We start from the raw sequence: 144,179 nt of genomic DNA on the forward strand, positions 1-144,179 counted from the left end.
AGAATATGCAACATGTGGTATACCAAAAAGCAAAGAAGAGAACAAGTTAAAGGAGCAAGTTCTACGTTTCCAAAGTCATCGGTGTGGAAAATACTGTCGACGGAAATACAAGAGCAAAGAAAAATACTACACTAAATGTCGATTTGGATTTCCTAGACCTGTTCTTTCAAATGGAAGAGTCAACAGTTTTATGTCAGCTGTGAGACATACTATCACAAGAAAATCACCTAAGAATACCTACAACCTTAAAAGAAAAGAAGAATCAAAAAATATAAATGACTACAACCCAGTCATTTTATCCATGTGGAACGCTAACATGGATATACAGTATGTAGCTGACAATTCCATTGCTGTTGCACGATATGTAACGTCTTACATTACGAAATCAGAAAAAACAGAATTGAAGGAAATGTGGGAAGAGATTTCTCACGAGAAGACTGTCAGTAAGAAGCTGTACAGTTTCAGTTTGAAGATGTTATCGCATCGAGAAATTGGATCCTACGAATGTTCAGATAGGTTATCTTCTGCAAGTCTCTACTCGAAGTCAAGAAGAATAATTTGGGCAAGTTTAGGCCTTGCAGCAATGAGAAATCGGGTACTGAAATCTGTTGGAGAAATTGAATATTTGGCCGAGAATGACCCAGAAAGTACAGATATATTGAAAACAAACATGTTGGACACATATTATCCCAAGAGAAGTCATCATCTGGAGAACATGTGTCTCTATGAAGTGCTGCAGAACTACATTTATTCACGGAAAGCTGCAGAAGACATCAACAGTGGAAAATATAAAGTTGTTGGTGAAGAAGGATGTTTGGTGAAGCAAACCAAAGGAAGTTTGATAAATCACCGGAAGCTGAGTTGCGACACAACCGACAAGAAAGAATTTTACTACTTGGCTCTTTTACAGTTGTTTAAACCATGGCGTACAGAGGATGAACTACTGGGAGAATTCCAGAGCTATGAAGATTCTTTTAATGCTTGCAAAGACAGCATACAATGCAGTACATTCTCAACTTATCTGCAAATGTTAAATGAAGAAATAGAACAGGAAACTACAATTGCAGCAGAAATAGCTGGAGACAGTTCTCAGGACAGCCAAAGTTCAGGAACATACAGTCAAGATCCCCTAGGACAACCAATCGTTGAAAATGAAGCATCAATAGCCATGAATGAAGTGGAAACGGCTATGAATCAAGCTCAAGAAGAATTTATAGACTTACAAAATTTGGAAAGACAACTGAATCAAGAGCAGCAACACATTTATGAAGAGATCAAAAACAAAATTGATCACGGATTTCTACATATAAAAAAAGAGTGCTCATGCACATCATTTCATCCAATCAGGATGTACGTAAGCGGACAAGCTGGCACTGGAAAAAGTTTCCTAATTAAAGTCATCAGAAGCTACCTAAAGCAAAAAACGGATTCTACTTTGTCTTGTGTGGTTACTGCTCCAACTGGGTTAGCAGCATATAACATAAAAGGAATCACCTTACATCGTTTGCTAATGTTACCAGTGGAGCATGAGAACAAAATACAATTCAACAAGCTAACTGGAGAAGCATCCTTGGAAGTTTCAAGAGTATTGAAGAAGATGCAAGTTCTCATTATTGATGAGGTGAGCATGGTATCAAACTTAATGCTTGCCTTTGTGCATTTAAGAATGCAGCAAATTTTGAAGACAGACTATGACGTGTTATTTGGTGGAAAACACGTCATAGTTTTTGGGGATCTTTTGCAACTTACTCCAGTTAAAGGACAACCAGTGTTTAATACTGTAACACATGAAGACACGAAGAAGTCATTGGGAAGCATCGGAAATACAAATATTTGGTCCTTCTTTGAGTACAAGGAACTTACAACTAATATGAGGCAAGCAAACGATGAAGAATATGGAAGTATTCTGAAAGATATCAGAATTGGACTACTCACAGAAGTTGGGAAAAAAGCATTACAGAGTCGGCTGCTACATAATTTATTTCCAAAGGAAGAAATAGTTGCAGAGAAAATATACAAGAATATTGCAGAAAACAAAAGTGTCATCTGCTTAATGCCAACTCTACGTGAATGCTCAATATTTAATGAGGAGCTTTTGAAATTGGAAAAGGAAGAGATCAGGAAATTGGAAGCAGTGGACAAAATTGAGGATGGAAGAATTACTGTCACAGTAACAGGCAAACTGAAAAATAAATTGGACTCACTAGAGAAGAACATCTCCAAAACAGCAGGATTAGAAAAAAATCTATATGTTTGCATGAACTGTAGAGTATTTTTAAGGAGAAATTTGGATGTTGAGAAAGGCTTAGTGAATGGAGCGATGGGAAGAGTTGTGGGTTTTATTAATTATCAGAAAAAAGAAGGAATTGAATGTTTACAGATAAAATTTGATCAGATAGATGAAGTTAAAGATATTTGTCGTTGTACAGTTCGTTTTATGCTTGTGAAAGACTTATATGTACGTAGGAAGCAGTTTCCGTTTTCTCTAGCATATGCTGTAACTATCCACAAGTCTCAAGGATTGACTGTAGATTGTGCATTTGTGAACATTGGTTCAACTGTGTTCAAAGAAGGTATGGCATATGTAGCTTTGTCACGAGTCAAAACATTATCAGGTTTATTCATGATAGACTTTGATGACTCAAAAGTTAGTGCTGATACAAACTGTGTAAAGGAGTATAATAGATTAAGAAGAAGCTATGCTCCTCATTTAGGTCAGTATCCTGTGTTGGAGAAACGTGTAGTTTCTCGTAAAAGGAGAAATGAGAATATCTGTAATGAAGATATAGAGAAGAGGAAAAAAAAGAGGAGTGATGTAATTGCAAGCAAAAAGAAAAAGGACAATGAAGAACAGGTTGTAGGATGTCATTTTGAAAATAGCTCTGGTGTCAACTGCTACGCTAATGTAGTGCTGAATGTTGCATTTTATCTGGAATGTTTGCAAGAGCAGATAATAGTAAATCAGGGAAAAAGATTCTGTTCAGAGCTGAGTCTCCTTTTTCAAAAGCTGAGTAAAGATAAAACTCAAATAGAAAGTGCTACTGATATTAGAAAACTTTTAGATGTATGTTCAGGACGAACACAGTTTTCTCAAAATGAACAGCAAGATGCACACGAATTTTTGATGTATTTTCTTCAGGTAGTGGAAGGAGAAGGAGTTCCCATTGACATTTTTTTTGGTCTCTCTTATAAATGGGAACATAGTTGTGATAATTGTTATAATATATGTGGCTCTATTGTTGATAATGAAAGGTTTATTTATTTGACATTGCCAGAGAGTAAAACAGTCACTTTTGCAAAATTAGTTAAAGATGCTAATCATAGCATGAAATGTGGTGAGTGTAATTCTGACATGTTTTCAACATTAATTTTAAGGGAATACGGACAGTATGTAATTTTAATGATGCAACGATGTAGAGCTGATGGTTCAAAATTGGATACTTTAATAAAGAAGTTTACAGGACAGCAATTATCAATTTCAGGAAAAACTTTTGTAACTGTTGCAATAATTTTCCATGATGGACCTACTGTTACTTCTGGACATTACACAGTTTATCTAAAATGTGAAAAAGGCTGGACACTGTGTAATGATTCCCAATTGATTTTCAAACAACGTTTGCCTTTTGATTTAGCAAATTCCTATCTAATCTTCCTGAAACCTAAATTTTAGAGAGACTTGGCAAGATCTGGACAAAATAATTTTACCATTTTACTGGATTACCATTGCAATTTTGTAAAAAAAATATTTTTAAAATTATCATTTGGCCTAAAGGAAAGATAACCAATTGTAATGTGGACTTTTTAAATTTTTAATGCAATTTAGAAAAACCAATAATTTTTAGATAATCGGTAACTTCTGCATATTTTAAATTTTGGAATGCTATTGGACTGCCATTGGAAATTTTTTCAAAAATGATTTAAAAAATTACTATTTGGCCATGTGGAAAAGTAAGCAATTCTATTGTGGACTAAATAAATTATTCAAAAAATTTTCGTGAACCAAAATGTTACAGAGAATCGGTGAGATCTGGACAGATTAAACTTTAGAATTTTAATGGATTTCCCTTGGAAATTTATTCCAAAAAAAAAAAAAAAAATACTATTTGGCCTAAAGGAAATGAAATCAGATGTATTTTGGAGTTATTTGAATTATAATATTGTGATTATACTTCTGAAACAAACATATCAGACGGTATTTTAAAGAAATAAGTATTGTTTTTAGATGATATTTTTTTAGAATAATATGCATTTCTGTAATGATAAGTTTAAGTGAGAAGAGATTCTGGGCTTTTTTAATACAATCTTTGAGATTGTTATTTTTTTTTGCCCGCTGTAAAATGATGAATGCAATTGCTTTCACAATTTATAGTGAAATGCAATATATTCTGAAAACAGCAAAAATAAGGTAAAAATATTTTTTTGAAAAAAATGTAAATATGTATACTGTATTATAAATTGTTAAAAAAATATTAATACTTTTTTCTTTTTTTTCAGATCGATATAGAAAATTTTCGAAAACTACAACCATTTTTAAAACTATTTTTTAAAAAAACAAATGAATAAATATTTTTTTGAGTGAGTATGGTAAGTCAATAATAATAATTGTAGTCTCTCAAGGACCTTGTAATTTGATAATTGATTTTTAGTGTTTTTTTTAAAAAATAAAAAAAAAGTACGCGCACCGTACGCGTACGGTAAAAAAAAAAAAAAAAAGGTTTTAAAAAACATATGTAAAAAAAAGATGAAAGATAAGGTTGGCTCTTAAAAGAACCGTTGTGTTCATGCAGGGACAGAGGAAAGAAAGATTGGGAATATTAGACGGTACGACAAGTGTGCTGATCTATTTTACTGTTCACCAGGGAAACACTGGTCTCCCTATAAGTAATTAGATCGTGACAAGTGGCGCACCGTACTTCAACCCTCGCAAACCGAGGGTTAATTTCCAGAGGGCCAGCAAAAGGAGATTCTCCCCCCACAGATGAAGGGCTCACCTGACCTGCAGAAGAAGGAGTCAGCCCTGCAGATGATGGTCCAGGCTGAGCTGCTGTGGATGTACTGGCTCGTCTTTCTGAAGAGTTACCTCCAAAAAGATGACCATGTGTCCTTCTGTGTACATCCTGGAGGTGTCTCTTCATGGTGTGATTCCCAAAGGAATACTTCCTGTCAGGATTACCTCTAGAAAGTACACGCTGACACAGCCTGCAAGTAACTAAGGGTGCATTCACCTTTTGCTGGCCTTCTGGAAAAGTAAAATAATCCCAAACATAAGAAGGCTTTTGTTTCCTCGATCTCTGCCTCAAGACAGTGCTGCTGGTGCTAGCCTCACTCTCAGAAGAGCTCTGCTGTTCTGCCATCGTATCCCAAAGACAAACCAGCTCCTTCTCCCAAGGGATCACAAGCAGAAATGAGGGGAATGGGTGTGGTGTAGGAGAGTTCTAGAACTGAAAGTAGTTTCAACCAATCAAAAGTTGTGTTTCAAGATCACATGACCTACCGTACGCTTACGGTGCGCTTACGGTACGCTTACGGCAAAAAGTACGCGTGCGCGTAAAAAAGACACGCGCTTGCGCGCATGCGCATAACAGTCACTCCCAGGCACTTCCGCGTAACGTGCGCGTGTGGCGTAAGCGCGCACGCGTCCCACGCGCAGTACGCGCGGCTACGCGAAGTGCGTAACTATACGCAAGCAGCGTAGATAGATTGCGGACGTTGCGTAAACCGTACGCTTACCGTGAGCTTACGGTACGCGTACTATAAAAAAAAAAAAAAAAAAAAAAAAAAAATCTGGTAATACATTTTACATGTTTATTTTAAAAAATATATTAAAAAAAAATATTTAAGGATTTTAAAAATTTAAGCATAGTCTTTATAAAATGAAAGAAAATTAAATTAAAAATATGTTTGAAAAAAATGAAGAATAAAAAAAAAAATTAGCATTTAAAAAACCTTGCAAATTCACTGAAAAAACCATGGGTTTCACACACGTTATAGTTAGGAATTAGCATTTAAAAAACCTTAGAAATTCACTGAAAAAACCATAGGTTTCACACACGTTATAGTTAGGAATTAGCATTTAAAAAACCTTAGAAATTCAGTGAAAAAACCATAGGTTTCACACATGTTATAGTTAGCTGGACATTTTACTCGTAAAAAACCAATGAAATTGCCCCGTTATAGTTAGTTCAGCTAACTATAACTCACGCGCCCGCAATGCACTGCTGATGACGTCACATATTACATCACTCATGACATGGTCAGTGACATCACTCATGACATCACTAATGACATCTCAAATGACATCACTGATGACATCACTGATGACATCATCCTTGTGATAGAGTGGCAGACCTCCTCTCACCCTAATATAACCTTTGATACACACATTCAAAAATAGAGACTAAAATTTTCAAAAAAATGGACATACCAATACCAGTTACAACAACCTCTTCAGTAATTCTAAGATCCACATACACATCCACTCATTCACCAACAGTCCTATACAGTCACTCATACATGTACTCACTCATCATATGTACTCATACACCTATACATCCTGTTACATAATGCCACTCATCCATAGAGTTACTCACACACATAGTCACTCATGCTAATAAAGAATCAAACATACATTTACTTGCATATACAGTTATACACACACCACCATACTTACTTCTACGGAAACTTACACATACTTAGTCTTTTAAACAATCACTTATAGAAACACATACTTATTCATACAGGAACTCTTTCAATCTCTCCCTCTCACATATACTCACTTATATACACCAATAGTCACATATACTAGTTTAAAACATATGTAGTTACTCCTGAAGACACTATTGGGACAGTCATTCACTCACTAACACACCCATACACACACTCATCCACCCATACAGTCCTGCACACATGCTGTCTTCAACACATACAAACAGTGAGTCACTCATTCATGCACCTATGCACTACGTAATACCCCCCACCGAACCATACAGACACTCAGACTGATACTCAAAAAAACAACTACTAACCTATATAGACACCCATGTAGCTACTCACCAACCCATGCAGCCACTTATACACAAAGTGAGAGATACACTTAATCAGTCAGTTACACAATCAATTTTTTAAAAACAAATCATCCATTTAGACACTTATATACCCATTTATTCTTCCATCGACCTTGAGATATACATATATAAAACAAATTTAATTTTCAGAAAAACACACATTCACTGGATAATGTCATCAGTGATGTCATCAGTGATGTCATTTGAGATGTCATCAGTGATGTCATGAGTGATGTCACTGACCATGTCATGAGTGATGTAATATGTGACGTCATCAGCAGTGCATTGCGGGCGCGTGAGTTATAGTTAGCTGAACTAACTATAACGGGGCAATTTCATTGGTTTTTTACGAGTAAAATGTCCAGCTAACTATAACATGTGTGAAACCTATGGTTTTTTCACTGAATTTCTAAGGTTTTTTAAATGCTAATTCCTAACTATAACGTGTGTGAAACCTATGGTTTTTTCAGTGAATATATATATATTTGTATATATATATATGATATATGCATTACCTACTAGCGTTCGCCAGTAAGTGGTTATAGTTAGGACCAAGTTTCCATAGGAAGAGCATTTTTTGTTTTGCTTATAACTTTGGCATCGTTTGATGAATCTTCATGAAATTTTCCAAACTAATTCTTTGCTCATATCAGCTCCTATGTTCAAAGTGTGGGGGTGATTCATCAAGGGGGGCCGAGAAAAAAGGGGGTCCCAAAACGTGTTTTCTCCATGCTAATTTCTAATGGAAACTTTAGACAAGGCTACAGGTCGAACGGGTGAACGGAATTACCCCAAATTTGGCAGGTAGAAGGGTCTTCGTCTAGAAAGGACGCTTTTGTTTATTTGGTGTAAATCCGTTCAGTAGTTTTGGAGAAATATTGAAATTTACAGATATCGATATTTGGGAATTCTGCCTTCTGATTGGCTGAGAGGTTACGAGCTCGAGCTTGCTGCTTATTGGCTGCAAGCGGTGCGGGCGGTTGCAACTAGGAAGTGTTGGCAGCTATTTTGTGATTCCGTTGAAGCAAGTAAGGGGAAAAAAGGGCAAAAAGAGTAGGAAAGAGGAGGGTAGGAGCGCTGTGAGCTCTGTGGGGTGGTTAGGGTGTGCTACACAGGGAGTGTGAAGCGATGTATTTACCCCTATGGGTGTGAAAGTGCTGTTTTGCCCAGAGTGAGATGGTGCTGAGGTGAGGTGCCGGTACACTGAGGGATGAAACCGTGAGCTGATTGCTGTAAACTGATGTGCTCTGGGCGCTGTAGCATACTGGCTGCTGTAGCATAGCTTTGCAAGTGGTGTTAGTATGGGTTTAGACTATAGCGGGAGTGGGAAGTAAACTACTCACCCCTACCGGTCTGAAGACTCGAATGGAGTGTTTTAGCAAGCAGGAATAAAGAAATAATTGTGAAGAATATAATGCAGAATGTTGCAATGCCACAGAAGACAAATGGTGAAATCAGGTGTGTTTAAGAAAGTGGTTGTGTGGGATAAAGCGATGGAGTCTGCAAGTTATATAAAAAGTGTCTTTATTTAAGTGCCATAAATGGAACCACTGGTGCAAGAGCTAAGGCATCCAGCTGAGGCAAACTCCAACCATTTCTGCTGTATTCAAAGCTAAGCTCCTGCATCAGTCAATTCCACATTACATGTTACAGTTCCATGTGACATAAACAATACCTATTAGACATGAATGACTGTAAATTGTAGAATGAAAATAAAGGTGGAATACGATTACCACACTGTGCCAACCAGTTCCTAAACAATGCCGTGTTTTTTGATCTTGATCGCCAGCTTATGAGCAGAGGCTGAGGATGAGCTAATTTGTGTGAAAGGGCTTCGTGGATAACAGGAAGGCAGAGAGACGTGTGTACAAAGAATAGATAAGCCATACATAATCTATCCCTGGTTAGTGTGGAGACGTAAGGGCCCACAATGAAAACACAGTTAAAATGCCTAAGCATACTTGGAAAGTTATTATATGAAAATAGATCAATTGAAGTGTATTAAAAAATTTAATAGGAAAAAGTCAAAAAAGTTGGAAAAAATCAATCCAAGAATACAGTGAACTTCTTACAAGTCTTGGAGATTGCAGTCCGGAAGTTCTTCGGCGGCTTGAGATGCGTAATGTTCCAAGAGGCGATTGTTGCCATCGTGTGAGAAAAGCAAAGTGATCCAATTCATATCCTCGAAGGGACAGTAATGTTCCTCGAATGTTGGAGTGGCAATTTGAATTGGCAGGCAATCTGCGATGTTGTCTAAGGTCGCACTTTGCAGGAGATCTTTCGCGGCTGCGCAGAAATCCAATTCCAACAGGATACCTTTTTGCGTTGCATCCGCCATTGCTCCACTGCCCGAACAATCAATGGTTTTCAAGAAACTCCATTACCTGCAGGATATCGGGAGCGTTTGCTGGGATGTTGGCAAGGCATAGATCTATTCGCCAGTCGATTGGGCAAGTTTTGCAATAAAAAGATGGTTGCACGCAGATTGAATATGTGTAAATAAAGGTCATGTTGTAGCTGGCTCCGATCATAGATAGAGGCAGGCAGCCGAAATGTTGATCCATTTTTTCACGGTATTGATGAAGCTTCGCGTAGAGGCGTATTCTGTTCGACATGCTTGTTACCACAGGGAGCGCAGCCCTTTTTAACAAGCTAAAATAGTAGTAGGATGGCCGCAAACAGAGCGAGAATTATGGACACTGTTGCTGTTATTCCAGAAATGATCGAATGAATGAAGTTTGGTATTAGACGAAAAACAGTTTGAAAGCCTGTAAGAAGGCCGGAGGAGACAGTATTAAAAAAGTTTGCCAGACCTTAAATGTCAGATGTGTTGAAAATTGTGTAACAATTCACAAAGTGTAATGGGAGGTTCGTATTTAAAAGGGAGTGTATTTTACTTGAAGTTTGTGCTATCTGCAGTCGATAAATTACTTTTGAAGAAGTGAGGGACACTTCTGTTTGAAACAAAAGCGCTTTCAGTTTGCTCAGTTTAATAAAATCTGTTTTCAAAGTAGGTATTGAAGGTCAAGTTGAACTTTGGGAGTTACTTTGTGTGGAATAGGGATTGCCAGAGAGGAAGTTATCCTGTTTGAAACAGTAAGGATATACGGTATGCCAGCTCATATTGCGTAGCAGCCCATGTTATTAAGAAGCAGATAACTGCCGTTAGAAAGCTGTGTGAATGTTGGTCTGATTGTGGGTGTTGGCGTGCTTTTAAGAAAGCTCACAGGATTGGGGGCTGTAAGTTTAGAAGCGTCGTGTAGTTGGACATTCTTGCATAGTAATGAATGACTGCCATTGTGGTCCCACTTTTCACCTGTGAGAAAAACTTTGGTATCCTCTTTAAGACAGCGATATGTAAATGGGAGAAACCACTGCTCGTAAATAAACGCGCTACCTTATATAATCACATACAACATGACAACCAACATGTACACCTAGCAGACACAACAACACTACATACTGTGGGAACCGTGGCTAGCCATGTACACAAACCAAACATAGCACCTCTGCCACACAATGTAGAATGAGGGGAGAGATGGGAGCAAAGTATGTGCGAAGGTGGCAAGTGATTCTCGATTAGAAAAGTATACAATGCAAAGTGTTGAGGGGATGTGCCGGACAGACTTGAGTATGCAGAGCACAGACATGTACATGTCAACATACACTGATGGTCTATTGAGTGAAGTGGACAGTGGACGCAACCATGATAGTGCAGTCAGTAGGGAAGATTACGAAAACATAGTGCGTATGTGCCCCCTCCCCCCCCAAATCTTTAGCGTAGTGGCCTGGCTCAGCGTACGCAAGACTAGCATAGGGGTATGAATAAAAGGTACGTTTCTCTGGGTGTGGTTCTCTTCCGGAATGGCGAACATGTCTGTCAGGTCTGCGCAGCTTACACCGCCACGAGCCTGACGCCGTGAGCGAAGGTGGCTGCGGAAATAATGCTCTCAGCCTGCTGGTACCCAGAAACTGTCATGGCCGCTGCGACACACATGTGCCCCAAAGTTAACATTTCGACACTGCCATATGTGAAAGAGGGCCCACCACGTGCCGGCGGAAGCTTTTGGGCTGAGGTCTGCGAGCTGGGAAGGCTCCTGAGATCAACGCTGGCTACCGCAACACAGGCAGATAGCGCCCAGCCTGAGGCCCAGCACCGTGGAGTGCTCTGTATACTACTAACACAGTAGTCCAACAGGTACCAACAGTGGAACGGTGTCTCGATCCCACAATGGACGATGTTAGAACTGCATCTGAGAGTGCAGATGAAGGTACTCCTTTCGACCAGCTGTAACCAACTGTAGGTCCCAACAGTGGAACGGTGTCTTGATCCCACAATGGATGATGTTAGAACTACATCTGAGAGTGGAGATGAAGGTACTCCCTTCGCCCAGGTGCAAGCAACTCTAGGTCCCAACAGTGGAACGGTGTCTTGATCCCAGAATGGACAATGTCCGATATTACCTGCTGCTTGGTTTTCACAGAACTCCCTCCTTTGAGGTGCATGAGACTCTGTGCTTCCATAGTTAAGTGCTGCACATGATCATTGGGCTTGGCTGACTGCAGTCTCTGGATTACACCGCGGTACAGCAGGTCTGAACAGTGGAAAGGGGTCTTGATCCCAGAATGGACGATGTTAGAACTGCATTTGAGAGTGCAGATGAAGGTAGTCCCTTCGACCAGGTGTAACCAACTCTAGGTCCCAACAGTGGAACGGTGTCTTTAACCCAGAATGGACGATGTCCGATATTACCTGCTGCTTGTTGGTTTTCACAGAAGTCCCTCTGTTGACGTGCATCAGACTTTGTGCTTCCGTAGCTAATTGCTGCACATGATCATTGGGCTTGGCTGACTGCAGTTGCTGGAGTACACCGCGGTACAGCAGGTCCGAACAGTGAAACGGGTCTTGATGCCACATTGTACGATGTTAGAACTGCATCCGAGAGGGGAGAGGAAGGTACTCCCTTCGAACAGGTGCAACCAACTCTACATCCCAACAGTGGAACGGTGTCTTGATCCGAAAATGGACGATGTACGATATTACGTGCTGCTTGGTTTTGACAGAACTCCCTCCACTGAGGTGCATCAGACTCTGTTCTTCTGTAGCTAAGTGCTGCACATGATTATTGGGGTTGGCTGACTGCAGTCAGTGGAGTACACCACGGTACAGCAGGTCCGAAATGTGAAACGGGGACTTGATCCCACAATGGACGATGTTAGAACTGTATGTGAGAGTGGAGATGAAGGTAGTCCCTTCGACCAGGTGCAACCAACTCTAGGTCCCAACAGTGGAACGGGGTCTTGATCCCAAAATGGACGAGGTCTGATATTACCTATAGCTTGTTTTTAACCAAACTCCCTCCGTTGACGTGCATCAGACTCTGTTCTTCCGTAGCTAACTGCTGCACATGGTTATTGGGCTTGGTGACTGCAGTTGGTGGAGTACACCGTGGTACAGCAGGTCGGAACAGTGAAACAGGGTCTTGATTCTGTGATTGAGGATGTCAGAAGTTAAAGTGTTTGATGATTTGTGTGGACCCCCTCCGATCAGGTGCAACCAACTCCGTGCTTCCGAATCCAACAGCACGTGGCTGTGAGGCGTTAATGACCACTGCCTCTGGCCTACACTGCGGTCAGCAGGGCTTACAATTCAGATCGAGTGGTGATTGTTTAATTACAGAATCCAGTAGGCAACTAACTACAACGTCTATTGAAATATACACAATAGCCTTTTAGTATACTTGCTTGAAGAAGTTTTTTAAGATGACTTATAGGTCTAGTACAATGACCAAATTCTTCATGGTAGTGGTAAAGAACACTGAATAACAGTCTACACAGTGGACAGCAGAGATCACAATTCAAATTGTTTTGATTTATTTATTGCAGAGTTTTGTGTAATTTATGTTCTTGTATTTTGTGAAGAGGAAGTGAGAAAAAGTATTCATGGAAGACTGTGCTCACAACTTCCTTCAATTTACATTGCAGACAGCAGTGTTCACAATTCAGATCGAGTCACTATTGTAGATGATGCAGTCTTGTAGGCAAAAGACATTGCTCCAGTGCGCTCTGTCCGCACCACTCATACGCCTCATCGCAGGGTCCGCACATGTTTTTTCTTGCTTTGCTTATGACAAACTAGCCAGCTCAAGTGAACGCCACATGGCTGTGGGCCCTTGCTGACCGCTCTCTGGCCTACACTGCAGACAGCAGTGTTTACAATTCAGACGGAGTCGCTATTGTAGATGACGCAGTCCTGTAGGCAAAAGACATTGCTCTAGTGCGCTCTGTCCGTACCACGCATACGCATCATCACAGGGTCCGCACATGGTTTTTGTTGCTTCGCGTACGGCAAACAGAACAGCTCAAGTCAATGCCACGTGGCTGTGGGCCCTTGCTGACCGCTCTCTGGCCTACACTGCAGACAACAGTGTTTACAATTCAGATCGAGTCGCTATTGCAGATGATGTAGTGTTGTAGGCAACAGACATTGCTCCTGGTTCAGCCCGCCCGCAGCACGCATCATCGCTGGCTGTGCACATGCTGATGGCTTTTGATGTGGCTATCTGACTGCACTAGACCTGATGGGCCCTATTATGATACAATCTTTTTGTGTATTATTTCAGATCTACTGCCTGTATCTCAGTATACCACAAGTTAAAGTTCTTTTACAATAGAATCTTTTCTGTATCATTTCACATCTAGTGTCCCTACCTTACCTCAACACAAACTATTGACCCTTTTATTATTGAATCTATGTGTGTGATCCAATGATTACTGTTGTAGTTGATGCTAGCAGCAACCATTCCCTGAAGGCTGGTTTACACTCACCCCACACGCATTCAGCACAGACGTCACTGCATATGTGGCCCTGGTAATAAAAAGGAGTCGAGTGCACGTGCCCGTACCCACTTCCCCTATCTATCTGCATCCGTGTGTTCATTATCTATGCATGATACTGCCCCTGGGCCGTGCCACATTACATTGTGCTGTGGACAGCGTATGCAACCATGTTACCTCTGGCAGTGGGGTAAAGTTCTGTTATGTAGCTTTTAGATGCATGGCTATCACAGGTGGAAGTCTACTTTACAGAGCATGAATATTGATGAAGATGATGGTTGCATGTTGTGTGTAGTGTCAGATATGTGTATATAGCAAAAAGTTTTCAAAAAAGCTCTGTAAGCAGAAGAGGAGTCTCTCATCAAACGTTGTAGAGAGAATGTCTAAAATGGGTGGGGTCCGCCAACTTTTACAATGGGAAATGTTATGAACCAATGAAATGCTTTTCTTTAAGGGCACCGAGCGCGCAAGGAGGCTGCACCCGGCGCGATTTTGAGGAAAAATATTTACCATAATATAAGTTTATTACAGTTAGATTCATATAAATGTTAAAATATTTTAGATTATCGCTTGTTCTCATATACACTTTAAACGTATTTAGATATAGTTTTGAGCCGAAAAAAAAAAAATTAGGGAATGGCGTCCCCCGCATGACACCATAAGTCTATGACGTAACACAGGGCCTGGCAGCGTGCATTCGTCGCATACGCAACGCGCAGCGGGCGTGTCTCCATACGTACATGACGTAGGGCGGGGCTTGGTACTGCGTACCCGTCGCATACCAAAGTAGCAGCTGGCGCGACCACATACATATATGATGTTAAGCGGGACGCAGTGCCACGAACCCGTTGCATACGAAATGCACATCCTTTACGAGTTTAGCAATATGGCGGATAGGATTCGCGTGCTGATGGAGTTCAGTTTTCTCAATAAAAAAAAAACGATATAAATACTTTTTTTTGAAGATATAAAACATTACATATTTTTCAAATAAAAAAAAGGATAATAGAGTTCCAAAATATTACAAAAAAATCGAAAAAATATAGGTTTTATAAATATTGAAATATGAAATTAACATTTAAAAAACCTTTGAAATTCACTGAAAAAACCATAGGTTTTACAGACGTTATAGTTAGGAATTTGAATTTAAAAACCTTAGAAATTCACTGAAAAAAACATAGGTTTCAGGGACGTTATAGTTAGTTGGACATTTGACTCATATAAAACCAGAAAAATTTGCCCGTTATAGTTAGTTGAGCTAACTATAACTCGCGCGCCCGCAATGCACTGGTGATGACGTCACATATTACATCACTCATGACATGGTCAGTAACATCACTGATGACATCACTGATGACATCTCAAATGACATCGCTGATGACATCACTGATCACATCATCCACCTGATAATCTGATGCACATACTGATGGCCTAATACAAACTTTGATACACACACTCTAAAATACAGACTACTATTTTTGAAACCATACACACAAAACAAGATACTACATACCACCAACTATTTCCTCGGTGTACACTTACATCCACTCATTTATACATGCAGTTACTCATCAATACAGTACTATAATATGCACTCATATGCACTCATATACCATATACCTATACAAACAGCCACAGTCTGCCACTCATCCATAGAGTTACTCACACACCTAGTCAGTCATGCAAAGAATCAATCACATACCCATTTACTCATGTATACAGTTATACACACCAACTGCGCTATTTATACACACACCACTTCACTTATTTATGCAGATACTAACACACACTTACAGTCTTATACAATCACTGATGCAAGCAGACACTCTTTTATACACCCAATCTTCAAATAACTTACTCTCACGTATAGTCATTTATACCATGTAACGAGACTCTATTTCGGTTTTGTTTCACACCATAAAAGTACACAGGTACACAATACAAAACATAGTACATGAGGTAAGTAAAAAATAGGATAGAATATAAAGTGCAAATAATGTTAGGTTTGGTACAGGCTAAAGGATCATCCAATAGGTAAACTGAACATACTTTAAGAGATACAACTTCACTGATCCAAACAGTTTCTCAGTTTGACTGTTAATTTTAAAAATTCTATTACATGTAGAACACTATCACTATGCAGGAGCTGTTAATGCACAAGTGCTGGTCTGATTTGATTAAAATTGAGTTTTTTTAAAAGGGCAGCAAGATAACGTCTACGCGGGTATTCATAAAACTTACATAAAAATATAAAATGCAATATATCCTGTGGAGACATTCCGTCGCAGCCACAGGAATCAGCAGTCTTATTAAAAATATCTGCCTTTGGTCTAATTAAAAGATGATGAAAAGTATTAAGCCTAAACCTTGTCAACAAAAATTTTTCATGCGAAGTAAAAGTGCCAGTTAAATACGGCTCCATTGTGTCACAGGTTTTAAGGATCACATATTTTCTGAAACTGGGTTTCATAAGCTCCACCCCTTCTCTTTGGGCCACTCTATCCATATAAAAAGCCTGCTTGATTGCTACCACATCCCCCTTTACGATCCCGCATGGATTGTCAAACAAATTCAGACGGCCGAGCCTGAGAAAGCAGGATTTCAAATATTTTAACCAGGGGACGGACATTGAATTATCCTGAGACACAAGGTCTTTCACAATCATATGGGTAAGCGGTATCTCTTTATTTAACCACAAATTTACCCAGCAGGTCAGGGGCCTTAGAGCAAATATATCACATAAATACTTTGTCCCTAGTTCTTCATGTACTGCCATATTTGATGTGCTGGCGGAGACACAGAGAAGACGTTTGAGAAAATTATTTTCTACAACCTGTAACTGCTCTCCAGTTACGTAACCCCATAATTCGCTACCATATATAGCGGTAGCTATTGATTTAGCATTATAGAGTTTAATCATTGCATTAGTTGGCTTCTTCCCCAATTTTGTTGCAAAGTTAAAAATAGAGGCATTTACCCTTGCCAATTCCCCTTTTTTTTAGGGCCAAGTGGGGGCCTCAGCTAAGCTTGGAGTCAAATAAGACACCAAGATATGAAAATGATTGTGTAGTGGGGATTAAAACATCATCTAGTTTAAAAACAAAATTCTTTTTTGGTTGTCGGCCAACATGCATAATATATGATTTGGAGTTATTGACCAATAAGTCTCTGTCCGTCATGAAAATATTAAAAGCGTTTAGGAGAGCCTGAAGACCCTTCTCCATTCTGGAAATTAAAACCGCATCCTCTGCGTATAAAAGAACTGGAATACTCCGCCTGCCAACTCTAGGGCTATCTGCCCGTACCTCCAGTAATACAACATCTAAATCATTAATATAAAAATTAAAAAGAAAAGGGGCGAGAATGCAGCCTTGGCGTACTCCCTTCTTAATGTCAAAATTGCCTGTAGTATCCCCATTAGCAGAATACCTAACATTTGCACTGGTATTACTGTGCAAATCCACCAGAAAATCAATAATCCCCCTGTCCACACCCTTCTCCCTCATGGTCTGCTACAGCCTTCCCCTGTTAACACAGTCGAAGGCCGATGACAGATCCATGAAGGCAAGGTGAATAGTCCCCTTCTGCACAACCGTGTATTTACTCAGGATCAGAAAAATAATGAGGCACTGTGTTATGGTGGAACGACCACTGCAGAAACCGTACTGAGAGATTGACATGATATTATTGTCAGCCGCCCGGCATGACAATCTCTGCAGCAGGATTCTCCCCATAATCTTGACCATAGAATAAATCAATGAAATTGGTCGATAACAAAGAGGGCTGCCCTTGTCTCCTTTCTTAAACACAGGGACAATCGTTGATAATCCCCATGACAGAGGACAGCCCACTTTAGCAGCTGCATTAAAAACTACAACCAAAATCGGAACCCAAAAACTCGGATCAGACTTGTACAGGTCTGGAGGGATCCCATCAGGTCCTGGAGCTTTCCTAGCTGTCAATCCCTCTATAGCCTCCATCACCTCACTTCTATTAAACTTAATAGTATCTCCCCTAACACACGGTAATATATCTGTTTTTACAGGGAGTAGGGAGTAATACAGTTGTTTAAAATGAAGTTCCCGCTCCTCTTTGGTTATGCAACAGACTAGACCATCACCAGGATCTTCTACCAAAAATGTTTTTTTAACTAGCGCCCATAATCTAGAACTATTTTTTAGGGTGGAGGGGTCAAGTATCTCGCTCCAAGCTTCCCTTCTTGAAAACTCCTTATGAGATGCAATAACAGATTTATATTCTTTCCGGCATAATTTTACATCCTCCTGATTTCTCGGTTTAACGGCCAGAGCCATCCTAAGGTTGCGAGCAGCTTTAGAGCAATCATGATTAAACCACCTTCGCCCACCTTTCTCCATATTTTTTGCGGGGACCAACATCAACTTTGACACCTTCTCCGTCAGGTTTTGATATGCAATAAGAACCTGCCTTGGATCTCCCCCCTCATATGTACAGGTCTTTATGTCCTCCGTGCATTTATCTACAATATTTTTATATAGTCGATCTGGCACAACCATTGACCATTTGAGTCGCCTCCTCCCGTCAGTTGTGCCCAGCGTACCTGAACTACAGATCTGTTTTTCCTTATTAATCCAAGGTCCCATCAAACGGATTGTCAGGGGGTTATGATCACTAAATTCACTATGGACTATACTGAACGAATCCAAAAAGGTCTGCATAGGCACGGAAAATAGGATATGGTCAATAATGGTGCCCTTGCCATGCCCTTTAAAAGTGGGAATATCAAAGCATTTTAAAGGATCCCTCAGTGTCATAGCCAAAGCAAGATCTAGGTTGTTCAATAGATCATTACAAAGTTCCCCATCTGCCGTATGTTCCAGATGTAAGCCACTCAGGCGCTCACACTGTAGGTCTGTTAAACATTTCTTCAGAGGGTCACCACATGGATGCACGTTAAACTCACCCATGATCATAAGATTATGAGTGTAATCCTTCATAGAAGTAGTAATAAAAACATGCAAGGCAGATATAGGATTAGACATTATGCTGACATTAGGGGCATTATAAAAATTCACCAGACCAGCCGAATAGTTTTCTCCAGTTAGTGCTAGCCCCATCACTCCAGAATGATGTGATGTGATTCTACGAATCTTACAGGGGAGTATGATAGAGACAAAGGTCACCAGTCCCCCCTTTGGTCTACCTCTGATTGATGGTATAGCTGGCACATAAAAAGCCTTATACCCTTCTATAAAAAGGTCACACTCTACCGACCAGGTCTCTTGAAGACAAATTACCTTAAATTGTTTAATATAATTAACCCAATTAACATCCGCCATCTTAGCAGCCAGTCCCGCGATGTTCCACGAGACAACATTACTGTCCATTGTATTTCCCTGTAAATTCTCAACATGTGCTAGTTCACCTACTACTTCGGTACCCTGGCCCGTAGGTGCCTCATGTCTGTCGCACATCTCTAGGCAAGATAGTACTTCATACCTATTCTGTGTATTAACGTTGAACCCATGGTGGTAATGACCAACAGAATTAATCCCATTCTGAGTCTCGGCAACATTACCAGACCCACATGGTTTTACAGTGTTATATACAAATTGAGTGTTCAACATCGGGGTCAGAGATTCAACCACTGGACTGATTAACTTTTGCTGTGGAGGGTTTTTGCGCAGATGCGCATAAAAATATCCCAGTGGACGCACACATATACTGTTCTCATTATATATTAGTGAGGATGCTCTTAGAAGTACAGTTGCCACATGTTGGGGATATTTAAAATTCACAACAATGCAATCCCCACTTCCTAACTTTTTAGATGAGCCTACCCAATCCACCCTCCATACTGTCATTATCTGATCAAGGTATGGGATTGGGAAGCCACAGTTTTTATTGAGCCATGCGACTGTCTTACTTTTAAGTGAGTCATGCGATTCACCATACGGAGAGGCAGGATGGGTACCGCAAGGTGGGACATTAGTTAGGACTACCACATACGGTGCACAGTCAGGTGGTAAGTTAAGATAGCGATTGCTCCTGGAAGGTCTAGGATCTAGTCCCCTCCTCGGGACTATACTGGGGGCTATGTTATGTTGCGCCAGCGGGGCAGGTATTATTAAGGTATCTGGGGTAATTGACGCGTTGTTCACAATAGTGGCTCCTTCAGCAATATTGTGAGTATTACGAGTGTTCTGATAAACTTTACCACTCATCACGTCTCTCAGCCCTCCTTCCGTTGCCTTAGCCTTCGCCTTTTCGCTTGTGACTGCTGCCAAGTGTGTAGATACAAGACCACCAAGCCTGGCCACCTCCGTAGTCAGGGTGTCTACCTTGGTAGTCAGCGGTCTAATCATTTCCTCTAACCTCTCCTCTATTTTTGCCTTTAGGTCTTTAATAAGAGAGGCCAACTGGTCAATATTTATGTTAGAACCACTCTCAGTATTTCCAGTAAAGACGAAAGGGTTTATGGCTGGGCCGGTACAAATTGACTGATCTAACTCGCATCTTTTTTTATTATGTTTTGCCCCCCGTTTTGGCTGCGCTCTCCTGCATTTTCGTACTGGCCTTAGAACTAACGGCGCTTCCCCTATTTCCTCACTTATCATGTCGTGTTGGTCTAAGTGAACCTCAGCACTCACCGCCGTTGGCACCATTACATTTTCTGTAACTATGTTATTCATAGCAGCCTCACACTCAGTGTCCACCACTGATGGGGGCAACTCCACCAAGACTGGTGCTGGGCTCTCCCTCCCTAGAGATGCACGCCGATCACTGTTAATCTGGCTTACTCTCTTCCCCAGATGATTATCCATAGTACCCTGACCGGTTGCATACATTTCATTTTTAGATCTCGACATATTGGACAGAAACGATGAAATTGAATTTAAAAACAAAACACCCAGTGTATACACCGAAATATTTCAGTCTCGCACAATATATAAAACAAATTAATCTAGTAGGAGCGGACTAAAGTAAGTGGTCCAGTCCGATCTCCTCTAGCCTCTGAAGGCCCTTTGCCCGGGCTGTAGCAGTGCAGAGGGAGCCTCTCCTTTTTCTGCGCCTCCAGGCACAGAAGTAGGCGGAAATCAGATGATAACGTTAAGCACTCTGGAGGCTGCAGTCTCCCCAACTGCGGCTGGTAATTACCATCGGCGGCAGAGGAGACCGACTATTTTCTCTACGAGCACCAACTCAATGATACAGCACAGTGTCCGTTAAACTATGCAAACAGGGAGTGGAATATCAAAGCGTAATGGCAGTTACGTTACTCAGCCTTCATAGTGATCCGGTCTCGTAAATATTCAGGGATCCACACACACAGTACCTTATGAATCGTTGCTTCTGAAGTTAGAGGGGGAGCCCTGTCCTGTCTCCTCCTGGCTCCGACGGGCAAGGACGGGCCCGCCCTTGGCCTGGGCTTTGCCCAGGCGCTGCCCGCACGCGTCCCGCGCTGCGGGGCACCCTTGTCTCTTTTGAGCTCCCCCGGCGCTGCCTGCTGACTCCAATGGCAAGCGCCTGGGGTGAGCGTGGGGCTGCTGGGTATTGTAGTCCCCTCTTGCTGGCCGTTCCCCTCACGGCGGTCCCGCTGTTAGCAGGGAGAGAATTGCTGGAACCAGTTGGCCGTTCCCCTCAAGGCGCAGAAACAGGTAAGTGCTCTGGCAAAGTTTGATGGTTTGGCGTGTCCCGCACTGCGGGGCACCCTCGTCGCTTTTGAGCTCCCCCGGCGCTGCCTGCTGACTCCAATGGCAAGCGCCTGGGGTGAACGTAGGGCTGCTGGGTAGTGTAGTCCCCTCTTGCTGGCCGTTCCCCTCACGGCGGTCCCGCTGTTAGCAGGGAGAGAATTGCTGGAACCAGTTGGCCGTTCCCCTCATGGCGCAGAAACAGGTAAGTGCTCTGGCAAAGTTTGATGGTTTGGCGCGTCCCGCACTGCAGGGCACCCTCGTCGCTTTTGAGCTCCCCCGGCGCTGCCTGCTGACTCCAATGGCAAGCGCCTGGGGTGAGCGTGGGGCTGCTGGGTAGTGTAGTCCCCTCTTGCTGGCCGTTCCCCTCACGGTGGTCCCGCTGTTAGCAGGGAGAGAATTGCTGGAACCAGTTGGCCGTTCCCCTCCGGCGCAGAAACAGGTAAGTGCTCTGGCAAAGTTTGATGGTTTGGCGCGTCCTTTAGTCATTTATATACTCCAACACTCACATATACTGCCTTAAAACATATGTAGTTACTTACACATATACCAGTGAGACATTCATTCACTCACCAACACACTCATACACACACTAACTCACCCGTACAGCCATTCCCAGATGTACATTTGAATCCATACAACCAGTGAATCACCCACTCAGACATGTTTGCACAGAGTCACACCCACCCCCACCCACCCACACAGACACTCAAGCACTCATACAGATACTCAAACAACAAATCAATAACCCATATAGACACTCATGTAGCTACTCACCAACCCATGCATCCGCTTATACACCAACTGAGACACTAATACAGACTTTCACATAGTTTAGTCACTAACCCATGCATTCAGTAACACATGTTCAATCACTCACTTATACAGTCAGTCACGCACCTACTAAATAGTCCATTCAGGGACTTGTAAATTCACTCTTTCTTCAATACACCTTGGCATAGATATATATGAAAAATATTTAAACTTTACAGAAACACACATTCACTGGATGATGTCATCAGTAATGTCATAAGTGATGTCATTTGAGATGTACTCAGTGATGTAATGAGTGATGTCACTGACCATATCTTGAGTGATGTAATATGTGACATCATCACCAGTGCATTGCGGGCGCGCGAGTTATAGTTAGCTCAACTACTTATAACGGTCAAATTTCTCTGGTTTTATATGAGTCAAATGTCCAACTAACTATAGCGCCCCTGAAACCTATGGTTTTTTCAGTGAATATATATATATATATATATATATATTCACTGAAAAAACCATAGGTTTCACACACGTTATAGTTAGGTGGATATTTCATTTGTTAGTTAGTTAGTTCAGATAACTATAACTTGCGCGCCCGCAATCCACTGCTCATGACGTCACATATTACATCACTCATGACATGGTCAGTGGCATCACTCATGACATCACTGATTACATCATCCTTGTGATAGAGTGGCGGTCGCGCGAGTTATAGTTATCTGAACTAACTATAACAGGGGAATTTCATTGGTTTTTTACAAGTGAAATATCCACCTAACTATAACATGTGTGAAACCTATGTTTTTTTTTTTTTGTTTTTTTGTTTTTAAAAACCTTTATTGTCACTTCAAAATGTACACCGCTATTTAGCCAACAACTCGGAGGCAGGCAGCATAGTGACGTGGCGGCGCGCCGCCAAAGCTTATCCACATCGTACATCTGAGCAAAATATCCAAAATAAGAATATACACGATTTATAGCAACAAACAACCAGAAAGCGACAGTCGAGGAACAGTAGCACACGCTAATCAACAGTACTCCTGCAGTCTCCAACACGTTACCCACGCGGTGCCGCAGCCGCGGAAACACCAGGCAGCCCATCCAGTCATATCGCAGCCCAGCCACCAGAGCATCAGCGGTCAGGGCAGCGCATCCCCATCGCCAGTTAGCCTCCACATGCAGACCCAAAGCGTGCCCGTATCAAACCACCAGTCCAATCGCTCATGGCCTCAGTCCTCGCCAGTCGCATCCCTTCTCGCCAGCCAGTCCACTAACGGCTGCCATATATCCACCGGTCGTGAGCGCTGCGGCAACTGATCCCAATAGGCAGCGAGTTGGTCCTTGCAGTATATCGCGGATCTAACCCATCCCGCAACGGCCGGCGGGGCCTGCTTCTTCCAGTGTACTGCCAGTTGACGCTTGGCGAGCAGTAAGAGAAGGGCCACAAGACGACGCGACGCCGGGGGTATATTCTTAACAAAGCCCAGGAGGGCCACCAGTGGGTCCGGAACAATGAGCATGCCCACAATTTCACCGACAGCTTTGAAAATGGCATCCCAGAACTCGTCAATGGGTCCACATGTCCATACAAGATGGAAGAACGTAGCGTCCCCCGCGCCACATCTCCAACACTTCGTATCAGCCTGCAGGCCCATCTTAAAAAGTTGTATAGGTGTACGGTACGTCCTGTGTAAGTAGTTGAAATGTACCAGCCGCAGCCTATAATTAGGCGACAATTGCTCAAGCTGGGCGCAGCAGAATTCCCACTGTTGTTCCGTGATGCGCACGCCCGTTTCCCCCTCCCACAGTGTCCTGGAGTCCACATGCGCAACAGGCGTCGCGCGTTGTGTAGACCTGTATATGCGTGTTATTAATTTCCGCGAGGAGGAGTTGGACAGCACGTCCTCTAAGGCCGCCAGCGACGGCGGGGCCTCCGGGAACGTAGGGTACCTCTGTTTACAGGCCGACCGTAATTGATAGTAGAGCAGCAGCTCCGATGCCGTCGGTTCAGAGGCCGCGGCCATGTCATGCAGTGTAATGAAAGTATCGTCCGGATACAGGTCACCTGCCACCGTCAGCCCACACGCACTGGCCCGGCGCGCCACCGCCACGTCCGTCAGCGGACCCAACAGGGGATTTCCCTCCAAAGGCATGCTCGGGGCGTAGAGATCGGAGATGCCCGCGCGTCCGGCAATGCCCGCCCAGGCCCATCGCACCATTTCCACGGTGTCAATGTCTTCCCTAGGTCGTTTATATTTCTGGTACACCGCTGTCCGTAGCGGACAGGGCGCCGCCACGTCCATCTCTATCGCCACGTGTGGCTGGTAAGGAATCGGGTAATGCCAATAGTGCAGGTATTGTGCCTGCGCGCTGTACGCATACAGCTCAAAGTCCGGGGCTGCTAGGCCCCCTTGACGGAAGGGAAGTGTAAGGAGGTTCCAAGCCACTCGAGGCTGCCTGCCCGCCCAGACCAGTTCGATCATGGCTGAGCGGAGGCGACGGAAGAATGCCTTTGTTAGCGGTAAAGGGATGTTTACAAATAGATAAAGGAACTTGGGCACAACGACCATTTTCGCGATAGCGATGCGGCCCAACATGGAAAGCGGCAGCGCCTTCCATCTCTTCACCTTAGTCTCCAGCCACTCCATGGCCACCCCGAAGTTAGACAGCCACACTTCCTGAATTGAGCGACTGATCCGAATGCCTAGGTACTGGACCTCGTCAGTGGCCCATTCAATCGGGAATTCCGTGTGACATGCAGACGTGCCGTCCGTCAGCGGCAACATCACTGACTTCGACCAGTTGATATCTATGCCGGTTAGGCCACTATAGCGTATCACCTCTCTCATCAACGGATCAAAGTTCTCTGACGGGTTCAACATATATATGGTAAGATCATCAGCATACATCGATATCAATAGGCCACGTGACGTGAAGCCTATGCTGCGCTGGGTGTGGTGTTGCCTCAACCGAGCCGCCAGGGGCTCCGTGGCGATAGCAAAGAGTAACGGCGAAAGCGGGCAGCCCTGTCGAGTCCCTCTGGTTATGCGTATGGGCGCAGACGTTTGACCATTCACCCGCACTCTTGCCGTCGGGCCATTATACAGTACGCCGATACGCCTAGCAAAGGGCAGGCTAAAGCCCATTCGGGTAAACAGTGTCCGCAAAAATTTCCACTCCAGGGAGTCGAACGCCTTGGTCGCGTCCAGCAACGCCGCCGTCGCCTGCACCCTAGGGTCCAGGTAGTGTAGGAGCCCAAAAAGCACCCTCAGGTTCTGGGAGGTGGATCTCCCCATGACAAAGCCCGACTGATCAGACAGCGCTATCTGTGGCAGCATGAATTTTAGGCGGTCAGAGAGCAATTTCGCATATATTTTAGCGTCAAGGTTTATCAGTGAAAGTGGGCGGTAGGAGTCCGGGCTAGTGGGGTCCTTTCCTGGTTTCAGCAGCGTGATGATCAATGCTTCACGCATTGACTGGGGAAGGATACCCGTTTCCACCGCCTCCTCGAACACTTTGTGCAAGCGCGGAACCAGGATGTCAGCATATTCCTTGTAGAAGGCCGCCGTCAACCCATCAGGGCCTGGTGCCTTGCATGGGGGTAAACTAGCGATCACTGCCCTTATGTCGTCCGGCGCAAACGGGAGGTCCATGTACTGTCTGGCTCTATCATTGAACCACGCCAACGCTATAGTATCTAAGTACTCTCGGAGAACAGTGTCGTCCGGATCCACCCTGGAAGTATATAATTCTCTATAAAAGTCTGTCATAGTGGCGAGTATATCCGGCGGCTCCCGCACCACCCCACCATCGTCCCTCTGTAATTCCAGGATATGATCTGCCCCACACGGTGCCCGCAACAAGTTCGCCAGCGTGCGGCCCGCGCGGTCCCCCTCTCCATACCGTCTGGCCTGACAGTCCTTAGATAAATACGCGACCTCACGGTCAGCTTCCTCCTGGTATCTAGTCAGTGTCGATCGAAATGCAGCCCGCACGCCATCAGAAGGCGCCGCAAGCAACGTGGACTCAAGCCGCGCAAGTTCCGCCTCCAAGGAGCGAAGCGTGCGCCGTATGGTTCTCAGAACTCCCGACTTCAGGGACATGCAGTACCCTCTTGCGACCACTTTGCAGGCCTCCCACAGTATACCCGGGGACTCCACAGATCCCTCATTAAGCTCAAAGTACTCCTCGAGCTTTTCGCGGAGACCTTGCTGGAATACCTGGTCGCGCAGTGCCCGGGAGGGGAACCGCCAGCTAAAGGGCGTAGCATATTTGGAGGGGGTAGCCAGTGACAATAACACCGGAGCATGATCAGAGAGTGACCGCGGCAGGTGCTCCACCTCCAGTACCGAGGTGTGCAGATCCCTGGATAACAGCCAGTAGTCCAGCCTGGACCAAGCGGCCCTATGCGCAGTTATGCACGTACCCGTGCGATCCCCGGGGTGCAGTACCCTCCAGGAATCCACCAGCCCCGCATCTTGTATAATATCTCCGAGCGTCTCCGCCGCTCTAGGATGATGGTCCCTGGCCACGCCCTGCCTATCCATCGCGTCAGAGAGCACCACGTTGTAGTCACCCCCCCACAGCACTGCCGCCGGCCCCCGGGTCTGTACCTTATGCCATAACTCTCCATAAAAGTCGGGATTGTCGTCATTTGGGCCATAGACATTCACCAGCACCACTCTCAGGCCATGCAGCGCCCCCACCAGTATGATATATCTGCCATCCGCATCCCTAATCGTCTCATGTGTGGTCCATGGAAGCCCTCTCCTGATTAAGATCGCCACACCTCTAGAGTAATTGGAGTATGCCGCATGTACTAGCTTTGCCCATCGGTGTCGCCGGAGCAGCTGTGTCGCAGTAGCAGTTAGATGGGTTTCCTGCAGGAGGCAGATGTCTATGTCTTTCCTAAGTAAGTAGGCCTGCACCAGCCTGGCCTTGCGGCCGTCATTCATACCCCGCACATTCCAAGTTAGGCACCTCACTCTCTGCACGGCGACAAGTACCTCAAAAAACCATAAGCTAGCAGCAGGCCATATCCGCTCAGCTCGCCACTCTCGCCCCACCCGCAAACACAAGGGTCAAACACCTGCCGCACGGCTAGCAGCCAGGCACAGGAGTGAACGCAGCACCCCGTGCACATTGATGGAAAACATTGCAGTGTGTACTTTATAGTAAACGATAAATCACAGCGATGTGCTTCTTCTCGGTCGTCGCTACAAACCCCACAACTAACCATAACATCCTCCCAACTCCCAAAGCCAGAAACCCCACCCACGCCAACCCCCCAATCAGGTTGTGCAACATCCCCCCCAATTACCCACCCCACCCCACAGTCAGTTACTAAGGCCATCGATAGTAGCCCGTAAATGGGAATCATCCCCTGAGGCGCGCAGGTTGGCCACCTACTAACCCGTACTCTTGACAGGGCGATCGAGCGCCAGTTGGTTGTGCCAGCTCGAGGACCCCCACCCCCAAGATCAAGAGGTCATATTAATAGCAGCCCAGCCATCTGGAGGAACTTCCCAATATCCCCAGCAGACACCAGTCTCCAGTCTAGCCCATACAGGCAGGTCACAGTGAAACATCAAAAAACCCCATCGGATACAATCATTCCACATCACTTAGCCTGTCCTGGAGATCTGGTCCCTCTGCAGGCGGGTGGTTCTTCTGGTCTCTGGCCAATTGCTTCGCGTTCTGCAGGGCTGCCTTCGCATCCACGAAGAAAGAAGGTTTCCCCGGGCATGCACCCGGAGCTTGGCAGGGTAGATCAATGAGTATTTCGTGCCCGTTTGTTGAAAGATTTTCTTCGCCGGCATGAATTCCCTGCGGGCCGTCTGAACCTGTAGAGTGAAGTCCGGGTACAGCGCGATGTGGTTGCCCTTGTATTGTACGTCCTTCATGTCGCGTGCCATGCGCAATATCGTGTCCCGGTCCCTGTAATTCAAGATGCGCGCGATAATGGGTCTGGACGGTGCTCCTGGCTTAGGCCTAGGTCCCAGTGTCCTATGTGCCCTTTCAACTAGGAACATCGGCGAGAGGCCCGACCCGAATAAGTCTTTCAACATCTGCTCGACATACTGCTCCATGTTGGTGATGTCCGTCGATTCTGCCACCCCCGTGACGCGGATGTTGTTGCGCCTTGAGCGAGCCTCCAAATCCTCGTTCTTTTGCTGTATGAGTGCCAGGACTTTTTCCATACCCTTCATTTGCGTGGCCAGCGCCGACTGGTTCTCCTCCGTCTCCGCGACACGGGTTTGCAGCCCTTCCACTCTGCCCTCCTGCTTGTCCATTCGCGTCGTAATACCATCCATGCGCGCCGCTAGCGCGTCCATCTTGCCATCTATTCCCTGCAGGCTCGTCTTTAGGTCTTGAAACATTGATTTAATGTCCACGTCTTGAGAGCCGCCCTGGGCATCCTTCGCAGCGTCGGAGTCTCGAGCGTCCGGATCCGGCGTTTTTTGCTTAGATTTGTCGAATGTCAGGCGCGGTTGGCGGGTATCAGGCTTGCCCATTGCTGTCTCGCAGCGCTGACTATGGAACGGAGCCGCTGCTGTCCCCAAACCGCAACCCGACTGGTTGTCGCCAGCAGCCGCAGTCCCGCGCGGCAGAGTATGCCCTTCCACGGATCAGTACGCTTCGCCGGTCCAGCTGCGGCACAGTTCACCAGCCGCAGGCCGCCCTCAGCGCGACCACTGCACTGTTAAGATCCCAGGTCAGGGCTTCGCAGCAGCACCGCACGGCGTCAGCAGCGCTCCGGCCCGGCAAAATGGCGTCGCACTCAGTGCCTCCAAGGCGCAAACGCCGCCCGTCACAACAGGCACATGCACCGGACCTCGAGGGGTTGCGGCCCACTAACGCTCAGTCTCAGGGTCCAAGCAGCAGGCACTTCTCCCCCATCCGCAGCTGCAGGCAGACCGTAGTCACCGGGAGCTCCCTCGTAGGCAGCCGTATCTTCGCTGGTCCTGGCGCGATGGTCGTCCTCCGTCCCCGGTCCCAAGATACAGCGCCGAACCCAGCGCTCAAAGGAGAGCAGAAGCGCCCCACGAGCACAGCACGGGTTACCTCGCCGGGTGGATTGGCAATTCGCGCCCAGCTCACGGTGTACCACAGGGCCCCTCTCCGGTCGACGGCTCAGGCCCACGCGCCACGACCTCCGTAATGGCCTCCAGGCTCCTCCAAGCGCGGGGACACAGAGCGCCCTCCTGGCGCTGAATTGCAGCTCCACCAGCAGCGAACCTCAGCCCAGGGCGCACCGCCACCGGATCTCAGCGTCCCCCGAGGGGGAAAAGTCAGTGAGGCAGCGCGCGATCAGGCCCGGGGAGATCAGCTTCACACCTTCGAGCAGCACCGCGCCGCTCTGGGCACCAGCCCCACGCCAGTCCCCGGCTTCCAGGAGGGTCGCAGGCCCCGCCTCCGGTGCTCGCTCGGCAGGCCGATAGTCACTGCAACCGCACTCGCCGCGGCAGGGATCCCCTCCGGCCGGGCCCCCACACCAGGTGTTCAAGCGGGGGTGAGAGGACCGAGACCAGGCACAATTTTGTCGGATAATCGCCGGATTAATTTACTCGATCGGCGGAGCTGCGGTTTCAGGCAGCCATTCCGCCTCGCAGCCAAGCCACGCCCCCCAAACCTATGGTTTTTTAAGTGAATTTGCAAGGATTTTTAAATGCTAATTCCTAACTATAACGTGTGTGAAACCTATGGTTTTTTCAGTGAATTTGTACGTTTTTTTTAAATGCTAATTTATTTATGTATTATTATTTTTTTTATATATTTATTTTACAATAAACTACGTATTACATATTTTTTTGGGGGGGGGTTTCACCATGCGCGCACCCGCGATTTTGTAAAAAAAAATTTACATTTTTTTTTCCTGCCTTCAGGGTCCTTCAGGGACCCCCAGGGACCCCCTGACATAGGCTAGGGGGTCAGGAACTCTCTACCCTGCCCCGTTTTCACGTTTGCCACCTTCCTTTTTCACTCTCGCACTGAAAACAAACAAAATGGCGTCCGACACTTCCTGATTTCGACCGATTCGAACGTTGACTAACATGTAACCACCAATCAGAATTACGCTCGCGCACGTTAGGGTGCTCGCACGGTGCGCGCTTATAGATATTTATATGCTTTTAAATGCTATTTTCTCAAGAAATACTGAACAGATTGACACCAGACCTGCAAAAGGCACTTCCCTGACCTGAGGACAACCTCTCTGCCAAATTTCCAGTAATTCTGTTCAGCCGTTCGGTGTGTACCTTCGACTAAAGGTCCTATGGAAAAATGCATGGGGAAAACGCGTTTTGGGACCCCCCTTTTTCTCGGCCCCCGCTTGATGAATCACCCCAAGACTTTCAGGGTAGGAGCTGATTGGAGCGCCCCATTAGTTTTGAAAATTTCGCGAGGATTCGTCAACCGGCGCCAAAGTTATTCAAAATAGAATTTTCAGATTTCCTATGGAAACTCGGTCCTAACTATAACTATCTACTGGCGACCGCCAGTAGATAATATATATATATATATATATAAATATATATATATATATATATATATATATATATATATATATATATTCACTGATAAAACCAAAGGTTTCAAAAACGTTATAGTTAGGAATTAACATTTAAAAAACCTTGCAAATTCAATGAAAAAACCATAGGTTTCACACATGTTATAGTTAGTTGGACATTTCACTCGTAAAATACCAATGAAATTCCCCCGTTATAGTTAGTTCAGCTAACTATAACTCGCGCACCCACAATCCACTGCTGATGACGTCACATATTACATCACTCATGACATGGTCAGTGACATCACTCATGACATCACTGATGACATCTCAAATGACATCACTGATGACATCACTGATGACATCATCCAGTGAATGTGTGTTTTTCTGAAAATTAAATATGTTTTATATATGTATATCTCAAGGTCGATGGAAGAATAAATGGGTATATAAATGTCTAAATGGATGATTTTTTTTATGAAAAATTGATTATGTGACTGATTCAGTGTATCATAGTGAATACATGGCTTTGTGAGTAATGTTTAAGTATGTAAATATCTGTATCAGTCTCTCACTTTGTGTATAGGTGGCTGCATGAGTTGGTGAGTAGCTACATGGGTGTCTATATAGGTTATTAGTTGGTTTTTGGAGTATCAGTCTGAGTGTCTGCATGGTTCGGTGGGGGGTATTACGTAGTGCATAGGTGCATGAATGAGTGACTCACTGTTTGTATGTGTTGAAGACAGCATGTGTGCAGGACTGTATGGGTGGATGAGTGTGTGTATGGGTGTGTTATTGAGTGAATGACTGTGTCAATAGTGTCTCTATGAGTAACTTCATATATTTTATAGTAGTATATGTGACTATTGGTGTTTTTAATTGAGTATATGTGAGAGTAAGAGATTGAAAGAGTTCCTGTATAAATAAGTATGTTTTTCTATAAGAGACTGTTTAAAAGACAAAGTATGTGTAAGTTTCCGTATAAGTAGGTGTGGTGGTGTGTGTATAACTGTATATGCATATAATTGTATGTTTTAATCTTTATTAGCATGAGTGACTATGTGTGTGAGTAACTCTATGGATGAGTGACATTATTAAACAGGATGTATAGGTGTATGAGTACATATGATGAGTGAGTACATGTATGAGTGACTGTATAGGACTGTTGGTGAATGAGTGGATTTGTATGTGGATCTTTGAATTATTGAATTGGTTGTTGTAACTGGTATTGGTATGTCCATTATTTTGAACATTGTAGTTTCTATTTTTGAATGTGTGTATCAAAGGTTATATTAGGGTGAGAGGAGGTCTGCTACTCAATCACAAGGATGATGTCATCGGTGATGTCATCAGTGATGTCATTTGAGATGTCATCAGTGATGTCATGAGTGATGTCACTGACCATGTCATGAGTGATGTAATATGTGACGTCATCAGCAGTGGATTGCGGGTGCGCGAGTTATAGTTAGCTGAACTAACTATAACGGGGGAATTTCATTGGTTTTTTACGAGTGAAATGTCCAACTAACTATAACATGTGTGAAACCTATGGTTTTTTCATTGAATTTGCAAGGTTTTTTAAATGTTAATTCCTAACTATAACGTTTTTGAAACCTTTGTTTTTTTCAGTGAATTTGCAAGGTTTTTTAAATGCTAATTCCTAACTATAACGTTTTTGAAACCTTTGGTTTTTTCAGTGAATTTGTACAGTTTTTTATATGCAAATTTTTGTATTTTTAATTAAAGATATTTTTTTTTAATAAAAATAAAATTACTATATATTCCTTTATATATTATCTGTATCTTTTTTTTATTTATTTTTTTAAAAAATTCAATTAGGATAAATTTTTTTTTTTTTATAATTTTTTTAAATTATTTTTTGACCACTTTTTTTTTTTTTAATATAAATTCTTGGGGTGCGCGCTCTGAGCGCGCTCCTAGTACTATTTCGTAAGTTTTTTATGAATTCCGGCGTACGTTATTTACGTACGCAAATATACGTTATAGTGCGCGCTGGGAGCGCGCACCCAGTACGTATGCGTACGTACGTACGCATGCGTGCGTGCGTCCTACGCGCTCGACGCGGTTTACTTCCGCATACGCTAAAATTACGCGCAATAACGGTCGCGTATACGCGTGTTCAACGTATGCGCGCTAGGTACGCGCATATGACGTATGCACCTGCGCGCTTACGCGTTCGTGCATATGTAATCACGGGGTGCGCGCTCGGAGCTTGCGCAGTGCGCGCACCTCGGGTTTATACATAATAAAACAATATTTCTTATTGGTTATCATTACTTTCAGTTTCTAATTGTTTCAATACCACACCCAATCCCCTCATGGCAAGTCATGTGATCATGAATCATCACTTTTGATTGGTTTGAAGTACTTTCAGTTCCAGATTCTTCCCAAACCACACCTACTCCCCTCATTATTAGTTCTGATTCCTTTGGAGAAGGAGCTATTCTGTTGTTGAGAGACAATGGCTGAACAGCAACCATCTTCAGACAGTGACCAGGACACTCTTGAGAGGCAGAGGAACAGGAAGCAGAAAGACAGCTTTATATGGCAGTTTTTTACTTTTCCTGAAGGTCTGAAAAAGGTAAATGCACCGAAAGTTACATGTGTACTTTGTAAAAAAGACTTATCTCGTGGGAATCCTAACAAGAAATATTCTTTTAGCATTCACACTATGTTGAGACATGTTAACAAAATGCATCCAGTAACTTTTCGTCGAGCTTCTGGAGAAAACCCTCCACCTGCTCAGCCGACGACATCTGCAGCAGCTCAGCCGAGCACATCTTCGGCAGCTCAGGGGAGCACTTCAGCTGCGATGGTGCCTTCCCCTGTTTCTACACCTCTTGTTGGTCCACCTTGTTTGGCGAGGTTGTCTACACGGTGCACTGATTGCGGTTCTCTTATTTCTGTGGGGGAGACCAGTCTTGATCTCCTTCAGAGAAAATTTGATGCGCATCCGTGCACTAGGCCATAGATGTTTTTTCTTTTTTTGCGTTTTTCTCTTCCTGTTTCCCTCCATTAACTCAAGGGCTCTTTTAAGAGCCACTTATAAACTAAACCCCCCAAATTTTTTTTTGAGATATTTTTTTTGAAATTTTTTTGAGGTGCGCGCACCCTGCGCGCACCCAAGTTTTTTTTTTTAAATTTAAAAAAAAAAAAAAAACAAATTTATATACAAAAAGAGGTGAAGAAATGGAAGCACACAGAGTCATGCCATCATTTTAAGCACATAACACAGGCTGCCCCTTTCATGGGCTGCATTTCTTTCAGAACAACAACTTCACAAATTAAATCTCTGCCCACAATTCCTGTGCGCACACAGACTCATGCTATGTTTTTTTGAACAAAACAGTGTCCCTGAATAGTACCAAATTACTGTTACAGCCTGATACATTTCCCTTATTATTTACAGAAGCAGAAAACAGCACATTTCCTAACAGCTCCTTAAGACCATGTCCATATGTTACAGAGTGAGTAAATAAACAAGATCAATTTAAATGAGGCCATGGTGACGTTGAATGTGTTTGCATTACACAGTGCTATCTGAAACAGCACACAGAGCTGAGTACTACACATGAGAGTGTTGGAGAAGCTGCTGCGTGTGTGCCAAGAGTGTGTTTCTGAACACTGTGGATTGTCTGGTGCTTTACAGATGAGCAAAGAGACTTCCAGAACTGCATGAAGACTGCAGGGATGTATGTAACAGTGCATGTGTGCTAAGGGATAATTTGTGTAAACACAACAGGCTGCCCCTTCCATGGGTACTCCATTTCTTACTGAACAACATCTTCACAAATTAAATCTCTGCCCACAATTCCTGTGTGCACACAGACTCATGTCATCATTTTAAGCACTACATTTCTTACTGAACAACAACTTCACAAATTAAATCTCAGACAACAATTCCTATATACAGACAGACTCATGCTGTGTTGGTAGGCACAAAACACAGGCTGCCCCTTTCCTGGGTTATCAATTCTAACAGAACTAATGCTTTTTTCAAATGTGCTGCCATTTTCCTCTCTTTTTTTTCAAAGTGATTTCTGCTGAATGCTAACCATCACAATTAAAAAGAAGCTGTTCTTTTCTTTCAACTGCAAGTCTTACTTTTCAACAGCAACACAAATTATATCTCTGCCCACAATTCTTCTCTGCACACAGACTCATGGTTTGATGGTAGGCACAAAACAGTATTCCTCATTGTTACCAGTACACATTATCTTATGTTGAAAACATACTCCATATTATTTTACATATTCAAAACAGTTAAATTTTTCGCAAAACAGAAAATGTAAATCACAACTTTAAACAAATAATCATAATTTTTTTTATATATCAAAATTAACCACAAACACCCCCTTCTCAAACTCATAACTCACCTTTAAAATTAGTTAGTTGTGAAAGAAATGTGGCAGTCACACAGCAGTTTATCAGACCTCTCTCCTCTCAGCAGAACCAGTTAATGGCACAGTTTCCAAACTTCAACCCCTTTCCAAATGTACCCTTCCCCCAACTTAACTTCTGCCTGCTACCATAGCAACAGGTCATAGAACACAGGTGTGAGCAGAGAGGTCAGAAGTTCAACAGACAATGTTTCATTTCCAAAGAGCAAGAGTGCTTGACTTTTCAAACCTAACAGCAAATCCAAACTAATGTTCTTTTTTCACACTTTTTTCTGAACCAATGCAATACATGCTTTTTAAAATTTAAACATACAGCCTAGTTTTTAGTGTAGAATGGTTTGAAACAGCCAATGAGTTTTTTTTATAAAAAAAGTATGTGTGCCCCCATTTTTCAACTGTCTTTCATTTCTTTTTGCCTTTCTATTGAAAGACACCTCCTGAGTGCATCCAGATCTCCTTTGAAGATGTTCACAGTGTGGATTGTAGGACACAGCTATGTCTTCTGGAGTGAACAATTTGCAGAAAAAAGAGGTATGGTGAGAGACCTTGCTTTGCCAAATGTAGACATTAAATGGATTGGTCAGAGAGGGTTAAAGTGGCACCAATTAATGCCTTTGGTGAAAACCTTTCTACATCTCCCACAGCCTAACCTTATTATTGTGCACTGTGGTGGAAATGACCTAGGCACTTTAACTGGGGTAGGTCTGGAAATGCTTATTAAGGACACCTTTGTGCAATTGATGTCGCTTTTTCCACAAACTGCCTTCGTATATTCTAACATATGCCAAAGGCAAAAGTGGAACTGGTCCAACCAATTTTGTCCGCAGATTGACAAAGCAAGGAAGCACGTCAACAAATCTATTTCTGCTTTCCTCAGAGACTATGGTATGGGTTCTATATACCACAAAAACTTGCGTTACAACATGCAAGACATTTATAGAGGAGATGGTGTACACTTCACTGATGAAGGCAACAGAGTCTTCCTCTTGAACTTTAGACTCTGCATCGGTACTTACTTGTAGGTACCAAAAAACAAACAATAAACACAAGGGCTCTTTTTAGAGCCACCTTATATCTAAACACTTAAATGCGATTTTTTAAAAATTTTTTTAACAAAATATAATTTTTTTTTTTGCCCTACAAGGTCCTACTGTGACCCCCTTACAATGCCTACTGGGTCAATTTCTCCCCACTCTGCCCCCTTTTCAAGTTCTCCCCCTTTGTTTATCACCCCCTCTTTATGCGATAGACAAAATGGCGGCCGCCGCTTCCTGATTTCCAACGATTCGAATGTTTACTAAGATCTAACAACCAATCAGAATTGCGCTCGCGCACGGCAAGGTGCGCGCACCCAGCGCGCACGCTGCGCGCTTACAGATATATATATTGACTTAAATACTATTTTCTCAGGAAATACTGAACAGATTTACACCAAACCTGCAAAAGGCACTTCATGGACCTTATGGCTACCTCTCTGCCAAATTTCACATAATTCTGTTCAGCCGTTCGGGCTGTAGCTGTGTCTAAAGGTCCTATGGAAAAATGCATGGGGAAAACGCGTTTTGGGACCCCCCTTTTTCTCGGCCCCCGCTTGCCGAATCCCCCAGAGACTTTCAGGGTAGGAGCGGAGCGTAGCGCCCCACCTATTTTGAAAAATTTGCGAGGATTCGTCGACCGGCGCCAAAGTTATTCAAAATAGAATGTTGCGGATTTCCTATGGAAACGTGGTCCTAACTATAACTACCTACTGGCGACCGCCAGTAGGTAATATATATATATATATATAAACTACTGGCAGTCACCAGTAGGTAGTTATAGTTAGGATGTAGTTTTCATAAGAAGAGCATTTTTTCATTTGCCAATATATTTGGCTTTGTTTGAAGAATCGTCAGCAGATTTTCAAAACTAGTTTAACGCTCACTACAGCTGCTGTTTTAGGGTGATCCATAAAGCAGGGGCTGAGAAAAAGAGAAAAAGAGGGATCCTTAAACGCGTTTTGCCCAATGTTAATTTCCATAAGAACTTTAGACATGGCTACAGCCCGAACTGCTGAATAGAATTAAACCAAATTTGGCAGAAAGGTAGCTGTTGGTCCAGAAAGCCCACTTTTTGACAATTGGTGTAAATCCGTCCAGTAGGTGCAGAGTAATGTAAAGAAATTTTGATTTGTATATCAAGGGATGCCGAGGATCCGTGACCCCTCCAGATTCTTGTGCTGATATCCATTTGGATGCCAAGAGTTCAAACCAGGAAGTGTTTCAAATGAATGTAAGGGGACTACCACCTCCACAGGGCTTATGTGTTTGTTTATAACTGGGGGGACCTCTCAGCCCCCACAGCCCCGGGAATTGCCACCTCCCAGGAGCTTTTATTTTTAAATCAGTGCAGGGTTATTTAGACCACCCCGCAGCCCCTGGGGCTGACACCTCTACAGGGCTTTGACATTAATAAATTGGGGGGCCATTCTCGAATTGAAGGGGGGCATTGCAGCCCCCTGCAGCCCTGGGGGCCACCAATTCCCTGGGCCAAATTCTAAGAAAGTAGGGGCGCTGTGTGGCAACTTATCCTGGAGCCATAGATGGCCCTGGGGACTTCCACCCTCCAGGGCCAGCTCCTGCTATGTCCCAGGGTACCTGTCCCGGGACATAGCTGTTTGCTATGGCTTGGCAGGAGGTTTTCCTCTCCCGCCAAGCCATAGCAAACTGTGCTCCACTTATAGCAAGCGAAAGCATTAGGAATGCTTGTGCCTGCTGGAAGTGGAGCAAAATTGCTTTCATAGAGAGGGAGCTGCATGTTCAGCATCTCCTGCTCTGTAGAAGCAATACCAGCTTCCACAGGAGGTTAGGAGCCGGCAGAGACCGCATAGGCCCTCAGGTTCCCCCCATGGTCCCCATCTCTGATGAGTGGGTGCCCTGGGTGGGACCAGGTCACCCACAATAGAGGCCGGTTCCCGGTTCCCAGGGAAAGGGTCCCCAGAGCTTACATCGGCCCAGGGAGGGGCCCTCCTCCCTTTATTTTATTATTTTCTTTAAATTAAATAAATAGGCCAGGCCCAGGGGGATAGAGTCTCCGGTGCCAAACTCAGCATGGGAGGGAGCCACTCAGCCTCCCTCCCTTTAATTGTATACATTTTTTTTTAAAGACTGGGCCCCAAAAAGGCGCCACCCTGGGGGACGGGGTTCCTGCAACTCATATCAGCCCAGGAAAGGGCAGCCAGGTGGGCCCCTCCCAATATCAATAAATAATTTTAAAAAGCAGACAGACAAGTCACCGGAGGTCCCACCCCCTTTCTCCGCCACTCTGCAAACATGCCTCCTGGTGCTCTACTGGTTTGGGGATGAAAGCTCCTTGGCAGCTGAGAGTCCTTGGGGGTCAACCATCCCTCCTGTTACTTCCAGTAAGTGCCACACAGCGGGATTGCTGAGAGGTCCTCAGAGGCCATGCCCCTTTCTTCACCACTCTGCAAACACGCTTCCTGGTGCACTGCTGGTTGTGGAATAAAATCTCCTTGGCTCCAGGGGGTCCTTGGGAGCCAACTACCGCTCCTGTTACTGCCAGAATGTTCCACAGAGCGTGACTGCTGTGAGGACGTTAGAGGCCACGCACCCTTTTCTCACCTCTGCAAATGTGCCTCCTGGCGCAATACTGGTTAAGGGGTGAATTCCTCTTGGATGTTGAGGGACCTTTGGGGCCAAGATGCCTTCCTGTTACCGCCAGTAAGTCCCTTACAGCAGGATTCCTGAGAGCTGGTTGGAGGCCCCACCCCCTTTCTCTACCACTCCGCAGATGTGACAACCAGTTAAAAGCCCATAGAAATTCACTTAAAAGACAAAAGGATACAGGGACATTATAGTTAGGAAATAGATTTTGAAGATCCTTAGAAATTCACCGAAAAAATCAAAGGTTACCGGGACACACACACCTATTTATCCCCCCATACATCTCATACACCCACTCTCACACAACTACTGACATACCCATTCACAGCCCCATTTGAACACTTGCTTGCCTACTCACTGATCCATAGAGCCATAGAGCCACTCACACATCAACTCATCCATATATCCACTAATACAACCACTAATGCACATATACAAACACTCATGCCCCTCCTCACTGACTAATACAGCCACTCACACATCCAGTCACACAGACATTTCTATACCCACTCATACAATCATACAGCCACTCACACACTGACTCAGCTACTTACACACCTACTCATTCATCCATAGAGTCACTCCCGCAGATACTTATTCACCCATACAGTTACTCACATCCTACTCATTTACTCATACATATACCAACACATGTACTCACTCACCTATACAGTCACTGAGACAAGCATACACTCTTCCATACAACCTCTCTTATATTCACCTATTCAACAATACAGCCAATCACATACCCATTCACTCACACGTACAGCCACTCACACACCCACTGGCTCACCCATACACCCACTTACACACCATTCATGCACCCATCCAGCCACTCATGTACCCTGTCACTCACCCATGCAGACACTTATGTACCTACTCTGTCACCCATTCAGCCACTCATGTACCCTCTCATTCACCATTTTTACCACTGACACACCCTCACACTCACACATACAGCCACTCATTCACCCTCACATTCACCATTACAGCCACTTACGCACCCACTCACTCACTCATAAAGATACTCATACACCCACTGACACAGCAAATCATTCTCCCATACAAAAGCTCACACACCCTCTCACTCATATATACAGTCTCTCACATACCAACTCACTCTTCTATAGACCACTGACACATACACTCACTCACCCATACAGGCACTTCCATAGCCACTTACCTTCGTATATATGTTTAAAACCCAGTAACATTTAGAAAACACTCACAATTACTGGATGATGTAATCAGTGATGTCATATGTGATGTTTTCTGCAATGTCATCAGTGATGTCACTGACCATGTCATGAGTGATGTAATATGTGAGGTCATAAGCATTGCATAGCGGGGGCATAAGTTATAGTTAGCTCAGCTACCTTTAACAGCTGAATTTCTCTGGTTTTGTAAGAGTGAAACGTGAGCCTAATTATAACTCACCTTTAACCTTTGGTTTTTCAATGAATACTATATATATATATATATATATATATATATATATATATATATATATATATATATATATATATGTGGGGCCGGAGGGGCTGTGAACTATGCAGCGCCTCAACCGGCACAGCAGATTTCATTAAAGGAAACCGGAATGCTGCCCGAGGCCCACTGAGGGTTGTATATCTGCATAACTCATTTTAGAATTTTTGGAACCCACTGAGGGAAAAACTTATTTTGTCGCACACTACAAAGACCAGTATGCATTTTTAACTTACCTACTAAGGAGGTCCACTAAAGGCCACTCAACAATCAAGATGTAGTTTAAATTTAAATGCGTCAACAGCTCAGTGAAATCTAAAAGCATTGCCTTTGAAAAAAGAAGCTTGGATGCTTCGAAACGTGTCGGCAAATGAAATCTTGGGATGCATATGCCGGTTTTGAAAAATAAAAGGATTCTATTGTTCATCTATTTGTGGAGTGCGTCCTTGCATCAGGGTGAGTTGGTGAAGATATATATATATATATGGCGACATCTGGAATAAAGACGGAATAATTTTGCACACAGTTTTGGGTTTGTGTCCATCCTTGGGGATTGCCGGTGAACAACGGGCAGCGGAGACGTATTCAAGATATATATATATATATATATATATATATATATATATATATATATATATATTAAGCTCCAGTCTAAACAAAAGACGCACAGCACTCACGGGGTAATTTTGAAGATTATATTTGCGAGGACGCGTTTCGGCGTGTCTGCCTTCTTCTAGCTCACTTTATTAACTAGCAGCAACTGTGTGTCAGTACTTTTAAAATGAAAAGTCAGTTCCTATTGGGAGCAGCAAATAAGGGGAGGAGCTTCGCAATTGCGGGAATCAATGGTATGTTTCAAGTTGTTTTTCAACATTACATCGCCTCAATGGTTTCATAAAGTCTTTGCATATTGTTCCACCCAATGGGCATTCCTCAGGAAACATAGTTTCATTCTCCCCCTGGCTGCCACAATACTGTCCAAAGTACCTCGACTCGTTGTTACCAATCGCCGCTTCACAGCCCCTCGTCGAACCATCTTGTTTCATGGCAATCTGCGCTGGAGCTGGCAAATTCCCGTTTCTCCACAAGTCTGTATGACTGGCGATACTATCGGCGCTGATACCACGAAGATCAATGTGGTGGTGCAAGTCGCTTGTGTTACATACTCCGCTCCGTTTTTCCACCTTCGCGACCTCAGCACTCTTCTTGACGGGTGCAAGTAACAATGGAGGTGGGTCCATTTAAATATTAAGCTCCAGTCTAACAAAAGACGCACAGCACTCACGGGGTAATTTTGAAGATTATATTTGCGAGGACGCGTTTCGGCGTGTCTGCCTTCTTCTAGCTCGCTTTATTAACTAGCAGCAACTGTGTGTCAGTACTTTTAAAATGAAAAGTCAGTTCCTATTGGGCGCAGCAAATAAGGGGAGGAGCTTCGCTTGGTATGCAACCAAAGCCTGACGCGTTTCGTGATTCAACTTCTTCAGAGGCATGTAGGTTGAAAGAGATGTGGAGGCGTGGCCCGGACTACCTCTTTCAACCTACATGCCTCTGAAGAAGTTGAATCACGAAACGCCTCAGGCTATGGTTATTTGCCGGTGAAAATACCAAGGAAGCTGCCTGCATACCAATAAAGCTGAATAGTGTAAAGCTAAACCGCGTTCGAGTGCTGCTTAAGTTTGGACATCCCCTTGAGCCTTGATGTAAACGCGGCGGTCCAGTCGCGAAGCGAGCACCACCCCAGGACTGAGGGGGCCACGGGTCTTAACTAGGACCCAACAGTGGAGCGCGATTTCTGGATTTAGCAGTGCACCTTCCTGGGGGCTCAAGGCGAGTTTAATTGGGCATTCATTACAAGAGGTATCCATCTGTGGAATAACACGGACTACAAATCCCAGGAAACCTTTACATACAAGCTCATACAGAGCAGCTGCATATCAGCGTGTGATTGGGTATAAATGTGGAGGCGTGGCCCGGACTACCTCTTTCAACCTACATGCCTCTGAAGAAGTTGAATCACGAAACGCGTCAGGCTTTGGTTGTGTGCCGGTGAAAATACCAAGGAAGCTGCCTGCATACCAATAAAGCTGATTGGGGTAAAGCTAAACCGCGTTCGAGTGCTGCTTAAGTTTGGACATCCCCTTGAGCCTTGATGTAAACCCGGCGGTCCAGTCGCGAAGCGAGCACCACCCCAGGACTGAGGGGGCCACGGGTCTTAACTAGGACCCAACAGTGGAGCGCGATTTCTGGATTTAGCAGTGCACCTTCCTGGGGGCTCAAGGCGAGCTTTTAATTGGGCATTCATTACAAGAGGTATCCATCTGTGGAATAACACGGACTACAAATCCCAGAAAACCTTTACATACAAGCTCATACAGAGCAGCTGCATATCAGCGTGTGATTGGGTATAAATGTGGAGGCGAGGCCCGGACTACCTCTTTCAACCTACATGCCTCTGAAGAAGTTGAATCACGAAACGCGTCAGGCTTTGGTTGTGTGCCCGTGAAAATACCGAGGAAGCTGCCTGCATACCAATAAAGCTGAATGGGGTAAAGCTAAACCGCGTTCGAGTGCTGCTTAAGTTTGGACATCCCCTTGAGCCTTGATGTAAACGCGGTGGTCCAGTCGCGAAGCGAGCACCACCCCAGGACTGAGGGGGCCACGGGTCTTAACTAGGACCCAACAGTGGAGCGCGATTTCTGGATTTAGCAGTGCACCTTCCTGGGGGCTCAAGGCGAGCTTTTAATTGGGCATTCATTACAAGAAGTATCCATCCATGGAATAACACGGACTACAAATCCCAGAAAACCTTTACATACAAGCTCATACAGAGCAGCTGCATATCAGCGTGTGATTGGGTATAAATGTGGAGGCGTGGCCCGGACTACCTCTTTCAACCTACATGCCTCTGAAGAAGTTGAATCACGAAACGCGTCAGGCTTTGGTTGTGTGCCGGTGAAAATACCGAGGAAGCTGCCTGCATACCAATAAAGCTGAATGGGGTAAAGCTAAACCGCGTTCGAGTGCTGCTTAAGTTTGGACATCCCCTTGAGCCTTGATATATATATATATATATATATATATATATATATATATATATATATATATATATATATATATATATATATTATCTACTGGCGGTCGCCAGTAGATAGTTATAGTTAGGACCATGTTTCCATAGGTAATCTGAAAATTCTATTTTGAATAACTTTGGCGCCGGTTGACGAATCCTCGCGAAATTTTCAAAACTAATGGGGCGCTCCATTCAGCTCCTACCCTGAAAGTCTCGGGGTGAATCGTCAAGCGGGGGCCGAGAAAAAAGGGGTCCCAAAATGCGTTTTCCCCATGCATTTTCCTATAGGACCTTTAGACACAGCTACAGCCCGAACGGCTGAACAGAATTACTTGAAATTTGGCGGTGAGGTAGCCATAAGGCCAAGGAAGTGCCTTTCGCAGGTCTGGTGTAAATCTGTTCAGTATTTCTTGAGAAAATAGCATTTAAAAGCATATCAATATCTATACGCGCGTACCGTGCGCGCACTGAGCAAGCCATGTGCGCGCACCCTGCCGTGCGCGAGCGTAATTCTGATTGGTTGTTAGATGTCAGTAAACATTCGAATGGGTCGAAATCAGGAAGTGTCGGCCGCCATTTTGTCTGTCGCACTAAAAAGGAAAGGTGGAGACCGTGAAGAGGGGGCAGAAATGGGAGTTGTAGACCCCCTAGTCATTGTCAGGGGGGCACAGTAGGACCACGAAGGGCAAAAAAAAGATTTAAATTTTTTTAAAAACATCGCGAGGTGCGCGCACTCTACGCGTACCCGAAAAAACCTAAAAAACATCACGAGGTGCGCGCACCCAGCGCGCACCTGAAAAAAAACATTTTAAAAAAAGAAATAAAAATCACTTTTAAGTGTTTAGATATTAGGTGGCTCTAAAAAGAGCCCTTGTGTTCATTGAGTGTTTTTCGGTACCTACAAGTAAGTACCGATGCAGAGTCTAAAGTTCAAGAGGAAGACTCTGTTCCCTTCATCATTGAAATGTACACCGTCTCCTCTATAAATGTCTTGCATGTTGTAACGCAAGTTGTTGTGGTATATAGAACCCATACCATAGTCTCTGAGGAAAGCAGAAACAGACTTATTGACGTGCTTTCTTGCTTTGTCAATCTGTGGACAAAATTGGTTGGACCAGTTCCACTTTTGCCTTTGGCATATGTTAGAATATACAAAGGCAGATTGAGGAAAAAGCGACATTCATTCCACCACAGTGCACAATAATAAGGTTAGGCTGTGGGAGATGTAGAAAGGTTTTCACCAAAGGCATTAATTGGTGCCACTTTAACCCTCTCTGACCAATCCTTTAATGTCTACATTTGGCAAAGCAAGGTCTCTCACAAACTTACACATTTAGGAAAGGCTTAGCTTGTTTTCTTCCAATGTGTTGGTTAGCAATCAGCAGAAATCAGTATCTCAAAAAATGTGATGCAAATGCAAACACATTTGAAAATAGCATGGTAGAGTTTTTATCAATTCTTGCAATGGCTGAGGTAGTTCCTACATGTTGAAAATTCCAAATAACCCTTACCACACATGTACTCTTACACACATGTCTGTACTCTTCATGCAGTTGTGGGAGTCTCCATGCAGATGTCTCTTGCAGCTGACAATACACAGTCTCCAGAAACACACTCTTTGCACACACGCAGCAGCTTCTGCTACACTCCCATGTGTATTAGTCAGCTCTGTGTGCTGTTTCAGATAGCAGTGTGTAACGCAAACAGATTCTAAATCACCAAGGCTCATTTCCTTTGCTCTAGTCTAATCAGTCACCCTGTAACACATGGTCATGGTCTCAAGGAGCTGTTAGGACGTGTGCTCCTTTCTGCCTGTCTAAACTAGAAGGAACATGTGTCAGTCTGTTACAGTAATTATCACTTGCTCTACCCCAGTAGTAAATATGCTTTCAAATTGCCAAAGGAAATATTGCTTTCTGCCTAGAATGAGAGCATGAGTCTGTGTGCATACAGGAATTGTTGTTAGCGTTTTAATTTGTGTTGCTGTTGTTCCGTAAAACTTGCACATTCAGGAAAGGCTCAGCTTGTTTTCTTCCAATGTGTTGGTTAGCAATCAGCAGAAAGCAGTATCTCAAAAATGTGATGCAAATGCAAACACGTTTGAAAATAGCATGGTAGATTATTCATCAATTCTTGCAATGGCTGAGGTGGTTCCTACATGTTGAAAATTCCAATTAACCCTTACCACACATGTACTCTTACACACATGTCTGTACTCTTCATGTAGTTGTGGGAGTCTCCATGCAGATGTCTCTTGCAGCTGACAATACACAGTCTCCAGAAACACACTCTTTGCACACACGCAGCAGCTTCTGCTACACTCCCATGTGTATTAGTCAGCTCTGTGTGCTGTTTCAGATAGCAGTGTGTAACGCAAACAGATTCTAAATCACCAAGGCTCATTTCCTTTGCTCTAGTCTAATCAGTCACCCTGTAACACATGGTCATGGTCTCAAGGAGCTGTTAGGACATGTGCTCCTTTCTGCCTGTCTAAACTAGAAGGAACATGTGTCAGTCTGTTACAGTAATTATCACTTGCTCTACCCCAGTAGTAAATGTGCTTTCAAATTGCCAAAGGAAATATTGCTTTCTGCCTAGAATGAGAGCATGAGTCTGTGTGCATACAGGAATTGTTGTTAGCGTTTTAATTTGTGTTGCTGTTGATCAGAAAAACTTGCACATTCAGGAAAGGCTCAGCTTGTTTTCTTCCAATGTGTTGGTTAGCAATCAGCAGAAAGCAGTATCTCAAAAATGTGATGCAAATGCAAACACGTTTGAAAATAGCATGGTAGATTTTTCATTAATTCTTGCAATGGCTGAGGTGGTTCCTACATGTTGAAAACTCCAATTAACCCTTACCACACATGTACTCTTACACACATGTCTGTACTCTTCATGCAGTTGTGGGAGTCTCCATGCAGATCTCTCTTGCAGCTGACAATACACAGTCTCCAGAAACACACTCTTTGCACACACGCAGCAGCTTCTGCTACACTCCCATGTGTATTAGTCAGCTCTGTGTGCTGTTTCAGATAGCAGTGTGTAACGCAAACAGATTCTAAATCACCAAGGCTCATTTCCTTTGCTCTAGTCTAATCAGTCACCCTCTAACACATGGTCATGGTCTCAAGGAGCTGTTAGGACATGTGCTCCTTTCTGCCTGTCTAAACTAGAAGGAACATGTGTCAGTCTGTTACAGTAATTATCACTTGCTCTACCCCAGTAGTAAATGTGCTTTCAAATTGCCAAAGGAAATATCACTTTCTGCCTAGAATCAGACCATGAGTCTGTGTGGACACAGGAATTGTTGTCAGAGATTTAATTCATGTTTCTTCTATTTTGTAAGAGTTTGACTCGTAGCAAAGGATCAGCTCATGTGATAGGATTTGAAAAGTTTTTTTAAAAAAAATGTAATGAATTTAAATTACATAAAGGTATTTTTTTTAGTTTTTTGCAGGTATTGGTGAGCAACAGTGAAAAAATATAAAGATGCCTATAAAGTCAAGAAAAACAAAAGAAAAGAAACAACAACTATATTTGAAGACGACTGATAAAAAAAATAGGAGGCGAAGCACGTGTTGGAAAACAGAAAAAGTCTTCTGGTAAGCAAACTAAAGATTTTTTTAAAAATATCTTCAAAAAAAAAAAATGATCGGAAGATACATTCAAACAGTGTTTCAAGTACAAAACAACAACAGAGTCGACAGCAAAAACAAAATGGTAATATAGACTCAGAAGTTAGGAAGAGTGACTTAACACGGAAAATAGATTTTAAAAACATTCGTCGAAAAATGTTTCAGAGAAGAGTGATGTTAAATTTGCTGAAGGATATGAAAAAATATAAGAAAAAAACCAAGTTTTATAAGAAAAAGAAACTAACTGAAAATATTGTTACCAAGATATAGAAATAAAAAAAAAATATTCATTTTAATTTTGAACAGGATGCGTAGATTAGATAAATTAGTGAATGCAATGAAGTCACAAAGCAAAAGGAAAAGAGAAGTCAAAAAAAAAAACTTTTGTAAAGTCTTCTTAGGAGAATGGAAGCATAGTTCAAGTACTGAACCATTTTTTAATGAAGAGAGTTATCTTCGAAGTAATAGTTTGTTGCATGCAGTTGACACCAATGATAGAGCTTATGAAGTTAAGGATGGTTGTGTAATGGAAAAGGAGAAAATGGTTCCAAGAAATGAGGAACAAGTGATGGCTGATGAGGTTATGGGGAGACGTCCTAAAGCCCCAGTGTACACTTGGAATTGTAGTAGTATTTGTACTGTGCGTCAGGAATCTATTGATAAATTACGTGACTTTCTAAGAGAATATAGTAAAAAGAGTGTTGAAGGACTGGGTTATTCTTAAGACCCAGCGGTGCCAGGGAACAACACCTGAAACCTTCGTGGGTTACCTGTTCTGGCGTACCAAACACAGAGACACGGGACACTTCCAGCGACGTCAGAGATCAGCGTTTATTACTGCAGGGATACAGAAGTCACAAGAAGTACACAACGTGTAGGTTCTCGGAGACTGCTTCAAATTCGTAGAAGTGGGTCGCTCCTTTTATACACGTTTTTGCCATAGCACAGTATGGCGAACAAAGGTTACAACTCAGTTCCCACAATAAACTTCAAAAGGGTCGCATTCATGTTTCAGGAGGCCGGAACATAATTACAACAGTCCTGCCGGTTCCCAACTGTAAAAACATATTCCCTCCGCAATAAACACATTTCCTCCCAACCATAAACGCATTAAGGAAGGACGAAAAACAGAATGCAGGGAAAGAACGAGGATGCACAACAGGTTAGAAAAGAGTGTTAGGGGCAATAAAGGAAACTCGATAGAGGGATCAAAGACCTCGTGTCTAATGTATGCGTGACTGTAACAATAGACCGGAGCGGCAAGATGGGCCTTGAGCGGGGCCATCTGCCTCACTCGTGTCATTCCCCTCATCGTAAAAGTCGCCTCAAAGAAACACGTGTCCTTCGTGCAAGCTTGAGAGTCCCAGGGTCACGAAGCGGACAAAAAGCCCGTTCGCTGGCTACCTGAGGGCAAGAAACAAAATGGACGCTGTATCTAAAATGGAACCCGAGGGTTCGGATGAACGAACCCAAAAATGAGGCGAACCATACGTGGCTGTGTTGCGAAACTTCGTACACCCACTATACTCGTCATTTGCGGTTCATAGATACCAAACTCGTCCATATTCGTCACCACTCAAAAAGTGCCGTCCCGTCTTACACGGAACCTCAGACGCTCCTTTTGCCCTCATGTAGGCAAGCACTAGTCAAGATCAGAATCTATATCAATATTCATCAGATCGTTCAGATGCTGCTGGAACATCATTCCATTCATCAACGTCTCCTTGGTAACAGATGGCCGCCTTATACACGTCGCAGCACATAGGCCACATAAGGCAGGACCACACTGTACACAAAGACAACACGTGAACAGAAACGCTACAACAGCCCCTACGATCATTAGAATCTTCCAACCCCAGGTTGACATCAGGCCCCAAAACCATCCTAGGAGCGTCCAATTACCTTCGTCCACGTGTATGGACTCGGAAATCTTGTGCAACTTCGAGATGGCTTGGTAAACAGTTGGAGCATTGTCAGGAATAAAAATGCAACAACTTGAATGGATAATTTTACACACACCCCCTCTATCTGCAAGAACGACGTCTAGAACCATACGGTTCTGCAACGTCATGAGTCTATCCGCCTGTAGTTCAGCTGTCAGATTACCAAGGGCATTTGCAGTAATATTAGCAGTCGACTCAACCACACGGGTCAACTGTCTTAGGTTCCTACTATTAACCATAGGTCCCCAAAACGGCAAGAAACCCTTAAAGAAGTCTCCTGCTTCTTGACCAGCAGTATCCTCTTTGCTAATGACGCCTCTCACGACTCTAGTTTTGTGGTAGTCCGAAGCAACTGTGAAGGTCGGAGGTAAGAGATTCGCAATATAACAGGTACCCGAAAAGTCGCGGGGTAACCATGTATATGCGCGCTCATAACACACAAAATAGGTGCCCTTAGCAGTCAGAAAAACAGGGGAGGAGAGCATCGGTAGAACATATGTTTCAGTGCAAGCACTGTTCCCAAGTTGTGCTCTCGGATTTCGACCCAAACCTTGCAAGCAGAAATTACCAAGGTGCGGTACAATCCATATAGGGGACGAGCTCTTAAGCTGTCTATCACCCACTGATGTACTATATTCAGCCTCGCTCAGATCCTTATAAGCCTGCACTTCTTCGTCTGGAATGAGTGATGCATCGAAAACATCTCTGTCCAGATCTGCTATGGCTATCGTCAAAGGCTTGTGGTACGGCCCAGGACCAAAGTTGACAGACCGTGGCTCTCGACTGGGGTAGGAATCTAGTGCACTGCGGAACATAGTTTGGAATGCTCGAGCTGAACCCTGGGAGCTGTATGGAAGGACCAAATACGGAATACCCCTATCCATAGTGTGTGGCATTAACCCACATACCCAACAATTGGTAGTATTCACCACCAACTGATGCTGATGTAGGAGTTGAACAAAGGAATTATTCATGAATTCCGCACGTCTAACCTGCTCATGTTGAGGCAAAGGATGAAAGGAATGTGGGGAGACAGTGGTGAGGGAACTTAGGTTAAGAGAAGAGGTAGGTGAAACAGAAGGCAAGAACAACGATACCCCGAAATACACTCCACCCACCAATAACATAGATACAGTTAGGAACAATAGAAACACCTGAAACAGAAAACATTTTGTTCGTACAACCCTCCATAACTCTGATCTCTGTGCCAACACCCTTTCTTCTTCCATCAGCTTAGTGAATGCCATCCTCTACAAACCGTCCGTGACGTACTTGACGCACTTCGTTCTGAGTAGCGATTATCAATCCCCAGGAGTTCCCAGAGATCGATAAAAGTAACCAACCTAGCGTCAGAAACCTGCTAAACAGAAAAAAGTACCCGCACGGCCCTACGGTAACCCGGATGGCGAGGTTTCCTCGAAACGCTTAAATTTATTACAAGTCTCTTAGCAGTGGAAAGCACAAAAACTCAAAAAGAAAGGATGTAATTGTCCATAATATGCGTAATGTCAAAACCACTATATTGTCAATTTTTATTAGTCCTTGAAGTCCTTGAACGAAGAAAGTATCGACTTCTTCCAGGTCGAGTTTGCTCTACGAACAATTGTTCAGCTGGCGCAACAGTGTTCAATAAAACAGATGATGAGTCGGACCTTGGGTTCTCTGCTACTGATGACTCCACCTGTGGATCTGGCAATGACGAATCCTCCTCCACAAGTCGAGCGTCACTAAATGGCACAAAACGCGAAGGAGTCTCAGTTTCTTCGGTCGAAATCCCAGTTCTCACCCAACCGTCGGTTGGTAAGGGGATCGGTACCTTCTTTGTGTGACTGGCATGGACCCAATTCTTCCGGCCCTCCAGTCGAACCGCTGTCCTCGTTGTCAACAAGACTAGGTGGGGTCCGACAAATCTTGGCTCCAAGTTACGCTTCCGACCGAAGTTTCGGGTAACAACCCAGTCACCTGGCCGGAGCTGATGTCCAGGACCCTCTGTCTGCGCTGGTAGAGCTTCAAAGACCTGTTGATGAATTAATCGTAGTTTAGTGGTCAAATCGTACAAGTAATCGATCAACATTGGATATTCAAGACTATCAAAAGCCCTAGGTCTCGGGACTCCCCAAATATTTTCAGGGCGACCGAACACAATCTCATATGGGCTAAGCCCTACTCGAGAGTGTACATTTGCTCTGGTCGATAGGAGAGCCAAAGGCAAGGCGTCAGGCCATGACAGACCAGTCGTAGCTTGAATCTTAGCGAGTTTCAGCTTCAGGGTACCATTGTACCCTTCGACCAAACCCGCTGCCTGAGGATGGTTGGCACTGTGGAATTTCTGACGAATTCCAAGGCCCTTACACACACTCTGCATTACACTCCCCACAAACTCACTTCCATTATCCGACCATACAATCCGCGGCATTCCGTACCTAGGAAAATACTCCTTTAGCAGGATTTTTGCTGTGGACAGGGCAGTATTATCCTTAAGAGGATAGGCCTCGATCCATCTAGAGAACGCGCAAACCACAACCAAAACATACTTCAGGTTATTGCATCTCTCCATATGGATAAAGTCCAACTGGATAACCTCAAAGGGACAAGCAGGAGGAGCAAAATGACCAGGTGGAGTGGGGGTGCCTTTTCCGGGATTGTGCATCAAACACACCATACAATTCTTAACCACCCTTTCGGCACACTTAGCAATACCATCATTCTTCCATACAGGAGACAAGAACTTACATATTCCTTTCGCACTGATATGTGACAACCCATGGGCCATCGTCACAACAGCTAATACATACGCGTCTGGTAACATCCACCTCTGACATTCTGTCAGGTCAACCCAACATCCATGCATATCCAATTTCCCTGTACTTTCTTTCCACTTGGTCTTTTCAGCTTCAGTAGCTTCGTTCTGAATTTCTTTCACACTTTCAACAGTATTTTCACACATACCAGTCTCCGTCGGCCACCTTACTGAACTCGTAACATACATTCGAGTCGCAAGATTCTTAGCCGTTTCCTTAGCAATCTCATCCGCAAATGCATTACCACGACCAACATCATCCGTCACTTTCCGATGTGCACTACATTTGACAATCGCCACTTGTTTAGGCAACGTAAGTGCATCCAACAGCTCATTCACGAGATGCCCGTGTTGGATCTTCGTACCATGCGATGTCATAAATCCTCTTTCTCTCCACAATCTTCCAAAATTGTGCGCAACACCAAACGCATACTGACTATCGGTAAACACATTCACACGCTTCCCTTTCGACAGAACACACGCTCTTGTCAATGCAACTAATTCTGCCGCTTGCGCGGAATTCTGGTTCAATCTCGCAGTTTCCACAATCGTGCTCAACGTCACCACAGCATACGCAGTCGTCACATCACCATTCGGCAATTTGAAGCAAGAGCCATCCACATACAAAGTACCATCGGGATCTGACAAGGGAGTGTTTTTCAGGTCCACACGACCTTTTGTTTCTTCCTCAGTCCGTAAATAACAATCATGTGGCAGCACATCATCTGATTCCATATTAATCGGCAACAATGTCGCCGGATTCAGTACATTACAACGCTTAATCTGTATATGACTTGCCAAAAGGGTCAGCTCGTACCCAGACAACCTTGCACTCGTCAGATGTTGAGTCTTTGTCCGATTCAAGAGCGTATCAACTGCATGCGGAACCATTACTATGAGCATATTGTCCATGACCAAACCTGCGGACTGCCGAATAGACGCCGCAGCTGCCGCTGTCGCCCTCAAGCAACTTGGCAACGCTCTAGCTACCGGGTCTAAGGTCGAGGAAAAATATGCACACGGGCGCTGCTTATCACCAAATTGTTGCGTTAGAACACTCAACGCACAACCGTCCCTCTCATGGACGTATAATGTGAAAGGCTTACTGTAATCAGGAGTACCTAACACAGGAGCCGAACACAGCGCATCACGTAGTTCAGAAAAACTTTTCTGACATTCCTCCGTCCAAGGCAAAGGAGTTGAAACGTCCTTGCACGTGAGGGCTACCAATGGCTTCGCTAACAGTGAAAAGTTCGGGATCCACTGTCTGCAGTATGATGTGAAACCTAAAAAGGCACGCACATCTCTCTGAGTTGCTGGCACAGTCATTCGAGCAATTGCTGCAATTCTTTCAGGGGTCAACCTTCTCCCCGCCTTTGACAATAAGTGACCGAGGTAGGTAACTTCTTGACAACAATATTGTAGTTTAGAAGGTGACACTTTATGATGCAAGTCGCAAAGATGCTGTAACAAAGACACTGTAGCAGCTTTACAAAGCTGTTCAGTGTCAGCAGCAATTAACAGATCATCAACGTACTGAATCAAGGCTGCACCAGCCAGTAACACAAATGCATCAAGCTGACTCTTAAGAGCTTGGCTGTAGATTGATGGACTCTCACAGTAGCCCTGTGGAGCGCGTTTGAATCTGAAGCTGCGACCACCTAATGAGAAACCAAACAAGTCTCTGCTTCCCTCAGCAATCGGAATGCTAAAGAACGCATTCTTCAGATCGATCACCGAGAACCACGATGCAGTGGCTGGAATCAGAGTCAGTAAAGCTGTAATGTCTGGCACCACAGGAAACTGCGGGACAACGACTTTATTTACCTCCCGTAAGTCGATAACTAGACGATACACGGGAGGCTTGGAGGGATCCGTTCGTTTCAGAATAGGCAACACGGGACTATTGCACACATTACCTCGTGTCTCCTCAATAACATCTTTGCCGATCAGATCGTAAATGATCGCTAACAGTGCCCTTTCACCATCAAGGGAAATACGATACTGAGGTATACGTGGCAAACGCGCACCAACTTTTAGTTGGACAACATAAGGTGGTATATCCAACAGGCCCACATCATTGGGACCTGTCGCCCACAAGGAGTCTGGGAGAGATCTCAATTCCGATGGGAACTTATCGATCGATAAATACATAGGGGAAATCACGCTCTTACCTAACGTAAGCTCCACACCCGTAGGAGAACAGTACAAAGTCGCATGTAACCTTTTCAACAAATCTAAACCCAAAAGATTCTCACCACAACCAGTAGTCAAAATCAAAGGAGCTTTCAGCTCATGAGTCCCAATTGTAAGGGGCAAAGGGCTAGAGACCGGATTGCTAACGGGGGCGCCAGAAAATCCAACGGAAACATTCGTTAAGCCAGACAAAGGCGCGCCAGGGAGTTTCGAATGCATGATGGAACTTTTTGCTGCACCAGTGTCCAACAGAAAAGGCTCAACAACGCCCAAAGTGGCTACTGCAACATAAGGCCCTCTCTGATCAACCGGAACTGATACTTCTCCCTTCCTTTGTCTATGGCTGTCCTAGTAGATACCATCCGCATCACCATCACATTCAACATAACAATCATCCACATGATACTGTGCAGACCGGCCGGACGACGGTTCGCGCCGATCGAAACAATTTTGCGAATCCGACGACGTCGCAAAACGTTCTGCCTGATTCTGGGTAACTCCGCGACCTCTACCACGAGAAACCTGTTGAGGACCACTACGTCCTCCTCGAGCCGACACGCCATTAGTCCTATCACGAAGAACCGGACAATCGAACTTCAGATGGCCTTCCCCACGACAATACGCGCACTGATTATATCCCAGCACAAAACGAGGCGCAGGCGAAGCATTGCGCGACTGTGATTTAGAGAACTGTGATTGCGATCTGTTTGGCTGCTGTGTATCACTGAAATTCGAACGCGGTGGATAGGCTTGCTGCAACAAGACCTTAGTTTTGAGATCCTTAGTTTTCTTTTCTGCACGCTCCTTTTCCTCTTTTTCTCTATTCTCGTAATATTGGGCCGTAGCCAATATTTGGGCAGTGGTAGAAACAGCCCACGCACTCTCTGAATTCTTCAACTTGTTGCCAAGGTCGGGCGACAAATTTGATACAAACTTATCAACGAACAGCCGCTGACCACCCTCGGAACCCATGTCCTGACCACTATGATCAATGAACGCTTCCTCAAATCTCGTAAAGAAATCAGAAACACTTTCATCTCTCTTTTGCCTGCACGCTGATAATTTGTCCCAATTGACGCGCATCGCTGGCATAAGCGTCTTCATGAGGGTAATTATCCTCTGGGGCAAAGCCACAATAACCTGTTCAGGTTTAGCCCCACCAACCTGCCGGGCATCTGCCGCTGTAAGGGCAGCCCAGTCACCGCCTAACTCGGCTACATGATTCTCATGACGAATTTTCGCCCAAATCGGCTGAGGCACCACATTGCCGAACAACATATCAATATCGGCTAGGTTCATAACAGTAGCATCCACCAATTGGGACAACTCCTTATAATAACCCGCAGGATTCTTACGGGGGTCAGGTAGGGATTGCTTTACTTGCAACACTTCCGATCGTTTCCAAGGGAGGTGTATCCACACTCTCTGGAAATGGCCTGGGACAGCAGGGACAGCAGCAGGATCACCTGGCATCCATACCGGGGGAACTTCCCGCATAGGATATTGACCAGGTTGTGCCATCCATTCCGCGGTCGCGTCCTTAAATAGTGCACGTGGTTGCACTGTACATCGGAAGGATAACAAACGCTCTAAAGCTTCTCGAGCCTTATCACCTACAATGACACCCGTGGCAAACCGAAGCTGTAGCTCGGAAACCTCAGGTGGTATATCATCAGCTACATCATCGTCCCACTCCTCTTTCAATGACTTACACAATTCTTCGAACACGAATCGTTGCGTAGGCACATTAAACTGGGAAAACGTTTCAAACACTACACGTGGGGTGTATTTAACAGGGTTACGAATCCATCTACGTGCCGTTTTCACCAACGATTCTCGTTCCCTATCATCAGGAAGCTGGCTGCGTCTTTGAGCAACATCTGAAAGAGTCGAACCAAGTATCGGCCCAAAGAGCGGAGAATAAAGAGAAGCAACAGCAGTCAAGAGACGACTACGAACAGAAGGAGAAGAGGACGAAGATGCAGGCGTAGCCGCCATAGGGGCGGAAACAGTAGAAGTAGACGCAGCAGCAGGAGTAGCGGGAACAACAGGCTGAGGAGGGACTTGGAGAGGCGCAATAGGGAGAGAAACCGGAACAATAGGATGTACGATCTGTGGCCCAAGGGGATTCGGGAGTACGGGAGGAACGGCGGGCTGACCAGCAGCCGCCAGAGCAGCGGGTTGAGGAAGAGGTGGATGAACGGGACCCATAACACCAGGAGCATAGGGAGGTGGCGATTTCATCAGATAAGACAAAAGCGAATCTTCCACCGATTCTTCTCCTGTCTTATCGATCGTAGAAGGTAGCGTCGGATAACATTTGTCCACTGCCATATGGTGAAGCCGAGCACTAACTTCCTGCTCTTTCTCATCTTTGTCTAACTGATATTGTTCCGCATTGCGCATCACCGCAATGACACCTTCTCGTTTATTTTTCTTATTCTGTTTGATTTCTTTCTGCTTGGCCTCTTTCCGCCATAACCGGAAGGAATCAAACATGGCCGGCCTAGCTTTCTTTTTAAATAATTTAGCTTCCAAGTTATCTAAAATGGCAGTCTCGAAACTACCATGAGGTGGCCAACTAAGGACGCCATCCTTTTTAGTATAACGAACCCAATATTCATTATATACGATAGGACCCACGCCATGGCGACTATAGAGCTCGTAAAGCGGAGTTCCAGCCGGAGGTATCGGACATGAATCCTCCAGCCGGGAATCCATGCTGCAACATTTAAGAAACCCAAACAAAGTACTACGGCCAGGCATCGTGCACACTAGCCAAGTATACAAACTTCAAGGGCTATCGAATTACGATGTCCTCGCAAAAATGCAAGACCCTCGGTTTTTGGCAATTGCAATCGTCAAATAAAACCCAACAACTAAGAACCACGAATGCTATGGAACCATGCAAACAACAAAGCAATACTGGGAGCGACCCACAAATACTTAACTGAGAGAGCAATGGCGTCACCAGGAAGGCCCGTTGATCGTCTCGCCGTACAAAGGACTACGCCAGGCGCCAAAACAGGTCGACAGTCAGGGCATCGGTCCGTCGCAGCCGTCAGGAGGCGGGGATCTTCGCGGGAAAAGACGTCGGGCCACTTATTTCGACAACTGGATCGATGAAGCGGGGTGCACCTTCCCTCGGAGATTTCACACGAAGTTCCTCACGATCGTCGGGCTTGGACCGGTACCGTTGATGTCGCCCCACGTTGGGCGCCAACTGAAGGACTGGGTTATTCTTAAGACCCAGCGGTGCCAGGGAACAACACCTGAAACCTTCGTGGGTTACCTGTTCTGGCGTACCAAACACAGAGACACGGGACACTTCCAGCGACGTCAGAGATCAGCGTTTATTACTGCAGGGATACAGAAGTCACAAGAAGTACACAACGTGTAGGTTCTCGGAGACTGCTTCAAATTCGTAGAAGTGGGTCGCTCCTTTTATACACGTTTTTGCCATAGCACAGTATGGCGAACAAAGGTTACAACTCAGTTCCCACAATAAACTTCAAAAGGGTCGCATTCATGTTTCAGGAGGCCGGAACATAATTACAACAGTCCTGCCGGTTCCCAACTGTAAAAACATATTCCCTCCGCAATAAACACATTTCCTCCCAACCATAAACGCATTAAGGAAGGACGAAAAACAGAATGCAGGGAAAGAACGAGGATGCACAACAGGTTAGAAAAGAGTGTTAGGGGCAATAAAGGAAACTCGATAGAGGGATCAAAGACCTCGTGTCTAATGTATGCGTGACTGTAACAATAGACCGGAGCGGCAAGATGGGCCTTGAGCGGGGCCATCTGCCTCACTCGTGTCATTCCCCTCATCGTAAAAGTCGCCTCAAAGAAACACGTGTCCTTCGTGCAAGCTTGAGAGTCCCAGGGTCACGAAGCGGACAAAAAGCCCGTTCGCTGGCTACCTGAGGGCAAGAAACAAAATGGACGCTGTATCTAAAATGGAACCCGAGGGTTCGGATGAACGAACCCAAAAATGAGGCGAACCATACGTGGCTGTGTTGCGAAACTTCGTACACCCACTATACTCGTCATTTGCGGTTCATAGATACCAAACTCGTCCATATTCGTCACCACTCAAAAAGTGCCGTCCCGTCTTACACGGAACCTCAGTGTTAAACAGAAAATTAAGGTGCTTCAAAGACTAGATCCATGCAGAGTGAGAGAGAATACTGGTTTGCAAGGATATTTTCTGGCTTGTCTATCTCGGAAAGTGTGTCAAAGTGTTTTTCACCATTTTAGGATGCTGGCAGTTCATCATACTGAAATGAGAAAGTTTGTGAGAACATTGTATTTTGCTAAAAGTCCAGCACTAAAGTTAAATGAGTTGAATAATGCTCTGTTCCGTGGATCTGTATCAGATGTAGTGAAGGTTACTGATGAAATTCAGTTTTGTTACTTTGGTCCAGAACAAGAAAGTGCAGAAAATGACACAGTTATTGATGAAAATGTGGAAGAGAATGTAGAACTCACTGTTAGTAAAAATTTTGATGATGAAATGACAAAATTTGCTATCATCTCTAATGAAAGACCAAATATTACTTGTATATGTTGCCGGAGAAGCCATTACAAAAATCACACAAGGAATGTTGATCTGTATAAAAAAAGTGAAAATGAAGATAATTATAAGTGAAAAGATTTTGCAACATATATATTTCTGAAAAATTGTTTTGATTTGGGTGAAGATCAGCGTATTTGTAAATACTGTTATAACAAGTTAGAAGAAAATAGAATGCCAGCTAGAGCTGTACATAATAATTTAGAATTGGTTGATATTCCTCCAGAACTTTCTGATTTAAATATGTATGAGTCTATACTCATTCAATGTGTCCATCCGTTTCAGACCATAGTGCGTATGGAGCCAAAAACTGGTAAATTACCTCCTTCGGATTTACAGAGAGGTTTAAAAGGAAGAGTTGTCTATTTGTAATTAGAATATGGAAACAATTGATGCAGATACTTTGGAAACTGAACCATTAGTTATTCTGGTTAATGGTGTACCTACAAAGAATAAGAAAATTTGGCAGGAGCTGGTGGATGTACGAAAAGTACAAAGAGCAAATTTGTATTTGAAAAAAAAAAAAAATGGTATGAAGCCATTTATATGGATGAAGAAGAAATACTAGAAGACACAGGAATACCAACTGGGCAACTTGAAAAAGTGGATAAGTCAAAAGAAGAAGAAATTTATGAACATTTCAGCATACATCCTCTACATTCTAAAGAAGTTATGGGAAACGCTATTGATCTGTTTCAGATGAAGAAAGCACGAGGAACTCCCGTGAGCGTATGGGAGGAGAGCTTGGAAGCTCGTTGTTTTCCCCAGCTGTTTCCTACAGGAGAAGGAGGACGATATGATGAACGTCCAGTACAGATTCCTGCTTCTGAGTATCGGACTACAAGACTATATGCTGAATATCCGAGATTTCGTCAAAGTATTCCTTATTTGTTCCATCTTTTATTTGAAAGTGACTTGTCAGCACTATCTTATGCAGTAAATCACATTTTGAAAACTGGAGTACATCTATGTAATGTGACTGCAAAGGATTTTATGAACAAAGTGCAACAGTGAGATGATCATTTGGAATCTCAATTGATCAATTTGATGGCTTGTCAGCGTGGGACGAATGAATATTGGTACCGACGCCATGGAAAATTGAAATGTATGTTACGGAATTTAGGAACTCCTACATGGTTCCTTACCCTAAGCTGTGCTGAGTACGCTTGGGATGATCTTCTGGATTTTCTTCGAGAGGCAAATTCAAATATTGAAAACATCCAATACAAGACAGCAGGAGAATTGTGCTCATTGGATCCGGTTAATGTTTGCAGATATTTCAATCATAGATTTGAGGCTATGATGTCCTTCATCTGCAATTAAAAAAATCCACCTCTTGGAGAAGTTGTGGATTTCTTTTGGAGAAAAGAGTACCAAGCCAGAGGTGCTCCTCATATTCATTTGCTGTTGTGGATCAAGGATGCTCCAAAATTTGGAACAGATTCTGATGATGCAGTTTTAAGTTTCATCGAAGGATATGCAACATTTGCTATACCTAAAAGCACAGAAGAGAAAAATTTAAAAGAGCAAGTTTTACGATTCCAAAGTCATCGGTGTGGAAAATACTGTCGACAGAAGTACAAGAGTAAAGATAAATTCTACACAAAATGTCGATTTGGATTTCCACGACCTGTTCATTCAAAAGGAAGAGTAAACAGTTTTATGTCAGCTGTGCGACATACTATTACAAGAAAATCGCCTAAGAATACCTACAACCTAAGAAGAAAAGAAGAGTCAAAACATATAAATGACTACAACCCAGTCATTTTATCCATGTGGAATGCTAACATGGATATACAGTATGTGGCTGACAATTCTATTGCTGTTGCTCGCTATGTCACATCTTACATCACTAAATCTGAGAAAACGGAATTGAAGGAAATGTGGGAAGAGATTTCTCACGAGAAGACTGTCAGTAAGAAGCTATACAGTTTCAGTTTAAAGATGTTATCGCATCGAGAAATTGGATCCTACGAATACTCAGATAGGTTATCATCTGCAAGTCTGTACTCGAAATCCAGAAGAATAATTTGGCCAAGTTTAGGCCTTGCAGGAATGCGAAATCGGGTTCTGAAATCTATTCGAGAAATTGAATATTTAGCAGAGTTCGAACCAGAAAGTACAGACATTTTAAGAACAAACATGTTGGACACATATTACCCACAAAGAAGTCATCACCTTGAGAACATGTGTCTCTATGAAGTGCTGCAGAACTTTATTTTTAAACGGAATGTCACAGAAGATATCAACAATGAAAAATATAAAGTCATTGGTGAGGAAGGATGTTTGGTGAAGCAAACAAAAGGAAGTTTGATAAATCACCGGAAGCTGAGTTGCGACACTCCTGATAAAAAGGAATTTTACTACGTGGCACTTTTGCAGCTGTTTAAACCATGGCGTTCAGAGGAGGAACTACTTGGAGAATTTCAGAGCTATGAAGATTCCTTCAATGCTAACAAAGACAGCGTTGAATGCAGTACTTTCACAACTTATGTTCAAATGTTAAATGAAGAAATTGAACAAGAAGCAACAATTGCAGCTGAAGTAGCTAGAGACAGTTCTCAAGACAGTCAAAGTTCTGGGACATTCAGTCAAGATCCTCTAGGACAACCGATCATCGAAAATGAAGCAGCAATAGCCATGAACAAAGTGGAAACAGCTATGAATCAAGCTCAGGAAGATTTTGTAGACTTAACATATTTGGAGGAGCAACTGAATGAAGAACAAATACAAATTTATGAAGAAGTCAAAATTGATCACGGATTACTACTTGAAAATAAAGAGTGCTCATGCACAACTTTTGAACCAATGAGAATGTATGTAAGTGGACAAGCAGGAACTGGAAATAGTTTCTTAATTAATGTAATTAGAAGCTACCTACAGAAGAAAATGGATTCCATTTTGTCTTGTGTTGTTACTGCTCCAACTGGGTTAGCAGCGTATAACATCAAAGGAGTTACCTTACATCGTTTGCTAATGTTACCAGTAGAGCATGAGAACAAAATACAGTACCACAAACTAGCAGGAGAAGCATGCTTGGAAGTTTCAAGAGTATTGAAGAAAATGAAAGTACTCATTATTGATGAGGTAAGCATGGTATCAAACTTAATGCTTGCCTTTGTGCATTTAAGAATGCAGCAAATTCTGAAGACAGACTTTGACGTCCTATTTGGAGGAAAACACGTCATAGTTTTTGGAGATCTTTTGCAACTTACTCCAGTTAAAGGACAACCGGTATTCCATACACTTACACATGAAGACACAAAAAAGTCATTAGGAAGTATAGGCAATGTAAATATTTGGACATATTTTGAGTATAAGGAACTCATTACCAATATGAGGCAAGCCAATGATGAGGACTATGCAAGTATTCTGAAAGATATAAGAATTGGACTACTCACAGAACATGGGAGAAAAGCATTACAGAGTCGATTGCTGAGTAATTTGTTTCCAACAGAACAAATAGTTCCAGAGAAAATATACAAGAAAATTGCAGAAAAAAATACTGTAATCTGCTTAATGCCAACACTACATGAATGTTCTGTATTCAATCAAGAACTTTTGAAATTGGAAAATGAAGAGATTATAAAACTGGAAGCTGTGGATAAAATAGAACATGAACAAATAACTGTTATATTGACAGGCAAATTGGGTACTAAATTGGATTCTCTGGAGAAAAACATTTCAAAAACAGCAGGTTTGGAAAAGAATCTTTATGTGTGTATGAACTGTAGAGTAATTTTAAGACGGAATTTGGATGTAGAGAAAGGTTTAGTGAATGGAGCTATGGGAAGAGTTGTGGGTTTTATTAATTACCAGAAAAAAGTTGGAATTGAATGTTTAAAAATAAAATTTGATCAGATACAAGAGGTTAAAGACATTTGTCGTTGTTCAGTTCGTTTCTTGCTTGTGAAAGACTTATATGTGCGTAGGAAGCAGTTTCCGTTTTCTCTAGCATATGCTGTAACTATTCACAAGTCTCAAGGATTAACTGTTGATAGTGCTTTTGTAAACATTGGATCTAGTGTGTTTAAAGAAGTTATGGCATATGTTGCTTTGTCACGCGTGAAAAAATTATCTGGTTTATTCATGATAGACTTTGATGACTAAAAAGTAAGTGCTGATGCAAACTGTGTAAAGGAGTATAATAGATTAAGAAGAAGCTATGCTCCTCATTTAGGTCAATATCCTGTGTTTGAAAAACGTGTTGTTTCTCGGAAAAGGAGATTTGAGAATATCTCTAATGAGGATGTACGGAAGAGAAAACAAAAAGATAGTGATGTGACTGCAAGCAAAAAGAAAAAGGACAATGCTGATGAGGTTGTTGGTTGTCATTTTGAAAATAGCTCTGGTGTCAACTGCTACGCAAATGTAGTGCTGAATGTTGTATTTTATCTTGAAAGTTTGCAAGAGCAGATAATACTAAATCAAGAAAAAAGATTCTGTTCTTTGCTGAGTCTCCTCTATGAGAAGCTGAGTAATGATAAAACTAAAATAGAAAGTGCTTCTGATGTTAGAAATCTTTTAGATGTATGTTCTGGACGTACACAGTTTACACAAAATGTCCAGCAAGATGCACAGGAATTCTTGATGTATATCCTGATGGTACTGGAAGATGAAGGGGTAGAAATAGAAAATGTATTTGGTGTCTCTTATAAATGGGAACATTGTTGTGATAACTGTATGAACACAAGCAGTAATAATGTTGATTCTGAAAGGTTCATATATTTACCATTACCAGAGAGTAAAACAGTGACTTTTAGTAAATTAGTTAAAGATGCTAATCACAACATGGAATGTTCTCAATGTAAATCAGACATGTTATCAACGTTATTTTTAAAGAAATATGGACAGTATGTAATTTTAATGATGCAACGTTGTGGAGCGGATGGAACAAAACTGGACACTTTAATAAAGAAGTTTACAGGACAACAATTATCAATATCTGGAAAAACTTTTGTTGCAGTTGCAATCATTTTTCATGATGGGCCTTCTATAACTTCTGGTCATTACACTGTTTATCTTAAATGTGAAAAAGGATGGACACTGTGTAATGATTCTCAATTGATTTTCAAGCAACGTTTGCCTTATGATTTACCCAATTGTTAACTAATTTTTCTGAAACCCAAATTTTAAATACTAACATCGTCATTGGAAGAAAGCATTATTAAAATTTCAAAGGAATAAAATTGGATATTTCGCTCAAAAGAGATTTTAAACTTATCATTTGGCCGTAAGGAAAGGTAAAACAAACAATTGTGGACTTCTTTGACAGATATTATTTTGGAAAATGTTCTTTTGCAACAAGGTTTACAGACGTTATTTTTTAGAAATTGTTATTCTCCTTAAAAGGTATTTTTAACATTTCTATTAAGGTATGTTTTAGTGAGGATACATTTGGGGCTTTTTTAAACAATCTTTCAGATTGTTTTTTTTTTTGCCCGCTGTTAAATGATGAATACAATTGATTTTACTATTTTCAGTGAAAATCAAAACATTCTGAAAACAGCAAAAAAAGGGCAAAAAATTGCTTTGCTAAATATGAAAAAACATGTACTGTTTAATAAAGTGTATTGTTGAATATTAATACTTTTTTTCTTTTTTACAGAACTAAAAAGAAAATTTAGAAGATGTTATTCCGTTATCTTTGCAATTAAATAAAAACATTTAATTCTAAATTATTTATTTTGATGGTCAGGTAAGTTTAACATATCTGTATGTGTCACTGGTTTCGTTTCATGCTTCCTTTTCTTCACCTGTCCTTACTCTACTTTTCTCATTTCTCTTCTCACTCTCTCTTCCTGCTTTACTACTCTTTTGTAACTTCCTCACTCCTTCTATACTACTCCCCTACCTTTACTACCTCTAAAACTAATTTTTCATCCATGTTTCTTTTTCTGTATCCATATGTCTTAGTCTTTTTAACTGCCTTACTCCTTGTCAGTTGTTTGCTCTCTGTGTCTGTATCTGTCACTCTTGATTTGTCTGTTTCACCCTTAATTTCCTTAACATCTCTGGGGCACATTTACAAGCCACCTGCACCACCACTACGTCAATTTTCTTGACGTACTAGTGGCGCAGGGTGCTCCTCCATATTTACAAGGAGAGGATAAGCCTCTCTGTGTGTCTTTTCCTCTCCTTGTAAATACATCCAATTCAAATGCAGCACTAAAATGAGCTATTATGTTTTTTGGGTACCTATACATAAATACTGATGCAGAGTTTAAAGTTTAATAAGAAAACTGTCTTACGTTCATCTGTGAAATGTACACCATCTCTTTTTTAATTACTTTGCCACTCCCCTCTCTTTCTCAAGGAGTTCCTGAAGGTTTAGTAAAGGTGAAAAAAAATGTTTGGTTTTTTTTTTTAAAAAAAACCCATTGGGTGCGCGCTGGGTGCGCACACTCTAAAAAAAAAAAGAAATAGATTGTAAAAAAAAAGTTGTGGTGTTTTGATTTTAGGTGGCTCTAAAAAGAGCCCTTGAGTTAATGTAGGGACAGAGGAAGAGAAAAACGAAAAAAAAAAAAATAAGAAAATTATGGCCTCTCGCAAGGATGCTCCTCAAATTTTCTTTGAATGAGATCAATACTGCTCTCACCCAAAGTAATAAGATGACCATAATCCATGCAGTGAGTACTCATCCTCAAAAAACAAGGACGAATATCCAGAGGTGTGGTAGAAGGTGAAGGCACCACTGCAGAAGAAGTGCTTGCCTGAGCTGCCGAAGATGTGCTCGGCTGAGCTGCTGCAGATGTCGTCGGTTGAGCAGGTGGAGGGTTTGCTCCAGAAGCTCGACGAAAAGTCACTGGATGCATTTTCTCAACGTGTCTTGTCATAGTATGAATACTAAAAGAATACTTCTTGTTAGGATTCCCACGTGACAAGACGCACTGACACAGTTTGCAGGGGACCTTTGGTGCATTCACCTTCTTTTGTCCCTCAGGAAAAGTGAAAAACTGCCATATAAAGGAGTCTTTCTGCTTCCTCTGCCTCTGTCTCTCAAGAGTGTCCTGCTCACTCTCAGAAGGAGGCTGCTGCTCTGCCATTGTATCTCAACACACAGATTAGCTCCTTCTCCTAGGGAATCAGAACTAACAATGAGGGGGGTGGGTGTGATTTTGGAAGAATCTGGAACTGAAAGTACTTTGAACCAATGAAAAGTGATGTTTCTGGATCACATGACTTGCCATGAGGGGATTGGGTGTGGTGTTGAAACATTCTGAAACTGAAAGTAATGAAAACCAATTAGAAGTGTTGTTTTATTCATCACATACCCCGAGGTGCGCGCACCGAGCAAGCTCCCTGCGCGCACGGTACAATTACGCATGTGCGAACGCGTATGCGCACATGCGCTTACGTACTTTGCGCGTATGTAACGCGCATACGCAGCACGCGCGTATGCGTAAACGTCAGCGCGCGTACTCTACGCGTATACGGAAGTATACCGCGTGGAGTACGTACGACATACGTAAGCGTGCGTACGTACGCATGCGTACTAGGTGCGCGCTCCGAGCGCGCAGTAATACGTATGTATGCGTACGTAAATAACGTACGCCGGAATTCATGAAAAATGTATGCAAACGTACTAGGTGCGCGCTCTGAGCGCACACCCCAAGAATTTATATAAAAAAAAAAAAGTGGACATAACTTAATAGAAGATATTAACTATGCTGTTCAACTTTAAATTAAAAAAAACTTTAAAAAAAAATAAGCCACACCAAATTAAAGGATACAGATAATATATAAATGTATACATAGGGAAGTTTTTTAAAAAGAAATATTTCAAAAATATAAAATAAAAAAAAAAAATTAGCATTTAAAAAACCATTGAAATTCACTGAAAAAACCAGAGGTTTCACACACGTTATAGTTAGCTGGACATTTTACTCGCAAAAAACCAATGAAATTCCCCCATTATAGTTAGTTCAGCTAACTATAACTCGCGCGCCCGCAATCCACTGCTGATGACGTCACATATTACATCACTCATGACATGGTCAGTGACATCACTGATGACATCACTGATGACATCTCAAATGACATCACTGATGACATCACTGATGACATCATCCGTGTGATAGAGTAGCACATCTTCTCACACAATAATATAACCTTTGATACACCGACAAAAAATTTAAGAGTTCCATTCTCAAAACCATACATACTGCAATACCAATAACTACATACCCAATTATTAACTCTTAGGTCAACATACACCTCCACACACTCACCTGTACAGTCACTCATACTTACAGTCACTTCATACAAAAGTATCATATGAATTTATACACACACATATATAGACACTCACACACTACAAATCATCCATAGAGATGCTCTCACACTTACTCAATCATGCAAATAATCACACTCCCATTTACTCACCTAGGCAGTGAAACACACTCAAGTTCACTTACTCATAAAAATAGTATTACATTCTTACGCTCTTATACAATCATTGATACAAGCACACACTCATCCATACAGCCACTCTCACAATCACACACTCTCACATATACCCACTTATATACTCCTACACGCATATATACTGACTTTCACATATGTAGTTAGTCACACATGTGCCACTGAGATATACATTCAATCCCTAACACACCCATACATACACTTATCCAACCATAAAGTCCCTCACAGATGCACTCTTAAAACCATGCACCCATAGAATCACCCAATCACATATCTATGCATAGAGTGACACACACCCTACCCACACAAACACTCATGAACCCATACAGATACTCACACAAGCAATCAATAACTCATATAGACACTCATATAGCTGTTCTCAAAACCATGCAGCCACTTATACACCAACATACAGACACATACATACATTTACACAGTTTACTCACTAGTCTGCAGTAGGATACATTTAATGACTAACTTAAAGAATCATGTTATGCACCACAGAAAATCATCCATTTACATACTTGTACACCCACTCATTCTTAAACAGGCCTTTCCCTATATATATTAAACATATTGAAATTTTTCAAAAACACAGACTCACTAGATGATGTCATCAGTGATGTCATCAGTGATGTCATTTGAGATGTCATCAGTGATGTCATCAGTGATGTCACTGACCATGTCATGAGTGATGTAATATGTGACATCATCAGCAGTGGATTGCGGGCGCGCGAGTTATAGTTAGCTGAACTAACTATAACGGGGGAATTTCATTGTTTTTTTGCGAGTAAAATGTACAGCTAACTATAACGTGTGTGAAACCTCTGGTTTTTTCAGTGAATTTGCAAGGTTTTTTAAATGCTAATTCCTAACTATAACGTGTGTGAAACCTATGGTTTTTTCAGTGAATATATATATATATATATATCAAAGCTCAAAGTACCCAAACGTACAAGGAGCACTCGGGCCTCAGCTGCACACAAGGAGCCTTGATAGGTAAGCACGCCTCCAACACAACAATTCCTTTTACTGTTCAAAACTGCCCTGGATGCCTGACGCGTTTCAAAGTGTCCCCACTTCTCTTCAGAGGCTTTGGCAGTTTGGAAAAAGCGCTTAGGGCACCACCCCCTTAATTGCATAGATGCACGCCCTGGATGGGCTTGTGGGACTTGTAGTGCCTCACGTTGCGCAAATGTTCAGCTGGCAACCTTTCAAACCCACAGATGGGCCTCGCTGTGCGTGATTCGTGCAAAATCCATACGCTGCTGCCCCACGATATCGGCCCATTATTAAAGACCGCATGGCCCCCGGTTCTCTCAGGGTGGTGCTCCTCCCGCGGCGGGGTCACCGCGTAAATATCAAAGCTCAAAGTACCCAAACGTACAAGGAGCACTCGGGCCTCAGCTGCACACAAGGAGCCTTGATAGGTAAGCACGCCTCCAACACAACAATTCCTTTCACTGTTCAAAACTGCCCTGGATGCCTGACGCATTTCGAAGTGTCCCCACTTCTCTTCAGAGGCTTTGGCAGTTTGGAAAAAGCGCTTAGGGCACCACCCCCTTAATTGCATAGATGCACGCCCTGGATGGGCTTGTGGGACTTGTAGTGCCTCACGTTGCGCAAATGTTCAGCTGGCAACCTTTCAAGCCCACAGATGGGCCTCGCTGTGCGTGATTCGTGCAAAATCCATACGCTGCTGCCCCACGATATCGGCCCATTATTAAAGACCGCATGGCCCCCGGTTCTCTCGGGGTGGTGCTCCTCCCGCGGCAGGGTCACCGCACCGTGCGCGCACATTGAGCACGCGGTGCGCTTCGCGCACCGCGCGCCCACTTTACGCAGTTAGTGCCGTACACGCAAGGTGGGCACGCAGTGCGCTACGCGCACCGCGTGCCCACGTTACGCACCGTGCGCACATGGAGGACATATTATGCGCTTCCTTGTGATAGGTAATCTGTTAAATTTAATTTGTAAGTGATGACAATAATATGCCATGCACAGAGAGTTTTTTTTTTTTATTAAAATTTTTAGCGTAAGCGCACCATACGCGTACGGTAAGCGTAATCGGCGAAATTTTCAAAAAATAAAAATTTACCGTTTTTGGCCTTTGAGGACTCAACTAACATGGCTATGTGCATGGGCGCTGTCTAAACAGCCCCTTTATATGTTTTTTGCCTTTATTTACAGCCCCCCCCTCAGAGTGCGAGAGAGAAAATGGCGGCCGCCGCTTCCTGGTTTCGACCGATTCGAATGTTTACTTAGATGTAACAGCCAATCAGAATCGCGCTCGCGCACGCCACCGTACGCGTACGGTAAGCTTACGGTAAGCGTACCGTAAGCTGGCTCAGATATATATATTGATTTAAAGGCTATTTTCTCAGAATCTACTGAACAGATTTACACCAAACCTACAAAAGGCACTTCCTTGACCTGAGGACTACCTCTCTGCCAAATTTCTAGTAATTCTGTTCAGCCGTTGGGGCTGTAGCCCTGTCTAAAGGTCCTATGGAAAAATGCATGGGAAAAACGCGTTTTGGGACCCCCCTTTTATCTCAGCCCCCGCTTGACGAATCCCCCCGAGACTTTCAGGGTAGGAGCGGAGCGTAGCGCCCCACCTATTTTGAGAAATTCGCGAGGATTCGTCGACCGGCGCCAAAGTTATTCAAAATAGAATGTTGCGGATTTCCTATGGAAAAGGGGTCCTAACTATAACTACCTACTGGCGACCGCCAGTAGGTAATATGGTTCTCTCAAACGTCCTGCCACAAAGGGAGCGCCTTCACAGCCGGTGCTCACGTCGAGATCAGGACAGCGATCTCGTGGAAAGATATCAGCCTCAAAGTCAAAGAATGCCGCGTCATTCTTTGACTTTGAGGCTGATATGTATATATATATATATTCACTTAAAAAACCATAGGTTTCACACATGTTATAGTTAGCTGGACATTTCACTCATAAAAAACCATTGAAATTCCCCCGTTATAGTTAGTTCAGATAACTGTAACTCGCGCGACCGCAATCCACTGCTGATGACGTCACATATTACATCACTCATGACATGGTCAGTGACATCACTCATGACATCACTCATGACATCATCCTTGTGATAGAGTGGCAGTCGCTTGAGTTATAGTTATCTGAACTAACTATAATGGGGGAATTTCAATGGATTTTTACGAGGGAAATGTCCAGCTAACTATAACATGTGTGAAACCTATGGTTTTTTAAGTGAATATATATATATTCAGTGAAAAAACCATAGGTTTCACACATGTTATAGTTAGCTGGACATTTTACTCGTAAAAAACCAATGAAATTGCCCCGTTATAGTTAGTTCAGCTAACTATAACTCGCGCGCCCGCAATGCACTGCTGATGACGTCACATATTACATCACTCATGACATGGTCGGTGACATCACTCATGACATCACTGATGACATCTCAAATGACATCACTGATGACCTCACTGATGACATCATCCAGTGAATGTGTGTTTTTCTGAAAATTAAATATGTTTTATATATGTATATCTCAAGGTCAATGGAAGAATAAATGGGTATATAAGTGTCTAAATGGATGATTTGTTTTTGAAAAATTGATTGTGTAACTGACTGATTAAGTGTATCTCTCACTTTGTGTATAAGTGGCTGCATGGGTTGGTGAGTAGCTACATGGGTGTCTATATAGGTTATTAGTTGTTTTTTTGAGTATCAGTCTGAGTGTCTGTATGGTACGGTGGGGGGTATTACGTAGTGCATAGATGCATGAATGAGTGACTCACTGTTTGTATGTGTTGAAGACAGCATGTGTGCAGGACTGTATGGGTGGATGAGTGTGTGTATGGGTGTGTTAGTGAGTGAATGACTGTCTCAATAGTGTCTTCAGGAGTAACTACATATGTTTTAAACTAGTATATGTGACTATTGGTGTATATATGTGAGTATATGTGAGAGGGAGAGATTGAAAGAGTTCCTGTATGAATAAGTATGTGTTTCTATAAGTGATTGTTTAAAAGACTAAGTATGTGTAAGTTTCCGTAGAAGTAAGTATGGTGGTGTGTGTATTACTGTATATGCAAGTAAATGTATGTTTTATTCTTTATTAGCATGAGTGACTATGTGTGTGAGTAACTCTATGGATGAGTGGCATTGTGTAACAGGATGTATAGATGTATGAGTACATATGATGAGTGAGTACATGTATGAGTGACTGTATAGGACTGTTGGTGAATGAGTGGATGTGTATGTGGATCTTAGAATTACTGAAGAGGTTGTTGTAACTGGTATTGGTATGTCCATTGTTTTGAAATTTTTAGTCTCTATTTTTGAATGTGTGTATCAAAGCTTATATTAAGGTGAGAGGAGGTCTGCCACTCTATCACAAGGATGATGTCATCAGTGAGGTCATCAGTGATGTCATTTGAGATGTCATCAGTGATGTCATGAGTGATGTCACTGACCATGTCATGAGTGATGTAATATGTGACGTCATCAGCAGTGCATTGCGGGCGCGCGAGTTATAGTTAGCTGAACTAACTATAACGGGGCAATTTCATTGGTTTTTTACGAGTAAAATGTCCAGCTAACTATAACATGTGTGAAACCTATGGTTTTTTCACTGAATTTCTAAGGTTTTTTAAATGCTAATTCCTAACTATAACGTGTGTGAAACCTATGGTTTTTTCAGTGAATTTCTAAGGTTTTTTAAATGCTAATTCCTAACTATAACGTGTGTGAAACCCATGGTTTTTTCAGTGAATTTGCAAGGTTTTTTAAATGCTAATTCCTAACTATAACGTGTGTGAAACCCATGGTTTTTTCAGTGAATTTGCAAGGTTTTTTAAATGCTATTTTTTTTTTTTATTCTTCATTTTTTTCAAACATATTTTTAATTTAATTTTCTTATCTTTTATAAAGACTATGCTTAAATTTTTAAAATCCTTAAATATTTTTTTTATATATATTTTTTAAAATAAACATGTAAAATTTATTTCCAGATTTTTTTTTTTTTTTTTTTATAGTACGCGTACCGTAAGCTCACGGTAAGCGTACGGTTTACGCAACGTCCGTAATCTATCTACGCTGCTTGCGTATAGTTACGTACTTTGCGTAGCCGCGCGTACTGCGCGTGGGACGCGTGCGCGCTTACGCAACACGCGCACGTTACGCGGAAGTGCCGGGAAATGACTGTTATGCGCATGCGCGCAAGCGCGTGTCTTTTTTACGCGCACGCGTACTTTTTGCCGTAAGCGCTCCGTAAGCGTACCGTAAGCGTACGGTAGGTCATGTGATCATGAAACACAACTTTTGATTGGTGGAAACTACTTTCAGTTCTAGAACTCTCCTACACCACACCCATTCCCCTCATTTCTGCTTGTGATCCCTTGGAAGAAGGAGCTGGTTTGTCTTTGGGATACGATGGCAGAACAGCAGAGCCCTTCTGAGAGTGAGGCTAGCACCAGCAGCACTGTCTTGAGGCAGAGAGCGAGGAAAGTAAAGCCTTCTTATGTTTGGGATTATTTTACTTTTCCAGAAGGCCAGCAAAAGGTGAATGCACCCTTAGTTACTTGCAGGCTGTGTCAGCGTGTACTTTCTAGAGGTAATCCTGACAGGAAGTATTCCTTTGGGAATCATACCATGATCAGACACCTCAAGGATGTACACAAAAGGACACATGGTCATCTTTTTGGAGGTAACTCTTCAGAAAGACGAGCCAGTACATCCACAGCAGCTCAGCCTGGACCATCATCTGCAGGGCAGACTCCTTCTTCTGCAGGTCAGGTGAGCCCTTCATCTGTGGGGGGAGAATCTCCTTTTGCTGGCCCTCTGGAAATTAACCCTCGGTTTGCGAGGGTTGAAGTACGGTGCGCCACTTGTCACGATCTAATTACTTATAGGGAGACCAGTATTTCCCTAGTGAACAATAAAATAGATCAGCACACTTGTCGTACCGTCTAATATTCCCAATCTTTCTTTCCTCTGTCCCTGCATGAACACAACGGCTCTTTTAAGAGCCAACCTTATCTTTCATCTTTTTTTTACATATGTTTTTAAAAACTTTTTTTTATTTTTTTTTTACCGCACGCGTACGGTAAGCGTACCTTTTTTTTATTTTTTTTAAAAAAAACACTAAAAATCATTTATCACATTACATTGACTTACCATACTCACTCAAAAAAATATTTATTCATTTGTTTTTTTAAAAAATAGTTTTTAAAATGGTTGTAGTTTTCGAAAATTTTCTATATCGATCTGAAAAAAAAGAAAAAAGTATTAATATTTTTATAACAATTTATAATACAGTACACATATTTACATTTTTTTCCCAAAAATATTTTTGCCTCTTTTAACAATTGGAAATCACTTTTACAGACTGACACATTATGAAACCACTATTTTTGATTTATTTAATTGCACGTGTCCAAGCTGTTTTTTTTTTCAGACCACCACCATGTGCATTCTCTGTGACTGCCTACACTCCACCAAGGGCAACCAGCCTTAGTGATGCTGAATGTATTTGCATTACAGACTTAAACCTGAAAACCCCACTGGCTTGTAAATACTGTGCATGACTATACACGGCAAGGACATGGGTGTGTGCTAACCCTCTGCTTATTCCCCCAAAAATTCGCTCCCCCTTTCCATCTAATGCAACTGTGAAATCACCAGAGCAAGACGCAATAAATCTCTGCCTATAATTCTTCTATGCACACAGAGTCATGTTTTCACATTAGTCCCAAAACGAAATTTCTTTGCCAATTTGAAAGCACACTTACTGCTCTTTTTTTTTTCAGGGGCAAGTGTAAATCACTTTTACACACTGACACATTATGAAACCACCATGTGTAACTACAACAAAAACAATTCCCATTTCTATTATTCATTTCTTAAGTTACCACATACATACCCTCTCAAACTGTAAACTCACCTTTAAAATTAGTTAGTTGTGAAAGAAATGTGACACTCAAACAGCAGATTATCAGAGCCAGGATCTCTGTTGTGTTCACCTCTCTCCTCTCAGCAGAACCAGATAATGGCAAACTTTCCCTCTATTTTTCCACACATATACATGTAAGTTTCAAATCTCAGTGCTTCCCCCTTTTTTTCACATGTAATCACACATTTCTATTGGTTGAAAACGAACCCTTTTCCAAAAGTACCCTTCCCCCAACTTGACTTCTGCCTAGTACCCTTCCCCCAACTTGACTTCTGCCTGCTACCATAGCAACAGCTCATGGAACACTGCTGTGTGCAGTTAGGTCAGAAGTTCGACACACAATGTTTCAATTCCACAGAGCAAGAGTGCTTGACTTTTCAAACCTAACAGCAAATCCATAGTACTGTTCTTTGGTTACACATTTTTTTGTACAAATACAAAACATGCTTCTATTAATTTACACATACAGCCTAGTTTTTATTCTAGAATGGTATGAAACAGCCAATCAGTTCTTTTTGTTTTGAAAAAAATATGTATGCCTCCATTTCCAAACTGTCTTTCTTTTTATATTGCCATTCTACTGAAAGACACCTCCTGAGTGCATCCAGATCTCCTTTGAAGATGTTCACAGTGTGGATTGTAGGGCACAGCTATGTCTTCTGGAGTGAAAAGTTTGCAGAGAAAACAGATATGGTGAGAGACCTTGCTTTGCCAAATGTAGACATTAAATGGATTGGTCAGAGAGGGTTAAAGTGGCACCAATTGATGCCATTGGTGAAATCCTTCATGCAAATCCAACACCCTGACCTCATAATAGTGCACTGTGGTGGCAATGACCTAGGCACTTTGACTGGGGTAGGTCTGGAAATGCTTATGAAGGACACCTTTGCACAACTGTTTTCACTTTTCCCTAAAACTGCCTTTGTGTTTTCCAACATATGCCAAAGGCAAAAATGGAACTGGTCCAATCATTTCTGTCCACAGATTGACAAAGCAAGAAAGCACATCAACAAATCTGTTTCTGCTTTCCTCCGTGACTATGGTATGGGTGCCATTTACCACAACAACTTGCGTTACGACATGCAAGACATTTATAGAGGAGATGGTGTGCACTTCAATGATGAAGGGAACAGAGTCTTCCTCTTGAACCTTAGACTCTGCATCGGTACTTACTTGTAGGTACCACTAAAAAAATGACTCCATAAACACAACAGCTCTTTTTAGAGCTCCCTAATTTCTAAACTCTTAAATCTGCTTTTCATTTATTTATTTTTATTTTTTTTACCGTACGCTTACCGTAAGCTTACCGTACGCGTACCCCGTGATTTTTTTTAAAATCAATAAATGTTTTTTTTGTACTTTTCTGTCCATCTTTGACCCCCTTACAATTGTTAGGGGGTCTGTAACTCTCCTCATTGCCCCCTTTCCTTGTTTTCACTCTTTTTTTTCAGAGTGAAATACACAAAATGGCGGCCGCCGCTTCCTGGTTTCGGCCGATTCGAATGTTTACTAAGATCTAAGAGCCAATCAGAATCGCGCTCGCGCACGCCACCGTACGCTTACCGTAAGCGTACGGTAAGCGTACCGTAAGCTGGCTCAGATATATATATTGATTTAAAGGCTATTTTCTCAGAATCTACTGAACAGATTTACACCAAACCTACAAAAGGCACTTCCTTGACCTAGGGACTACCTCTCTGCCAAATTTTGAGTAATTCTGTTCAGCCGTTCGGGCTGTAGCTCGTTCTAAAGGTCCTATGGAAAAATGCATGGGAAAAACGCGTTTTGGGACCCCCCCTTTTATCTCAGCCCCCGCTTGACGGATCCCCCCGAGACTTTCAGGGTAGGAGCGGAGCGTAGCGCCCCACCTATTTTGAGAAATTCGCGAGGATTCGTCGACCGGCGCCAAAGTTATTCAAAATAGAATGTTGAGGTTTTCCTATGGAAACGTGGTCCTAACTATAACTACCTACTGGCGACCGCCAGTAGGTAATATATATATATATATATATATATTCACTGAAAAAACCATAGGTTTCAGTGACGTCATAGTTAGAAATTAGCATTTAAAAAACCTTAGAAATACTCTGAAAAAATCATAGGTTTCAGGTACGTTATAGTTAGTTTGACATTTCACTTGTACAAAACCAGAGAAATTTGAATGTTATAGTTAGTAGAGCAAACTATAACTCGTGCTCCCGCAATGCACTGCTGATGACGTCACACATCACATATTACATCACTCATGACATGGTCAGTGACATCACTGATGACATCACTGATGTCATCCCGGACCACCCCCCTTCTACCACCAAGGCAGTGCACAACAGGATAGCGGACATTCCAAAAACGGCATGGCCCCTCAGCCACACAATAGCTCAATGTTGCGAGATGTGCAACCAAACATGTGTGAAGGGCACAAGTCACCCTCCAATAATAATGCACACAATACCAAGTGTAGCTGTGATGTGCTGGACAGACCTCACTATGCAGAGCACAAACCTCTCCATGTGTACATGTACTGCTGGTGCTTGTAGTGTTGTGGACAGTGGATGCAACCCTGTTACCTCAGGCAGTGGGGAAGATCTCAGTCATGTACCTGTGTCATCGTCCCCTGTAAGCAGAAGCGCAGTGGCCTGGTCCAACGTACGCCACTCCAGCGTAGTGTGAATAAATAGGCTGGGGCTCTGGGCGTGGTTCACTTGTGTGAAGGCCAATGCGTCTGCCAGAGCGGCGGCCCTCACCCTGCCACGTGGCTGCCGCCATGACCGTGGGCCACCTCGACACACTCCCCCTGCAGACACAGCGGCATAGTACCGCAGAGTTATGTCTTTACAGACTACTGGCTTCAATCTACACTGCGGACAGCAGGGCTCACAATTCAGATGGAGTCGCGATTGCAGATGATGCAGTTCAGTAGGCAAGACACATTGCTCCCAGTGCGGCACGCCCAGACCACGCATCATCACAGGCTGCGTACACACTGAGCGCCAGAGGTACCACTAACTCAGTGCACCACAAGTCAACGCCACGTGGCCTTATTAAGGCAGAATTCATTAGACAAAAGACATTGCTACCAGTGCGGCAAGCCCGGACCACGCATCATCGCAGGCTGCGCACACGCTGAGTGCTTCAGGTGCCACTAACTCAGTGCACCACAAGTCACCGCCACGTGGCCTTACTGAGGCAGAATTCATTAGACAAAAGACATTGCTACCAGTGCGGCCTGCCCAGACCATGCATCATCGCAGGGTGCGCACACGCTGGTTGCTTCAGGTGCCACTAACTCACTGCACCATAAGTCATCACCACATACCCTTATTAAGGCAGAATTCATTAGACAAAAGACATTGCAACAGTGCGGCCCGCCTGGACCACACATCATTGCAGGCTCCGCACACGCTGAATGCTTCTGATGCCACTAACTGTGCAGCTCAAATCAACGCCACGTGGCTGTGGGTCCTTGCTGTCCACTGCCTCTGGCCTGCATTGCGGTCAGCAGGGCTCACAATTAAAATGGAGTCTTGATTCATTAATTAGAGAGTCCAGTAGGCAACTAACTACAACGTCTCTAAAACCTACATAATATCCTCTTAGTATCCTTGCTTCAAGAACTTTTTTTATATCAATTATAGCTTTAGTACAATGACCAAATTTATCTTGTAAGTCCAAAGGAGCACTGAATGGCAGTCTACACTGCGGACAGCAGAGCTCACAGTTCAAATTCAGTTTTGATTTATTTATTGCAGAGTGAAATGTACTCTATGTCGTTGGATTTTCTCAAGAGGAGGTCACAAAATACATTCCTCGATGTCTGTGCTGACTACTGCCTTCGATCTACACTGCAAACAGCAGGGCTCACAATTCAGATGGAGTCTCGATTGCAGATGACTCAGTCCAGTAGGCAAGAGACATTGCTCACAGTGCGGCCCGCCCACACCACGCATCATTGCTGGCTGCACACATGCTGAGAGCCACACCTACCACTAACTCTATACAGCTCAACTCAACACCACATGGCTGTGGGCCCTTCCTGAACACTGCATCCGGTCTACACTGCAGGACTCACAATTCAAGATTAGTACCAATGCAAATTGTGTAAGAGACTATAATCGGTTAAGAAAACCAAAATCTGTGCATCTCAAATGAACGCCATGTGGCTGTGGCCCTTTGCTGACCGTTGCCTCAGGCCTACACTGTGCTCAGCAGGGCTCACAATTCAAATTCAGTCTTCATTCATTAATTTCACAGTCCAGTAGGCAACTAACTATAATGTCCAAGAAACCTACATATTTCGACAGTGTATTCCATAAATGTTTCATCTTTTGTTCCATACACCTACACTGCGGTCAGCAGAGCTCACAATTTGAATTCAGTCTTGATTTATTAATTACAGACAGAATTTCTCTCTATGTCCTCGGATTTTGTCAAGAGGAAGTGGCAAAAAGCATTCCTCGATGTCTGTGCTGACTACTGCCTTCGATCTACACTGCGGATAGCAGGGCTCACAATTCACATTGAGTCGCGATTGCAGATGATGCAGTCCAGTAGGCAACAGACATTGCTACCAGTGCGGCCCTTCCGGACCATGCATCATCGCTGCCTGTGCATTCGCTGAATGCTTCTGATGCCCCTATCTCAGTGCACCACAACTCATGGACCCTTTATAATACAATCTTTTGTGTATAATTTCAGATCTGCTGCCTCTAACTCAGTGAACCACAAGTCATGGACCCTTTACGATAGAATCTTTTGTGTCTTATTTCACATCTGGTGCCCCTACCTTAGTGCTGCACAAATCATTGACCCTTCATGATTGAATCTCTGTGTGTGATCCGAGGATTACTGTTGTACTTGTTGCCAGCACTAACCATTCCCTGAGGGCTGGCTTACACTCACCCCACACGCACCCGGCACAGACATCACTGGACATGTGACCCTGGTAATAAAAAGGTACCAGCGCATGTGCCCGTACCCAGTTCCACTATCTATCTAACTGTGTCCGCGTGTTCATTATGTATGCATGATGCTGCCCCTGGGCCCTACCACATTACATTGTGCTGTGGACAGCGTATGCAATCATGTTACCTCTGGCAGTGTGGAAAACTTTGGTTATTTAACTTTGTCTGGGTCATTGTATAAGTACGTAGGTAGAGACTTGATCTTTAGAGTACTGCAAGGAGAGTGTATAGTGAATTTATAAGTGCTTGGGGATTGGCAGAGTGATTGTATCAGTACATATGTTGGTGCAGCTTAACCCCGAACACGAGCGTGGCTCTAACTAGCTGTCCTCCATGTGCCAAAAGCTGAAACTTGAACTTTGCATGGCCCTGTTTTGCTACAGCTGCAACACTCCACTGAATGTGCAATAAACATACCTATCCACACAGATATGTCATGTCCACCATCTTTCATGTGTGGAGCTATGGATGAATGTAGGGTCAGTGATTCCCCGTACCTTCCATGTTGGACATGTTGTGGGACTTGGCTCACAAAGTGACACATTGGCGCTTGCGACCCGGGTGACGTCAGCACTACAACAGGGACACCCGCATAAGTTGATTCCTCATACAGCCCAGGACGGAGCCACGCCCATAGCTCCAGAGTCATTCTTCACAGCCTCACGCATGACTAGTATACGCCAGGCCAGCCCACTCTGCTTCCGCTTACAGGGAAGGACAACAATGTTACATGGTCCAGATTTTCATTGCAGTGATCTGCTGGTCACAGCCTAGTTGTCAGTACGCCACAGCCACTCCCTCGTGGCTCGTGTACACCCACACCCCACCCATCCAGCACAGGCGTCCCAGGATACATGACCCTGCCAAGAAAAAAGACCGGGTGCACGTACTCTATGCCATTTCAGAGTTGCTCGCACCGGATGCACTGCGGCCGGCAAAGGCACACCGGCACGGGACGGTGAATTTCCGTCCACTGAGGTACGGGTACCATAACTGCTGAGTGGGTGTGCAACCTGCTGTGATGGCCCATCCCAGCGGTCTGGACAGCTCTGGTTTTGTGTGCCCTGCTGGACCGCAGTGTAGGCCTGAGCCATCAAACAGCGCAGGCCTACCTCCACGTGGCATCGCCTCGCTTGACCAAGAGTAAGTGGCGCCGCAAGGGCTGAGCGGGTGTGCAGCCTGCGATGAAAAGCCGGGTGCACTGGTATGTCCTCTGCCCTGGCAAAATCAAGACCCAGCACCAAATCTGAGACCTGGTGGCCTGCCGAACGGGGCTGCATGATATGCAGGGTGCCCTGTCTGCGGGCCCGGGCTTGGGGCTTGCAGCGGCACATGGTAGGCCCTCTTTTCTACACGCTGGTTGCAAAAGGTGAGCAGAGAGGCTTGTTTGCGCAGCGGTGGGCATTCAACTCCGGGCAGTGGGAGTGGATGTGGTGAAGCAGCCTGGGTGCGCAGCGGCCGGCAGTCACCTCCGGGCAGTGGGAGTGGATGTGGTGCAGCAGCCACAGTGCGCAGGGGCAGGCAGTCACCTCTGGGCTGTGGAAGTGGATGGGGTGCAGCAGCCTGAGTGCACAGCGGCGGGCAGACACCTCTGGGTAGTGGAAGTGGATGGGGTGCAGCAGCCTGGATGCACAAAGGCGGGACAGCGATTTAGGCGTGTGCATTCATATGTACTCTGCCATTACTGATTCTGTACTATGTTTCAGATGAGTGAGCTTGAGGGCTCCACTATGTCCTGGCACGTGGTTGGAGAAACACCCGTGGCGGAAAGGTGAGTTGTGAGGGTTTAGTCCACAGTGTGGGCACTCACTGTCCTTCTCCATCTCTTCCTTTCTCTCCCTCACACTCTTTCTCTCACTCTTCCTCTCTCTCACACTGTTTCTCTCTTTCTCTCTCTCTTCCTCTCTCTCTCAATCTTTCTCTCTCTCTTACTCTCTCTCTCTCACTCTTCCTCTGTTTCTCTCTTCCTCTTTCTCACACTGTTTCTCTCTTTCTCACTCTCACTGTTTCTCTCTCTCTTCCTCTCTCTCTCTCACTCTTTCTCTCTGTCTTCCTCCCACTCTTTCTTTCTATCTCTCTCTCTTCCTCTCTCTCACTCTCTCTCTCCTTTGATGGATGCATGACGCACAATTTTATCTTGCTTTTTGTCTAGCAGGCTGTGATTCACAGATTGACGACCCCCCCACACTGACCTCCCACCACGAGGCGATGACTTCAGTTCCACTGAGTTAGTGCCACCAGAAATGAACGCGTGTGCAGCCTGCGATGATGCGTGGCTATTCTGGAAATCAACACCCACTCTGAATTGTGAGCTTGGCTTGACCGCATGTACACAATGGCTGAGGAGGTTGCATCGGCACGTGGTGGACCCTCTTACACACACACCAGTGGCGGAAGGTGAGCAGAGAGGCTTGTTTCCGCAGCAGCGGGCAGTCACCTCCGGGCACTGGGAGTGGATGGGGTGCAGCAGCCTGGGTGCACAGCAGCAGGTAGACACCTCTGGGCAGTGGGAGTGGATGGGGTACAGCAGCCTGGGTGCACAGGAGCGGGCAGACACCTCTAGGCAGTGGGAGTAGATGGGTGCAGCAGTCTAGGTGCGCAGGAATGGGCAGACACCCTTGGGCGGCGGGAGTCGATGGGATGCAGCAGCATTGGTGCGCAGGGACGAAACAGAGAATTACGCATGTGCAGTTGTATGTACTCTGCCATTACTGATTCTATACTATGTTTCAGATGACTAAACTTGAGGGCTGCACTATGTCCTGGCATATGGTTGGAGACACACCAGTGGCAGAAAGGTGAGCTGTCAACACTTACTCTCCCTCTCCATCTCTTCCTTTCTGTCACTCACACTCTTTTTCTCTATCTCACTCTCTATCTCATCCTTGCTCGCTCTCACACTCTTTCTCTCTGTCTCTGTCTCTTCCTCTCTCTCTCATTCTTTCTTTCTCTCTCTCTCTCTTCCTCTCTGGCTCACTCTTTCTCTCTCTCTCTCTTCCTCTCTCTCACGCTGTTTCTCTCTTTCTCTCTCTCTCTTCCTTGTATCTCACTCTTTCTCTCTTTCTTCCTCTCTCTCTCACTCTTTCTCTCTTTCTCTGTCTTCCTCTCTCTCTTACTCTTTCTTTCTTTCTCTCTCTCTTCCTCTCTCTCACTCTTTCTCTCTTCCTCTCTCTCTCCTTTGATGGACGCATGACGCACAATCTTATCTTTCTTTTTGTCTTCCAGGCTGTGATTCACAAATTGTCGAGGGATGACACGCCATGCCTGTACCTACTTTTATTTTGTTGTTTTAATTAAATAAAATGTTTTATATGTAAATCCATAGATGACTGAGATTCTTATTTGTCCAACCTCACATGCATCTTCTTTTTTATAATTGTGCGACATCAGCTAATTTTTTACGTTCCAGATCTCCTAAGGTTGCTGTCACATTTGTTTGTGGGGGGTGAGGGTGAGGGGGGATGGCAGACAAGGGGCTGATGGCGGGGGCTGTCGGAGCAGTGTTGGGTGTCTGAGCTGCATGACCGTTGGCTCCATTGCAGCTGTTGTCATTCAGGTGTGGCTCTGGGCTTGGCTCCCTTTCATGTTGCAGGTTGTAGTCCGACTTTACACCAGCTCAGAGCAGGTGTAAAGTTCCTGCTACTAACACACCTTATCACCTGTTTTGTACTCTCTTCGACAATCTTGCTGGTGCTTGAGAAACTTGCGAAGTGATGTTTGCTGCTTTTTGCACGGGAACGCCAACTTTACATCTCATTAGCAATATTTGACGGGGTCATCCTTGACAATGCTTTTTGAGGCTGCTATCGCTGGTAAACTGGTGATATGGGCTATTTGCTCCAGCTTGTGAATGGTGCGTTAAATTTATCACTGTTTTGATTGCGATAAAGTGGTGCTAACTCGGTAATGTGTCCTTCAGAATAAACCCCTCGGTGTTTGAAAGACATAAGAAGTACTTGAGTGTCGCGCTGAGAGCCGCACACCCATCGCTTTCACACGAGGGGCCACGCTGAGAGCCGCGCTAGAGTCGTGACTCCATTTTTTTTTAAACGTCCACTTTCACTAATTTACATCCCCGAAGCATGCCGACATGTTCATTATTTTTTTTTTTTAAATGAGAAGAGGGCCGTGTCGGCCCCCCTCCGTGGCCAATTGTGGCCCCGAGGACTCCATCCCCCGGGGCCTGGCCTCACCATTGGGGACTGTGGGGGGAGCCCCAATGCCCCCACGGTCCCGCTGGCTCCCTGCATCCTGCTTGAGCCGGCATTGCTTTTCCACACTGGGAGCTGCTGACATGCAGCTCCCCATGTGGAAAAGCAATCAGCTTTGGATTTTGGAAGCAAGAGCAGGTTTGCCTGCTCTCACTTCCAAAATCCAAAGCAAGTTTGCTATGACAGGGCGGGAGCCATGCGGCTCCTGCCCTGTCATAGCAAACAGCAGTGTCCCGGGGGTGGGCACCCCGGGACACTGCATGAGCCGGCCCTGGGGGGTGGCTGTCCCCAGGGCAATCACGGGCTCCAGGAGGAGGGCCGTGTGCAACCCTTCCAACATGAGTGAAGCCCCGGGGGGGTGGTGGTCCCCGGGGCTGCAGGGGCCCCGGCGGAACCCCGCTAATATTTTTTAAGAAATGCCCCCAGGACCTAGCCCACCCGGGGCCTCATTAAAATAAAACGTTGTTTTTTAACAATTTTGGCAGAATTTGCGACCCCAGCACGTATTACGCTGAAATTTAAAAAAGAAAAATGCTTTTTTTGGCCCTGGGGGTCCTTCTGGGACCCCCTGAGCAGGCCTAGGGGGTCAGGGTGTTTCTACCCTACCCTCTTCTCTTATTTTATATCTTTGTTTCTCTGTTTTCTGGTGACTCGCTTCTACCTAGTCACAAGATGGCTGCCAAAACTTCCTGGTTTGGAGTGTTGACTGCCAATTAGAATGAAGCTCTCTCAAAAACTACTCAATGGATTTACACCATTTAAAAAGAAATTCGCTTTCTGAATGAAGCTCTACCTTTTGTGCCAAATTTGGGGTAATTCCGTCCAGCAGTTTGGGCTGTAACTCGTCGCACAATTTCCTATGGAAATTAACATGGAGAATACGAGTTTTGGGACCCCCCTTTTTTCTCAGCTCCCCTTGACGAATCCCCCCCACACTTTCAGGATAGGAGCGGACCTGGATATACTTCATTTTTGGAGAATTTTAGGAAGATTCGTCAAAGTTATTAGCAAATCAAAAAATGTTTTTCCTATGGAAACTGGGTAACTAGGTTCTAACTATAACTACCTACTGGCGACCACCAGTAGGTAATATATACATAAATATATACACACACACACATATTACCTACTGGCAGGCGCCAGTAGGTAGTTATAGTTAGGACCCCTTTTCCATAGGAAATCCGCAACATTCTATTTTGAATAACTTTGGCGCCGGTCGACGAATCCTCGCGAATTTCTCAAAATAGGTGGGGCGCTACGCTCCGCTCCTACCCTGAAAGTCTCGGGGGGATTCGTCAAGCGGGGGCTGAGATAAAAGGGGGGTCCCAAAACGCGTTTTTCCCATGCATTTTTCCATAGGACCTCTAGACAGGGCTACAGCCCGAACGGCTGAACAGAATTACTAGAAATTTGGCAGAGAGGTAGTCCTCAGGTCAAGGAAGTGCCTTTTGTAGGTTTGGTGTAAATCTGTTCAGTAGATTCTGAGAAAATAGCCTTTAAATCAATATATATATCTGAGCCAGCTTACAGTACGCTTACCGTAAGCTTACCGTACGCGTACGGTGGCGTGCGCGAGCGCGATTCTGATTGGCTGTTACATCTAAGTAAACATTCGAATCGGTCGAAACCAGGAAGCGGCGGCCGCCATTTTCTCTCTCGCACTCTGAGGGGGGGCAGTAAATAAAGGCAAAAAACATATAAAGGGGCTGTTTAGACAGCGCCCATGCACATAGCCATGTTAGTTGAGTCCTCAAAGGCCAAAAACGGTAAATTTTTATTTTTTGAAAATTTCGCCGATTACGCTTACCGTACGCGTACGGTGCGCTTACGCTAAAAATTTTAATAAAAAAAAAAAAAATCTCTGTGCATGGCATATTATTGTCATCACTTACAAATTAAATTTAACAGATTACCTATCACAAGGAAGCGCATAATATGTCCTCCATGTGCGCACGGTGCGTAACGTGGGCACGCGGTGCGCGTAGCGCACTGCGTGCCCACCTTGCGTGTACGGCACTAACTGCGTAAAGTGGGCGCGCGGTGCGCGAAGCGCACCGCGTGCTCACCGTGCGCGCACGGTGCGCGAAGCGCACCGTGCGCGCACGGAACGAACTGCGTTAAGTGGGCGTGCACGCCACGAATGGCGTAAAGTAACTTAGCATTTAAAAAACCGTACAAATTCACTGAAAAAACCATAGGTTTCACACACGTTATAGTTAGGAATTAGCATTTAAAAAACCTTGCAAATTCACTGAAAAAACCATAGGTTTAAGACATGTTATAGTTAGCGGAAATTTTACTGATAAAAAACCAATGAAATTCCCCCGTTATAGTTAGTGCAGGCAACTATAAATCACGCGACCGCAATCTTCTGCTGATGACATATTTGTCTTTATGAAAAAAAAATATTTGTAATATATGTATAGCTAAAAATGTATGGAAGAAGACATGGGCAAATAAGTGTCTAAATACAGTATTAGCATCAGCAGAGGATTGCGGTCGCGTGAGTTATAGCTGCCTGCACTAACTATAACTGGGGAATTTCATTGGTTTTTTATCAGTAAAATTTCCGCTAACTATAACATGTCTTAAACCTATGGTTTTTTCAGTGAATATATATATATATATTTATATATATTACCTACTGGCGGTCGCCAGTAGGTAGTTATAGTTAGGACCACGTTTCCATAGGAAAACCTCAACATTCTATTTTGAATAACTTTGGCGCCGGTCGACGAATCCTCGCGAATTTCTCAAAATAGGTGGGGCGCTACGCTCCGCTCCTACCCTGAAAGTCTCGGGGGGATCCGTCAAGCGGGGGCTGAGATAAAAGGGGGGTCCCAAAACGCGTTTTTCCCATGCATTTTTCCATAGGACCTTTAGAACGAGCTACAGCCCGAACGGCTGAACAGAATTACTCAAAATTTGGCAGAGAGGTAGTCCCTAGGTCAAGGAAGTGCCTTTTGTAGGTTTGGTGTAAATCTGTTCAGTAGATTCTGAGAAAATAGCCTTTAAATCAATATATATATCTGAGCCCGCTTACGGTACGCTTACCGTACGCTTACGGTAAGCGTACGGCGGCGTGCGCGAGCGCGATTCTGATTGGCTGTTAGATCTTAGTAAACATTCGAATCGGTCGAAACCAGGAAGCGGCGGCCGCCATTTTGTGTATTTCACTCTGAAAAAAAAGAGTGAAAACAAGGAAAGGGGGCAATGAGGAGAGTTACAGACCCCCTAACATTTGTAAGGGGGTCAAAGAAGAACAGAAAAGTACAAAAAAAACATTTATTGATTTAAAAAAAAAATCACGGGGTACGCGTACGGTAAGCTTACGGTAAGCGTACGGTAAAAAAAAAAAAAAATAGATAAATGAAAAGCAGATTTAAGAGTTTAGAAATTAGGGAGCTCTAAAAAGAGCTGTTGTGTTTATGAAGTCATTTTTTTAGTGGTACCTACAAGTAAGTACCGATGCGGAGTCTAAGGTTCAAGAGGAAGACTCTGTCCCCTTCATCATTGAAGTGCACACCATCTCCTCTATAAATGTCTTGCATGTCATAACGCAAGTTGTTGTGGTAAATGGCACCCATACCATAGTCACGGAGGAAAGCAGAAACAGATTTGTTGACGTGCTTTCTTGCTTTGTCAATCTGTGGACAGAAATGATTGGACCAGTTCCATTTTTGCCTTTGGCATATGTTGGAAAACACAAAGGCAGTTTTAGGGAAAAGTGTAAACAGTTGTGCAAAGGTGTCCTTCATAAGCATTTCCAGACCTACCCCAGTCAAAGTGCCTAGGTCATTGCCACCACAGTGCACTATTATGAGGTCAGGGTGTTGGATTTGAATGAAGGATTTCACCAATGGCATCAATTGGTGCCACTTTAACCCTCTCTGACCAATCCATTTAATGTCTACATTTGGCAAAGCAAGGTCTCTCACCATATCTGTTTTCTCTGCAAACTTTTCACTCCAGAAGACATAGCTGTGCCCTACAATCCACACTGTGAACATCTTCAAAGGAGAACTGGATGCACTCAGGAGGTGTCTTTCAGTAGAATGGCAATATGAAAAGAAAGACAGTTTGGAAATGGAGGCATACATATTTTTTTAAAACAAAAAGAACTGATTGGCTGTTTCATACCATTCTAGAATAAAAACTAGGCTGTATGTGAAAATTAATAGAAGCATGTTTTGTATTGGTACAAAAAAATGTGTAACCAAAGAACAGTACTATGGATTTGCTGTAAGGTTTGAAAAGTCAAGCACTCTTGCTCTGTGGAATTGAAACATTGTGTGTCGAACTTCTGACCTAACTGCACACAGCAGTGTTCCATGAGCTGTTGCTATGGTAGCAGGCAGAAGTCAAGTTGGGGGAAGGGTACTAGGCAGAAGTCAAGTTGGGGGCAGGGTACTTTTGGAAAAGGGTTGGTTTTCAACCAATAGAAATGTGTGATTACATTTGAAAAAAAGGGGGAAGCACTGAGATTTGAAACTTACATGTATATGTGTGGAAAAATAGAGGGAAAGTTTGCCATTATCTGGTTCTGCTGAGAGGAGAGAGGTGAACACAACAGAGATCCTGGCTCTGATAATCTGCTGTTTGAGTGTCACATTTCTTTCACAACTAACTAATTTTAAAGGTGAGTTTACAGTTTGAGAGGGGATGTATGTGGTAACTTAAGAAATGAATAATAGAAATGGGAATTGTTTTTGTTGTAGTTACACATGGTGGTTTCATAATGTGTCAGTCTGTAAAAGTGATTTTCACTCGGCCCGAAAAAAAAAGAGCAGTAAATGTGCTTTCAAATTGGCAAAGAAATTTCGTTTTGGGACTAATGTGAAAACATGACTCTGTGTGCATAGAAGAATTATAGGCAGAGATTTATTGCGTCTTGCTCTGGTGATTTCACAGTTGCATTAGATGGAAAGGGGGAGCGAATTTTTTGGGGAAGAAGCAGAGGCTTAGCACACACCCATGTGCTTGCCATGTATAGTCATGCACAGTATTTAGAAGCCACTGGGGTTTTCAGGTTTAAGTCTGTAATGCAAATACATTCAGCATCACTAAGGCTGGTTGCCCTTGCTGGAGTGTAGGCAGACACAGAGAATGCACATGGTGTTGGTCTGAAAAAAAAACAGCTTGGACACGTGCAATTAAATAAATCAAAAATAGTGGTTTCATAATGTGTCAGTCTGTAAAAGTGATTTCAAATTGTAAAAAGAGATTTTCACTTGGCCCTAAAAAAAAAGAGCAGTAAGTGTGCTTTCAAATTGGCAAAGAAATTTCGTTTTAGGACTAATGTGAAAACATGACTCTGTGTGCCTAGAGGAATTATAGGCAGAGATTTATTGCGTCTTGCTCTGGTGATTTCACAGTTGCATTAGATGGAAAGGGGGAGCGAATTTTTGGGGGAAGAAGCAGAGGCTTAGCACACACCCATGTGCTTGCCATGTATAGTCATGCACAGTATTTAGAAGCCAGTGGGGTTTTCAGGTTTAATTCTGTAATGCAAATACATTCAGCATCACTAAGGCTGGTTGCCCTTGGTGGAGTGTAGGCAGTCACAGAGAATGCACATGGTGGTGGTCTGAAAAAACAGCTTGGACATGTGCATTTAAATAAAAGAAAAAAAAGTGGTTTCATAATGTGTCAGTCTGTAAAAGTGATTTCAAATTGTAAAAAGAGATTTTCACTTGGCCCGAAAAAAAAAAGAGCAGTAAGTGTGCTTTCAAATTGGCAAAGAAATTTCGTTTTAGGACTAATGTGAAAACATGACTCTGTGTGCATAGAGGAATTATAGGCAGAGATTTATTGCGTCTTGCTCTGGTGATCTCACAGTTGCATTAGATGGAAAGGGGGAGCGAATTTTTGGGGGAAGAAGCAGAGTCTTAGCACACACCCATGTGCTTGCCGTGTATAGTCATGCAAAGTATTTACAAGCGAGTGGGGTTTTCAGGTTTCAGTCTGTAATGCAAATACATTCAGCATCACTAAGGCTGGTTGCCCTTGCTGGAGTGTAGGCAGACACAGAGAATACACATGGTGGTGGTCTGAAAAAAAAAAAGCTTGGACATGTGCAATTAAATACATTTTTAAAAAAGGTTTCATAATGTGTCAGTCTGTAAAAGTGATTTTCACTCGGCCCGAAAAAAAAAGAGCAGTAAGTGTGCTTTCAAAATGGCAAAGAAATTTCGTTTTGGGACTAATGTGAAAACATGACTCTGGTGCATAGAGGAATTATAGGCAGAGATTTATTGCGTCTTGCTCTGGTGATTTCACAGTTGCATTAGATGGAAAGGGGGAGCGAATTTTTGGGGGAAGAAGCAGAGGCTTAGCACACACCCATGTGCTTGCCATGTATAGTCATGCACAGTATTTAGAAGCCAGTGGGGTTTTCAGGTTTAAGTCTGTAATGCAAATACATTCAGCATCACTAAGGCTGGTTGCCCTTGCTGGAGTGTAGGCAGACACAGAGAATACACATGGTGGTGGTCTGAAAAAAACACAGTTTGTACAGGTGCAATTAAATAAATCAAAAATAGTGGTTTCATAATGTGTCAGTCTGTAAAAGTGTTTTCAAATTGTAAAAAGAGATTTTCACTTGGCCCTAAAAAAAAAGAGCAGTAAGTGTGCTTTCAAATTGGCAAAGAAATGTCGTTTTAGGACTAATGTGAAAACATGACTCTGTGTGCATAGAGGAATTATAGGCAGAGATTTATTGTGTCTTGCTCTGGTGATTTCACAGTTGCATTAGATGGAAAGGGGGAGCGAATTTTTTGGGGAAGAAGCAGAGGCTTAGCACACACCCATGTGCTTGCCATGTATAGTCATGCACAGTATTTAGAAGCCAGTGGGGTTTTCAGGTTTAAGTCTGTAATGCAAATACATTCAGCATCACTAAGGCTGGTTGCCCTTGGTGGAGTGTAGGCAGTCACAGAGAATGCACATGGTGGTGGTCTGAAAAAACAGCTTGGACATGTGCATTTAAATAAAAGAAAAAAAAGTGGTTTCATAATGTGTCAGTCTGTAAAAGTGATTTCAAATTGTAAAAAGAGATTTTCACTTGGCCCGAAAAAAAAAAGAGCAGTAAGTGTGCTTTCAAATTGGCAAAGAAATTTCGTTTTAGGACTAATGTGAAAACATGACTCTGTGTGCATAGAGGAATTATAGGCAGAGATTTATTGCGTCTTGCTCTGGTGATCTCACAGTTGCATTAGATGGAAAGGGGGAGCGAATTTTTGGGGGAAGAAGCAGAGTCTTAGCACACACCCATGTGCTTGCCGTGTATAGTCATGCAAAGTATTTACAAGCGAGTGGGGTTTTCAGGTTTAAGTCTGTAATGCAAATACATTCAGCATCACTAAGGCTGGTTGCCCTTGCTGGAGTGTAGGCAGACACAGAGAATACACATGGTGGTGGTCTGAAAAAAAAACAGCTAGGACATGTGCAATTAAATAAATTTTTAAAAAAGGTTTCATAATGTGTCAGTCTGTAAAAGTGATTTTCACTCGGCCCGAAAAAAAAAGAGCAGTAAGTGTGCTTTCAAAATGGCAAAGAAATTTCGTTTTGGGACTAATGTGAAAACATGACTCTGTGTGCATAGAGGAATTATAGGCAGAGATTTATTGCGTCTTGCTCTGGTGATTTCACAGTTGCATTAGATGGAAAGGGGGAGCGAATTTTTTGGGGAAGAAGCAGAGGCTTAGCACACACCCATGTGCTTGCCATGTATAGTCATGCACAGTATTTAGAAGCCAGTGAGGTTTTCAGGTTTAAGTCTGTAATGCAAATACATTCAGCATCACTAAGGCTGGTTGCCCTTGCTGGAGTGTAGGCAGACACAGAGAATACACATGGTGGTGGTCTGAAAAAAAAACAGCTTGGACATGTGCAATTAAATAAATTTTTAAAAAAGGTTTCATAATGTGTCAGTCTGTAAAAGTGATTTTCACTCGGCCCGAAAAAAAAAGAGCAGTAAGTGTGCTTTCTAAATGGCAAAGAAATTTCGTTTTGGGACTAATGTGAAAACATGACTCTGTGTGCATAGAGGAATTATAGGCAGAGATTTATTGCGTCTTGCTCTGGTGATTTCACAGTTGCATTAGATGGAAAGGGGGAGCGAATTTTTGGGGGAAGAAGCAGAGTCTTAGCACACACCCATGTGCTTGCCGTGTATAGTCATGCAAAGTATTTACAAGCGAGTGGGGTTTTCAGGTTTCAGTCTGTAATGCAAATACATTGAGCTTCACTAAGGCTGGTTGCCCTTGCTGGAGTGTAGCACTGTGGACATGGGCTTTTTAAAAAATCTGAAAAGTGGTTTCATAATGTGACAGTTTGTAAAAGAGATTTTCACTTGCCCAAAAAAAAGAGCAGTTTGTGTGCATTCAAATTGGCAAAGAAATTTTGTTTTATGACTATTGTGAAAACAAATGTAGTAATATATTTAAATACAATAAAGGATTTTTTTTTTAGTTTTTTTCAGGTATTGCTGAAGAACAGTGAACAAAATTTAAGATGCCTACAAAATCTCGAGCTCAAAAAACGCTAAAAAAAAAACTATATTTGAAGACAACTGGAGGACCAAAGTTAGTAGAAGATGCTCATGTTGGGAAAAAGAAAAAATCTTCTGGTAAGCAAAAAAAAGAATTTCTTAACAAAATATTCAAAACAAAGAAAAATGTACAAAATGTCTGTCCTCGGAAAAATGTAACAAAACATAGAGAACAGCAAAAAATTGAGAATTTAGTTAATGCAAATATACCTTCTGCAATTGAAAAGTTTAACATAAACAGAAAAACAGCGTTTAAAGAGATACGTAGAAAAATGTTTCAGAGAAGAGTTATGTCCAATTTGATAAAGGATGTGAAGAAATATAAGCAAAAGGCAAAATATTACAAGAGAAAAAAAGAAATTAAAGCCATTGCAGCAAAAGCATTAGAATTAAAAAGGAAACTATTCATATTAATTTTGAATAGGATGCGTACATTAGATAAAATGGTTAATGTACTGAAATCACAAAGCAAAAGCAAAAGAGTAGTGAACAGAACAAACTTTTGTAAAGTGTTTTTAGGAAAGTGGATGCATAGTTCAAGTAGTGAACCTTTTTTTAATGAAGAGAGCTATTTTCAAAGTAATAGTTTGCTGCATGCAGTTGACACCAGAGGTCGTTCATACGAAGTAAAAAATGGTTGCATAATGGAGAAGGAGATAATGGTTCCAAGAGATGAGGTACAAGTGATGGCAGATGAGGCAATGGGGAGACGTCCTAAAGCCCCAGTGTACACTTGGAATTGTAGTAGTATTTGCACTGTGCGTCAGGAATCTATTGACAGATTTCGAGAGTTTCTAAGAGAATATAGTAAAAAAAGTGTAAAACAAAAGATTAAGGTGCTTCAAAGTCTGGATCCATGCAGAGTGAGAGAGAATACTGGTTTGCAGGGTCATTCTCTTGCTTGTCTATCTAGAAAAGTGTGCAATAGTGTTTTCCATCATTTTAGGATGCTGGCTGTTCATCATACTGAAATGAGAAAGTTTGTGAGACGGTTGTATTTTGCCAAAAGTCCAGCAATAAAGTTAAATGAATTGAATAGGGCTCTGTTCCGAGGAACGGTATCAGATGTAGAGAAGGTTGTTGATGAAATTCAGTTTTGTTACTTTGGTCCTGAACAAAACAGTGCAGAGAAGGACACAGTAAATGAGGCAGAAGTGGAAGAGAATGTATAACCCTCTGTAAGTAACACATTTAATGATCACATAACAAAATTTGCAATAGTCTCTAATGAAAGACCAAATGTTACTTGTATTTGTTGCCGCAGAACTCATTATAGAAAACAAACTAGGAATGTTGATCTCTACAGAAAGAGTGAAAATGAAGATAATTATAAGTGGATGGATTTTGCCACATATATATTTCTTGAAAATTGTTTTGAATTGGGTGAAGATCAGCGTATTTGTAAATACTGTTACAATAAGTTAGAGGAAAATAGAATGCCGACCAGAGCTGTACATAATAATTTAGAATTGGATGCTATTCCTGCTGAACTTTCTGAATTAAATACATATGAGTCTATACTCATTCAATGTGTTCATCCGTTCCAGACCATAGTACGTATGGAGCCCAAAACTGGTAAATTACCTCCTTCAGATTTACTGAGAGGTTTAAAAGGTAGAGTGGTGTATTTGCCCTTGGATTTGAAAAAAAATATGGAAACTATTGATGCGGATACTTTGGAAACTGAACCATTAATTATTCTGGTTAATGGTGTACCTACAAAGAATAAGAAGATTTGGCAGGAGCTGGTAGATGTGCGGAAAGTACAAAGAGCAAATTTGTATTTGAAAAAAAATAACAAATGGTATGAATCAATTTATATAGAAGAAGAAGAAGAAGAAGAAGATTTTCAAGAACACACAGAAACACCAACTGGACAAATTGAAAAAGTGGACAAGTCAAAGGAAGAAGAAATTTATGAACATTTTAGCATACATCCTCTCCATTCGAAAGAAGTTATGGGAGACAATATTGATCTCTTTCAGATGAAGAAAGCAAAAGGAAATCCCGTGAGTGTATGGGAGGAGAGCTTGGAAGCTCGATGTTTTCCCCAGCTGTTTCCTAAAGGAAAAGGAGGACGATACGATGAACGTCCAGAACAGATTCCAGCTTCAGAGTATCGGACTACAAGACTATATGCTGAAGATCCCAGATTTCGACAAAGTATTCCTTATTTGTTCCATCTTTTATTTGAAAGCGACTTGTCTGCACTGTCTTATGCAGTAAATCACATTTTAAAAAGTGGAGTACATTTACAAAATGTGTCTGCTAAGGATTTTATGGAGAAAGTGCAGCACCGAGATGATCATTTGGAAACACAACTGATCAATCTGATGGCTTGTCAGCGTGGGACAAATGAATATTGGTACCGACGCCATGGTGAACTAAAATGCATGTTACGCAATTTAGGAACACCAACATGGTTCCTTACCCTAAGCTGTGCCGAGTACGCTTGGGATGATTTACTGGATTTTCTACGAGAGGCCAATTCAAACATTAAAAACATCGAATACAAGACAGCAGGAGAACTGTGCTCATTGGATCCGGTTAATGTTTGCAGATATTTCAATCATAGATTTGAGGCTATGATGTCCTTCATCTGCAATAAAAAAAATCCACCCCTTGGAGAAGTAGTGGATTTCTTTTGGAGAAAAGAGTACCAGGCAAGAGGTGCTCCTCATATTCATATGCTGCTGTGGATCAAGGATGCCCCAAAGTTTGGAACAGATACTGATGAAGCAGTGTTATCTTACATTGAAGAATATGCAACATGTGGTATACCAAAAAGCAAAGAAGAGAACAAGTTAAAGGAGCAAGTTCTACGTTTCCAAAGTCATCGGTGTGGAAAATACTGTCGACGGAAATACAAGAGCAAAGAAAAATACTACACTAAATGTCGATTTGGATTTCCTAGACCTGTTCTTTCAAATGGAAGAGTCAACAGTTTTATGTCAGCTGTGAGACATACTATCACAAGAAAATCACCTAAGAATACCTACAACCTTAAAAGAAAAGAAGAATCAAAAAATATAAATGACTACAACCCAGTCATTTTATCCATGTGGAACGCTAACATGGATATACAGTATGTAGCTGACAATTCCATTGCTGTTGCACGATATGTAACGTCTTACATTACGAAATCAGAAAAAACAGAATTGAAGGAAATGTGGGAAGAGATTTCTCACGAGAAGACTGTCAGTAAGAAGCTGTACAGTTTCAGTTTGAAGATGTTATCGCATCGAGAAATTGGATCCTACGAATGTTCAGATAGGTTATCTTCTGCAAGTCTCTACTCGAAGTCAAGAAGAATAATTTGGGCAAGTTTAGGCCTTGCAGCAATGAGAAATCGGGTACTGAAATCTGTTGGAGAAATTGAATATTTGGCCGAGAATGACCCAGAAAGTACAGATATATTGAAAACAAACATGTTGGACACATATTATCCCAAGAGAAGTCATCATCTGGAGAACATGTGTCTCTATGAAGTGCTGCAGAACTACATTTATTCACGGAAAGCTGCAGAAGACATCAACAGTGGAAAATATAAAGTTGTTGGTGAAGAAGGATGTTTGGTGAAGCAAACCAAAGGAAGTTTGATAAATCACCGGAAGCTGAGTTGCGACACAACCGACAAGAAAGAATTTTACTACTTGGCTCTTTTACAGTTGTTTAAACCATGGCGTACAGAGGATGAACTACTGGGAGAATTCCAGAGCTAATTAATGCTTGCAAAGACAGCATACAATGCAGTACATTCTCAACTTATCTGCAAATGTTAAATGAAGAAATAGAACAGGAAACTACAATTGCAGCAGAAATAGCTAGAGACAGTTCTCAGGACAGCCAAAGTTCAGGAACATACAGTCAAGATCCCCTAGGACAACCAATCGTTGAAAATGAAGCATCAATAGCCATGAATGAAGTGGAAACGGCTATGAATCAAGCTCAAGAAGAATTTATAGACTTACAAAATTTGGAAAGACAACTGAATCAAGAGCAGCAACACATTTATGAAGAGATCAAAAACAAAATTGATCACGGATTTCTACATATAAAAAAAGAGTGCTCATGCACATCATTTCATCCAATCAGGATGTATGTAAGCGGACAAGCTGGCACTGGAAAAAGTTTCCTAATTAAAGTCATCAGAAGCTACCTAAAGCAAAAAACGGATTCTACTTTGTCTTGTGTGGTTACTGCTCCAACTGGGTTAGCAGCATATAACATAAAAGGAATCACCTTACATCGTTTGCTAATGTTACCAGTGGAGCATGAGAACAAAATACAATTCAACAAGCTAACTGGAGAAGCATCCTTGGAAGTTTCAAGAGTATTGAAGAAGATGCAAGTTCTCATTATTGATGAGGTGAGCATGGTATCAAACTTAATGCTTGCCTTTGTGCATTTAAGAATGCAGCAAATTTTGAAGACAGACTATGACGTGTTATTTGGTGGAAAACACGTCATAGTTTTTGGGGATCTTTTGCAACTTACTCCAGTTAAAGGACAACCAGTGTTTAATACTGTAACACATGAAGACACGAAGAAGTCATTGGGAAGCATCGGAAATACAAATATTTGGTCCTTCTTTGAGTACAAGGAACTTACAACTAATATGAGGCAAGCAAACGATGAAGAATATGGAAGTATTCTGAAAGATATCAGAATTGGACTACTCACAGAAGTTGGGAAAAAAGCATTACAGAGTCGGCTGCTACATAATTTATTTCCAAAGGAAGAAATAGTTGCAGAGAAAATATACAAGAATATTGCAGAAAACAAAAGTGTCATCTGCTTAATGCCAACTCTACGTGAATGCTCAATATTTAATGAGGAGCTTTTGAAATTGGAAAAGGAAGAGATCAGGAAATTGGAAGCAGTGGACAAAATTGAGGATGGAAGAATTACTGTCACAGTAACAGGCAAACTGAAAAATAAATTGGACTCACTAGAGAAGAACATCTCCAAAACAGCAGGATTAGAAAAAAATCTATATGTTTGCATGAACTGTAGAGTATTTTTAAGGAGAAATTTGGATGTTGAGAAAGGCTTAGTGAATGGAGCGATGGGAAGAGTTGTGGGTTTTATTAATTATCAGAAAAAAGAAGGAATTGAATGTTTACAGATAAAATTTGATCAGATAGATGAAGTTAAAGATATTTGTCGTTGTACAGTTCGTTTTATGCTTGTGAAAGACTTATATGTACGTAGGAAGCAGTTTCCGTTTTCTCTAGCATATGCTGTAACTATCCACAAGTCTCAAGGATTGACTGTAGATTGTGCATTTGTGAACATTGGTTCAACTGTGTTCAAAGAAGGTATGGCATATGTAGCTTTGTCACGAGTCAAAACATTATCAGGTTTATTCATGATAGACTTTGATGACTCAAAAGTTAGTGCTGATACAAACTGTGTAAAGGAGTATAATAGATTAAGAAGAAGCTATGCTCCTCATTTAGGTCAGTATCCTGTGTTGGAGAAACGTGTAGTTTCTCGTAAAAGGAGAAATGAGAATATCTGTAATGAAGATATAGAGAAGAGGAAAAAAAAGAGGAGTGATGTAATTGCAAGCAAAAAGAAAAAGGACAATGAAGAACAGGTTGTAGGATGTCATTTTGAAAATAGCTCTGGTGTCAACTGCTACGCTAATGTAGTGCTGAATGTTGCATTTTATCTGGAAAGTTTGCAAGAGCAGATAATAGTAAATCAGGGAAAAAGATTCTGTTCAGAGCTGAGTCTCCTTTTTCAAAAGCTGAGTAAAGATAAAACTCAAATAGAAAGTGCTACTGATATTAGAAAACTTTTAGATGTATGTTCAGGACGAACACAGTTTTCTCAAAATGAACAGCAAGATGCACACGAATTTTTGATGTATTTTCTTCAGGTAGTGGAAGAAGAAGGAGTTCCCATTGACATTTTTTTTGGTCTCTCTTATAAATGGGAACATAGTTGTGATAATTGTTATAATATATGTGGCTCTATTGTTGATAATGAAAGGTTTATTTATTTGACATTGCCAGAGAGTAAAACAGTCACTTTTGCAAAATTAGTTAAAGATGCTAATCATAGCATGAAATGTGGTGAGTGTAATTCTGACATGTTTTCAACATTAATTTTAAGGGAATACGGACAGTATGTAATTTTAATGATGCAACGATGTAGAGCTGATGGTTCAAAATTGGATACTTTAATAAAGAAGTTTACAGGACAGCAATTATCAATTTCAGGAAAAACTTTTGTAACTGTTGCAATAATTTTCCATTTCTGGACATTACACAGTTTATCTAAAATGTGAAAAAGGCTGGACACTGTGTAATGATTCCCAATTGATTTTCAAACAACGTTTGCCTTTTGATTTAGCAAATTCCTATCTAATCTAATCTTCCTGAAACCTAAATTTTAGAGAGACTTGGCAAGATCTGGACAAAATAATTTTACCATTTTACTGGATTACCATTGCAATTTTGTAGAAAAAATATTTTTAAAATTATCATTTGGCCTAAAGGAAAGATAACCAATTGTAATGTGGACTTTTTAAATTTTTAATGCAATTTAGAAAAACCAATAATTTTTAGATAATCGGTAACTTCTGCATATTTTAAATTTTGGAATGCTATTGGACTGCCATTGGAAATTTTTTCAAAAATGATTTAAAAAATTACTATTTGGCCATGTGGAAAAGTAAGCAATTCTATTGTGGACTAAATAAATTATTCAAAAAATTTTCGTGAACCAAAATGTTACAGAGAATCGGTGAGATCTGGACAGATTAAACTTTAGAATTTTAATGGATTTCCCTTGGAAATTTATTCCAAAAAAAAAAAAAAAAATACTATTTGGCCTAAAGGAAATGAAATCAGATGTATTTTGGAGTTATTTGAGATATAATATTGTGATTATACTTCTGAAACAAACATTTCAGACGGTATTTTAAAGAAATAAGTATTGTTTTTAGATGATATTTTTTTAGAATAATATGCATTTCTGTAATGATAAGTTTAAGTGAGAAGAGATTCTGGGCTTTTTTAATACAATCTTTGAGATTGTTATTTTTTTTTGCCCGCTGTAAAATGATGAATGCAATTGCTTTCACAATTTATAGTGAAATGCAATATATTCTGAAAACAGCAAAAATAAGGCAAAAATATTTTTTTGAAAAAAATGTAAATATGTATACTGTATTATAAATTGTTAAAAAAATATTAATACTTTTTTCTTTTTTTTCAGATCGATATAGAAAATTTTCGAAAACTACAACCATTTTTAAAACTATTTTTAAAAAAAACAAATGAATAAATATTTTTTTGAGTGAGTATGGTAAGTCAATAATAATAATTGTAGTCTCTCAAGGACCTTGTAATTTGATAATTGATTTTTAGTGTTTTTTTTAAAAAATAAAAAAAAAGTACGCGCACCGTACGCGTACGGTAAAAAAAAAAAAAAAAAGGTTTTAAAAAACATATGTAAAAAAAAGATGAAAGATAAGGTTGGCTCTTAAAAGAACCGTTGTGTTCATGCAGGGACAGAGGAAAGAAAGATTGGGAATATTAGACGGTACGACAAGTGTGCTGATCTATTTTACTGTTCACCAGGGAAACACTGGTCTCCCTATAAGTAATTAGATCGTGACAAGTGGCGCACCGTACTTCAACCCTCGCAAACCGAGGGTTAATTTCCAGAGGGCCAGCAAAAGGAGATTCTCCCCCCACAGATGAAGGGCTCACCTGACCTGCAGAAGAAGGAGTCAGCCCTGCAGATGATGGTCCAGGCTGAGCTGCTGTGGATGTACTGGCTCGTCTTTCTGAAGAGTTACCTCCAAAAAGATGACCATGTGTCCTTCTGTGTACATCCTGGAGGTGTCTCTTCATGGTGTGATTCCCAAAGGAATACTTCCTGTCAGGATTACCTCTAGAAAGTACACGCTGACACAGCCTGCAAGTAACTAAGGGTGCATTCACCTTTTGCTGGCCTTCTGGAAAAGTAAAATAATCCCAAACATAAGAAGGCTTTTGTTTCCTCGATCTCTGCCTCAAGACAGTGCTGCTGGTGCTAGCCTCACTCTCAGAAGAGCTCTGCTGTTCTGCCATCGTATCCCAAAGACAAACCAGCTCCTTCTCCCAAGGGATCACAAGCAGAAATGAGGGGAATGGGTGTGGTGTAGGAGAGTTCTAGAACTGAAAGTAGTTTCAACCAATCAAAAGTTTTGTTTCAAGATCACATGACCTACCGTACGCTTACGGTGCGCTTACGGTACGCTTACGGCAAAAAGTACGCGTGCGCGTAAAAAAGACACGCGCTTGCGCGCATGCGCATAACAGTCACTCCCAGGCACTTCCGCGTAACGTGCGCGTGTGGCGTAAGCGCGCACGCGTCCCACGCGCAGTACGCGCGGCTACGCGAAGTGCGTAACTATACGCAAGCAGCGTAGATAGATTGCGGACGTTGCGTAAACCGTACGCTTACCGTGAGCTTACGGTACGCGTACTATAAAAAAAAAAAAAAAAAAAAAAAAAAAATCTGGTAATACATTTTACATGTTTATTTTAAAAAATATATTAAAAAAAAATATTTAAGGATTTTAAAAATTTAAGCATAGTCTTTATAAAATGAAAGAAAATTAAATTAAAAATATGTTTGAAAAAAATGAAGAATAAAAAAAAAAATTAGCATTTAAAAAACCTTGCAAATTCACTGAAAAAACCATGGGTTTCACACACGTTATAGTTAGGAATTAGCATTTAAAAAACCTTAGAAATTCACTGAAAAAACCATAGGTTTCACACACGTTATAGTTAGGAATTAGCATTTAAAAAACCTTAGAAATTCAGTGAAAAAACCATAGGTTTCACACATGTTATAGTTAGCTGGACATTTTACTCGTAAAAAACCAATGAAATTGCCCCGTTATAGTTAGTTCAGCTAACTATAACTCACGCGCCCGCAATGCACTGCTGATGACGTCACATATTACATCACTCATGACATGGTCAGTGACATCACTCATGACATCACTGATGACATCTCAAATGACATCACTGATGACATCACTGATGACATCATCCTTGTGATAGAGTGGCAGACCTCCTCTCACCCTAATATAACCTTTGATACACACATTCAAAAATAGAGACTAAAATTTTCAAAAAAATGGACATACCAATACCAGTTACAACAACCTCTTCAGTAATTCTAAGATCCACATACACATCCACTCATTCACCAACAGTCCTATACAGTCACTCATACATGTACTCACTCATCATATGTACTCATACACCTATACATCCTGTTACATAATGCCACTCATCCATAGAGTTACTCACACACATAGTCACTCATGCTAATAAAGAATCAAACATACATTTACTTGCATATACAGTTATACACACACCACCATACTTACTTCTACGGAAACTTACACATACTTAGTCTTTTAAACAATCACTTATAGAAACACATACTTATTCATACAGGAACTCTTTCAATCTCTCCCTCTCACATATACTCACTTATATACACCAATAGTCACATATACTAGTTTAAAACATATGTAGTTACTCCTGAAGACACTATTGGGACAGTCATTCACTCACTAACACACCCATACACACACTCATCCACCCATACAGTCCTGCACACATGCTGTCTTCAACACATACAAACAGTGAGTCACTCATTCATGCACCTATGCACTACATAATACCCCCCACCGAACCATACAGACACTCAGACTGATACTCAAAAAAACAACTACTAACCTATATAGACACCCATGTAGCTACTCACCAACCCATGCAGCCACTTATACACAAAGTGAGAGATACACTTAATCAGTCAGTTACACAATCAATTTTTTAAAAACAAATCATCCATTTAGACACTTATATACCCATTTATTCTTCCATCGACCTTGAGATATACATATATAAAACAAATTTAATTTTCAGAAAAACACACATTCACTGGATAATGTCATCAGTGATGTCATCAGTGATGTCATTTGAGATGTCATCAGTGATGTCATGAGTGATGTCACTGACCATGTCATGAGTGATGTAATATGTGACGTCATCAGCAGTGCATTGCGGGCGCGTGAGTTATAGTTAGCTGAACTAACTATAACGGGGCAATTTCATTGGTTTTTTACGAGTAAAATGTCCAGCTAACTATAACATGTGTGAAACCTATGGTTTTTTCACTGAATTTCTAAGGTTTTTTAAATGCTAATTCCTAACTATAACGTGTGTGAAACCTATGGTTTTTTCAGTGAATATATATATATATATATATATATATATATATATATATATATATATATATATATATATATAGTGAAAAAACCATAGGTTTCAGGGATGTTATAGTTATTTGGACATTAAAACCAGAGAAATTCGCCTGTTATAGTTAATTGAGCTAACTATAACTCGCGCACCTGTAATGCACTGCTGATGACATCACATATTACATCACTCATGACATGGTCAGTGACATCACTCATGACATCACTGATGACATCTCAAAGGACATCACTGATGATATCATCCAGTGAATGTGTGTTTCTGTAAAGTTTAAAAAAAATCATATATACCTATGCCAAGGTCTATTCAAGAATAAGTCGATGGAAAAGTGCCTGAATACATTATTTAGTAGATGCATGACTGACTCTATAAGTCACTGATTGAATGTATGTTACTGAATGCATGGATTAGTGACTAGACTGTGTGAATGTCTCTCTTAGTCTCTCACTTGGTGTGTAAGCAGGTGCATGGCTTGGTGAGTAGCTACATCAGTGTGTATATGTATTTTTCATTGATTGTTTGAGTATCTGTATGGGGGTCTGACTGCCTATGTGCGTGTGTGGGTGGTGTATGACTCTGTGCAAACATGTCTGAATGGCCGATTCACTGGTTCTATAGATTCAAAAGTGCATCTCAGAAGGGCTGTATAGATAGCTGACTGTGTGAACAGCTGTGTTGATTAGTGAATTGATGTCTCAGTTGTATACATGTGAGTAACTATATATGTTTTTACACACATAGGGGCCGATTCAGATCCTGTAAAAAGGCTGTACGAATCGTTGTACGGAGCATTTACCCCATACGACTCGTACCCGGTAAACTTTCCGTACAACCTAGGAAGTACGATTCGTACAGAAAGCGTATTTCCGTACGTTTCGTAAAAAAGCCCGTACGGGTCAAAAAAACCTACGATTCTGATCTGGAACAGCTTGTACGCGACGTCCGGACGTATTCAGGCAGCGGTTTCCAACCCAGCAAGTACGATTCGTCCCTACGTCACTCCGTACGGGTCTTTTTTTACGGGAGTCAAACACAGCCGGAAAAGCAGAGTCCGACGCGAACCGCTACGCAACGGAGCCCCGGTATGCGATGTACACGCCATGAACCCCGTCGTACGTGTCATCCCGGTCCTCTTGGCCTATGACCTGGTGCACCGCACCCGACGCACACGCCGCAGAAGGTGAGAACAACACCCAGGGGCTAGGGTGGGAGTGAGGGGCAGGAAACAAACCCCATACTCAAAGCCGAACCTATAATATGGAGGCCATACATTGCCATCAGGGTCTGGTCACTTGGGGGGGCGTGGCCAGCAACCCCTGCGTACCACAACAACGGAAGTGGACATGTACGGTGCGTGTCACACGTACCCCTACGGCACCATTAGAACAGTGATACGGACCGTACACACGCAATGATTGCTTGGGTACGGTGCGTACCACACGTACCCCTACGGCACAGTAGAACTGTGATACAGACCGTACACACACAATGAATGCGTGGGTACGGTGCGTGGCACACTCACCCCTACGGCACAATTAGAACAGTGATACGGACCGTACATGCAATGAATGCGTGGGTACGGTGCGTACCACACATACCCCTACGGCACAGTAGAACTGTGATATGGACCGTACACACACAATGAATGCGTGGATATGGTGCATGTCACACGTACCCCTACGGCACCATTAGAACAGTGATACGGACCATACACACGCAATGAATGCATGGGTACGGTGCGTGTCACACGTACCCCTACGGCACCATTAGAACAGTGATACAGACTGTACACACGCAATGAATGCGTGGTTACGGTGCGTACCACACGTACCCCTATGGCACAGTAGAACTATGATACGGACCGTACACACGCAATGAATGTGTGGGTATGGTGCGTGTCACACGTACCCCTACGGCACAGTAGAACTGTGATACGGACCGCACACACGCAATGAATGCGTGGGTACGGTGCATACCACACGTACCCCTACGGCACAGTAGAACTGTGATACGGACCGTACACACGCAATGAATACGTGGGTACGGTGCGTGTCACACGTACCCCGTTATGGCACAAGTACATTTGGGATATGAGGCGTACACACGCCAGGAATGTGGGCTTAGAGGACTGGCCCAGCATGTCACCTTCATGTTGGTGTGTGTAGGTCCAGGCCAGCAGTGTACTGCTCCAAGGAGGTGCGTGGGTGGGTGCATATGACTCCCAGCAGTGTCCAGACATATGAGGGGTGTGTGCATATGACTCCCAGCAGTGTCCAGACATATGAGGGGTGGGCTCATATGACGCCCAGCAGTGTCCAGACATATGAGGGGTGGGTGCATATGACTACCGGCAGTGGTCTGCAATATGAAGGGTGGGTGCATATGACTCCCAGCAGTGTCCAGAAATATGAGGGGTGGCTTCATATGACTACCAGCAGTGGCCTGCAATATGAGGGGTGGGTGCATATGACTCCCAGCAGTGTCCAGACATATGAGGGGTGGGTGCATATGACTCCCAGCAGTGTCCAGACATATGATGGGTGTGTGCATATGACTCCCAGCAGTGTCCAGAAATATGAGGGGTGGGTGCATATGACTACCAGCAGTGGCCTGCAATATGAGGGGTGGGTGCATATGACTACCAGCAGTGGCCTGCAATATGAGGGGTGGGTGCATATGACTCCCCGCAGTGGTCAGAGATATGAGGGGTGGGTGCATATGACTCCCAGCAGTGTCCAGACATATGAGGGGTGGGTGCATATGACTCCCAGCAGTGTCCAGGCATATGAGGGGTGGGTGCATATGACTACCAGCAGTGGCCTGCAATATGAGGGGTGGGTGCATATGACTCCCCGCAGTGGTCAGAGATATGAGGGGTGGGTGCATATGACTCCCAGCAGTGTCCAGACATATGAGGGGTGGGTGCATATGACTCCCAGCAGTTGTCAGAGATATGAGGGGTGGGTGCATATGACTCCCAGCAGTGCCCAGACATATGAGGGGTGGTGCATTTGACTCCCAGCAGTGGTCTGAGATATGAGGGGTGGGTGCATATGACTCCCAGCAGTGGACAGAGATATGAGGGGTGGGTGCATATGACTACCAGCAGTGGACTGAGATATGGGGGTGGGTGCATATGACTCCCAGCAGTGGACAGAGATATGAGGGGTGGTGCATATGACTCCCAGCAGTGTCCAGACATATGAGGGGTGGGTGCATATGACTCCCAGCAGTGTCCAGACATATGAGGGGTGGGTGCAGAGGACTCCCAGCAGTGGGCAGAGATATGGGGTGGTGCACATCATTATCAAATGACCACACCTACATGGTGGTATGGACGCATCCCTAACTTTGGACTATGATTTTAGTGCTATTACAACACATCACTGACAGCAGTGTCCCACTCCCAGGAGGATGGATGTCTTTCACACACTGCATGACACACCACATGTGGGTGTGAGGACATATAACACATGCATACCCACCCATGGCGGATGCAGCACAATACACACCCTGATTTCATGTCAACAGACTGTATAATCATGTAACTGCATACAAAACTAAGATAGCCAAAGGGAACACACACTGTCACGCACATACCAGAAATGTTCAGGTGCTGGTCCAGCCACCAAGATGTTGTCTCTCATGGAAGGAATAGGGTTCAATTCCACCAGATACAATGCCCACAATTGTGAGTCAGGTGCCCAAATACCCTGCATAACAAGTACCATTTGTGTGGTAGGCCTTGATTACACACATGCATAGTGATGAAAAGGGCCAATTTGTCCCTGAAGGCATTCCTACATACCCAAAACACAAGTACAGTGACTAGCAAGGATGGCACAGACGATTCAGCAGGAGACATCGGTGAGCAGGCATGGCCATTGTTGAAGGGATCCCTCACCAACAAAGGAAATGTGGACACAGGTCAGCACAACAATTGTGCAACTGTTTGCAGGGAAGATGTCAGGTGCCACAGAGGAAGGAACACTCCTTGAGACAATGTCTCCAAACTAAATGAACACACACTACCAATGATTCTTTGCAGAGACATTGTGATGGCACACAGATACCATGGTCCACCTCATGACCATCATACAAAAACATTTCTCAGAACCCTAACACATTACCAGAACACCAACTCCAGGAGCATCATCACCAACATCAAGTACCTGAAATGCAATAGTGTTGAAAGTAAAAGAAAAGGCTTTATTCAGCACCAAAAATAAATTAATTTAAAAGAGACTATGTACAAAGGCCAATGGCCAGTCCATTTCTCAAGTCCAAGGGTGGACGTAGGGGACCGCGTCCACCCCTACCTTGCCTGCACAAAGGAACCTCAAGGTTTGTCGACCGGGGGGGCATCATCTGTGGCAGGGCCAGGAACCGCAGGGACATGAGGGCGATGGGTAGGTGTGGTGGGTGCAGGGGTGGACGTCTCAACCACAGGGGGTGGGGCAGCGCCAAAGGTGGAGGTGAGCTTGGCGCTGCACACTGCTGCCAGGGCCTCCATCCTAACCCCTGCACCTGAAGATACCCCAGGGCCAATGGAGGGTGTGGTGGGCGAGGGATGGGGTGCAGCGCTCTTGGGGGAGGGGGTGGACATGGTGGGGGACTCAACTCCCGTGTCCGGGGACTTCCTCGCCCGCTTGTGGGGTGGTGTCTCAGTGGGGGCGAGGCCCAGCTCAACCATATAGGTCTCCTTGGGTGAGAGTTTGGCAGGGGAACTAAGGGGAGTGGTTTTGGAGGAACAGGGTTGTGAGGACTGTGAACTGCGACTGTGGCTGCGTGTATGTCGTCTGCCCCCATCCCCCTCAGTGTGCGATCCAGGAGGTGTGCGTTGTGCCTTACTTGGGGGTGTGCTGAATGTGTCTGGTGGGGTGCGTGCCCGTGACTGTCTGGGTGTGTGTTGGGCAGGCATGGAAGAGGGCAGTGTGGATGGGTCCAGGGGGGGGACGGAGCGCTGCAGGAGAGAAACTGCTGCCATCAGGGAAGAGTCCATGGACCGCAGAAACCTGCGTTGGTCAGACATTGTTGCTGACATGCCCTCCATGAACGACACCATCTGTGTGAGCAGTTGAGTGTGTCCATGGAGGACATTCAGCACCGATGCCTGCCCAACCTGCAACTGCCGCAGTATGTCCGCAGACTCTTCACTGAGGGCAGCCGGGGTGGCAGGGGGTGCGGTGCCTGGGCCGAAGGAGACATGGTGGGACTCTGCACGGACAGAAGGGACGGGAGCAACTGGGAGGGTGGAGATGGTAATGGAGGAGGCGGGGACAGATGTGGGGATGCTGCCAGTTGGTGTTGCAGCCTCCGCCTCCTCAGGGAGGTCAGCCTCGGACCCGTCGGCGTCGTAGCTGCTCTCGCCTCCAGACAGGTTCTCCGACTGTCTCCCCTCGCCCTCTGTGCCACTGGCTCCTTCTGACTCCCCAGCACTGGTGGCACTGTCGCTGGGTCCCTCCTCCAGGTCCATGCAGGTGTCTCCCTCGGTTGCAGATGATGATGCTGTGGGCAAGGAGAAGAACCGAAAAGCATCAGTCACCTGTATACATCTGACACATGAGCACAAGAACAATTGGTCACAGTGCATATCAGGCAATGCATCATGAGTAACAGCTAGATAACTCCGCACATATGTAAGCCCTGTACTGCCCAGTTGGTAGACCCACTATGCCACTTGGACACCAGGAAAAAAAGAACACAGAAGGCCACAACTTGAATGAGAAAAACACTGAGAAGCTATTGTCTGTGAACCGGTGAGCACAGCAATACAATGAAGTAATGCCACCTCTTGTTTACCCAGAAAGAAACAGTAGTGGTGCACCCAACGTAAACTGACACACCTCAATACTCAAGGTGTCACCACACTCAGAGACCTGTAAGTACTTTGGAACACAAAACGAAAAAATGTTGCTACCTTGGGACTCACAATACTTTACACAATCTACATGTTTTGAATGTGCCAATTCGCCATTTCGTGAAAAGAACACTCATGTGCCTGCATGAACTATGTCGCACAAGGCAGTGCACACAAAAGTACATTTACACTGTCATTGAAGAAGCTGGCAGCTTTTCTAAGAAGCCACTGTTAGAAATTAATGGTGTTGCAGAAAGTACATATACATGGGCCCACGGAGGTCTTGATGTCTTGAGACTCGTCAGTTTGTATCACCAACAACAAAGGAGTCTCACAAAATCAAGAGCACTGTGGGAACATGTATATGAAGAATCTGCAACACCATTTAATTCTAACAGTGGCTTCTTAGAAAATGTGCCAGTGTGTTCCATGAAAGTGGAAATGTTGTTTGGTGTGCACTTCCTTGGGAGACTTTTTTCATGCAGGCACATCAGTGTTCTTAACACAAATCATCAAATTTCCACATTTAAAACATGAAGAACTGTTGACAAGTGCTGTGAGTGCCAAGGTACAATTTTTTAAGAGTAACAACTTGAATTATGTCAGTTGTCACATGGTCATCCGTCACCTGATTACACAGTTGGCTACACATATTACCTACTGCCTGTCATCTTGAGTGGCACACATGTCCTCACCCAGGACAATGCATAAGCTAATGGGCCTGGAATTGGGTTGAAAAAAAAACTAGCTGTTCTGTGGGGACACCCTCATGGCAAGCCAGAATTTACACACAGATGTCAGCACACAAAGTCCAAACAGTGTTGCATCTGAACCACACACAGGTGTTAAAAATGTATGAGCAGGAATCATGTTTTTAAAAAACTGGCATAGGCTGCAAAGCACGAACATTAAGCACTGGCCAGCATCACAGGGGCACTGCACGGTGATTCTTTGTACAGCCAAGTCTCACACACAAGTCAGACATGACAATGAAAAATCAGGGTTGCACATGTATGCCTCTCCCGCACACCTCACACCATGCCTGAGTCAATGTGATTGATACAGATCAAGATGTGACACCTCTTATTCAGGGTTACAATAATTGTGCTGGAAAAATAGCTTCATTTACACAACATCACCTCGTGGGGCTGGCAACACATATTTGTGACAAACAACCATCAACAGATTGTTGTGAATAGCCACACAGGCACTGCCCATTGTGAGTATGTACAAGCAAAATGGTGTATCCCTGTCCAGTGGACACATGTAGCACACATTTGCAAAATACTAACTAGGCCAGGGAACAATGCCACAGAGGCAGACCTATGCTGAACCCACAGAGAATGTGCACAGTGTTAGATGACACACATGATTAGGAGGCCAGGGTGTCTCAGGGGACTCTAGTGGGCACACTGCTCCGTGGTCCTGGAATGAGCTGACGGTACCATGTTCAACCGTCATGGCAATATGCATATCTCCCACTCATGCACATCATGTCTGAGGCCACAACATTGGTCATGCATGCTGCAAGGGTGTTCAGTTGAATGTGCCAATTCGCCATTTCGTGAAAAGAACACTCATGTGCCTGCATGAACTATGTCGCACAAGGCAGTGCACACAAAAGTACATTTACACTGTCATTGAAGAAGCTGGCAGCTTTTCTAAGAAGCCACTGTTAGAAATTAATGGTGTTGCAGAAAGTACATATACATGGGCCCACGGAGGTCTTGATGTCTTGAGACTCGTCAGTTTGTATCACCAACAACAAAGGAGTCTCACAAAATCAAGAGCACTGTGGGAACATGTATATGAAGAATCTGCAACACCATTTAATTCTAACAGTGGCTTCTTAGAAAATGTGCCAGTGTGTTCCATGAAAGTGGAAATGTTGTTTGGTGTGCACTTCCTTGGGAGACTTTTTTCATGCAGGCACATCAGTGTTCTTAACACAAATCATCAAATTTCCACATTTAAAACATGAAGAACTGTTGACAAGTGCTGTGAGTGCCAAGGTACAATTTTTTAAGAGTAACAACTTGAATTATGTCAGTTGTCACATGGTCATCCGTCACCTGATTACACAGTTGGCTACACATATTACCTACTGCCTGTCATCTTGAGTGGCACACATGTCCTCACCCAGGACAATGCATAAGCTAATGGGCCTGGAATTGGGTTGAAAAAAAAACTAGCTGTTCTGTGGGGACACCCTCATGGCAAGCCAGAATTTACACACAGATGTCAGCACACAAAGTCCAAACAGTGTTGCATCTGAACCACACACAGGTGTTAAAAATGTATGAGCAGGAATCATGTTTTTAAAAAACTGGCATAGGCTGCAAAGCACGAACATTAAGCACTGGCCAGCATCACAGGGGCACTGCACGGTGATTCTTTGTACAGCCAAGTCTCACACACAAGTCAGACATGACAATGAAAAATCAGGGTTGCACATGTATGCCTCTCCCGCACACCTCACACCATGCCTGAGTCAATGTGATTGATACAGATCAAGATGTGACACCTCTTATTCAGGGTTACAATAATTGTGCTGGAAAAATAGCTTCATTTACACAACATCACCTCGTGGGGCTGGCAACACATATTTGTGACAAACAACCATCAACAGATTGTTGTGAATAGCCACACAGGCACTGCCCATTGTGAGTATGTACAAGCAAAATGGTGTATCCCTGTCCAGTGGACACATGTAGCACACATTTGCAAAATACTAACTAGGCCAGGGAACAATGCCACAGAGGCAGACCTATGCTGAACCCACAGAGAATGTGCACAGTGTTAGATGACACACATGATTAGGAGGCCAGGGTGTCTCAGGGGACTCTAGTGGGCACACTGCTCCGTGGTCCTGGAATGAGCTGACGGTACCATGTTCAACCGTCATGGCAATATGCATATCTCCCACTCATGCACATCATGTCTGAGGCCACAACATTGGTCATGCATGCTGCAAGGGTGTTCAGTTGAAAGCTCACACTCCTATGTTGAGAATCATCATCAGTGACAACAAATATGGACCCCCAACATAGTGAACAGGTCATGGCACAGGCAAGGTACCAACACAAGTCACAGACCACCCTCCCACATGATGCAGAAAGCAATGTGCACTTACATTTACTGGCACACTAGATGACCATGTGCAAATGTGATTACACACAGACCAGGGGACACATGTCAAGGAGGGGAAGGGATGAAAATGAGCACCAGGTGACATTGGAGAACCAAAAATGCACTACACATATTAACTCTGGGAGTTTATCCAGGCTACAGAGCACTTCCAAAAGCTGGCGACACATAACACGACAAACAGCCATGTACCTACCCCCTCCTTGCTGCAGTCTCTCCTGTAACTGCCTATCGAGCTCAGGGAATATCACTGCCAGGACACGTCTCATGTGGGGGGTCAGGCGTTGGTGGCCGCCATGGGGGCAAGGACTGTTGAGCCCCAGCTGGACCCGGGCGATCTGCTGGGTCCAGCACCGGATGTCCTGCCACCTCTTGCGGACCTGTGGCAGCTGCCGACTACACTCCCCTTCAGATCTCACGGCCCTGACGATGTTTTTCCAGATCACCCCCTTCTCGTAGGCAGTTACCTGTCAGGATGACAAAGTGACAACATCAATACACCTGCTCCATGTCCCAGAGACACACATTTGAACATCATTGAAATGTTGAACAGGGCATAGGATGCAGACAGGAAATATATCATACACAATAAGAAATTGGCCTGTGTGCAAGCCCCAATGCACTACATGGCATTGAAAGTCAACAGGTTGGCATAAGGGGTGTGACACACTCACTGATCATGCCACACACTGTGCAGCACATGCAACATCAGGCTGAAGGCCATCACGTGCCAAGCAGTCAAATGTCCCACTCCACTGACGCACCATCAGCATACTAGACAGACACACCCAAGCACAGATCACTCGCATGTCATTGACAACAGCGGACACAACCCTCACTCTGCACATGTGCCACTTGCCAGTGGGGTGTCACAGGTGTCATGCTAGCTCTGCAAGTCAGACACACAGCGCGGCTTACTTGTCACATCAGATGGGTTGATCTGTTGCCTCCTCCATGCAGCTGTGGTGCAACACTTCACATAGACACTCACCCACATAACAAGGAACATTCACACACATCAATGTCCATGAGGTCGTTCACATCATTTGGACACTCTCACCACAGGGCCACTCAACTCATACACATCTGTGGGTACAGTCACCTGTCACACCGGGGGACCACTGAATCACCTCAGGACAATAGGAAAAAAAAACACCAAGGATTTGCCAGGCTTAAAGTGTCCTGCACTATGCAGTGAAAGTCACAGTAAGCACAATGCAAGTGAGGAGTGCACACAGGATGCTCTGCATGAGAGACATCAGCATGTCCCCCCCGGGACCCACTCTAAACAACATTGCATGTCTGTCCCACCTGGACACAATATTGACAGTCACACAATAGGTGCATAGGCAAAGATAGTGGACTCAGCACTCACCTGCTCCCCTGGTCTCCCATACAGCTTGGTGTACTGTGGGAGGAGGACGTCCAGCAAGGCCTCATTCTCCTCCTGGGTGAATGGCTGGGCCCTCTCCACAGTACGTGACATGGTCCAGAGGAAGCAGAGACAGCAGCAGTGTGGTCGACTGGAAAGTTGTGCAGGCAAGTGCCCTCTCATGGGTTCTGGCTGCCTTATATCTGTCTTGCTGAGGGGCATTCATTTAGAGGAGTACATAGTGATTGGTCAGACTCATTCGCATCCTACGTTTACTCCAATCCCTTTAAACATACACCAATGACTTTAAACATACACCAATGACAGCATTCGCATCGCTCACATTTTGAGCATCATGTCAAGTCAACAACCACTTTGTAACATTGTATTTTGTGGCCATCTGACTGTTCCAGGACACATGATCGACACTTTTCAACTGAAAACTCTGTCTCCATGACAACCAGCATGCATTTAGGGCCTAATACTTGTCCCTTAGGTGTCCTCTATGTAATTTTGAAATACACACACAGGTACGGTGCGTTTCACACGTACCCCTACGGCACAAGTACAATGGTGAAACGAAGCGTACACATGTGATGATAGCGGGTGTACGGTGCGTTTCAAACGTACCCCTATGGAACAAGTACACAGGTGAAACGAAGCATACACACGCGATGATAGCGGGTGTACGGTGCGTTTCTACGGGTACGCACTAGTTCACACGTACGGGTACGCACTAGTAGTACAGTGCTTTTGACACCTACGGGTACGCACTAGTTCACACGTACGGGTACACACTAGTAGTACAGTGCGTTTGACACCTACGGGTACGCACTAGTTCACACGTACGGGTACGCACTAGTAGTACATTGCATTTGATACCTACGGTACGCACTAGTTCACACGTACGGGTACGCATTTCACATGCTTACAATGGTAATACAGGCGCACACATGCCAGGAATGGAGGGCTACGAGTCGCACAAGGATGTCCATCAAGTGCTTGTCATTGCATACTGTTATGTGCAGGCCCTAGGTGTGGCAGCCAGTGATATTGCACAGGTCATCTCATCTAGTTGCACAATTGATGTGTGATGACCTGTGGACACATGTCATGTGTGATGGGGCACTATGTGGCACACATCACCTTGACACTTGCCATGTGTGTCTGTAGTCCAACTGTGTCATGCACAGCAGCAGTGGGATGGCACAGTCATCACCACCCGCACCTGTCTCCTGATGCCAGGGACAGGGACACTCTATCAACTGACATGTCACGATCTGCGTACCCCTTTGTGAATATGCCAGGTGTGTGTCATGTGTTCCCATGAGCTTGATGTCAGTGTTCCGTCAACTGCATCTGCTGTTGGTGCATCCAACATAGGTCTGTGTGGAGATGGGTATGGGACACATCTGCGCACAGCATGCCACATGTGGAATCCCACCGCTGTAGGGTCTGTGTGCATCGGACATCATATTTTCCCAGTCATACATGTCTGCGTTGTCTCAATGGCTGTGTCTTTCGCTTGTCACGTGTACCCCTTCATCGCAATGTGTTTGATATGTACATTTGACATTCCTTGTGACCTGTGCGTGTGCCTTGCAGTCAGCTGTGTGGATGAGATGACATCCTTCCAATGCAGCTATGTGGGTGTGTGTCACTCTGGTGATATCTGTGGGTCTTCACTCAGACTGGCCACCAACTCATTTCAGGGCATGTGATGTGGACTTGACAATCAACAGGTGTATCTGGCTTTTTGTAGGAATGCCAGCAAGCTGGCATATGTGTCTTGTATGTATTGCACACACCCGACTCCATAGTTACCTGATGTGCATTAGCAGTGTAGCATGTGCTATGTTCATTGACATTGATATTGGCAGACTCTCAATCTTCATTCTTACAAACAATGTCTTGCAGGGCACAGCCTGTCCCAAGAACAATGCCAGACTTGGGTGCCATGAGGGAACGTGCCTGCATCCGCCGTTACAGATTCACTTGCAAGTTGATTGAGGACTTGACAGACAAGCTGGCACCACACCTGCAACCGCGACACAGGTATCCTACTACACTGACCCCCAAGATGAAGGTGATGGCAGCCCTACATTTCTTTGCCACACGTACGTTTCAATTCACCATAGCTGATGTTGGTGGCATGTCACAGACAATGTTCAGCGGTGTCCTGCGGGATGTTTTAGCCGCCATGTTGGAGCACCTTGATGAATTCATCCAATTTCCTATTCCTGAGGAGTTGACAGATGTCAAGGGTGAATTCTATGCCCTGGGAGGGATGCCCCATGTCAATGGGTCCATTGATGGGGCACATGTGGCTTTGGTACCACCACAGGCACAGGAACAAGCCTATCGCAATAGAAATCATTACCACTCGATAAATGCCCTTGTGGTGTATCTTGCTAACATGCTGATTTGCCATGTCTGTGCACGTTTTCCAGGATCAGCACACGATGCCTACATCATGAGGCGTAGCAGGGTGCCACAAATGATGCTGCAGCTGTACAACGAACAAGCATGTCTTGTTGGTGGGTATACTCTGTTTGTCCTGTGTGTTGCGGTATCTTTGGCTCTTACGGCATCTCCTGACCCACTTTTTTACATGATGTTTCCATGTAGGGGACTCTGGCTATCCCAACATGCCATGGCTGCTGACACCTCTCTGCAACCCAAGAACAGCTGCAGATCACCGGTACAACAATGCACACGGGCAGACCAGGCGAGTGATTGAGAGGACGTTTGGACTCCTGAAGAGCCGATTCCGGTGCCTGGACAAGACAGGCGGGTCCCTCCCTTGTGCCCCGGAGAAGGTCTGCCGAATCTTCCTCATGTGCTGCATGCTGCATAACATGGCAGTTGAGAAGGCAGTGCCACTCATCCTGGATCCGGATGAGCAGGAACATCCACCCTTGGAGGATCAAGGGCTTGCTCACGAGGCTAGTGATAAGGAGGAGGAGGATATCTGGAGTCAGCTCATACGCAACTTCTTCTCATAATGGTGAGTCACTGGGTATGAGTGTGCAAGCTTGTAGCATTGAGTGGCATGTGTTGCAATGTGTGTGTCCAGCTGACTGAATGCAAAGTGACTTTGATGTGTGTTCTGATGTGTCACTCTAGTGATGATGTCATGCCACACAGTTTTGTGGAGAGACTTTCTTTGAAATTTACATGTGTCCAACATTGTTCATGTTTTGTAAATGTCCATGTGTGCGGCGAGATTTGTTTTAGGTGACTTCTTGTGTGTCTGTCATTCCCAGGTTTTTGTGCATGTTGTCTGCTCGTGTCATCGTTGTCCTCCTGCCATTCCTCATGAGGATTGCAACGTGTGCTGAATCAGCGTTACATCCATGGACATGTGGAAATGTCAGTTTGGGTAAGGATTGCAGCAAAGCTTTTTGGTGGTGGTACGGGTTGGGAATGTGTGGGCCTGCTTCTGTGCATGTTGTGGTACCATGCATACATGTCTTCTCACAATGGAGCATATACCATGTAGCATCACTCCCATGACATGATAGTCACCCTTCTTGACAGTCATCTGTAGAGGAGTGTGGCGTCTGATTAAGGCATCAATGTGTGTAAACCTTGCCTCTGAAACATTGCGGATGCTACAGGTGAACATAGTGTGGGACATCACAACAACAGGCTCTATGGGGAATTGCAGCCTCTCCATGTGCAGTAGGATGTGTTTGGCTCATCCCCTTAACTTGTGTGCCAGTTGATTGGGATTGACATCATACGTGTCGTGAAGGGGGGTCCAGCGTATGTCCCACATGTTCGGTCAACTGACCTGTGAGTCTTTTCACATAGATGCATTTCCCTTTGTGTGTTTATGTGGAATAAAGGTGTTCAGCACAATCCAAAGTGCCTCATCTCTGTCACTGCGCTCTCTTGCCAGTTTGCATGCGCCATCTATGGCATACTTGTCAAATATTGAGCATGTGTGTATGTGTACTTCGGCAACATGCATTCAGTTCTTCATGGCTAATATTATCTATTGTGCATGAAGTCCCTGGTTGTGTGTGTATTTGTGCAGGTTGCTCCCCAGGACGGGACGTGAACACATGCTGATGATGTGTCACCTGTGCGCAGCTCCGCATTTTGTTGCCTGACCCTGTGGCCGTCATTTTTGGTGATTGGTCATACATTTTCTTGTAGTGACCCATGAGTAACCTGACACTCCTTCCTTTACATACACCTGTTGCACTGTGCCTTTCTGACCTCCTTGTCTTTGTGTGCTACTTTTTGCCTAGTTTCTCACCCCTTCCGCCTGCTGCTGCCTCACCTGCGGCATGGCCCTGCCAAGTGCCCTGATTCTGAAACACACACGCCTCCAAAATGCTACTCCCTTCCCCCCTCCACCCATTCTTAATGCAGCCAGCAGCTTGTCTGTGCCACTGTTGCGCCAACGCAGTGCCAAAGGCAGGACCGTCTGCGCCTGCAATGTGCACAGTGCACGAGCCTCTGGTCTTTGCATGACCCACATCACACAACAGGCTCATGCTGCAGCCAACCTCCAAGCAATGTCCTCCAGCCAATCATCTGCCTGCTATCAGGCAACCCCTAAGCGCACACACGACACCTTCGCATGCTGAGTGTGCAACTCCAACTGCCTACACAGCGCTGCCCAGCCTACCAGACCTTGTCAGAACAACCAGCTCATGCGCCTCCTACTCCACACCTGCTCCGTTCACCAGCACGCCATTGGACTCTGTTACCTCCTCAACACAACAGCCCCACACATCACCTTCATGACAGTAACCTGGACATAAGCATCCTCAGCACACGACTTGTTCATTGCCATCTCAGACGGATACAAGATCACCCGCAGGGACGGCACCAACAATCCCGGAGGATGAATTGCAATTTATTCACAAGTACACCCTCAGAGTCACAAACCCGGGTTTGCAGCAACTCCCTGGCAACCCTCAGAGTAACACTCATCTACAGATCTCCAGGCCTACATCCACAATTGCGCTAAGCCATCAACAAGTACATCTGCACGCATGCCCTCACCTCCACAGGCTACATGTGGCTGGGGGCCAGTAACTTCTGGCTGGAGAAGAACCACACCACCATCCATCATTGGTCCATCAACATTTTAATCAACGTCTCCGACAAGCAACACACTGCCCCACACCCCGCTAACGATCCCCCAAAGATGCTTTGATGTAAGTCACCACAGACAAGCTGTGCGGGACACTCAAAACAACACCAACGCAACACCCTGAAACCTCACGCACTGGATCAGCAACTGATCCAACAATCTTGCCACATTGGCGGACTTTCCTGTGAAGCACAACAACAGTTAAGGCACCTGGGACAAGGCAGACCTACTGGACTCCTACAGACGTAGCCGGACTCTTGTGCAAACCTTGCAACACAAAGAGCCATCATTTACCTTACAGGCCTGGAAAAGACCACATACAGACATCACCATATCATCAGCAAGCACAAGTGGAGATCCTTCAGATAGTGCCGAGACACAAAAACACACGACATCAAGGAGCTCATCAGCATTTTGAGTGAACTGACAGCAGATCTCCATCCAAGACACCCCACCCTTGCAAGGCAGATCACATCCCTTGCAACTTTGTACCACTGCTAGCTCATGGCCATTCACAACAGCCTTGGCACACAGAGGCAGACAGCACTATTATCCACAGGACAAACCCCCCTCAGGTTCTGGACTCCCGTCAGCAGCAAGTACACCACCTGGCTCATGTGCACCATCCACTCTGGCTCTCCATCAGGCCCCTTCCCACACAACATCTCAACCACATCATTCTCCATCCTTGAAGCCCACGTCCAGCACGTCATGAATGTCTCCTTTGAGTTAGCCACATTCCATGGGTGCTGGAGGAATGCAGAGACCCAGGCCCTTTTTAAACAACGGACGGCAGTACCGCAGGATCTCCTGGTACATCACACTGCTTCCCTACCCAGCAAATGTCATCCGGAAGACACTCAACAAGCAACTGAAAAATTTCCTAAACGCAACTAGCTCCAGGCAACCGGCACCAGACCATATTCCACAGTAATCACACCACTGCAACCGTCATCATTGTCACCACCAACGACAACTTTGCCCTGCTCAACAATGGTGAGCCCACCCCTTGACCTCTCAACGGCATTGTACACCATGTGCTAACACACTGTCAGCTCACACATCTCCAACACTGGTATCCAGAGGAGGGCCCAGGATTAAATCAGAAAGTAGCTCACCAGCAAGGCCCAGGGAGTCGGCCTCTACCCTGCAGCATGTAGTACACTGGGGTCATGTGGCACATGCCCCAGGGCTCTTCTCTCAGCGTGACGATCTTCAATGTCTCTATGACCCCCCCTCTCCCCCATCACATGCGCACACGACCTCATCATCATCTCCTATGCCATTGACACCCAGCTGCTCCTCAAACTCACCAAAGAGCCAGCCATTGCCAGATCCAAACTTCAAGAAGGCATGAGATCCGTTGACAAATGGCTGAACATCAGCCACCTGAGGCTGGACTTGGACAGGACTGAGGTCATCATCTGAGGATTGTCCCCTTACGCCTGGGTCAACTCCTTGTGTCCCACTGGTCTGGGCACCGCACCAGCACCCAGTGGCCACGAACGCAAGCTGGTGTTCATCATGGACCCATCGCTCACAATTACCATGCAACTCACCACCATCTGTACCTCATGCTGCAACACCCTCCGCATGCTGCAAATGATCCACAGATAGATCCACTACAAGGCAAGACAGACTGTCCCCCAGGTCCATGACACCAGCCGGCTCAACTACAGCACCGGCCTCTACGTAGAACAACAGCAAAACTGCAGGAGAACTTGTCCACATTCAGGGTGCATTCGCACTCCTCATCTTCAACATCCCCAGCCCCAGCCCCATCACCGTCCACCTGAGATAGCTAGAATGGCTCACTGTCTGCTGCAGGATCACCTTCAGACTCCTCAACCACACTCAGGAGGCTGTCCATAACCCAAGACCCAAAACAAACCTTGGACGTCTGTCATCCAACATCCCGTTGGCCCAACTCCATGCAGCCCACCTTGCCCTGGCCACCATTCATCACATCCACATAAAACTGCATGCAGGAGATAGTTCTCCCACCTCGCCAAACAGACCTGGGACTCCCTCCCTGGGCACATCAACATGACCCATGACCTCTATACCTACATGATACTCTTCCAAATTGGTCTGTCTGAGCAGTATTGCAAGCCCCCCCTCAGCAGCTTGAGGCCATCATGGGTGAGTATTGGGCTCCATGTCTGTATTTGGTGATACATTGAGACACATGTGTGTCCTCGACCGGACTCAGATCCAAGTGTATGGATGGCTGGAGTTAGTTCCACACTCAGGCATACTTTGACATATCCCCACACGTATGTTGTGGACTCATGCTAAATGACTGCAACATAAAATTACACTTATAACTTTTTTTAATTATAGGTCTGGGGCGTGATTTGTGCACAGAAAAAGGTGCAATACAGGGACCATAGAATCCAAAGTTCACAGGGGGAGATGGGATCCTTGGCATTTGAAGTCCTCAGAGTCCAGGCCACAGTGTTTGGCATTATTGGTCAGACTGTGACCAGCAAGTCCATGTGGCAGATGATGTCAGTCAATGAGGTGATGCTGTCGCACATGGAGGCCAGGTGCCACGCCAGGTGACCTGGGAGATGTGGATGGTCCGCTGCCTCTCACGGTCTTTTCCATGGACGACCCACCTTCATCCGGGGACCCTCAGATGCAGGCCTTGACGATGCTTGGGACGCTCCGTCGGACGAATCCTCCTCCTCCCTCCCTGTGGCTGGTGGTGGTCTTCGCCTGGTGGCACAGGGAGGGTTGCCCATGTTGTCGGCGATCCGACGGAGTGAATGGCTTATGTCCCTTTGACCGCCAGGAGCTCAACCAGTCTTGCCTCCATCCGTCCTTGGTGTTCTTGTTGACTGGCATGTTGCTCGGCCTGCTGGTTCTTGATCTCTGTGAGGGTCACCACTACCTGGCTGATCTCCCTGGTGTCACGATGGTATGCCTCCATGATGTTGTGTATGTGTGACATACCGGTCCCTTCAGCTGGCTGGTCAGGTTCTCACCTCCGCCTGCCTCCACTCCCACCACCCCTGCCCACACGAGCCTGGCCTGCCGTTGTGGGCACATCGGGTCTACGGGACCCCTGTGGGATGGCAGTGGCGGTGTTGTCTGCCTCCTACTGGGTGCCTGGCGCTCCTTGTCCCTCCTGGTCAGACTGGCTCAGTTGTTCACTGCGGGCAGGGCTCCTCGGTGTCTCCTGGGATGTGGCAGGAATGGGGGTGGTGGTTGGCACAGATGGTCCTGAACCAGGTTCTGCAGAGTCTTGGACACCAGAGGGTCCAGGTGGGTTGGGGTAATGCGCGGAGTGTTGAGAGGTGTCACTGCCGGTGGGATCAGGTTCCTCCCAGGCCAAGGACTGTGAATCTCCTCCCCCATTGTTGGGGGTAGATTCATCACATTGCCCTGTGTGTGAGAGACAGACAATGTTAATGCTGTTTCATGCAACATGCATGTATCATACACATTCAAGTTGGCACTGTTCCTCAAGGTAGTTGTATGTGCCTAGCATTCTCCTCAATGTTCACTTGTGGATGGGTATGTTAAGGGTGACAGATTGATATGTTCTTCTGAGTCTTTGACATGCAGATTTTTGGCTTGGATGCTTCGTCGGCTATGTATTGGTGTTGTTGTGTTACATGTCCATTGTGACAGTGGGTAAATCCATTGCATGTCCCGGGGGTGTCTGCTTGTGTAAGGGGTGTGTGTGACCGGGCCTGCTGGTGGGTGTAGTGTGATTTGGCACTGGGGCTCCCAGGTGATGTAGCTGTCCCCCCATGGAGCATGCTGCCATGACAGTGAGTGTGAGTTCCTGTCCTAGATATCTGACCTGGTTGTCTTGGTGTTTGTGTTTGCACTGGTCACAGGAGGGCCTTGTGCTGCCTACACCCGGGCCGAGTGTGAGCTATCTTGTCAGTACTTTCCCAATCCCTGTGCATTGCGCATGGTGCATGGGTATGTACCTGGGCCATATGGGATGAGGGCAATTGTGTCTGATTTGGAGTTCAACAATGTGTTTTGTGCCACCCACCCTCCCAGCATACCGGACATCCATTCTTGGGTCGCTGCTTCGTGTAGCATGGGACATAGCATGGCCTTGCTTTCTCAATGGAGCATACACATGTTAGTGGCATTAGCGTTGTTTTTGACTGTGGTTGTGGCCGATGAGTGCTTGGGGGTAGTTGCGTGCATTTGGTGTAGTTGGGATGCGGATGTCATTACCCCCATGTTACCTAAGTTGTTTGTGTACTCACCAGGCTCTGGAAGTCCTTGCAGTCCATGTACTCCCACCGGCGGAAGCAGGGCCATCACCTTCTCCTCCCAGGGATGGAAATGTACTGGTCTGCGGGGCCCACCACCTCCAGTGATGTTGCTGTGGGCCTAGTCATCATTCATTTTGCGCTTTATCGCCCTCCGCAGATCGTACCACCTGGCTTGGCATTCATTCCTGGTCCTTCTGATGGGTGCAACAGCATTCACCCTATCGACGATCCTCTGCCACAGGCGTTTTTTTCGGCTATGCTGGTCTGTCTGACCAATGTTCCAAACAACTGTGGCTCGACTCTGATGACTTCATTGACAAGGATGTCCAGCTCCTCCCTTGTGAACTTTGGATTCTTGTCTGTGGGCATGGGGTGGGGTGAGGGTGTGGATGGTTGTGGGTGTGTGGGTCCGAATGTGACGGTGTGGGTCTGAATTTGAAGAGGGGGTATGTGTGAAGGAGGTTGTGTGAAGGTGTATATGTTAAGGTGGATGGGTGCAGTTGTTGGTGTGTGCTCTCTAGCTGCAGTGAGTCTGTTGCAAAGGCTCATGGTTTGTGTGTGTGGGCCCTTTTTATTGGTCCATTTGTGGGATGGCCTCAGTTTGAATTTTTGGTGGGTGTGTTATAAGGGGTGGTTGTGAGTTTGCCCCTCTGTTTGCCTGTTTGGATGTGTCCAGGTCAGTCATTTCCATTTTTGGTGCACTGTAGACGTGTTTTGTGGTGTTGTGCGAGTCGAATAGACCCTCCTTGTGCTGTTTTACAGTGTCCGTGGTAAAGTACGGTATAGGGGTACGAGTCATACAGGCACATACCCCCATGCGTTGTGTATGTACGGTGCGTACACCGCCATTGCTAAGTACGGTGCGTACACCGCCAGTGCGTATGTACGGTGCGTACACCGACATTGCTATGTACGGTGCGTACACCGACATTGCGTATGTACGGTGCGTACACCGCCATTTCTAGGTACGGTGCGTATACCACCATTGCGTATGTACGGTGCATACACCGCCATTGCTATGTATGGTGCGTACACCGACATTGCATATGTACGGTGCGTAAACCGACATTGCGTATGTACGGTGCGTACACCGACATTGCATATGTACAAGTCATTCCCCATGTACGGGACGTTTTCTGTACGAATCGTAAATCGGAAAGCCGGTCCGGATCGTACTTGTACGCTCGGACTGTATTTTTACGATTCGTACGGAAAAGTGTCCGGGTCCGTCTCGTACAACTTTTCCCGCTACGATTCGTACGGATCGGGCCGATCCGTATGTACTTTTTCCCGTACGAATCGTACTTCACGGGTCAGACGTGACTTGTACGATTCGTACGGAAAAAAATAGCCATACAAGTCGTACAGAAAAAAAAATACAGGATCGGAATCGACCCCTATATTTGAGTATTGGGGTGTATAATTGACTACGTGAAAGACAGTGATTGCAAGAGTGTCTACATACACGAATGTGTACATGCATTAGTGATTGTATAAGAGAGTAAGTATGTGATAGTATCTATATAAATAAGGAGAGGGATGTGTGTATAAATAAGGCAGGTGTTGTGTATATATCTGCATAGGTGAGTACATGGGTGTATGATTGATTTTTGGCATGACTGACTAGATGTGTGAGTAACTCTATGGATCAGTAGCACTGTGTAAATGTATATATACGTGTATGAGTGGATATTATACTGATGTAATGATGAGTGACACCATGTATGAGTGACTGTATCAGTGTATATCTGTCTCACAATATATAGATAGGAATCAGTGGATGGATATCTAGTATCTGGTATTGGTGTGTCTATGCTTTTCAAAACAGTAGTCTGTATTTTAGAGTGCGTCTATCAAAGGTTATTTTACAGTGTGAAGAGGTGTGTCAGACTATCACGTGGATGATGTCATCAGTGATGTCATGAGTGATGTCACTGACCATGTCATGAGTGATGTAATATGTGACGTCATCAGCAGTGCATTGCAGGCGCGAGTTATAGTTAGCTCAACTAACTATAACAGACGAATTTCTCTGGTTTTATATAAGTCAAATGTCCAACTAACTATAATGTCCCTGTTTTTTTCAGTGAATTTCTAAGGTTTTTTAAATGCTAATTCCTAACTATAACGTGTGTAAAACCTATGGTTTTTCAGTGAATTTCTAAGGTTTTTTTAAATGTTAATTTCATATTTTAATATTTATAAAACCTATATTTTTTCAAAATGTTTTTTAATATTTTACACTTCTGTAATCCTTTTTTTAAACTTTACAAATTATGTAATCTTTTACATCTTCCCCACAAAATATGTATATATATATATATTTTTTTTTTAGAAAACTACAGTCCCGTACCGGTAGAGTTCCAAGCTCGATCAACACGCGAATCCTATCCACCACATTTAAATGATGCGCATTTCGTATCCGAAGGGTTTGTGGAACCGCGTCCCGCGTAACAACATGTACATATGAGGTCGCACCAGCCGCTACTTTGGTATGCGACGGGTACGTACTACCAAGCCAAGCGTTACGTCATGTATGTATAGGGTCCCGCCCGCTGCATGTTGCGTATGCGACGAGTGCACGCTGCCATGCCCTATGTTACATCATAGATGTACGATGTTGCGCCGCATACACCATTCCCTCATTTTTTTTTATCTCAAAACTATATCTAAAAACTTTAAAGTGTATATGAGAGCAAGTGATAATTAACAATATTTTAAACAGTTATATATTTCTAACTCTAATAAACTTATATTATAATAAATATATTTTCTAAAAAAATCACATGGGGTGCAGTCTCATTGCGCACTGGCTGCGCGATTGCCATGTAACCATGAAAAAAAGCATTTCATTAGTTCATAACATTTCCCATTCTAGCAGTTCGAAAACGCCACCAATTTTAGTCAATATCTGTACTGCATTTCATGAGACACACCTCTTCTGCTTAGAGAGCTTTGTTCAAAACTTTTTGCAATATACACATATCTTACACTACACACAACATGCAACCATCATTTTCATCAATAATCATGCTCTGTAAAGTAGCCTTCCACCTAAGATACCCATACACCTAAAAGTTACATTACCAACATTTTTTCCAATACCACAGGTAACATGGTTGCATACCCTGTCCACAACACAACGTAATATATTGCGGCCCAGAGACAGTATTATGCATAGATAATGAACACACGGACACAGATAGATAGTGGAAGTGGATACGGGCACATACGCTCGACTCCTTTTTATTACCATGGTGACATATCCAGTGACGTCTGTGCTGGATGTGTGTGCGGTAAGTCTAAACCAGCCTTTAGACAATGGTTGCTGCTAGCATCAACTACTACAGTAATCATTGGATCACACACAGAGATCCAATATTAAAAGAATCAATAATGTATGCTGCAGTAAGGTAGGGACAGTAGATGTGAAATAATACAGAATTAATTCCATCGTAAAAGAGCAACAACTTGTGGTATACTGACACACAATCAATAGATCTGAAATGATACACAAAAAGATTATATCATAAACGCTCCATCAGTTCTAGTGCACTCACATAACCACATGAAAAGCATTCTGCATGTGCACAGCTACCGATAATGCGTGCTGTAGACAGGCCGTACTAGGAGCAACATCTGTTGCCATCAACACTGCATCATCTGCAATACCGACTCAATCTGAATTATGAACACTGCTGTCTGCAGTGTAGGCCATAGAGAGCTCAATACAAAGAAACCCTACACAAAAGGGGGGGAGAGTGTGGGTAAAGAGGGTCCAAGGGATGTGTTTAGAGACCACCTACAGTATAAATCCCCAATCAACAAGCATTATACCAAAAATACTGTGGGTCTAAAAAATATATATATATTCTGTGTGGATACCTGATATATTCAGAAGAGTGAAAACCATCTGGGGTATACCCAAAGAGGTTGAGTTCCCATCACCCACAAAGGTGGCTATTCATCATTTGGGAGCTCTGAACTAAACCATAACAACCAACCACTTGGGTAATAATGGCGGTTGTATGGTAGTCCCAGTCGTGGGTGACCAAAGGTGGGGTGATGGTTTGCAGTGCCAAGAATATAAAAGAAAAAAGTGCTATTAAAAATGGCTATCAAGACACAAACAATTTTATTCTGGTGCTATCTTGATGCCACTTTAAAAACAGTGCGTGGACAGTGTAACAAATAACTGTCAGGGTGGTGGTCTACATGTTTCGGCTATCGGACTATGGAGTCCAAGCTCTCATCAGGACCTTTAGTGCTACTGCAAAAAACGTGAACAAAGGAAACTTATGTAAACTAGTAGTTGGGATAAAATCCCAATACGACCTTGTATGCTAGTCCGTTTCCCTGGAATTTTTGCGAGGGGAAACCAGAAACCTAGTTACAATAGAGGAGAAAAGTCAATCATTTCTAAAAAATATCAATATCCAACACAGAACCAGCTAGATACAGTGTACTAACAGTCATGAGCACAATACAAGTGTGAGTATTGTATACACAAAATGGTAGACACATCAAAAAAATTTTTTAGTTATGTACTTACCCGTCAATATTCGGGTATGTACCTCGCCTCGCCTGGCATCCGCTCAGGACAGGAGGCACCGCTCTATGGGGAAGAGAGCATCAATGCGTACAAAAATTAGCCCCATGATAGTTAATCCCATAGTGTTACAGTGGGGGGGAGGGGGGGGGGGAAAAGACTTCCACAATGTGTCGTTTGTGAGTGCAATTATGAAATGAGGCAGAATCAGACAGTCTAGTCAGGGGAAAGCGAACGCTAATGGCACAGAATGCTTACATCTTTAAAAGTGCGCTGTAACGCTGGCACACGATAAGGAGCTAATGGCACAGATGTCATAATATGCTTACATATTTGCAAGTGCGCTGTAACGCTGGCACACGATGAGGAGCCGGCCAATAATTTAACACAAATCTCAATGACTAGAGCAGTGAACACTATGGTTAAGACAACAAAAACATAGCAGCGTGTCATAATATACTGAAAGACTAATGTCCCATCTGTAACTTCTGTGTAAAGTATACCACACTAGAAGACAAAACGTCAGAACAGAAGTCGAATGTCAAAGCGTCAGGACTCACCTCTCCGTCGGTACCCCACGCTACAAGCTGAGCTGGAAGGGGAGGTGGCGGACCGGACGAGGGAGTAACCTGATATAGACCAATGGGCGTCCGACTTCGTTATTGTATACGGAACGCTCAAACGGACAGAAAGGAAGTGTAATTTCTCGTCCGTGGGGAACTTGGGAAATGTAGTTGTGTAGCGTAGTTCCTATACCAAGCAGATAACGGCGACATGTTGGAATGTCTGCCAAAGTGATGCATTCAAAGTGTACTATGCAGCGCTAGGCGTGTAAAAGGCTGCTCTGCATGTAAGAAGAATATGTGCCATTAGAGTTTCACCTTATGGGTTTAAACAAAGCAGATAACGGCGACATGTTTGAATGTCTGGCAGAGTGATGCATTCAAGGTGTATTATGAAACGCGAGGCGTGTAAAAGGCTACTCTGCATATAAGAAAATTATGTGCTATTAGAGTTTGACCTAATGGGTTTATACATACGGTTTAACATATTTATAGGAATAAGGAATTCCAATGAACCGAAAGGCCTCATAGCCTGAATTAAAATTTAGAAAGGCACAATCGGGATGTAAACAGTGCGATTGTGTAATCCAATAAAGCCATTGGTGGTTGTCCTCATCTAGGATCAGATGTTAGTCAGATTTAGAGGTGTACAACCTGAACTAAGTAAGGGGAGTGATGCCACATATAATATTCATAGAACCCAGAGGGGTGGCCATTGATTTAGTACCCGTACTAGACACTTCAAATATTGAGAGCGATATCCAATGTATAAAAATAATGAAGATCAAAAAGGCTGCATAATGTGTGAGTGTCTCTCGGAATTATAGATTACAAAGATGACCATGGGATATCGTCGTTCAAACCAAACAGATCGCTTTTGAGTTTGAACACCCATTTTTGTTCTTTCAAGAACAAAAATCTGCTGATGTCGGTGACATGAGTGGGGATGAAGGGTTGCTCTAAGACCACCCATCTCAAGTCCTCCGGTTTATGAGCCAAAGACAGAAAGTGGTTGGTAAGTTTGGTGGCTTGTTTATTCCGTCTGATAGTACTCTTATGTTCATTAATGCGAATTTTGATCTTTCGTGTGGTCATACCCACATATCGCAATGAACAGGGGCAGGTTATGAGATAGATCACCCTGTCGGTGTTACAATTCGTGTGTTTTCTTAGAATCCAAGGTGAGTTGGTACCGATATCAATGGTTTTAGTTGCCTGAGTTTGAGGACAGACAGAGCACTGGCCACATGGGAAATGCCCCTGTACCGGTGGCAGGTTCCACAGGGTATTAGTGATGTTGGTAGATTTTTCCCGTGGTCTTGTGTGAACTAGGTTGTCTCTAAGGTTAGTACCTCTTTTAAAAGAGAAGAGGGGTGGTGGTAGCGCCTCATTCCCTACATTTAGAATCCGCCAATGTCTTCTGATCGTTTTTTGTACATGGTTAGACCATGTGCTGAATGTGTTGACACAGGTCATTCTCAACAGTGGTGGTTTTGGTACTGGAGGCTCTAGAAGTGCCCCTCGATGGTTGTTGGTGGCTCTTTTCCAAGCGCGTCTGACTAGGTTCTTGGGGTATTGTCTGTCTTGTAGCTGACTAGATAGCTCTTCTGCATGTCGATTAAAAGTGGTTAGATCAGAACAATTCCTGCGGACACGCAGGAACTGTCCTATGGGTAAGTTTTCCCGGAGTGATCTTGGGTGGTGACTTTGAAAGCTCAAAAGAGAATTCTTTGAGGAAGGTTTTCTGTATAGCTCACTCCCCAGTCTGCCTTGGTCCGGGCTAATCACGATGTCTAGGAAAGGCAATCGGGTTTTGTCATAAGTTGCTGTGAAGCGTAAGAAATCGTTTTGTTCATTAAGCCATACATGAAAATCCAAAAGAGAGGTAACAGATCCATGCCACACTACCAGAATGTCATCAATGTACCTTCTCCATATCTTTATCTGATCTCTGAATGGATTTGACTCACTTAGTACATTGTGCTGTTCGAAAAGGTGGACATACAGATTGGCTAAGCTCGGCGCGAAAATGCTGCCCATGGATGTTCCTGAGACCTGCAAATAAATTGTCTCCTCGAACCTGAAGAAATTTTCCATCATAGCCAACCTGGCACATTCCATGATGAAGTGAATTGGTGTGATGGTGTCAGGGGTTCTCATCTCTAGAAGACTCTCTATGGCTGAAAGGGTCTCTATTTGTGGAATAGAGGTATATAAAGATTCCACATCAAAGCTCACCAATATGTCTGATTCTGTGTCAAAGACGATGTCTGGAAGCAGCCGAAGGACGTCCTTCGTATCTTGCAGATAGCTCGGCATCTCCTTAACAAGCGGCTGCAAAAAGAAATCCACGAAAGTGGAAAGAGGTTCTAACAGAGAGCCTATACCTGATATTATCGGTCGCCCTGGAGGTGGTCTTTGTTCTTTATGGATCTTTGGTAAGACATAAAAATATGGCATAACCGGGTATTTGGTAGTTAGGAAATTGGATTCTTGTTCTGTGATCCATCCGGCAGCAAGTGCATCTTCAACGAGGGTTTTGATCTCTCTCGTCAATCTGGAAGTCGGATCCTCAGAGAGCGGTTTGTACGCTGCAAGATTTCCGAGTTGTCTCAGGCATTCAGTACGGTATGTCTCTGTATCTAGAATGACAATTGCTCCGCCTTTGTCAGCTGGTTTTATCGTGATGGAATCATCCTTTGCAAGTGCCATTAGTGCTTGTTTGTCCCTCTTTGAAAGATTGTGATAAGCCTTGTTTCCTCTGGCATTATAGGTGGTGATGTCTTGGATCACTGCTTGTTCGAATACTTTTACCCGATCTGGAACAAGATGAACTGGAGGGTTGAAAGTCGAGGCAATTTTGAGGCCTGTATTCCTGTCAGGGGAATCATCTGCAGAAGATGTAAGTTCTTTGTCCTTAAAAAAGAAATGAAGACGTATCTTCCTGAAGAATCGGGCCAATTCACAGCGAAGCTGGAATGGGTCTCCCTCATTAGTGGGTACAAACCCCAAACCTTTATTGAGGACTCGCTGTTCATCAGATGTCAGAACTTTGGTACTGAGATTAACAACTAATTTGTTGTGCTCGTGCTTGTCCCTGGTTGGGGTTGTCCCTTCTTGCTCCGGGTATTCGGTTGTTGTGGTTCCTCCGTTTGCCAATGTACCTGTGGGGGCCCTCTCCTTCTTCCTCGATTTCGTCCGCGACCTGATCCTAAAAAAGGCGGTTGGCCAAAGAATGGAGCCTGAGCTGGAAAAGGAAGTGGAGGTTGGGAGAACGGGGGTTGGTAGCCCCACGGAGCAGGCGGCCACCAAGGTGTTCCTTGTTGGTAAGGGTGTGGCATGTTTTGTCTGAAATTAGACCGATATTGTCCTCTACCTCTCCTCGGTGGTTGTGTGTTGTTCTCGGAATCTGAGTCAGTGGAATAGGTGTCTGACCCAGACGAAGAGTAGTTTGACCCATACCGTCTACCTTTCTTATTGTACTCAGGTGGAACGTACTGTTCACTGGTGTAGGGATATACCTTCTCGAAGGAGAAGCGCGCTAGGTCCTTTTTAAATTTGTCGATTTTGGTCATTAAGATCGAATCTTTGTGCTCTTTGTTGGTTTTGTTTGTTTCTTCCAGGTTTCTTTTGAAAATGGCACTTGAGATAGTGGTCTTAATCTGCCCCTCCAAAGTTTGGATCTCAATAAGTATGGCATCAGCTACCCTTTTGGCCGTGTTAATGATAAGGATTAACCAATCGCGTGTGCACCGCCACGCGATCAGTGACCAGTCTTTGAGAAATATCTTGTCCGTAAGGAAAAGCCTGGGAGTGTTTGTCACAATTAGGCCCATAGGGGCACTGTTGCTTCTCAAATACTCAGTCATGATGGCACCGTGAATAAAGGTGCGAGAATGGGAATTCTTTAAACTGAGTAAAGATTGCCAATCATCCTGAGTGTTACTCGAGACAGAAGGTAAGGAGTCTAAGATACTTGGGTTGGTGCTCAGTATCGATTGAAGCATGTCATCGTTAAAAGCTAGACCTGTGAGTTCTGCCATGTTCATAAATTGCCAAACGTCGTCAAAAAGTAGTGAATCTTCCCCAATGTAGAGGACCCGCAGCCGCGGCTGCTCTCAAACTCAATACAAAGAAACCCTACACAAAAGGGGGGGAGAGTGTGGGTAAAGAGGGTCCAAGGGATGTGTTTAGAGACCACCTACAGTATAAATCCCCAATCAACAAGCATTATACCAAAAATACTGTGGGTCTAAAAAATATATATATATTCTGTGTGGATACCTGATATATTCAGAAGAGTGAAAACCATCTGGGGTATACCCAAAGAGGTTGAGTTCCCATCACCCACAAAGGTGGCTATTCATCATTTGGGAGCTCTGAACTAAACCATAACAACCAACCACTTGGGTAATAATGGCGGTTGTATGGTAGTCCCAGTCGTGGGTGACCAAAGGTGGGGTGATGGTTTGCAGTGCCAAGAATATAAAAGAAAAAAGTGCTATTAAAAATGGCTATCAAGACACAAACAATTTTATTCTGGTGCTATCTTGATGCCACTTTAAAAACAGTGCGTGGACAGTGTAACAAATAACTGTCAGGGTGGTGGTCTACATGTTTCGGCTATCGGACTATGGAGTCCAAACTCTCATCAGGACCTTTAGCGCTACTGCAAAAAACGTGAACAAAGGAAACTTATGTAAACTAGTAGTTGGGATAAAATCCCAATACGACCTTGTATGCTAGTCCGTTTCCCTGGAATTTTTGCGAGGGGAAACCAGAAACCTAGTTACAATAGAGGAGAAAAGTCAATCATTTCTAAAAAATATCAATATCCAACACAGAACCAGCTAGATACAGTGTACTAACAGTCATGAGCACAATACAAGTGTGAGTATTGTATACACAAAATGGTAGACACATCAAAAAAAATTTTTAGTTATGTACTTACCCGTCAATATTCGGGTATGTACCTCGCCTCGCCTGGCATCCGCTCAGGACAGGAGGCACCGCTCTATGGGGAAGAGAGCATCAATGCGTACAAAAATTAGCCCCATGATAGTTAATCCCATAGTGTTACAGTGGGGGGGAGGGGGGGGGGGAAAAGACTTCCACAATGTGTCGTTTGTGAGTGCAATTATGAAATGAGGCAGAATCAGACAGTCTAGTCAGGGGAAAGCGAACGCTAATGGCACAGAATGCTTACATCTTTAAAAGTGCGCTGTAACGCTGGCACACGATAAGGAGCTAATGGCACAGATGTCATAATATGCTTACATATTTGCAAGTGCGCTGTAACGCTGGCACACGATGAGGAGCCGGCCAATAATTTAACACAAATCTCAATGACTAGAGCAGTGAACACTATGGTTAAGACAACAAAAACATAGCAGCGTGTCATAATATACTGAAAGACTAATGTCCCATCTGTAACTTCTGTGTAAAGTATACCACACTAGAAGACAAAACGTCAGAACAGAAGTCGAATGTCAAAGCGTCAGGACTCACCTCTCCGTCGGTACCCCACGCTACAAGCTGAGCTGGAAGGGGAGGTGGCGGACCGGACGAGGGAGTAACCTGATATAGACCAATGGGCGTCCGACTTCGTTATTGTATACGGAACGCTCAAACGGACAGAAAGGAAGTGTAATTTCTCGTCCGTGGGGAACTTGGGAAATGTAGTTGTGTAGCGTAGTTCCTATACCAAGCAGATAACGGCGACATGTTGGAATGTCTGCCAAAGTGATGCATTCAAAGTGTACTATGCAGCGCTAGGCGTGTAAAAGGCTGCTCTGCATGTAAGAAGAATATGTGCCATTAGAGTTTCACCTTATGGGTTTAAACAAAGCAGATAACGGCGACATGTTTGAATGTCTGGCAGAGTGATGCATTCAAGGTGTATTATGAAACGCGAGGCGTGTAAAAGGCTACTCTGCATATGAGAAAATTATGTGCTATTAGAGTTTGACCTAATGGGTTTATACATACGGTTTAACATATTTATAGGAATAAGGAATTCCAATGAACCGAAAGGCCTCATAGCCTGAATTAAAATTTAGAAAGGCACAATCGGGATGTAAACAGTGCGATTGTGTAATCCAATAAAGCCATTGGTGGTTGTCCTCATCTAGGATCAGATGTTAGTCAGATTTAGAGGTGTACAACCTGAACTAAGTAAGGGGAGTGATGCCACATATAATATTCATAGAACCCAGAGGGGTGGCCATTGATTTAGTACCCGTACTAGACACTTCAAATATTGAGAGCGATATCCAATGTATAAAAATAATGAAGATCAAAAAGGCTGCATAATGTGTGAGTGTCTCTCGGAATTATAGATTACAAAGATGACCATGGGATATCGTCGTTCAAACCAAACAGATCGCTTTTGAGTTTGAACACCCATTTTTGTTCTTTCAAGAACAAAAATCTGCTGATGTCGGTGACATGAGTGGGGATGAAGGGTTGCTCTAAGACCACCCATCTCAAGTCCTCCGGTTTATGAGCCAAAGACAGAAAGTGGTTGGTAAGTTTGGTGGCTTGTTTATTCCGTCTGATAGTACTCTTATGTTCATTAATGCGAATTTTGATCTTTCGTGTGGTCATACCCACATATCGCAATGAACAGGGGCAGGTTATGAGATAGATCACCCTGTCGGTGTTACAATTCGTGTGTTTTCTTAGAATCCAAGGTGAGTTGGTACCGATATCAATGGTTTTAGTTGCCTGAGTTTGAGGACAGACAGAGCACTGGCCACATGGGAAATGCCCCTGTACCGGTGGCAGGTTCCACAGGGTATTAGTGATGTTGGTAGATTTTTCCCGTGGTCTTGTGTGAACTAGGTTGTCTCTAAGGTTAGTACCTCTTTTAAAAGAGAAGAGGGGTGGTGGTAGCGCCTCATTCCCTACATTTAGAATCCGCCAATGTCTTCTGATCATTTTTTGTACATGGTTAGACCATGTGCTGAATGTGTTGACACAGGTCATTCTCAACAGTGGTGGTTTTGGTACTGGAGGCTCTAGAAGTGCCCCTCAATGGTTGTTGGTGGCTCTTTTCCAAGCGCGTCTGACTAGGTTCTTGGGGTATTGTCTGTCTTGTAGCTGACTAGATAGCTCTTCTGCATGTCGATTAAAAGTGGTTAGATCAGAACAATTCCTGCGGACACGCAGGAACTGTCCTATGGGTAAGTTTTCCCGGAGTGATCTTGGATGGTGACTTTGAAAGCTCAAAAGAGAATTCTTTGAGGAAGGTTTTCTGTATAGCTCACTCCCCAGTCTGCCTTGGTCCGGGCTAATCACGATGTCTAGGAAAGGCAATCGGGTTTTGTCATAAGTTGCTGTGAAGCGTAAGAAATCGTTTTGTTCATTAAGCCATACATGAAAATCCAAAAGAGAGGTAACAGATCCATGCCACACTACCAGAATGTCATCAATGTACCTTCTCCATATCTTTATCTGATCTCTGAATGGATTTGACTCACTTAGTACATTGTGCTGTTCGAAAAGGTGGACATACAGATTGGCTAAGCTCGGCGCGAAAATGCTGCCCATGGATGTTCCTGAGACCTGCAAATAAATTGTCTCCTCGAACCTGAAGAAATTTTCCATCATAGCCAACCTGGCACATTCCATGATGAAGTGAATTGGTGTGATGGTGTCAGGGGTTCTCATCTCTAGAAGACTCTCTATGGCTGAAAGGGTCTCTATTTGTGGAATAGAGGTATATAAAGATTCCACATCAAAGCTCACCAATATGTCTGATTCTGTGTCAAAGACGATGTCTGGAAGCAGCCGAAGGACGTCCTTCGTATCTTGCAGATAGCTCGGCATCTCCTTAACAAGCGGCTGCAAAAAGAAATCCACGAAAGTGGAAAGAGGTTCTAACAGAGAGCCTATACCTGATATTATCGGTCGCCCTGGAGGTGGTCTTTGTTCTTTATGGATCTTTGGTAAGACATAAAAATATGGCATAACCGGGTATTTGGTAGTTAGGAAATTGGATTCTTGTTCTGTGATCCATCCGGCAGCAAGTGCATCTTCAACGAGGGTTTTGATCTCTCTCGTCAATCTGGAAGTCGGATCCTCAGAGAGCGGTTTGTACGCTGCAAGATTTCCGAGTTGTCTCAGGCATTCAGTACGGTATGTCTCTGTATCTAGAATGACAATTGCTCCGCCTTTGTCAGCTGGTTTTATCGTGATGGAATCATCCTTTGCAAGTGCCATTAGTGCTTGTTTGTCCCTCTTTGAAAGATTGTGATAAGCCTTGTTTCCTCTGGCATTATAGGTGGTGATGTCTTGGATCACTGCTTGTTCGAATACTTTTACCCGATCTGGAACAAGATGAACTGGAGGGTTGAAAGTCGAGGCAATTTTGAGGCCTGTATTCCTGTCAGGGGAATCATCTGCAGAAGATGTAAGTTCTTTGTCCTTAAAAAAGAAATGAAGACGTATCTTCCTGAAGAATCGGGCCAATTCACAGCGAAGCTGGAATGGGTCTCCCTCATTAGTGGGTACAAACCCCAAACCTTTATTGAGGACTCGCTGTTCATCAGATTTCAGAACTTTGGTACTGAGATTAACAACTAATTTGTTGTGCTCGTGCTTGTCCCTGGTTGGGGTTGTCCCTTCTTGCTCCGGGTATTCGGTTGTTGTGGTTCCTCCGTTTGCCAATGTACCTGTGGGGGCCCTCTCCTTCTTCCTCGATTTCGTCCGCGACCTGATCCTAAAAAAGGCGGTTGGCCAAAGAATGGAGCCTGAGCTGGAAAAGGAAGTGGAGGTTGGGAGAACGGGGGTTGGTAGCCCCACGGAGCAGGCGGCCACCAAGGTGTTCCTTGTTGGTAAGGGTGTGGCATGTTTTGTCTGAAATTAGACCGATATTGTCCTCTACCTCTCCTCGGTGGTTGTGTGTTGTTCTCGGAATCTGAGTCAGTGGAATAGGTGTCTGACCCAGACGAAGAGTAGTTTGACCCATACCGTCTACCTTTCTTATTGTACTCAGGTGGAACGTACTGTTCACTGGTGTAGGGATATACCTTCTCGAAGGAGAAGCGCGCTAGGTCCTTTTTAAATTTGTCGATTTTGGTCATTAAGATCGAATCTTTGTGCTCTTTGTTGGTTTTGTTTGTTTCTTCCAGGTTTCTTTTGAAAATGGCACTTGAGATAGTGGTCTTAATCTGCCCCTCCAAAGTTTGGATCTCAATAAGTATGGCATCAGCTACCCTTTTGGCCGTGTTAATGATAAGGATTAACCAATCGCGTGTGCACCGCCACGCGATCAGTGACCAGTCTTTGAGAAATATCTTGTCCGTAAGGAAAAGCCTGGGAGTGTTTGTCACAATTAGGCCCATAGGGGCACTGTTGCTTCTCAAATACTCAGTCATGATGGCACCGTGAATAAAGGTGCGAGAATGGGAATTCTTTAAACTGAGTAAAGATTGCCAATCATCCTGAGTGTTACTCGAGACAGAAGGTAAGGAGTCTAAGATACTTGGGTTGGTGCTCAGTATCGATTGAAGCATGTCATCGTTAAAAGCTAGACCTGTGAGTTCTGCCATGTTCATAAATTGCCAAACGTCGTCAAAAAGTAGTGAATCTTCCCCAATGTAGAGGACCCGCAGCCGCGGCTGCTCTCAAACTCAATACAAAGAAACCCTACACAAAAGGGGGGGAGAGTGTGGGTAAAGAGGGTCCAAGGGATGTGTTTAGAGACCACCTACAGTATAAATCCCCAATCAACAAGCATTATACCAAAAATACTGTGGGTCTAAAAAATATATATATATTCTGTGTGGATACCTGATATATTCAGAAGAGTGAAAACCATCTGGGGTATACCCAAAGAGGTTGAGTTCCCATCACCCACAAAGGTGGCTATTCATCATTTGGGAGCTCTGAACTAAACCATAACAACCAACCACTTGGGTAATAATGGCGGTTGTATGGTAGTCCCAGTCGTGGGTGACCAAAGGTGGGGTGATGGTTTGCAGTGCCAAGAATATAAAAGAAAAAAGTGCTATTAAAAATGGCTATCAAGACACAAACAATTTTATTCTGGTGCTATCTTGATGCCACTTTAAAAACAGTGCGTGGACAGTGTAACAAATAACTGTCAGGGTGGTGGTCTACATGTTTCGGCTATCGGACTATGGAGTCCAAGCTCTCATCAGGACCTTTAGTGCTACTGCAAAAAACGTGAACAAAGGAAACTTATGTAAACTAGTAGTTGGGATAAAATCCCAATACGACCTTGTATGCTAGTCCGTTTCCCTGGAATTTTTGCGAGGGGAAACCAGAAACCTAGTTACAATAGAGGAGAAAAGTCAATCATTTCTAAAAAATATCAATATCCAACACAGAACCAGCTAGATACAGTGTACTAACAGTCATGAGCACAATACAAGTGTGAGTATTGTATACACAAAATGGTAGACACATCAAAAAAATTTTTTAGTTATGTACTTACCCGTCAATATTCGGGTATGTACCTCGCCTCACCTGGCATCCGCTCAGGACAGGAGGCACCGCTCTATGGGGAAGAGAGCATCAATGCGTACAAAAATTAGCCCCATGATAGTTAATCCCATAGTGTTACAGTGGGGGGGAGGGGGGGGGGAAAAGACTTCCACAATGTGTCGTTTGTGAGTGCAATTATGAAATGAGGCAGAATCAGACAGTCTAGTCAGGGGAAAGCGAACGCTAATGGCACAGAATGCTTACATCTTTAAAAGTGCGCTGTAACGCTGGCACACGATAAGGAGCTAATGGCACAGATGTCATAATATGCTTACATATTTGCAAGTGCGCTGTAACGCTGGCACACGATGAGGAGCCGGCCAATAATTTAACACAAATCTCAATGACTAGAGCAGTGAACACTATGGTTAAGACAACAAAAACATAGCAGCGTGTCATAATATACTGAAAGACTAATGTCCCATCTGTAACTTCTGTGTAAAGTATACCACACTAGAAGACAAAACGTCAGAACAGAAGTCGAATGTCAAAGCATCAGGACTCACCTCTCCGTCGGTACCCCACGCTACAAGCTGAGCTGGAAGGGGAGGTGGCGGACCGGACGAGGGAGTAACCTGATATAGACCAATGGGCGTCCGACTTCGTTATTGTATACGGAACGCTCAAACGGACAGAAAGGAAGTGTAATTTCTCGTCCGTGGGGAACTTGGGAAATGTAGTTGTGTAGCGTAGTTCCTATACCAAGCAGATAACGGCGACATGTTGGAATGTCTGCCAAAGTGATGCATTCAAAGTGTACTATGCAGCGCTAGGCGTGTAAAAGGCTGCTCTGCATGTAAGAAGAATATGTGCCATTAGAGTTTCACCTTATGGGTTTAAACAAAGCAGATAACGGCGACATGTTTGATGTCTGGCAGAGTGATGCATTCAAGGTGTATTATGAAACGCGAGGCGTGTAAAAGGCTACTCTGCATATAAGAAAATTATGTGCTATTAGAGTTTGACCTAATGGGTTTATACATACGGTTTAACATATTTATAGGAATAAGGAATTCCAATGAACCGAAAGGCCTCATAGCCTGAATTAAAATTTAGAAAGGCACAATCGGGATGTAAACAGTGCGATTGTGTAATCCAATAAAGCCATTGGTGGTTGTCCTCATCTAGGATCAGATGTTAGTCAGATTTAGAGGTGTACAACCTGAACTAAGTAAGGGGAGTGATGCCACATATAATATTCATAGAACCCAGAGGGGTGGCCATTGATTTAGTACCCGTACTAGACACTTCAAATATTGAGAGCGATATCCAATGTATAAAAATAATGAAGATCAAAAAGGCTGCATAATGTGTGAGTGTCTCTCGGAATTATAGATTACAAAGATGACCATGGGATATCGTCGTTCAAACCAAACAGATCGCTTTTGAGTTTGAACACCCATTTTTGTTCTTTCAAGAACAAAAATCTGCTGATGTCGGTGACATGAGTGGGGATGAAGGGTTGCTCTAAGACCACCCATCTCAAGTCCTCCGGTTTATGAGCCAAAGACAGAAAGTGGTTGGTAAGTTTGGTGGCTTGTTTATTCCGTCTGATAGTACTCTTATGTTCATTAATGCGAATTTTGATCTTTCGTGTGGTCATACCCACATATCGCAATGAACAGGGGCAGGTTATGAGATAGATCACCCTGTCGGTGTTACAATTCGTGTGTTTTCTTAGAATCCAAGGTGAGTTGGTACCGATATCAATGGTTTTAGTTGCCTGAGTTTGAGGACAGACAGAGCACTGGCCACATGGGAAATGCCCCTGTACCGGTGGCAGGTTCCACAGGGTATTAGTGATGTTGGTAGATTTTTCCCGTGGTCTTGTGTGAACTAGGTTGTCTCTAAGGTTAGTACCTCTTTTAAAAGAGAAGAGGGGTGGTGGTAGCGCCTCATTCCCTACATTTAGAATCCGCCAATGTCTTCTGATCGTTTTTTGTACATGGTTAGACCATGTGCTGAATGTGTTGACACAGGTCATTCTCAACAGTGGTGGTTTTGGTACTGGAGGCTCTAGAAGTGCCCCTCGATGGTTGTTGGTGGCTCTTTTCCAAGCGCGTCTGACTAGGTTCTTGGGGTATTGTCTGTCTTGTAGCTGACTAGATAGCTCTTCTGCATGTCGATTAAAAGTGGTTAGATCAGAACAATTCCTGCGGACACGCAGGAACTGTCCTATGGGTAAGTTTTCCCGGAGTGATCTTGGATGGTGACTTTGAAAGCTCAAAAGAGAATTCTTTGAGGAAGGTTTTCTGTATAGCTCACTCCCCAGTCTGCCTTGGTCCGGGCTAATCACGATGTCTAGGAAAGGCAATCGGGTTTTGTCATAAGTTGCTGTGAAGCGTAAGAAATCGTTTTGTTCATTAAGCCATACATGAAAATCCAAAAGAGAGGTAACAGATCCATGCCACACTACAAGAATGTCATCAATGTACCTTCTCCATATCTTTATCTGATCTCTGAATGGATTTGACTCACTTAGTACATTGTGCTGTTCGAAAAGGTGGACATACAGATTGGCTAAGCTCGGCGCGAAAATGCTGCCCATGGATGTTCCTGAGACCTGCAAATAAATTGTCTCCTCGAACCTGAAGAAATTTTCCATCATAGCCAACCTGGCACATTCCATGATGAAGTGAATTGGTGTGATGGTGTCAGGGGTTCTCATCTCTAGAAGACTCTCTATGGCTGAAAGGGTCTCTATTTGTGGAATAGAGGTATATAAAGATTCCACATCAAAGCTCACCAATATGTCTGATTCTGTGTCAAAGACGATGTCTGGAAGCAGCCGAAGGACGTCCTTCGTATCTTGCAGATAGCTCGGCATCTCCTTAACAAGCGGCTGCAAAAAGAAATCCACGAAAGTGGAAAGAGGTTCTAACAGAGAGCCTATACCTGATATTATCGGTCGCCCTGGAGGTGGTCTTTGTTCTTTATGGATCTTTGGTAAGACATAAAAATATGGCATAACCGGGTATTTGGTAGTTAGGAAATTGGATTCTTGTTCTGTGATCCATCCGGCAGCAAGTGCATCTTCAACGAGGGTTTTGATCTCTCTCGTCAATCTGGAAGTCGGATCCTCAGAGAGCGGTTTGTACGCTGCAAGATTTCCGAGTTGTCTCAGGCATTCAGTACGGTATGTCTCTGTATCTAGAATGACAATTGCTCCGCCTTTGTCAGCTGGTTTTATCGTGATGGAATCATCCTTTGCAAGTGCCATTAGTGCTTGTTTGTCCCTCTTTGAAAGATTGTGATAAGCCTTGTTTCCTCTGGCATTATAGGTGGTGATGTCTTGGATCACTGCTTGTTCGAATACTTTTACCCGATCTGGAACAAGATGAACTGGAGGGTTGAAAGTCGAGGCAATTTTGAGGCCTGTATTCCTGTCAGGGGAATCATCTGCAGAAGATGTAAGTTCTTTGTCCTTAAAAAAGAAATGAAGACGTATCTTCCTGAAGAATCGGGCCAATTCACAGCGAAGCTGGAATGGGTCTCCCTCATTAGTGGGTACAAACCCCAAACCTTTATTGAGGACTCGCTGTTCATCAGATGTCAGAACTTTGGTACTGAGATTAACAACTAATTTGTTGTGCTCGTGCTTGTCCCTGGTTGGGGTTGTCCCTTCTTGCTCCGGGTATTCGGTTGTTGTGGTTCCTCCGTTTGCCAATGTACCTGTGGGGGCCCTCTCCTTCTTCCTCGATTTCGTCCGCGACCTGATCCTAAAAAAGGCGGTTGGCCAAAGAATGGAGCCTGAGCTGGAAAAGGAAGTGGAGGTTGGGAGAACGGGGGTTGGTAGCCCCACGGAGCAGGCGGCCACCAAGGTGTTCCTTGTTGGTAAGGGTGTGGCATGTTTTGTCTGAAATTAGACCGATATTGTCCTCTACCTCTCCTCGGTGGTTGTGTGTTGTTCTCGGAATCTGAGTCAGTGGAATAGGTGTCTGACCCAGACGAAGAGTAGTTTGACCCATACCGTCTACCTTTCTTATTGTACTCAGGTGGAACGTACTGTTCACTGGTGTAGGGATATACCTTCTCGAAGGAGAAGCGCGCTAGGTCCTTTTTAAATTTGTCGATTTTGGTCATTAAGATCGAATCTTTGTGCTCTTTGGTGGTTTTGTTTGTTTCTTCCAGGTTTCTTTTGAAAATGGCACTTGAGATAGTGGTCTTAATCTGCCCCTCCAAAGTTTGGATCTCAATAAGTATGGCATCAGCTACCCTTTTGGCCGTGTTAATGATAAGGATTAACCAATCGCGTGTGCACCGCCACGCGATCAGTGACCAGTCTTTGAGAAATATCTTGTCCGTAAGGAAAAGCCTGGGAGTGTTTGTCACAATTAGGCCCATAGGGGCACTGTTGCTTCTCAAATACTCAGTCATGATGGCACCGTGAATAAAGGTGCGAGAATGGGAATTCTTTAAACTGAGTAAAGATTGCCAATCATCCTGAGTGTTACTCGAGACAGAAGGTAAGGAGTCTAAGATACTTGGGTTGGTGCTCAGTATCGATTGAAGCATGTCATCGTTAAAAGCTAGACCTGTGAGTTCTGCCATGTTCATAAATTGCCAAACGTCGTCAAAAAGTAGTGAATCTTCCCCAATGTAGAGGACCCGCAGCCGCGGCTGCTCTCAAACTCAATACAAAGAAACCCTACACAAAAGGGGGGGAGAGTGTGGGTAAAGAGGGTCCAAGGGATGTGTTTAGAGACCACCTACAGTATAAATCCCCAATCAACAAGCATTATACCAAAAATACTGTGGGTCTAAAAAATATATATATATTCTGTGTGGATACCTGATATATTCAGAAGAGTGAAAACCATCTGGGGTATACCCAAAGAGGTTGAGTTCCCATCACCCACAAAGGTGGCTATTCATCATTTGGGAGCTCTGAACTAAACCATAACAACCAACCACTTGGGTAATAATGGCGGTTGTATGGTAGTCCCAGTCGTGGGTGACCAAAGGTGGGGTGATGGTTTGCAGTGCCAAGAATATAAAAGAAAAAAGTGCTATTAAAAATGGCTATCAAGACACAAACAATTTTATTCTGGTGCTATCTTGATGCCACTTTAAAAACAGTGCGTGGACAGTGTAACAAATAACTGTCAGGGTGGTGGTCTACATGTTTCGGCTATCGGACTATGGAGTCCAAACTCTCATCAGGACCTTTAGCGCTACTGCAAAAAACGTGAACAAAGGAAACTTATGTAAACTAGTAGTTGGGATAAAATCCCAATACGACCTTGTATGCTAGTCCGTTTCCCTGGAATTTTTGCGAGGGGAAACCAGAAACCTAGTTACAATAGAGGAGAAAAGTCAATCATTTCTAAAAAATATCAATATCCAACACAGAACCAGCTAGATACAGTGTACTAACAGTCATGAGCACAATACAAGTGTGAGTATTGTATACACAAAATGGTAGACACATCAAAAAAATTTTTTAGTTATGTACTTACCCGTCAATATTCGGGTATGTACCTCGCATCGCCTGGCATCCGCTCAGGACAGGAGGCACCGCTCTATGGGGAAGAGAGCATCAATGCGTACAAAAATTAGCCCCATGATAGTTAATCCCATAGTGTTACAGTGGGGGGGAGGGGGGGGGGAAAAGACTTCCACAATGTGTCGTTTGTGAGTGCAATTATGAAATGAGGCAGAATCAGACAGTCTAGTCAGGGGAAAGCGAACGCTAATGGCACAGAATGCTCACATCTTTAAAAGTGCGCTGTAACGCTGGCACACGATAAGGAGCTAATGGCACAGATGTCATAATATGCTTACATATTTGCAAGTGCGCTGTAACGCTGGCACACGATGAGGAGCCGGCCAATAATTTAACACAAATCTCAATGACTAGAGCAGTGAACACTATGGTTAAGACAACAAAAACATAGCAGCGTGTCATAATATACTGAAAGACTAATGTCCCATCTGTAACTTCTGTGTAAAGTATACCACACTAGAAGACAAAACGTCAGAACAGAAGTCGAATGTCAAAGCGTCAGGACTCACCTCTCCGTCGGTACCCCACGCTACAAGCTGAGCTGGAAGGGGAGGTGGCGGACCGGACGAGGGAGTAACCTGATATAGACCAATGGGCGTCCGACTTCGTTATTGTATACGGAACGCTCAAACGGACAGAAAGGAAGTGTAATTTCTCGTCCGTGGGGAACTTGGGAAATGTAGTTGTGTAGCGTAGTTCCTATACCAAGCAGATAACGGCGACATGTTGGAATGTCTGCCAAAGTGATGCATTCAAAGTGTACTATGCAGCGCTAGGCGTGTAAAAGGCTGCTCTGCATGTAAGAAGAATATGTGCCATTAGAGTTTCACCTTATGGGTTTAAACAAAGCAGATAACGGCGACATGTTTGAATGTCTGGCAGAGTGATGCATTCAAGGTGTATTATGAAACGCGAGGCGTGTAAAAGGCTACTCTGCATATAAGAAAATTATGTGCTATTAGAGTTTGACCTAATGGGTTTATACATACGGTTTAACATATTTATAGGAATAAGGAATTCCAATGAACCGAAAGGCCTCATAGCCTGAATTAAAATTTAGAAAGGCACAATCGGGATGTAAACAGTGCGATTGTGTAATCCAATAAAGCCATTGGTGGTTGTCGTCATCTAGGATCAGATGTTAGTCAGATTTAGAGGTGTACAACCTGAACTAAGTAAGGGGAGTGATGCCACATATAATATTCATAGAACCCAGAGGGGTGGCCATTGATTTAGTACCCGTACTAGACACTTCAAATATTGAGAGCGATATCCAATGTATA

The sequence above is a fragment of the Triturus cristatus genome, chromosome 12 (genome assembly GCF_964204655.1).
Source record: "Triturus cristatus chromosome 12, aTriCri1.1, whole genome shotgun sequence".
NCBI classification, from domain to species: Eukaryota; Metazoa; Chordata; class Amphibia; order Caudata; family Salamandridae; genus Triturus; species Triturus cristatus.